This window comes from Abrus precatorius, unplaced genomic scaffold (genome assembly GCF_003935025.1).
Source record: "Abrus precatorius isolate BTA unplaced genomic scaffold, Abrus_2018 Scaffold2, whole genome shotgun sequence".
Taxonomy (NCBI): Eukaryota; Viridiplantae; Streptophyta; class Magnoliopsida; order Fabales; family Fabaceae; genus Abrus; species Abrus precatorius.
This window is the reverse complement of record NW_020874362.1, coordinates 3,747,339-3,891,517: the sequence shown is the minus strand read 5'-3', so window position 1 is coordinate 3,891,517 and position 144,179 is coordinate 3,747,339. Positions and strand designations below refer to the sequence as shown.

At 33.3% G+C, this 144,179-nt stretch overlaps 11 protein-coding genes, 1 non-coding gene and 1 pseudogene across 16 annotated transcripts; 7 read left to right on the top strand and 6 right to left on the bottom strand.

The window, feature by feature from the left end:
• Window positions 1-32,159: 32,159 nt before the first annotated feature.
• On the bottom strand, window positions 32,160-34,771 carry LOC113858089 (tropinone reductase homolog At5g06060-like). The gene is made up of 5 exons (XM_027490543.1): window positions 34,566-34,771; window positions 34,264-34,471; window positions 33,416-33,632; window positions 33,209-33,315; window positions 32,160-32,608 (listed from the first exon to the last, which is right to left on the bottom strand). Exons 1-5 carry the CDS (start codon window positions 34,757-34,759, stop codon window positions 32,420-32,422), a joined length of 915 nt encoding a protein of 304 aa, XP_027346344.1. The 5' UTR covers window positions 34,760-34,771; the 3' UTR covers window positions 32,160-32,419.
• Window positions 34,772-48,433: 13,662 nt separating this feature from the next.
• Window positions 48,434-48,943, top strand: LOC113857458 (zinc finger protein 2-like). Its single transcript, XM_027489383.1, has one exon. The coding sequence runs from the start codon at window positions 48,434-48,436 to the stop codon at window positions 48,941-48,943; it is 510 nt and encodes a 169-aa protein (XP_027345184.1).
• An 8,464-nt stretch (window positions 48,944-57,407) lies between these two features.
• On the bottom strand, window positions 57,408-60,160 carry LOC113859327 (protein PLASTID TRANSCRIPTIONALLY ACTIVE 16, chloroplastic). Its single transcript, XM_027492133.1, has 5 exons — window positions 59,768-60,160; window positions 58,762-59,214; window positions 58,560-58,628; window positions 58,231-58,289; window positions 57,408-57,948 (listed from the first exon to the last, which is right to left on the bottom strand). Exons 1-5 carry the CDS (start codon window positions 60,158-60,160, stop codon window positions 57,408-57,410), a joined length of 1,515 nt encoding a protein of 504 aa, XP_027347934.1.
• LOC113857457 (serine/arginine repetitive matrix protein 1) lies at window positions 57,639-69,419 on the bottom strand. 4 transcript variants are annotated; one of them, XM_027489379.1, is made up of 19 exons: window positions 69,121-69,412; window positions 68,843-68,932; window positions 68,542-68,664; window positions 68,092-68,259; window positions 67,905-67,991; window positions 67,639-67,766; window positions 66,919-66,966; window positions 66,770-66,826; window positions 65,739-66,545; window positions 65,283-65,465; window positions 65,041-65,184; window positions 64,720-64,914; window positions 63,787-64,630; window positions 63,467-63,540; window positions 59,768-60,442; window positions 58,762-59,214; window positions 58,560-58,628; window positions 58,231-58,289; window positions 57,639-57,948 (listed from the first exon to the last, which is right to left on the bottom strand). In XM_027489379.1, the coding sequence occupies exons 1-13, from the start codon at window positions 69,139-69,141 to the stop codon at window positions 64,009-64,011; spliced, it is 2,673 nt and encodes an 890-aa protein (XP_027345180.1). In that variant the 5' UTR covers window positions 69,142-69,412; the 3' UTR covers window positions 57,639-57,948; window positions 58,231-58,289; window positions 58,560-58,628; window positions 58,762-59,214; window positions 59,768-60,442; window positions 63,467-63,540; window positions 63,787-64,008. The 4 variants fall into 4 exon arrangements, with proteins under 4 accessions (XP_027345180.1, XP_027345182.1, XP_027345181.1 ...); XM_027489381.1 differs by lacking the exons at window positions 57,639-57,948; window positions 58,231-58,289; window positions 58,560-58,628; window positions 58,762-59,214; window positions 59,768-60,442 and adding an exon at window positions 62,999-63,249; XM_027489380.1 differs by lacking the exons at window positions 57,639-57,948; window positions 58,231-58,289; window positions 58,560-58,628; window positions 58,762-59,214; window positions 59,768-60,442 and adding an exon at window positions 63,039-63,390 and having other exon boundaries at window positions 69,121-69,419.
• Window positions 69,420-77,125: 7,706 nt separating this feature from the next.
• On the top strand, window positions 77,126-83,756 carry LOC113857877 (transcription initiation factor IIA large subunit-like). The gene is made up of 11 exons (XM_027490131.1): window positions 77,126-77,483; window positions 77,745-77,915; window positions 78,010-78,162; window positions 78,369-78,420; window positions 78,496-78,554; window positions 78,736-78,861; window positions 81,642-81,785; window positions 82,649-82,709; window positions 82,804-82,970; window positions 83,106-83,189; window positions 83,285-83,756. The coding sequence occupies exons 1-11, from the start codon at window positions 77,361-77,363 to the stop codon at window positions 83,306-83,308; spliced, it is 1,164 nt and encodes a 387-aa protein (XP_027345932.1). The 5' UTR covers window positions 77,126-77,360; the 3' UTR covers window positions 83,309-83,756.
• A 2,515-nt stretch (window positions 83,757-86,271) lies between these two features.
• On the top strand, window positions 86,272-90,256 carry LOC113857497 (D-xylose-proton symporter-like 3, chloroplastic). The gene is made up of 14 exons (XM_027489463.1): window positions 86,272-86,678; window positions 86,756-86,856; window positions 87,315-87,393; window positions 87,497-87,556; window positions 87,655-87,721; window positions 87,805-87,929; window positions 88,005-88,106; window positions 88,184-88,561; window positions 88,702-88,749; window positions 88,847-88,909; window positions 89,005-89,085; window positions 89,185-89,283; window positions 89,567-89,704; window positions 89,785-90,256. The coding sequence occupies exons 1-14, from the start codon at window positions 86,478-86,480 to the stop codon at window positions 89,917-89,919; spliced, it is 1,677 nt and encodes a 558-aa protein (XP_027345264.1). The 5' UTR covers window positions 86,272-86,477; the 3' UTR covers window positions 89,920-90,256.
• Window positions 90,257-90,551: 295 nt separating this feature from the next.
• LOC113859169 (proteoglycan 4-like) lies at window positions 90,552-92,398 on the bottom strand. Its single transcript, XM_027491985.1, has 4 exons — window positions 92,316-92,398; window positions 91,809-92,102; window positions 90,822-91,703; window positions 90,552-90,669 (listed from the first exon to the last, which is right to left on the bottom strand). Exons 1-4 carry the CDS (start codon window positions 92,332-92,334, stop codon window positions 90,626-90,628), a joined length of 1,239 nt encoding a protein of 412 aa, XP_027347786.1. The 5' UTR covers window positions 92,335-92,398; the 3' UTR covers window positions 90,552-90,625.
• Window positions 92,399-93,314: 916 nt separating this feature from the next.
• On the top strand, window positions 93,315-96,693 carry LOC113859326 (annotated as a pseudogene).
• An 841-nt stretch (window positions 96,694-97,534) lies between these two features.
• On the top strand, window positions 97,535-99,261 carry LOC113859194 (pentatricopeptide repeat-containing protein At5g59600). Its single transcript, XM_027492009.1, has one exon. The coding sequence runs from the start codon at window positions 97,609-97,611 to the stop codon at window positions 99,259-99,261; it is 1,653 nt and encodes a 550-aa protein (XP_027347810.1). The 5' UTR covers window positions 97,535-97,608.
• A 1,439-nt stretch (window positions 99,262-100,700) lies between these two features.
• Window positions 100,701-103,439, bottom strand: LOC113858844 (transcription factor PCL1-like). 2 transcript variants are annotated; one of them, XR_003503454.1, is made up of 3 exons: window positions 102,267-103,430; window positions 101,401-101,683; window positions 100,802-101,316 (listed from the first exon to the last, which is right to left on the bottom strand). XR_003503454.1 is itself a non-coding variant. In XM_027491618.1 (2 exons), the coding sequence occupies exon 1, from the start codon at window positions 103,162-103,164 to the stop codon at window positions 102,295-102,297; it is 870 nt and encodes a 289-aa protein (XP_027347419.1). In that variant the 5' UTR covers window positions 103,165-103,439; the 3' UTR covers window positions 100,701-101,683; window positions 102,267-102,294. The 2 variants fall into 2 exon arrangements, 1 of the variants encoding a protein (XP_027347419.1); XM_027491618.1 differs by having other exon boundaries at window positions 100,701-101,683; window positions 102,267-103,439.
• Window positions 103,440-108,324: 4,885 nt separating this feature from the next.
• On the bottom strand, window positions 108,325-115,482 carry LOC113857782 (pumilio homolog 2-like). The gene is made up of 9 exons (XM_027489974.1): window positions 114,127-115,482; window positions 111,348-112,867; window positions 111,129-111,270; window positions 110,944-111,051; window positions 110,615-110,827; window positions 110,423-110,533; window positions 109,558-109,752; window positions 108,973-109,147; window positions 108,325-108,746 (listed from the first exon to the last, which is right to left on the bottom strand). The coding sequence occupies exons 1-9, from the start codon at window positions 114,775-114,777 to the stop codon at window positions 108,709-108,711; spliced, it is 3,153 nt and encodes a 1,050-aa protein (XP_027345775.1). The 5' UTR covers window positions 114,778-115,482; the 3' UTR covers window positions 108,325-108,708.
• Window positions 115,483-132,204: 16,722 nt separating this feature from the next.
• On the top strand, window positions 132,205-132,330 carry LOC113860452. The gene has a single exon (XR_003503903.1). It is a non-coding gene; the product is annotated as a U11 spliceosomal RNA (small nuclear RNA).
• Window positions 132,331-140,220: 7,890 nt separating this feature from the next.
• On the top strand, window positions 140,221-141,965 carry LOC113858450 (E3 ubiquitin-protein ligase RDUF2-like). Its single transcript, XM_027491112.1, has one exon. The coding sequence runs from the start codon at window positions 140,292-140,294 to the stop codon at window positions 141,384-141,386; it is 1,095 nt and encodes a 364-aa protein (XP_027346913.1). The 5' UTR covers window positions 140,221-140,291; the 3' UTR covers window positions 141,387-141,965.
• Window positions 141,966-144,179: the final 2,214 nt, after the last annotated feature.

The following is a 144,179-nucleotide window of genomic DNA, read 5'->3' as shown; positions in this document are numbered from 1 at the left end:
GCAAATTTTATTGAAAGATCTCAAAGAAGAATAAGGCTTACAAGAAGTTTTTCTCTCAGAGCTTCTCTCTCTTAAATCTCTCTTATCTTGCTAAAATGAAAGGGTGCCTCACAATATAGTCGAGGCCTCCTTATATAGAAAATCTTAAAGTACTATTTCTACAGTTCCGGTTGGTGACTGGAACTATTAACTATAGTACCGGTTTCTAAAGATCCTGAATGTCAATACCGAAACAATCATCTTCATTTTGATTTTCTTCAATATTGTCATTTTGGTTAGAAGATTCTCCTTCTTCTTGGTTTTGCAATAACAGGAGAACATCTTGAAGATTTTTCTTCATTTTCTCTTTGGTATCGCATCCTGATAAGAATGCTGCAATTTTGGATTTCTGATTAAGGAATTGGAATGTTGCTGGGTCAGCAAGATTTAATAATTTGGGATTTTTCCCAAAATATTCAGCAACTCCTTCTGGTCCGGCATGTTCCGCATTGAATTGATTCCACCATTTTACAAAGGAATACCTGTGTAACAATGGGAGAGTGTCTTCATTTTCTGTCTTGCCATATCTGTATTGCCATGAGAATACCCATGCCAGGGCAAAATCAGAGAAGTATTTAAGATCTGCTGGAATTCTTGATTCTCGCAGATATCTGCCTTTGTAAATTTTGTATCCTTCTTTGACAGGAGTGGGAAGGATTTCTTCTATTGGTCCAAAATAATCCCACCATTGGAGGAACCAATTTGGAAAGTTATAATTCTGATTCTTTTTAAAATATATTAGCCAAGAATGTCGGTTAAGTTTATTTTGGAACCAGAAAGTTCTTGTCCACGCGTCAATGTAGTCCCAATAATTATATCCTACTGGATCAAATGGTTGGGAAAACTTTTTATAAGAATTTAAATTTTTTCCAAAAGCCTTTGGAGTTAAGACTTTCAGGATTTGTATTGTTGAATGGGTTGTAACTGACGGATCCTTGTGGTCCTTGTAATGCTTAATGGAAACAGAATCTGGTATCAGAGCCTGATGGGGAAGTAGGAATATAACTGTTAATTGTCTGTAACTATGTTCTTCTGGATCTGGACTTTAAATTCCTTTATGAAATTTCTGTAACCATGGTTTATAGGCTGGACAGCTGACAGGCCCTTCGGGTGAGATCAGTAATGATCGTCCCTGTCTGTAACAACGCCACGAACTAATGGTACTGAAATATTGCTTTTGTATAGTTCTGCATATCTGAAAATCCTTTACTGGAAGTACAGCAGTTCTTCGTTCTTTTGAATAGGGCTGTAGCAGTAAGTCCCGTATGGTTGAAAGGGCAGTAAGGCTAATTTGTCGATGCTGTATTCAAAAGAAACAAAAGAACATAAGAAGCTGGTGGCTATAGTAAAAGAATTTTCAGAATTTTGTAAACAAATTAAAAAAAAAAAAAAAAAAAAAAAAGGTCCACAAATAACCAGATCCAGTTGAATAAGTTATAAATAATTAACAGATGTATTGTTACGGAACCAAATGAGGGTGATGAGCCAGATGTTTTTATATCATGTCTAGACTCTTACGCTCTTTCTCTCGCATTTCCTTTCGTTCTGGCTCCAGTTCCTCCTCCTCCTCTCCAACTAAAACCAATCTCTTTAATGACCAGGAGAATCATTCTCCTGAAATTACACCCAAACACAACCTCTTCGACGAAGAAGTTCGTTTTGAAGAGATCAACCAAAGTATGGATGACTGGACCATCCCAGTCATTCCTCAGGATACTTTATATGTTCCTGAAGACCAACCTAAGAAAAACAGTTCTGATTATATTATCAAGACTGTTGAAAATAATATCCCTTTAGGGAAAGGTATAGGGGAAGAATTTCATCTCCTGTCTAAATCCTCCCTCAATGACCATAAAAGAAAGTACAAGTATCTTCACATAGGATGTGTTCAGGTAGCAATTAAACCTTTGATAGACATAGGCATAGATGCTGCTGTCTTAATTTGTCTCAGAGACATTCGTCATAATAAATTTGATGATTCTCTCATAGGAACAGTTGAAACCAGTCTTGGTCAAGGTCTGATTTATTTTAACTGTTTTCCCAACAAAACTGTGAGTCTTATGGATGAACACATCCTAGACTCCTTATTTCTTAATATTTGCTTTCATGGGTTAGACATGAAAGAGGGATCTATTCCCGCCGCATTAATCTATAGGATTCAGTATAAGGTCATGAATTCTTGTGCCTCTAGAGTCCTTCTCAAGCCTCAAAAGGGAGAAACTACTTTGTTTATCACTGATATGACAAAGGCTAATGTTTCTCTACCTAGAATTATTAAATGGGATGAGGTTACTCTCCCAGAAAAATGGGTGATGGATAAAGCCTCACCTAGTGTTCCTCGTCCTACTCCTCAAATACAGGACATCCCACAGGACAATTCTGGAAAGGTTGAAATAACCTTTGATAGGAGAAACTCTTTCTCCTCTAGGATCGATGCTTATAGTAATCGATCTGATTTTGTCTCTGCTAGGAGATCTTTTTCTTCTAGATCTTATGTTAGACCTGATATTCCTAGGTCTGTTAATCATGACCCCTCTCTAAATCTTCAAGGTTTAGACACTTCTTCTAGGATTCCTAGAAATGTTTATCAGACTTCTGAAAAAGAAGACGAAAATCAGAGTATCCAATCTCCAACTTACTCTTCCCTTAATGAGTCTTATGATGTTATCTCATAAATTCATTATAGATAAGGAAACCCTTAGGAAAGATTTTTACTCTGAGGAATGGAAACCTCAAAGAGAGTGGTTCTTTCAAAATTATAGGGGAAAAGACAGGTCTGCTATCCAAGAGAAATTCTATCAATTTCTCGAAAAAGTCAAACAAAATATTCCATTCTTTGATTGGTATCATGCTTATACCATTCGAAATAATATTAATTATCCCTGGCAAGAAGATGTTATTAGTACCTCCTCTGCTAATGTTATAACCTGGCAAATCAAAGATGGACAAATAGTCCAAAGTGATTTACCGCCCACATCTCAATACCAATTGCCTAATTTGAAAGACAAAGGCGGTAACCCTGTTACTGCCACTCCTTTCAAGTCTAAAAGTGCTGATGAGTCTATCACTCCTCATGACATCCAAGGCCTTATGGAACAGGCCAATTATACCAATAAATACCTTCAGGTTTTAGGAGAGAAAATCTCTGTTAATCCTGTCAAAACGAAAATTGAAGAAACTGCTTCTTCATCCTCCCAACCACAACTAGAAAAACCTCTTTTTAAACCTTTTAAGATCAGCGCCAAAGCTAAGCAGAAAATCTTAGAACTTAGGCAAAAAGAGAAAACCAAAATAAATGAGGAAAACCAAAATGAGTTGCTTAGTAAAATTACTAGTCTCCCCACTACCATTCCAGACACTCCTCAACCTTCTGAAGAATCTAGTGCTAAACCCAGAACTAGGTCTCTTGCCAAAACTATCAATGCCATCTCTAAGGCTGATTCAGAACATTGTTCTGAAACAGACTCTGTCTTAGCTATTAATCCTATCAATAATTGGAAAAATTCTTCCAAGCTTTATTATAATAGAGCTACTGCTCCTGATCTTATTTTAGAAGAAAAACAAGATTTTATTCAAAGTTTTAATTCTAATGATATTTATATTTGGAATATCGATGGATTATCTGAATATAATATCATTGCCAAACTTCAAAATATGTCGGTTGTCGCTATGGGCTATTTTACTAACCAAAATATGCCTGAAGACACCATTGTCTATATTCTTGTTGCTGGTTTTACTGGCCAACTCAAAGGTTGGTGGGATAATTATCTCACTGAAGCTGACAGAGATAACATTCTCTCTGCAGTTAAAATTAATGATAAAGGGAAAACCATTGTCAGTGACAATGAGCATCTCCCTGATGCTGTGTATACGTTATTATACACAATATCCCAACATTTCCTGGGTGATCCTTCTCTTTGGAGGGAAAGATCTGGTGAGTTACTTTCAAAACTCAAATGTGATTCCTTAGAACATTTCAAGTGGTATAAAGATACCTTTATGTCTAGGGTCCTTACTAGGGAAGATTGCAACCAAGCCTATTGGAAAGAAAAATATCTTGATGGTCTTCCTAAAGCATTCGAAGATCTTATTAGAAGTAAACTCCGAAGTCGTTCTCCTACTGGAGAAATCAATTATGATAATTATGATTATGGTCAACTTACTGCTATCATTATCCATAGCGGTATTAAAGTTTGCCAGAAAGATAAACTCCAAAACCAACTTGCTAAAGAAAAAGCTTTGAGCAAAAAAGAATTAGGGTCATTCTGCGAACAGTTTGGTCTTCCATCCTGCTCTCCCAAAAGGAAGAAACATGCCCCTAAGAAAGAGGCTGTAGAACCTTACAAAAAGCCCTATAAGCGCAGGTACAATAGAAAACCCAGTCCTAAGAAACAAGGGGATAATGTCATCCCCACCAATATTCCCAAAAAACCCAGAACAGGCGTAACCTGTTACAATTGTGGTAAACCTGGCCATATTAGTAAGTATTGCAGGCTAAAGAAAAAGATTAGTAGCCTCAATCTAGAGCCTTCTTTAGAGGACCAAATCAATAATCTCCTGGCTAATACCTCTGATGAAGAGGAAGATTCTAATAAAGAATCTGAAGAAGAGGTCAACCAAATTCAAAATGATGACCAAGCTTCTTCTTCTGACAGTGATGAAACTCCAGAAATCAATGTTTTGACAAAAGAACAAGATCTTCTTTTTGAAGCTATAAGCTCTATTTCGGATTTTCAAGAAAGAAAAGAATTTTTAAACAAATTCAAAGAGGTTTTAGAAAATAAACCTAAACCTAAAGAATATTTTACTACAAACAAATTCGATATTACAGATATTTTCAAAAGATTAGAAAAGAATTCTAATATTAAACCAACCACTATTCAAGATCTCCAGATTGAGATAAATAATCTCAAGAAAGAAATCAGAGAAATTAAAGATCAACAACAAATTCACCAAGTTATTCTTTCTCAGTTAGATGATGATTCTGACATTGAGAAAGTAGAACTTCCTGAGGATAATGATTCTGTAAAGGTTGACTCTGGTAATCCAGAAGAAACTTTTATGTGTTTGATCAACAAGGTCAAAATACAAAAATTTTACATTAATATCAGAATCGTTATTGATGATTTTGTTCTTGACACTTTGGCCCTTTTTGATACAGGTGCTGATTCAAATTGTATTTTAGAAGGTTTAATTCCTACAAAATATTTTGAAAAAACCTCTGAAAAACTCAGCACTGCTAGTGGTTCAAAACTGAAAATTAATTATAAGTTTTCTAAAGCTGTAATTGAAAATCAAGAACTTAAGATTGAAACAAACTTTCTTCTTGTTAAAAATTTAAAAAATGAAGTAATTTTGGGAACACCTTTCATAAAAGCTCTTTTCCCTTTGCAAATTTCGAAAGATGGTATATCCACTCGACATTTAGGGAAACAAATAACCTTCAAATTTTCTAATAAGCCCTTTACAAAAAATATTAATTTTATTCAAAACAAAGTTAATCAGATTAACTTTTTAAAAGAAGAAGTTTCTTTTGCTAATATTGAAAAACAATTAGGTAATTTCTCACTTCAAAAGAAAATCCAATCTCTTTTAAACAAAATCCAAACTTCTATATGTTCTGACCTACCCAGCGCTTTCTGGAATAGGAAAAAACATATTGTCAGTCTCCCTTATGAATCAGGATTCAAAGATACCCAAATTCCCACTAAAGCCAGACCAATTCAGATGAATGAAGAACTCCTCCATTATTGTCAGAAAGAGATTACAGATCTCTTAGACAAAAATCTTATTAGGAAAAGCAAGAGTCCTTGGTCTTGCTCTGCTTTTTATGTTAATAAACCTGCTGAGATTGAAAGAGGTACTCCCAGACTTGTTATCAATTACAAACCCCTCAATCAAGCCCTTCAATGGATTAGGCATCCTATCCCCAATAAAAAAGATCTTCTTAACAGACTCAATTCTGCTAAGATCTTTTCAAAATTCGATATGAAATCGGGATTTTGGCAAATCCAAATTTGCGAAAATGATAGGTACAAGACTGCCTTTACTGTTCCCTTTGGGCATTACGAATGGAATGTTATGCCCTTTGGTCTAAAAAATGCTCCTTCTGAATTTCAAAAAATCATGAATGACATTTTCAATCCTTATTCAAAATTTGTCATTGTCTACATTGACGATGTTTTAATTTTTTCTCAATCCATTGATCAACATTTTAAACATATAAATGTTTTTATCAATGTTATTAAACAAAACAGTCTTGCCGTTTCAAAATCAAAAATTAGTCTCTTTCAAACCAATATCAGATTCCTTGGACATAATATCCACCAAGGTACCATTATCCCTATCAGTAGGTCCATTGAATTTGCTGATAAATTTCCTGACAGGATCCTTGATAAAACCCAATTACAGAGATTTTTGGGATGTCTCAATTACGTTGGGGATTTCATCCCCCACCTAAATAACATCATGATAGGCTTAAGAAAAATCCTCCTCCTTGGACTGATGTCCATACTAATGTCGTTAAAGAAATCAAAAACAAAGTCAGGAAGATAAATTGCCTATATCTTCCCATCCCCCAAGCCTTCAAAATCGTTGAAACTGATGCCTCAGACATAGGTTATGGAGGTATTCTTAAACAAAAAATCAAGTCTCATGAGCATATCATTGCATACACTTCAAAACATTGGAATTCTGCACAACAGAATTATTCTACTGTTAAAAAGGAAGTTTTGGCAATTGTTTTATGCGTTTCAAAATTCCAATCTGATTTATTAAACCAAAAATTTTTAATTAGGGTAGACTGCAAGTCTGCCAAAGAAATTTTACAAAAGGATGTTAAAAATCTTGCCTCAAAACAAATTTTTGCGAGATGGCAAGCAATTTTAAGTGTTTTTGATTTCGACATAAAATATCTCAAAGGCACTTCAAACTCCCTTCCTGATTATCTTACCCGTGAATATTTACAGGATAAGTAAGATGCCTAGAAAGGCAGTTACCCCTTCTAGGGGAGGAACCACCAGAGGCGGAAAAGTCAGATTAGCTCTGACTCTAAATAAACCAAGACCACAATCTGCTTCAGCAGATTCAAAAACCTCTTCTTCTGGGTCATCGACCCCCATTGAGTCATCGACTCAAAAGGCAATCCAAGTTGTTGAGTCATCAACTCAGCAATCTGGAACTCCAAAAGAATCCTTCAAAAAGACTGATTCTGTTGTCAAAACCACCAAACAAACCAAAACAGACTATGTTCTCCCAATTAGTACGCTTTTAGCTATCCAACAAGGAAGCTTGAGTAGCCTACCAAATAAATCTTGGGCAGACATTGCCTCTGAAGAAGATATGGAATTAGATTTAGCAAGCCTAAACACTATACTCCAGACCTTCAACCAAACCCAAAAAATAATAACCAATAAAACAGAAGGGACCCTTGACCTTCAAAAGGGAAAACAAAAAACTTCAAACCCAAGCCATTATGTAGCCAAAGGAAAATTCTCCTCAGTCATACAAATGGAACCTGAATTTTGGGACAAAAACCCATACAAGGCAATTACTAAAGTCTTCCCACCAGGATTTCATTTCAGACCATATCAGGCTAATAAAACCAGACAGTTTTATGAGTTTATCTTAGTGGATTCAGATTCTGTTTCCATTAAGCATTACAAGGACCACAAGGATCCGTCAGTTACAACCCATTCAACAATACAAATCCTGAAAGTCTTAACTCCAAAGGCTTTTGGAAAAAATTTAAATTCTTATAAAAAGTTTTCCCAACCATTTGATCCAGTGGGATATAATTATTGGGACTACATTGACGCGTGGACAAGAACTTTCTGGTTCCAAAATAAACTTAACCGACATTCTTGGCTAATATATTTTAAAAAGAATCAGAATTATAACTTTCCAAATTGGTTCCTCCAATGGTGGGATTATTTTGGACCAATAGAAGAAATCCTTCCCACTCCTGTCAAAGAAGGATACAAAATTTACAAAGGCAGATATCTGCGAGAATCAAGAATTCCAGCAGATCTTAAATACTTCTCTGATTTTGCCCTGGCATGGGTATTCTCATGGCAATACAGATATGACAAGACAGAAAATGAAGACACTCTCCCATTGTTACACAGGTATTCCTTTGTAAAATGGTGGAATCAATTCAATGCGGAACATGCCGGACCAGAAGGAGTTGCTGAATATTTTGGGAAAAATCCCAAATTATTAAATCTTGCTGACCCAGCAACATTCCAATTCCTTAATCAGAAATCCAAAATTGCAGCATTCTTATCAGGATGCGATACCAAAGAGAAAATGAAGAAAAATCTTCAAGATGTTCTCCTGTTATTGCAAAACCAAGAAGAAGGAGAATCTTCTAACCAAAATGACAATATTGAAGAAAATCAAAATGAAGATGATTGTTTTGGTATTGACATTCAGGATCTTTAGAAACCGGTACTATAGTTAATAGTTCCAGTCACCAACCGGAACTGTAGAAATAGTACTTTAAGATTTTCTATATAAGGAGGCCTCGACTATATTGTGAGGTACCCTTTCATTTTAGCAAGATAAGAGAGATTTAAGAGAGAGAAGCTCTGAGAGAAAAACTTCTTGTAAGCCTTCTTCTTCTTTGAGATCTTTCAATAAAATTTGCTGTTTCTAATTATTTTCCTCTCTTCTCCCTCTTAGCCGGTCCTGTTCGGACTACCGTCGCTCCGGCTTTCTTCTCTTCTCCCTTCACTAGATCTGTGTTGGTTATACCACCGTTCTAGTTTCTTTATGAGCTAACTGTTTTACATACTGCATTTTTAATTTCTGCATATCATTTAGTAGTCCTGCTACTGCCTACTTTCCTTTCAGTCTTTTAATCTACATATTTTTGTTTCCTTGATCCACTACTAGAATCTGTGGTACTAATAACATCTTCTTGCCAGGGATAATTAATATTATTTCGAATGGTATAAGCATGATACCAATCAAAGAATGGAATATTTTGTTTGACTTTTTCGAGAAATTGATAGAATTTCTCTTGGATAGCAGACCTGTCTTTTCCCCTATAATTTTGAAAGAACCACTCTCTTTGAGGTTTCCATTCCTCAGAGTAAAAATCTTTCCTAAGGGTTTCCTTATCTATAATGAATTTATGAGATAACATCATAAGACTCATTAAGGGAAGAGTAAGTTGGAGATTGGATACTCTGATTTTCTTTTTCTTTTTCAGAAGTCTGATAAACATTTCTAGGAATCCTAGAAGAAGTGTCTAAACCTTGAAGATTTAGAGAGGGGTCATGATTAACAGACCTAGGAATATCAGGTCTAACATAAGATCTAGAAGAAAAAGATCTCTTTTTCTTTAGCCTGCAATACTTACTAATATGGCCAGGTTTACCACAATTGTAACAGGTTACGCCTGTTCTGGGTTTTTTAGGATATGACATAGATCTTACTACTTTCCTTTCAGTCTTTTAACCAACTTGCTAAAGAAAAAGCTTTGAGCAAAAAAGAATTAGGGTCATTCTGCGAACAGTTTGGTCTTCCATCCTGCTCTCCCAAAAGGAAGAAACATGCCCCTAAGAAAGAGGCTGTAGAACCTTACAAAAAGCCCTATAAGCGCAGGTACAATAGAAAACTCAGTCCTAAGAAACAAGGGGATAATGTCATCCCCACCAATATTCCTAAAAAACCCAGAACAGGCGTAACCTGTTACAATTGTGGTAAACCTGGCCATATTAGTAAGTATTGCAGGCTAAAGAAAAAGAGATCTTTTTCTTCTAGATCTTATGTTAGACCTGATATTCCTAGGTCTGTTAATCATGACCCCTCTCTAAATCTTCAAGGTTTAGACACTTCTTCTAGGATTCCTAGAAATGTTTATCAGACTTCTGAAAAAGAAAAAGAAAATCAGAGTATCCAATCTCCAACTTACTCTTCCCTTAATGAGTCTTATGATGTTATCTCATAAATTCATTATAGATAAGGAAACCCTTAGGAAAGATTTTTACTCTGAGGAATGGAAACCTCAAAGAGAGTGGTTCTTTCAAAATTATAGGGGAAAAGACAGGTCTGCTATCCAAGAGAAATTCTATCAATTTCTCGAAAAAGTCAAACAAAATATTCCATTCTTTGATTGGTATCATGCTTATACCATTCGAAATAATATTAATTATCCCTGCAAGAAGATGTTATTAGTACCACAGATTCTAGTAGTGGATCAAGGAAACAAAAATATGTAGATTAAAAGACTGAAAGGAAAGTAGGCAGTAGCAGGACTACTAAATGATATGCAGAAATTAAAAATGCAGTATGTAAAATAGTTAGCTCATAAAGAAACTAGAACGGTGGTATAACCAACACAGATCTAGTGAAGGGAGAAGAGAAGAAAGCCGGAGCGACGGTAGTCCGAACAGGACCGGCTAAGAGGGAGAAGAGAGGAAAATAATTAGAAACAACAAATTTTATTGAAAGATCTCAAAGAAGAAGAAGGCTTACAAGAAGTTTTTCTCTCAGAGCTTCTCTCTCTTAAATCTCTCTTATCTTGCTAAAATGAAAGGGTACCTCACAATATAGTCGAGGCCTCCTTATATAGAAAATCTTAAAGTACTATTTCTACAGTTCCGGTTGGTGACTGGAACTATTAACTATAGTACCGGTTTCTAAAGATCCTGAATGTCAATACCAAAACAATTATCTTCATTTTGATTTTCTTCAATATTGTCATTTTGGTTAGAAGATTCTCCTTCTTCTTGGTTTTGCAATAACAGGAGAACATCTTGAAAATTTTTCTTCATTTTCTCTTTGGTATCGCATCCTGATAAGAATGCTGCAATTTTGGATTTCTGATTAAGGAATTGGAATGTTGCTGGGTCAGCAAGATTTAATAATTTGGGATTTTTCCCAAAATATTCAGCAACTCCTTCTGGTCCGGCATGTTCCGCATTGAATTGATTCCACCATTTTACAAAGGAATACCTGTGTAACAATGGGAGAGTGTCTTCATTTTCTGTCTTGCCATATCTGTATTGCCATGAGAATACCCATGCCAGGGCAAAATCAGAGAAGTATTTAAGATCTGCTGGAATTCTTGATTCTCGCAGATATCTGCCTTTGTAAATTTTGTATCCTTCTTTGACAGGAGTGGGAAGGATTTCTTCTATTGGTCCAAAATAATCCCACCATTGGAAGAACCAATTTGGAAAGTTATAATTCTGATTCTTTTTAAAATATATTAGCCAAGAATGTCGGTTAAGTTTATTTTGGAACCAGAAAGTTCTTGTCCACGCGTCAATGTAGTCCCAATAATTATATCCCACTGGATCAAATGGTTGGGAAAACTTTTTATAAGAATTTAAATTTTTTCCAAAAGCCTTTGGAGTTAAGACTTTCAGGATTTGTATTGTTGAATGGGTTGTAACTGACGGATCCTTGTGGTCCTTGTAATGCTTAATGGAAACAGAATCTGAATCCACTAAGATAAACTCATAAAACTGTCTGGTTTTATTAGCCTGATATGGTCTGAAATGAAATCCTGGTGGGAAGACTTTAGTAATTGCCTTGTATGGGTTTTTGTCCCAAAATTCAGGTTCCATTTGTATGACTGAGGAGAATTTTCCTTTGGCTACATAATGGCTTGGGTTTGAAGTTTTTTGTTTTCCCTTTTGAAGGTCAAGGGTCCCTTCTGTTTTATTGGTTATTGTTTTTTGGGTTTGGTTGAAGGTCTGGAGTATAGTGTTTAGGCTTGCTAAATCTAATTCCATATCTTCTTCAGAGGCAATGTCTGCCCAAGATTTATTTGGTAGGCTACTCAAGCTTCCTTGTTGGATAGCTAAAAGCGTACTAATTGGGAGAACATAGTCTGTTTTGGTTTGTTTGGTGGTTTTGACAACAGAATCAGTCTTTTTGAAGGATTCTTTTGGAGTTCCAGATTGCTGAGTTGATGACTCAACAACTTGGATTGCCTTTTGAGTCGATGACTCAATGGGGGTCGATGACCCAGAAGAAGAGGTTTTTGAATCTGCTGAAGCAGATTGTGGTCTTGGTTTATTTAGAGTCAGAGCTAATCTGACTTTGCCGCCTCTGGTGGTTCCTCCCCTAGAAGGGGTAACTGCCTTTCTAGGCATCTTACTTATCCTGTAAATATTCACGGGTAAGATAATCAGGAAGGGAGTTTGAAGTGCCTTTGAGATATTCTATGTCGAAATCAAAAACACTTAAAATTGCTTGCCATCTCGCAAAAATTTGTTTTGAGGCAAGATTTTTAACATCCTTTTGTAAAATTTCTTTGGCAGACTTGCAGTCTACCCTAATTAAAAATTTTTGGTTTAATAAATCAGATTGGAATTTTGAAACGCATAAAACAATTGCCAAAACTTCCTTTTTAACAGTAGAATAATTCTGTTGTGCAGAATTCCAATGTTTTGAAGTGTATGCAATGATATGCTCATGAGACTTGATTTTTTGTTTAAGAATACCTCCATAACCTATGTCTGAGGCATCAGTTTCAACGATTTTGAAGGCTTGGGGGATGGGAAGATATAGGCAATTTATCTTCCTGACTTTGTTTTTGATTTCTTTAACGACATTAGTATGGACATCAGTCCAAGGAGGAGGATTTTTCTTAAGCCTATCATGTAAAGGCTTGATGATGTTATTTAGGTGGGGGATGAAATCCCCAACGTAATTGAGACATCCCAAAAATCTCTGTAATTGGGTTTTATCAAGGATCCTGTCAGGAAATTTATCAGCAAATTCAATGGACCTACTGATAGGGATAATGGTACCTTGGTGGATATTATGTCCAAGGAATCTGATATTGGTTTGAAAGAGACTAATTTTTGATTTTGAAACGGCAAGACCGTTTTGTTTAATAACATTGATAAAAACATTTATATGTTTAAAATGTTGATCAATGGATTGAGAAAAAATTAAAACATCGTCAATGTAGACAATGACAAATTTTGAATAAGGATTGAAAATGTCATTCATGATTTTTTGAAATTCAGAAGGAGCATTTTTTAGACCAAAGGGCATAACATTCCATTCGTAATGCCCAAAGGGAACAGTAAAGGCAGTCTTGTACCTATCATTTTCGCAAATTTGGATTTGCCAAAATCCCGATTTCATATCGAATTTTGAAAAGATCTTAGCAGAATTGAGTCTGTTAAGAAGATCTTTTTTATTGGGGATAGGATGCCTAATCCATTGAAGGGCTTGATTGAGGGGTTTGTAATTGATAACAAGTCTGGGAGTACCTCTTTCAATCTCAGCAGGTTTATTAACATAAAAAGCAGAGCAAGACCAAGGACTCTTGCTTTTCCTAATAAGATTTTTGTCTAAGAGATCTGTAATCTCTTTCTGACAATAATGGAGGAGTTCTTCATTCATCTGAATTGGTCTGGCTTTAGTGGGAATTTGGGTATCTTTGAATCCTGATTCATAAGGGAGACTGACAATATGTTTTTTCCTATTCCAGAAAGCGCTGGGTAGGTCAGAACATATAGAAGTTTGGATTTTGTTTAAAAGAGATTGGATTTTCTTTTGAAGTGAGAAATTACCTAATTGTTTTTCAATATTAGCAAAAGAAACTTCTTCTTTTAAAAAGTTAATCTGATTAACTTTGTTTTGAATAAAATTAATATTTTTTGTAAAGGGCTTATTAGAAAATTTGAAGGTTATTTGTTTCCCTAAATGTCGAGTGGATATACCATCTTTCGAAATTTGCAAAGGGAAAAGAGCTTTTATGAAAGGTGTTCCCAAAATTACTTCATTTTTTAAATTTTTAACAAGAAGAAAGTTTGTTTCAATCTTAAGTTCTTGATTTTCAATTACAGCTTTAGAAAACTTATAATTAATTTTCAGTTTTGAACCACTAGCAGTGCTGAGTTTTTCAGAGGTTTTTTCAAAATATTTTGTAGGAATTAAACCTTCTAAAATACAATTTGAATCAGCACCTGTATCAAAAAGGGCCAAAGTGTCAAGAACAAAATCATCAATAACGATTCTGATATTAATGTAAAATTTTTGTATTTTGACCTTGTTGATCAAACACATAAAAGTTTCTTCTGGATTACCAGAGTCAACCTTTACAGAATCATTATCCTCAGGAAGTTCTACTTTCTCAATGTCAGAATCATCATCTAACTGAGAAAGAATAACTTGGTGAATTTGTTGTTGATCTTTAATTTCTCTGATTTCTTTCTTGAGATTATTTATCTCAATCTGGAGATCTTGAATAGTGGTTGGTTTAATATTAGAATTCTTTTCTAATCTTTTGAAAATATCTGTAATATCGAATTTGTTTGTAGTAAAATATTCTTTAGGTTTAGGTTTATTTTCTAAAACCTCTTTGAATTTGTTTAAAAATTCTTTTCTTTCTTGAAAATCCGAAATAGAGCTTATAGCTTCAAAAAGAAGATCTTGTTCTTTTGTCAAAACATTGATTTCTGGAGTTTCATCACTGTCAGAAGAAGAAGCTTGGTCATCATTTTGAATTTGGTTGACCTCTTCTTCAGATTCTTTATTAGAATCTTCCTCTTCATCAGAGGTATTAGCCAGGAGATTATTGATTTGGTCCTCTAAAGAAGGCTCTAGATTGAGGCTACTAATCTTTTTCTTTAGCCTGCAATACTTACTAATATGGCCAGGTTTACCACAATTGTAACAGGTTACGCCTGTTCTGGGTTTTTTGGGAATATTGGTGGGGATGACATTATCCCCTTGTTTCTTAGGACTGGGTTTTCTATTGTACCTGCGCTTATAGGGCTTTTTGTAAGGTTCTACAGCCTCTTTCTTAGGGGCATGTTTCTTCCTTTTGGGAGAGCAGGATGGAAGACCAAACTGTTCGCAGAATGACCCTAATTCTTTTTTGCTCAAAGCTTTTTCTTTAGCAAGTTGGTTTTGGAGTTTATCTTTCTGGCAAACTTTAATACCGCTATGGATAATGATAGCAGTAAGTTGACCATAATCATAATTATCATAATTGATTTCTCCAGTAGGAGAACGACTTCGGAGTTTACTTCTAATAAGATCTCCGAATGCTTTAGGAAGACCATCAAGATATTTTTCTTTCCAATAGGCTTGGTTGCAATCTTCCCTAGTAAGGACCCTAGACATAAAGGTATCTTTATACCACTTGAAATGTTCTAAGGAATCACATTTGAGTTTTGAAAGTAACTCACCAGATCTTTCCCTCCAAAGAGAAGGATCACCCAGGAAATGTTGGGATATTGTGTATAATAACGTATACACAGCATCAGGGAGATGCTCATTGTCACTGACAATGGTTTTCCCTTTATCATTAATTTTAACTGCAGAGAGAATGTTATCTCTGTCAGCTTCAGTGAGATAATTATCCCACCAACCTTTGAGTTGGCCAGTAAAACCAGCAACAAGAATATAGACAATGGTGTCTTCAGGCATATTTTGGTTAGTAAAATAGCCCATAGCGACAACCGACATATTTTGAAGTTTGGCAATGATATTATATTCAGATAATCCATCGATATTCCAAATATAAATATCATTAGAATTAAAACTTTGAATAAAATCTTGTTTTTCTTCTAAAATAAGATCAGGAGCAGTAGCTCTATTATAATAAAGCTTGGAAGAATTTTTCCAATTATTGATAGGATTAATAGCTAAGACAGAGTCTGTTTCAGAACAATGTTCTGAATCAGCCTTAGAGATGGCATTGATAGTTTTGGCAAGAGACCTAGTTCTGGGTTTAGCACTAGATTCTTCAGAAGGTTGAGGAGTGTCTGGAATGGTAGTGGGGAGACTAGTAATTTTACTAAGCAACTCATTTTGGTTTTCCTCATTTATTTTGGTTTTCTCTTTTTGCCTAAGTTCTAAGATTTTCTGCTTAGCTTTGGCGCTGATCTTAAAAGGTTTAAAAAGAGGTTTTTCTAGTTGTGGTTGGGAGGATGAAGAAGCAGTTTCTTCAATTTTCGTTTTGACAGGATTAACAGAGATTTTCTCTCCTAAAACCTGAAGGTATTTATTGGTATAATTGGCCTGTTCCATAAGGCCTTGGATGTCATGAGGAGTGATAGACTCATCAGCACTTTTAGACTTGAAAGGAGTGGCAGTAACAGGGTTACCGCCTTTGTCTTTCAAATTAGGCAATTGGTATTGAGATGTGGGCGGTAAATCACTTTGGACTATTTGTCCATCTTTGATTTGCCAGGTTATAACATTAGCAGAGGAGGTACTAATAACATCTTCTTGCCAGGGATAATTAATATTATTTCGAATGGTATAAGCATGATACCAATCAAAGAATGGAATATTTTGTTTGACTTTTTCGAGAAATTGATAGAATTTCTCTTGGATAGCAGACCTGTCTTTTCCCCTATAATTTTGAAAGAACCACTCTCTTTGAGGTTTCCATTCCTCAGAGTAAAAATCTTTCCTAAGGGTTTCCTTATCTATAATGAATTTATGAGATAACATCATAAGACTCATTAAGGGAAGAGTAAGTTGGAGATTGGATACTCTGATTTTCGTCTTCTTTTTCAGAAGTCTGATAAACATTTCTAGGAATCCTAGAAGAAGTGTTTAAACCTTGAAGATTTAGAGAGGGGTCATGATTAACAGACCTAGGAATATCAGGTCTAACATAAGATCTAGAAGAAAAAGATCTCCTAGCAGAGACAAAATCAGATCGATTACTATAAGCATCGATCCTAGAGGAGAAAGAGTTTCTCCTATCAAAGGTTATTTCAACCTTTCCAGAATTGTCCTGTGAGATGTCCTGTATTTGAGGAGCAGGACGAGGAACACTAGGTGAGGCTTTATCCATCACCCATTTTTCTGGGAGAGTAACCTCATCCCATTTAATAATTCTAGGTAGAGAAACATTAGCCTTTGTCATATCAGTGATAAACAAAGTAGTTTCTCCCTTTTGAGGCTTGAGAAGGACTCTAGAGGCACAAGAATTCATGACCTTATACTGAATCCTATAGATTAATGCGGCGGGAATAGATCCCTCTTTCATGTCTAACCCATGAAAGCAAATATTAAGAAATAAGGAGTCTAGGATGTGTTCATCCATAAGACTCACAGTTTTGTTGGGAAAACAGTTAAAATAAATCAGACCTTGACCGAGACTGGTTTCAACTGTTCCTATGAGAGAATCATCAAATTTATTATGACGAATGTCTCTGAGACAAATTAAGACAGCAGCATCTATGCCTATGTCTATCAAAGGTTTAATTGCTACCTGAACACATCCTATGTGAAGATACTTGTACTTTCTTTTATGGTCATTGAGGGAGGATTTAGACAGGAGATGAAATTCTTCCCCTATACCTTTCCCTAAAGGGATATTATTTTCAACAGTCTTGATAATATAATCAGAACTGTTTTTCTTAGGTTGGTCTTCAGGAACATATAAAGTATCCTGAGGAATGACTGGGATGGTCCAGTCATCCATACTTTGGTTGATCTCTTCAAAACGAACTTCTTCGTCGAAGAGGTTGTGTTTGGGTGTAATTTCAGGAGAATGATTCTCCTGGTCATTAAAGAGATTGGTTTTAGTTGGAGAGGAGGAGGAGGAACTGGAGCCAGAACGAAAGGAAATGCGAGAGAAAGAGCGTAAGAGTCTAGACATGATATAAAAACATCTGGCTCATCACCCTCATTTGGTTCCGTAACAATACATCTGTTAATTATTTATAACTTATTCAACTGGATCTGGTTATTTGTGGACCTTTTTTTTTTTTTTTTTTTTTTTTTAATTTGTTTACAAAATTCTGAAAATTCTTTTACTATAGCCACCAGCTTCTTATGTTCTTTTGTTTCTTTTGAATACAGCATCGACAAATTAGCCTTACTGCCCTTTCAACCATACGGGACTTACTGCTACAGCCCTATTCAAAAGAACGAAGAACTGCTGTACTTCCAGTAAAGGATTTTCAGATATGCAGAACTATACAAAAGCAATATTTCAGTACCATTAGTTCGTGGCGTTGTTACAGACAGGGACGATCATTACTGATCTCACCCGAAGGGCCTGTCAGCTGTCCAGCCTATAAACCATGGTTACAGAAATTTCATAAAGGAATTTAAAGTCCAGATCCAGAAGAACATAGTTACAGACAATTAACAGTTATATTCCTACTTCCCCATCAGGCTCTGATACCAGATTCTATTAGTGGATCAAGGAAACAAAAATATGTAGATTAAAAGACTGAAAGGAAAGTAGGCAGTAGCAGGACTACTAAATGATATGCAGAAATTAAAAATGCAGTATGTAAAACAGTTAGCTCATAAAGAAACTAGAACGGTGGTATAACCAACACAGATCTAGTGAAGGGAGAAGAGAAGAAAGCCGGAGTGACGGTAGTCCGAACAGGACCGGCTAAGAGGGAGAAGAGAGGAAAATAATTAGAAACAGCAAATTTTATTGAAAGATCTCAAAGAAGAATAAGGCTTACAAGAAGTTTTTCTCTCAGAGCTTCTCTCTCTTAAATCTCTCTTATCTTGCTAAAATGAAAGGGTGCCTCACAATATAGTCGAGGCCTCCTTATATAGAAAATCTTAAAGTACTATTTCTACAGTTCCGGTTGGTGACTGGAACTATTAACTATAGTACCGGTTTCTAAAGATCCTGAATGTCAATACCGAAACAATCATCTTCATTTTGATTTTCTTCAATATTGTCATTTTGGTTAGAAGATTCTCCTTCTTCTTGGTTTTGCAATAACAGGAGAACATCTTGAAGATTTTTCTTCATTTTCTCTTTGGTATCGCATCCTGATAAGAATGCTGCAATTTTGGATTTCTGATTAAGGAATTGGAATGTTGCTGGGTCAGCAAGATTTAATAATTTGGGATTTTTCCCAAAATATTCAGCAACTCCTTCTGGTCCGGCATGTTCCGCATTGAATTGATTCCACCATTTTACAAAGGAATACCTGTGTAACAATGGGAGAGTGTCTTCATTTTCTGTCTTGCCATATCTGTATTGCCATGAGAATACCCATGCCAGGGCAAAATCAGAGAAGTATTTAAGATCTGCTGGAATTCTTGATTCTCGCAGATATCTGCCTTTGTAAATTTTGTATCCTTCTTTGACAGGAGTGGGAAGGATTTCTTCTATTGGTCCAAAATAATCCCACCATTGGAGGAACCAATTTGGAAAGTTATAATTCTGATTCTTTTTAAAATATATTAGCCAAGAATGTCGGTTAAGTTTATTTTGGAACCAGAAAGTTCTTGTCCACGCGTCAATGTAGTCCCAATAATTATATCCTACTGGATCAAATGGTTGGGAAAACTTTTTATAAGAATTTAAATTTTTTCCAAAAGCCTTTGGAGTTAAGACTTTCAGGATTTGTATTGTTGAATGGGTTGTAACTGACGGATCCTTGTGGTCCTTGTAATGCTTAATGGAAACAGAATCTGGTATCAGAGCCTGATGGGGAAGTAGGAATATAACTGTTAATTGTCTGTAACTATGTTCTTCTGGATCTGGACTTTAAATTCCTTTATGAAATTTCTGTAACCATGGTTTATAGGCTGGACAGCTGACAGGCCCTTCGGGTGAGATCAGTAATGATCGTCCCTGTCTGTAACAACGCCACGAACTAATGGTACTGAAATATTGCTTTTGTATAGTTCTGCATATCTGAAAATCCTTTACTGGAAGTACAGCAGTTCTTCGTTCTTTTGAATAGGGCTGTAGCAGTAAGTCCCGTATGGTTGAAAGGGCAGTAAGGCTAATTTGTCGATGCTGTATTCAAAAGAAACAAAAGAACATAAGAAGCTGGTGGCTATAGTAAAAGAATTTTCAGAATTTTGTAAACAAATTAAAAAAAAAAAAAAAAAAAAAAAAAGGTCCACAAATAACCAGATCCAGTTGAATAAGTTATAAATAATTAACAGATGTATTGTTACGGAACCAAATGAGGGTGATGAGCCAGATGTTTTTATATCATGTCTAGACTCTTACGCTCTTTCTCTCGCATTTCCTTTCGTTCTGGCTCCAGTTCCTCCTCCTCCTCTCCAACTAAAACCAATCTCTTTAATGACCAGGAGAATCATTCTCCTGAAATTACACCCAAACACAACCTCTTCGACGAAGAAGTTCGTTTTGAAGAGATCAACCAAAGTATGGATGACTGGACCATCCCAGTCATTCCTCAGGATACTTTATATGTTCCTGAAGACCAACCTAAGAAAAACAGTTCTGATTATATTATCAAGACTGTTGAAAATAATATCCCTTTAGGGAAAGGTATAGGGGAAGAATTTCATCTCCTGTCTAAATCCTCCCTCAATGACCATAAAAGAAAGTACAAGTATCTTCACATAGGATGTGTTCAGGTAGCAATTAAACCTTTGATAGACATAGGCATAGATGCTGCTGTCTTAATTTGTCTCAGAGACATTCGTCATAATAAATTTGATGATTCTCTCATAGGAACAGTTGAAACCAGTCTCGGTCAAGGTCTGATTTATTTTAACTGTTTTCCCAACAAAACTGTGAGTCTTATGGATGAACACATCCTAGACTCCTTATTTCTTAATATTTGCTTTCATGGGTTAGACATGAAAGAGGGATCTATTCCCGCCGCATTAATCTATAGGATTCAGTATAAGGTCATGAATTCTTGTGCCTCTAGAGTCCTTCTCAAGCCTCAAAAGGGAGAAACTACTTTGTTTATCACTGATATGACAAAGGCTAATGTTTCTCTACCTAGAATTATTAAATGGGATGAGGTTACTCTCCCAGAAAAATGGGTGATGGATAAAGCCTCACCTAGTGTTCCTCGTCCTACTCCTCAAATACAGGACATCCCACAGGACAATTCTGGAAAGGTTGAAATAACCTTTGATAGGAGAAACTCTTTCTCCTCTAGGATCGATGCTTATAGTAATCGATCTGATTTTGTCTCTGCTAGGAGATCTTTTTCTTCTAGATCTTATGTTAGACCTGATATTCCTAGGTCTGTTAATCATGACCCCTCTCTAAATCTTCAAGGTTTAGACACTTCTTCTAGGATTCCTAGAAATGTTTATCAGACTTCTGAAAAAGAAGACGAAAATCAGAGTATCCAATCTCCAACTTACTCTTCCCTTAATGAGTCTTATGATGTTATCTCATAAATTCATTATAGATAAGGAAACCCTTAGGAAAGATTTTTACTCTGAGGAATGGAAACCTCAAAGAGAGTGGTTCTTTCAAAATTATAGGGGAAAAGACAGGTCTGCTATCCAAGAGAAATTCTATCAATTTCTCGAAAAAGTCAAACAAAATATTCCATTCTTTGATTGGTATCATGCTTATACCATTCGAAATAATATTAATTATCCCTGGCAAGAAGATGTTATTAGTACCTCCTCTGCTAATGTTATAACCTGGCAAATCAAAGATGGACAAATAGTCCAAAGTGATTTACCGCCCACATCTCAATACCAATTGCCTAATTTGAAAGACAAAGGCGGTAACCCTGTTACTGCCACTCCTTTCAAGTCTAAAAGTGCTGATGAGTCTATCACTCCTCATGACATCCAAGGCCTTATGGAACAGGCCAATTATACCAATAAATACCTTCAGGTTTTAGGAGAGAAAATCTCTGTTAATCCTGTCAAAACGAAAATTGAAGAAACTGCTTCTTCATCCTCCCAACCACAACTAGAAAAACCTCTTTTTAAACCTTTTAAGATCAGCGCCAAAGCTAAGCAGAAAATCTTAGAACTTAGGCAAAAAGAGAAAACCAAAATAAATGAGGAAAACCAAAATGAGTTGCTTAGTAAAATTACTAGTCTCCCCACTACCATTCCAGACACTCCTCAACCTTCTGAAGAATCTAGTGCTAAACCCAGAACTAGGTCTCTTGCCAAAACTATCAATGCCATCTCTAAGGCTGATTCAGAACATTGTTCTGAAACAGACTCTGTCTTAGCTATTAATCCTATCAATAATTGGAAAAATTCTTCCAAGCTTTATTATAATAGAGCTACTGCTCCTGATCTTATTTTAGAAGAAAAACAAGATTTTATTCAAAGTTTTAATTCTAATGATATTTATATTTGGAATATCGATGGATTATCTGAATATAATATCATTGCCAAACTTCAAAATATGTCGGTTGTCGCTATGGGCTATTTTACTAACCAAAATATGCCTGAAGACACCATTGTCTATATTCTTGTTGCTGGTTTTACTGGCCAACTCAAAGGTTGGTGGGATAATTATCTCACTGAAGCTGACAGAGATAACATTCTCTCTGCAGTTAAAATTAATGATAAAGGGAAAACCATTGTCAGTGACAATGAGCATCTCCCTGATGCTGTGTATACGTTATTATACACAATATCCCAACATTTCCTGGGTGATCCTTCTCTTTGGAGGGAAAGATCTGGTGAGTTACTTTCAAAACTCAAATGTGATTCCTTAGAACATTTCAAGTGGTATAAAGATACCTTTATGTCTAGGGTCCTTACTAGGGAAGATTGCAACCAAGCCTATTGGAAAGAAAAATATCTTGATGGTCTTCCTAAAGCATTCGAAGATCTTATTAGAAGTAAACTCCGAAGTCGTTCTCCTACTGGAGAAATCAATTATGATAATTATGATTATGGTCAACTTACTGCTATCATTATCCATAGCGGTATTAAAGTTTGCCAGAAAGATAAACTCCAAAACCAACTTGCTAAAGAAAAAGCTTTGAGCAAAAAAGAATTAGGGTCATTCTGCGAACAGTTTGGTCTTCCATCCTGCTCTCCCAAAAGGAAGAAACATGCCCCTAAGAAAGAGGCTGTAGAACCTTACAAAAAGCCCTATAAGCGCAGGTACAATAGAAAACCCAGTCCTAAGAAACAAGGGGATAATGTCATCCCCACCAATATTCCCAAAAAACCCAGAACAGGCGTAACCTGTTACAATTGTGGTAAACCTGGCCATATTAGTAAGTATTGCAGGCTAAAGAAAAAGATTAGTAGCCTCAATCTAGAGCCTTCTTTAGAGGACCAAATCAATAATCTCCTGGCTAATACCTCTGATGAAGAGGAAGATTCTAATAAAGAATCTGAAGAAGAGGTCAACCAAATTCAAAATGATGACCAAGCTTCTTCTTCTGACAGTGATGAAACTCCAGAAATCAATGTTTTGACAAAAGAACAAGATCTTCTTTTTGAAGCTATAAGCTCTATTTCGGATTTTCAAGAAAGAAAAGAATTTTTAAACAAATTCAAAGAGGTTTTAGAAAATAAACCTAAACCTAAAGAATATTTTACTACAAACAAATTCGATATTACAGATATTTTCAAAAGATTAGAAAAGAATTCTAATATTAAACCAACCACTATTCAAGATCTCCAGATTGAGATAAATAATCTCAAGAAAGAAATCAGAGAAATTAAAGATCAACAACAAATTCACCAAGTTATTCTTTCTCAGTTAGATGATGATTCTGACATTGAGAAAGTAGAACTTCCTGAGGATAATGATTCTGTAAAGGTTGACTCTGGTAATCCAGAAGAAACTTTTATGTGTTTGATCAACAAGGTCAAAATACAAAAATTTTACATTAATATCAGAATCGTTATTGATGATTTTGTTCTTGACACTTTGGCCCTTTTTGATACAGGTGCTGATTCAAATTGTATTTTAGAAGGTTTAATTCCTACAAAATATTTTGAAAAAACCTCTGAAAAACTCAGCACTGCTAGTGGTTCAAAACTGAAAATTAATTATAAGTTTTCTAAAGCTGTAATTGAAAATCAAGAACTTAAGATTGAAACAAACTTTCTTCTTGTTAAAAATTTAAAAAATGAAGTAATTTTGGGAACACCTTTCATAAAAGCTCTTTTCCCTTTGCAAATTTCGAAAGATGGTATATCCACTCGACATTTAGGGAAACAAATAACCTTCAAATTTTCTAATAAGCCCTTTACAAAAAATATTAATTTTATTCAAAACAAAGTTAATCAGATTAACTTTTTAAAAGAAGAAGTTTCTTTTGCTAATATTGAAAAACAATTAGGTAATTTCTCACTTCAAAAGAAAATCCAATCTCTTTTAAACAAAATCCAAACTTCTATATGTTCTGACCTACCCAGCGCTTTCTGGAATAGGAAAAAACATATTGTCAGTCTCCCTTATGAATCAGGATTCAAAGATACCCAAATTCCCACTAAAGCCAGACCAATTCAGATGAATGAAGAACTCCTCCATTATTGTCAGAAAGAGATTACAGATCTCTTAGACAAAAATCTTATTAGGAAAAGCAAGAGTCCTTGGTCTTGCTCTGCTTTTTATGTTAATAAACCTGCTGAGATTGAAAGAGGTACTCCCAGACTTGTTATCAATTACAAACCCCTCAATCAAGCCCTTCAATGGATTAGGCATCCTATCCCCAATAAAAAAGATCTTCTTAACAGACTCAATTCTGCTAAGATCTTTTCAAAATTCGATATGAAATCGGGATTTTGGCAAATCCAAATTTGCGAAAATGATAGGTACAAGACTGCCTTTACTGTTCCCTTTGGGCATTACGAATGGAATGTTATGCCCTTTGGTCTAAAAAATGCTCCTTCTGAATTTCAAAAAATCATGAATGACATTTTCAATCCTTATTCAAAATTTGTCATTGTCTACATTGACGATGTTTTAATTTTTTCTCAATCCATTGATCAACATTTTAAACATATAAATGTTTTTATCAATGTTATTAAACAAAACGGTCTTGCCGTTTCAAAATCAAAAATTAGTCTCTTTCAAACCAATATCAGATTCCTTGGACATAATATCCACCAAGGTACCATTATCCCTATCAGTAGGTCCATTGAATTTGCTGATAAATTTCCTGACAGGATCCTTGATAAAACCCAATTACAGAGATTTTTGGGATGTCTCAATTACGTTGGGGATTTCATCCCCCACCTAAATAACATCATCAAGCCTTTACATGATAGGCTTAAGAAAAATCCTCCTCCTTGGACTGATGTCCATACTAATGTCGTTAAAGAAATCAAAAACAAAGTCAGGAAGATAAATTGCCTATATCTTCCCATCCCCCAAGCCTTCAAAATCGTTGAAACTGATGCCTCAGACATAGGTTATGGAGGTATTCTTAAACAAAAAATCAAGTCTCATGAGCATATCATTGCATACACTTCAAAACATTGGAATTCTGCACAACAGAATTATTCTACTGTTAAAAAGGAAGTTTTGGCAATTGTTTTATGCGTTTCAAAATTCCAATCTGATTTATTAAACCAAAAATTTTTAATTAGGGTAGACTGCAAGTCTGCCAAAGAAATTTTACAAAAGGATGTTAAAAATCTTGCCTCAAAACAAATTTTTGCGAGATGGCAAGCAATTTTAAGTGTTTTTGATTTCGACATAGAATATCTCAAAGGCACTTCAAACTCCCTTCCTGATTATCTTACCCGTGAATATTTACAGGATAAGTAAGATGCCTAGAAAGGCAGTTACCCCTTCTAGGGGAGGAACCACCAGAGGCGGCAAAGTCAGATTAGCTCTGACTCTAAATAAACCAAGACCACAATCTGCTTCAGCAGATTCAAAAACCTCTTCTTCTGGGTCATCGACCCCCATTGAGTCATCGACTCAAAAGGCAATCCAAGTTGTTGAGTCATCAACTCAGCAATCTGGAACTCCAAAAGAATCCTTCAAAAAGACTGATTCTGTTGTCAAAACCACCAGACAAACCAAAACAGACTATGCTCTCCCAATTAGTACGCTTTTAGCTATCCAACAAGGAAGCTTGAGTAGCCTACCAAATAAATCTTGGGCAGACATTGCCTCTGAAGAAGATATGGAATTAGATTTAGCAAGCCTAAACACTATACTCCAGACCTTCAACCAAACCCAAAAAACAATAACCAATAAAACAGAAGGGACCCTTGACCTTCAAAAGGGAAAACAAAAAACTTCAAACCCAAGCCATTATGTAGCCAAAGGAAAATTCTCCTCAGTCATACAAATGGAACCTGAATTTTGGGACAAAAACCCATACAAGGCAATTACTAAAGTCTTCCCACCAGGATTTCATTTCAGACCATATCAGGCTAATAAAACCAGACAGTTATATATATATATATATATATATATATATATATATATATATATATATACACGCGCGCACAACATTCTGATTTTTGATTGAAAACTGAAAAAGATAATAATAAAGTAAAGAGAGATATAGAAAGTGTTAATAAAACTTACAGAAAATCTTGTATTATATTGAAAGAACTGGTAGAAGTCTGGATATTGAAATAAAGATTACAAAGAGAGTTTTGGACTAGTATATGATAAGAGAGAATTTTTCATATGGAAGTAAACTGGTGTCGAGCCTCTTCTTTTTCTTAGGCTTTTATAGAGAAATTTTTCCTATTTTGGGATTCCTTTTTATCTTGATCATCTTGTCTCCTTGTACTTTAGTCACTTCTTCTTTTCTTTGGTCATTTCTTCTTCTTTTTTTTTTTCATTTCTCCTTTTACTTTGATCACTTCTTTTTTTTTCATTTCTTTTTTTGCTTTTAGTCATTTCTTGTCTTTTACCTATGAGAGAATGGAAGATATATCCTATAACAATCATCTTCATTGTCTGCTGCTAGATCTTCAAAATCTTTTAGTGGATTTGGACTATTATCTTTATCTTCAGAATTATGGTCTGCATTAGTTGGAGATAATAAGGCTAGTATATTGTTGAATTCTTGTTTAGTTCCAGCTGCAGATAGCTTTGTTAAGATTTGGGATTTTTGGGCGAGAAATTCCTGATTAGCTTTTTCTCCCATAACTATTTTTGTATCTCTTTTTGGATTTTGTCCATGAAAAAGTAACTCCTGGTCTATCTTTTGATTACTTAATAAGTCTGTATTAAACTTATTCCATCATTTTATCTTAATGGTCCTGATCAACATTTGTATGGTTAACTTTTTCTTCTAATTTGGCTGAATCATACTGCCACATGGTAATCCAGGTTATCCCAAAATTAGCTACAAAAGATAATAGCTGGCATTTTGGAGTGAAGCTTGTATTTTTAATAAAATATTGTAAAGCTGTTTTGGCTGATTCAGGAAAGATTTGGATTGTTGGCCCAAAATCATGAAACCATCTTAGGAATTTTAGAGAAATTCCTTTGCGAAACTAGGTAAACCAAGAATGGGTTTCAAGATACATGATGTTTCTCCAGGCATCAATATAATCGAAATAATTGTATTGTGCTAGCTGGTAATTTATTGTAAATAGCTTATAATGGAAAAGAGGACATCCCTAATCCTGTATTGTTAAAATCTTGTTTATTTTAAATTTTGAAAATATTATTTCTTGAGCTTTCTCATCTCTTTGATGTGTTAACTCAATAGATTGAGTATCAACTAAAATAAGTTCATAAAATTTAACATGACAATTTTGAGGAAAAATCTTTTTTGCTATTTCATTTCTTGGTAAAGAGAGCCAATCTGGTTCTATAGTCATTATGGGAATACATCCTTCTTTTTCAACATATTATTTCTCTAATGGTACTTGCTTTGTAGAACTAGGAGATCCTAATACTACAAATTTATTGGCTGGTTGGATGATTTCTGAAGGGATAATAGGTTTGGTTACTATGGATGAATTTTGTAAGACTTGTATGGCTGTCATTACCTTCTTTCCTTTCTCTGGTTTGGATTTTGTTAGAGTAGAAGGAAAAGGAGGTTTTGATTCCTCTTTCTTTTTTGGAGTTCCATAATGAGAACTAGTCATTTTAGAAATATTTTTCCTGTAAAAATTCTCTTGTAAGATAATTTGGTAAATAGTTCTTATTTCTTTTAATAAGGCTTGCCATCTAGCAAAAATATATTTTGAAATTAAATTTTTAACATCTTTTTGTAAAACTTGGGAGTTGCTTTACAATCAATTCTTATTAGAAATCTTTTATTAAAAAGATCATCTTGAAATTTTTGTAAACATAATACTATAGATAATATTTCTTTTATAACAACAAAATATTTTTATTGTGCTGGATGCCATATACCCGAATAGTATCTTACTACCTGTTCCTTCTTACTTTTTGATAAAACCTGTTTTAATATGCCTCCATATCCCAATTCTGATGCATCTGTTTTTATAATTAAAAATGCTTTAGGATTTAGTATTCCTATACAAGAAAGGGTTTTGATTAAAACCTTTACTTTTTTAATAGTATTGGTCATATTCTCATCCCAAGGTGGTGGATTTTTTCTTAACCTGTTGTATAAAGGGGCACATATTGTTCTAATGTCTAGAATAAAAGTTGCTATATAATTCAGACATTCTAAAAATATTTGTAATTGTGTTTTTTCTTTTATTTGGTCTAGAATTTTTTCAGCAAATTCTAATGACCTTTTTTTTGTATTGGAACAATTGTTCCTTGAAATATTTCATATCCTAAATATCTAATTTTTCTTGAAATATTTTCATCTTTTTGGCTAATACTACTAATCTATTTGATTTTATTAGTTTTATATATTTATGTACATATTATATATGTTGTTGAATTTCTTTTGAATATATTAAAACATCATCTAGATATACTATAGCGAATTCTACATAAGGATAAAAAATATTGTTCATAATTTCTTGAAATTCACTAGGAGCATTTTTTAAACTTTGTGGTATTACATTTCACTCATAATGTCCAAAAGGTACTAAAAAGCAGTTTTGTATCTGTCTTTTTCTTTTTCTAATGTTTTATTTTGGTTTAATTCATATATTTCTTTTTTTAATGTTTTAATTTCTTTATTGTATTTTGCATCTATTTCGTCTTTTATCCAAATTTTGTCTATTTTAAAAGGTTCTTCTTTTGATACTGTATTTAATATTTGTGATGTAGTAGGACTATAGTTTCCTTCACTATTGTTATCTTGTAGAACAAAATTATATATTTGTATTGAAATTCCTGGTTTAGTAATATTGCTTACTCCTTTTAAATCTAAATTTATTGTGGAGTCTATCGAGTGTCTTGAAAGTTCTTTTATTATCTGAGGATTATTAATTCTTATTGATGAAGATCTATTTATTATTAATCTTATTTTTTCATCAATCCCTTCTATTATTTCTCTAATTTCAGTATTGTAGATTTTTTTAGATTCTCTTGTTTCTTCTAAAATCTATTCTTCTAGTATACTTAATTCTTCATGTTGTAGTTTTCTAAGTACTTGTATTACGCTTTTTCCTAAATTAGCTTGTATTATTGTTGTTTCATTATTAGGAGTTTCTCTTCTAACTTTGAATCCATAATTTACTTTTGTAATCTTGTAATATACCCCATATATTAAATGAAAATGGTGAAATGTATTGTCTACTATATTATCTGGAGATTTTATGAATATTCTGATTGCTTTTGTAGTGTTGTCATCTTTCTCTTTTATTATAGGTATTGACTAGTTATGCAAAAAAATTTCTATATCATTTATTGTAATTTGTTGTGGGGTTGTTGAACCAGATGTTGAGGCTCCATCTTCATTCATTTCTTTCTTTACTAGCTAATTATTAAGTCCTAAGTTTAACTTACTCATAGTTCTTAATAGTTTGTTATTTTAAAATACAACCTTTTATACGACGGAAACACCCTAGCTGACCAACGGATTCACTGCCATCTTCTAGACTTACTACCGGGACCACTATGCGAGCTTACTACACTCAAGCTAGATTTTAAAATCTTAAACCTATCTTGAACTTTAAGTTTGTAAAACTTAAAGCTTATATAGTCCACTAATACTCTCCTCTCTCTCCCCTCCTAAAAATTAGAACCTGTTTAGGCTCTGATACCAAACTGAGAACGGATTGCACAACATTCTGATTTTTTATTGAAAACTGGGAAAGATAATAATAAAGTAAAGAGAGATATATAAAATGCTAATAAAACTTACAGAAAATCTTGTATTGTATTGAAAGAACTAGTACAAGTCTGGATATTGAAATAAAGATTATAAAGAGAGTTTTGAGCTAGTATATGATAAGAGAGATTTTTTTATATGGAAATAAGCTGGTGTCGAGCCTCTTCTTCTTCTCATACTTTTATAGAGAAGTTTTTCTTGTTTTGAGATTCCTTCTTATCTTAATCATCTTGTCTCCTTATACTGTAGTCACTTCTTCTTTTCTTTGATCATTTCTTCTTTTTCTTTGGTCATTTCTCTCTCTCTCTTTATATATATATATATATATATATATATATATGTGTGTGTGTGTGTGTGGGGGGGGGGGCTGTCTGAGCCCACATGAGCTAGCCTGGTTAAAGTCCTACCGGGTATCAAGCTTATATGGACCAAGCCAAAATAGTCCTAAGTAATTTTGGGCCTTATTTTTTAGAACCAAAGTCTGCCCATTTAATAAGTTTTTTCAGCCCAGTTCATCGAGCAAGTACATTTTGCCGGCTCTATTTAGATGGACAGAAATAAGAAATAAAAAAACTATTGCATATCTTGTGTTAATAGAAAATTATTATTAATTCATCTATAATTTTCCATAATAATATTTTTAAACAATTAAAGAAAAAATAGTTGATATTGCAAGAGGGTCCCATTTCACGGTTAAGAGAGAAAAACAAAAAGTGCATATTTCATCAGTTAAACCAAACCATTGAAATGTTAGAACACTCTATTTCAACTTCTACAGTTTCAATCTCCATTTCCCTTAAAAAAAACCTAACGTTAATAAGTCCTCGTAAAAATACTTATAATTAATAAGACGATTATTTACTCAAAATATTTATAAAAAAAAATATGGATAAGTTTGTTATTATAAAGTGACATGTGTATATTGATAATGTTAAATTTTAGATAAATTATATAATCATAAATACATAATTTTATATTTATTTATATTTTTAAAAATTATATTAAATATTAAAGTAAAATTATTCAATAATTAGTTAATCATTTTTTTTATTTGTATAAATTTTTATACACAGTAATACATTTAAGAATATTTTTTAATTTAACAGCTGAATTGACAAAATTTAATATTTGTAAAATATTATTAAACAATAATTCTTATAAAAAATTACAAATAAAAATATGGATACAACTATTACAATACACGTTCACTTACCTCCTAACAGATTTTTTTTAAAAGTAAAATTTAATTAACTTGTTTGGTTTAATATTTTTTTTATAAATATTAGATTTTATTAACTCATTAGTTTAAGAGTTTCCTATAAATACATCAAGTTTTCAAAAATTTATAAAATTTAAAATTTTTAAATACTTCATAAAATGACAAATATTTTAATATATAATATGCTTTTCAAAATATAAACAAATATTATTACAAGATTGCATAATGTTAAATTCAGATTTTTTTCATCAATATATATTTTTTACTTTATTATTATTATTATTATTATTATTATTATTATTATTATTATTATTATTATTATTATTATTATATTTATTATTAAATTTTTTGTAATATTATTTTATTTTTCACCCCGAGCCTCAATTATGATTAAGAAAATAAAGTAAGTTACTTGGGAGGCTTTTTAATATCGAGAATACTATTTTTTTTTAATAAATTACATTTACAATGTTCTTTTGTAATTAAGTTTCTTTTCTTCATTATATCACGTATATTATTTTGTATATTCTTATATTATAAAAGTATTAATATTTTTATGCACTTTATGGGTATAATTATATTAACTTTTTAAAAATAAAAAATAAAAAATGAAAAATATACTATATGATTGTTTTAAATTTTAATAAATTAAAAAATAAATATTTTATATAACAAATAGGTCCAAATTAAAGTGATAAAATATTTAACATTAAGAAAAATTTATAAAAAAAATTTAAAATTCAAAGACTGATTAAGAATACAAGAATATTAAAATTTGATTTACTTAAAAATTAAAAATATATTAAATTGATGTAGTTTATTATTTAAAATTAAAATAATGAAATGACATTTAAAAAGAGTTAAAATATAATAAGTTAATAACTCTAAAGAAAATTTTTATTATCTACTATTCTCTTTTGTAAAAAGATATACATTTAAACATAAAAAGAAATAAAAAATAACATAATATATAAATATAAAAGTTTTTATAGGGATTAAATTTCAATACAACTCACGTAAAGTTTTTTTTTTTTTAAATAAATGTCATATAAACATAAAAAGAAATAAAAATTAACAAAAAATAATTATTATTTCTCACCAAGTTAAAAGTCACGTTGCACAAATTAGAGCGGTTATAAACTTGTACTTTTTCTTTGTCAAAGATTGTGTCATGCTAAGAACAAGCACATTACTCTGTGGACTTCTGGTGGACTAAAGCTCAAAATTCTGTAAGTATGACAAAGAACCACAATTTACCATGCCAAATGCTCCACAAGAATGGCAGGTGTAGAGGAAAATTAGTAGGAAGGAGAGTGCATGATATAAGCTGAAACTCTTAGATCTGTGTTGGGTAGAAACCATTCACAGACATTCCTCCATCAATGCAAATAATCTGGCCAGTGATGTATGATGATGCTGGTAAGCAAAGAAAGGCAACAACAGAAGAGACTTCTGCTGGATCTCCTAGGCGCCTAAGAGGAGTTCTAGAATATACTTCTTCGAGATAGTCTTTGTTGCTGAGCACCTAAAGGAAGTTTGCAAAAGTTGGATAACATTTCATATCTGATTGCCACATTAGACTTCAGCATTTCATAGCACTGTGTAAGTTCCTGCCATACTAAGATTCCTAATGCAATGCAATTTACCCAGCTGCAATGTGAACACAGGGAATGGAAAACTACCGACTACTGTTATAACTTTTTGCAAAACCAATTGCAGCACCAATTTTATGTCAGGGTAATCACACAAATTAAATATTTTCCACTGATTTCTATGCTAGGAAAATGTAATTTGTTGGTGTGAGAGTACTAGTAGTATGTTCAATGACTTGGTGTGATTTTAGATTCATAATCAATTCCTGGATCGTCCAGTTATGGTATCAGAAAAGTGTCTTAACACAAATAATCTTCTAAGATATTTGGAAGGCAGTAAAAATCTGATATGGTCAGTCTCTCTGCCATATAGTGTATATTTGTTTGGTGTATGTCCTTGTAATCTCAAAGCTATTCTATTTTTGAAATAAGTTTTTCGGAAAAAGTGATGGTATTACAATACCATGATACTAATCAGTGTCATGGGAAGCTCATTCTAACTCATAGTTACAGGATAAAGAAGAAGAAATTACCTTCTCTACCATTGAAGTTCTGATGTACCAAGGTGCAACTGCATTACTTCGTATATTGTCTTTTGCCCATTCACAAGCTAGATTTTTTGTAAGTTGATTAATTGCCCCTATAAATCAGAAAACAAACAAATCTTCAAAATTTGATAAACACAAATATCACAGCATTTGTTAAGCAAGGTGAAATACAGTATTGAATAGGTTAATTACCTTTCGTTGCTCCTTGAACAGACATGGACTTGAGTGAGACAAAACCAGAAACAGAGGAGATAAACACAACACTCCCCATTCCCGATGCTTTCAAAAGTGGATATGCAAGTTGGCATATATGAAAGGTGGATCCTAAATTGGTATCAATGAGACTGGAAAACTCTGTACTTGTGAAGTCTGTCACTGGTTTCCGAATGTTTGTCCCTACATTGTTTATCTATACATCAAATCAAACATGTTAACATGCAAGTTAAAATATAAATTTAGTTCTTATAGTTAAGATTCATTTATAAATAAGTCTAGTTTCTCTCATTATAACATTATCGGTAAAGGTTACTGTAATTCATTATTAGTATTTTTCTAATATGACAAAAATTAAAACATAAACAAAACAGTTCAATAAAAATTAAGATATAAGTTTTTTAATCAGAGTATCTGATTCGTAAATGAATACTAAATATAAGGATCAAATGTATATTTTAACTTAGAGTAAATATTTATTTTAGCAATGTCATCAATTTAGTCCTTAATTTTATAAAACTCTCATTTTAGTCATTTTTTACGTTCAGTTTTTATTGTCGCTTTATATTAAAAAGATTAAAATGAATGTCATTAAAGTTAGAGATTTAAGTGAGATTCTTATAAAATTAAGGACTAAATTAATTTACGTTTATAAAGACTATAATCGGCATTTACTCTTTAACCTAATGTATATGTCTACATAAAGAGGCTTTACAAATCCAAAGTGAACATCAATGCAATCGTGAACAAAATTCTAAACGACCCCCATTTTAATTGCATACTTTAATTATGATTATGAACATCAAACACTGTAAAGAGGGGCTTACAAGGATGTTGAGTTTCCCCTGGAAGACAGAGGAAACAGCTTCCATCAGAGCCTCCCTCTGTACAGGAACCGAGACATCACAAACAGAGCCAGTAACCTCAAAACCCGAATCATTCCATTCCTTGAGGCACTTACTGAGATCTTCTTCATTCCTGGCACATGTATGCACTTTGGCCCCAAACCCCGTCAATTCCTCCACAATGGCGTGCCTTTACACACCCCACAACAACAAATTACAAGTTAAATAAATAAAAAGGGTGAAAAGGGTCAGAAGCATGAGCGTGAAAGTTGAAATCTTGGTACCCAATTCCGCGAGTCCCACCAGTGACAAGAGCTGTCATGTCCTGAAGAGTCCACCTATGCTGTGTTGGGGTAATACTCATGTGAGACTGGCTCCTAATTCGATTGAACTGTCTAAGCTTGAAATGGGTGCGGTTTGACATTGATGGAAGATTAGCTGTTGAATTTGAGACAGCACAGAGGGAAGCTTGATGCATTTTGTTCTGATGACTGTCCAATCATGCGACGAGGTTTTTTCATTTTAAGGAAGTTTGATTTTTAATATCAGAGAGCTTGATTTCAATTTTCAGGCACAGTAGTTGAGGGGTTGCAATGTCATTTCCGGTGTACGGCACACATTGGATAAAGAAAATAAAATTGTGTAAGATTATTGGATTTATTCATTTAAATGAGTTTGCTTATTTAAGACTTATGATAAAAAAAAAAACAAGTTTAGTATAAAAAAAAATCGTTTAAAAGACCTTTTCTTTTTCTTTGCATAATTCTGATAGACACAGAAAAAACATTAATGACTTATTATTTCAAAAAAAAAAATTACGAAACCGAAGGGATTTATATTTTATTTCACATGACCCTATGATACCAAAAACTCAAGTGAAAAGAGTAGATACGACATTCGTTTGTCTGGAAAAAAATTGTTCTGTAGAAATGTTAAGAAAGAGATAAATAAAAAGATAGATGTTCCTTCCTTGTGAAATAACTGTCTTCAAACCTCTGATCAGGCGTCCTGCTGCTGATTTGCTAATAGGGAGAATACATGCAAAAGACACTCCGATGATAAAGTCAGGATTCGGTTTTGAGTAATAAATGTTATTTAATGATCGGAAGTTAACTACTCACCTGTATTTCTTATCTTCTTTTTATAGATATTTTATTGGGCTAATGGGCCTGAGTCAATTTTTATATTTGAGGCCCATAGTATTTTTGATTATCTTTAATTAGATTATTTACCTTTTAATCCTGACTAGGGGTACCGGCCTAGTATGCCGAGTAGGTATTCGGTTTCTTTTTGCTGATGGTGGAACCGAGTTGATTCCTTTCCTAGTACACTAGCCCCACAAGCCCGGCGAGTTGCGAAGCAAGGGCTTAAAAAATGGAGATGGTAATATTAGAATAGATATTTGGTTGGAGTGCTTTTTATTGTACTGAGGGGGTCATCGTGGGGGTGTCCGGTCTCGATTGATGGTAACGTTTGATGTATTAATTTTTACACTGAGGAGTAGTCGGTTTAGTAACAACACGGTATAGGGCGAGATTATAAATAATAAATTTGCAAAGGAATATTCTAGAATGTTGGTTTTGAGGATTTGCCAGAGGGTATGTGAAGCGAAGGGGTGCTCCATCTCCTCCGTTGATCTGGAAGGGATCTGATGGTTTGAAACGAAAGGGCGTCTTTTCGTTTGCCCGACATCAGTCCCTTATAAATATGTGGTGGTCCCTCATCCCTTTCTTACTCTTTTGCTCTGTGCCGAACCCTGCATACCTTTGCTCCAAACCGACGAGTGTTCAGAGATCCTAGGCTTTTCTTCCCTACCGACTACTAGCAAGGTGCGTTTCATTTTTTCTTAACTTCTTTTCTATCATGGCTGATCGTATTGAGTGGGAGGATTCCTTGTCGAATGCCTCGGGGCCGAGTACCATTGAGGTTGATATTATAAATGGAACCGAGGGGAGTGGCGAAGTTTCGTCTATTTCAAACTAGAGGACTGAAGAGGCACAGGTCGGCGAAGGTAGTAGCGAAACCGAGACGTCATCGTCAAGTGATACTGACGCTCCTGAACCCCTTCCCAGCACTAGTCCTCCTCGGGAAAGGCAGGTGTTTCCTCCTTGCACGGTGCCTGGTTATGAGTGGGTGCACGGTGAAGTGGCCGCCTACTTTTCTTGTTTCAAAAGAAATAAAAGTCTTCAATTTTTTGTAGATAATTGTGATATTTCTTTATGGGAGGCTTGTGACCCGTATCCTATACACCTTGATCCCTGTCAAGGGGACGAGGGTGAGAACCCAGATTTTGTTTTCCTGGGAGGTGTCGGAATGGCCGACACCTTCTTTATGTATGAGTATATGTTTAGGGAATTAGGTATCAGGCTCCCTTTTGACGATTTCCAAATGGGGGCTTTGAGGGTATTGAATGTAGCGCCAACACAACTACATCCGAACGGGTGGGCGGCACTTCAAGCCTTTAGGATACTTTGTAAATTCCATTATATAGAGCCTAGTGTAGGTCTTTTTCTTCATTTTTTTTGTACGCGTCCATCTGACCTGGCGAGGTGGGTCTCTCTAATAAGGCAACCCGAGTTGCCCCTCTTTAAACAATATGCGTCGTCTTTTAAGGGTTTCAAGACCGGTTTCTTCAAGGTAACCGTGGACCCTGTAGGTAAAAATTATTTTTTTGATAGCGAGGGCAATCCCCCTATTCCCTTTTCACTGGACTCGGGTGCCGCGCCGATAGGACACATACCCTGAGGATATGTTATCGGCTAGGGAGCTATCGGATTTGCAATTCTTGAAGTCCCTTCCCCGGGACATTCCTGCCCGACATGTAGTCCTCGTCCTCAAGTCTCCGCGTCCTCGGTGGGATATGGAGGGTATGTGTTATTTCATTTCTGACTTGTATTTGGAATTGAGCTATATTGATTTGACTTGCTATGGTTAATGCAGGTTTAATGGCTCAACGAGGTGTGGATGTGCCGACCTTCCGGCGTACTTTGAAGCAGAGAATGCCCGAAGGGACGCCCGTTGAGGAGCATCGTCATCCTCAAATCGACCAACTTCCCGAGGTGCCAGAACCTCGCCCTCCTCCCCAAGATTTTGTTCCAGCCGAAGGCCCTTCCAAGAAACGCAAGGACAAGGGCAAAGGCAAGGAGCCCGAAAAGGAAAGAAAGAGACGGCATGCCCACTCGAGTGAGCCTGGCGGCGTTCAAGGGGGTCGGAGTCAGACCCGAGTGGTAGCTGCTGGGAAGGGAAGCAGTTCTTCTCCCATAGTTCCCTTGGACATGCTGGCCGAGGGGTTCTTGGTAAGCGGGACACATGCTGGTCGGCTCGCTGCTCCAAACCTGTTATCTGATGCAGGGAAGGAACTGGTCGACGGTTTGGACTATGAGTCTCTGTGGCGCTACTACGCAGAACTTCATGTACGGTCCACCGCAATGCTCCGACGGCTGGTTGTGGATCCTATTCTCGAAGTTAAGAAGTTAAAGGCCGCCTATTCGGTTTCTGAAGAGGCTTTGGCCGAGAGTAGAGAGATTCAAGCTAGCTTGGACGAGACCGTTCAATCCCTGCAGGGTCAGGTTAATCAATACAAATAGCACTTTCAAATAATGGAGGACCGAGTACATGCAGCCGAGGAGGTGGCGAGGGTTCGGGGGGAGGAGATGGAGGCGTTAAAGGCAAAGTCCTGTCAAATGGAGGAGGCTTTACGGGCCAAATCTGTCGAGATGGAAGAAGCCTTGGCGCTGGAGAGGCAAAAGGCTGAAACCGAGATGAGAAACTTTGCCGAGAAGTGTTCTCAGCAAGTATCTTACGAGCATGAAGCCGGTTTTAACCATGCTATTCGCCAGTGTCATGGGTTCTGTCAAGTACCGGTAGACTTTCATTTTGACATTACAAAGGACTTTTTTGGCGGGAGGTTCATTCCTTACACCGAAGTTGAGGATGATGTAGAACCCGACGTCGAAGTGCCGAGACGCCTCCCTGAGGTTACTGCTAACCCTGAGGTAGCCGCTCCCGAGGCAGTGGAAAGAATAGAAAGTTAAATTATTCGCCCTTTGTATTCATGGGTCATTAGTGCCCACATTTTGCAACCAGTTATTTTGAAATAGAATTTTATCCTTTTTTCTCATGCTTTGTATTTTGTCACATAACTTGCCCTAACAATGTATACGATATGCTTAATATAATCATCCTTGGCCAAATAACTTCCATACGATATACACTTAATATACTTATATTTAGCCGAGTAGGGGACGAGGAGATGATCTCGTTTTAAAAATTCAGCTTTAACCAAATGGTAACTAAGAACTCCTCGTAATTCGTTAATTTTGACCGAGCGAGAGTATTCAGGATTGAGGTATTTCAACCTTTTAGTCAAGAGATGCTTGAAGGAAAAATAATTCACGCTTGACCGAGTGGGGGTACTCAGAAGTGAGATACAATTGTTTTATCTTTGACCGAGTGGGGTACTCGGCAGGGAAACAATTCAACCTTGGCCAAGTGAAACTTAGGAGGGAATATATTATTTCATCCTTGACCGAGTGAGGGTACTCGGCAGGGAAATATAATTGCTGCATCCTTGACCGAGTGGGGTACTCGGGAGGGAAACAATTCAACCTTGGCCAATTGAAACTTAGGAGGGAATATATTATTTCATCCTTGACCGAGTGAGGGTACTCGGCAGGGAAATATAATTGCTGCATCCTTGACCGAGTGGAGTACTCGGGAGGGAAACAATTCAACCTTGGCCAAGTGAAACTTGGGAGGGAATATATTATTTCATCCTTGACCGAGTGAGGGTACTCGGCAGGGAAATATAATTGCTGCATTCTTGACCGAGTGGGGTACTCGGGAGGGAAACAATTCAACCTTGGCCAAGTGAAACTTGGGAGGGAATGGTGCTTGAAAGGTGTGTAATGCGTAAAAAACCGTATAGGTGAAGAAAGAGAAATTTTATTGATTAGGTGTCTCGTTAAAAACCTTCTCAGGAAAACCCCTTTTCACTTTCTTTTAAGAGGATAAAACCTGAGATAGGAAAAGAGTACACCTGTGCACGTATTACAAGGTTTTAGCTATAATAATGTTTTAAATGAGTGACATTCCAGGTTCTTGGTATTAATTTTCCTGCCAGGGTTTCCAATTTGTATGCTCCATTATTTAATCTTGCCGCTACCCGAAAGGGGCCTTCCCAGTTGGCTGCCAACTTCCCTTCTTGTCGATCCTTGCGCGCGTCCCCGGTTACCCGCCATACTAGGTCGTTTTTGTAGAATTGTCGTGGACTTATTTTGGAGTTGAATTTTCTAGCCATCATTCTTTTACTAGCCTCAGTCATGATGTCAGCGTGGTCACGGATCTCATCTATCAAGTCCAGGTTGACGGCCAGAGCCTCTTCATTGGCCGATTCCTTGAAATTCTCTCTCCTGAATGACGGCTCTCCAATTTCTACCGGCACCATGGCGTCGGTACCACAGGTAAGCCGAAAGGGGGTTTCTTTTGTTGTAGTCTGCGGCGTGCACCGATAGGCCCATAAAATCTTAGGCAGCTTCTCTGCCCACTCTCCCTTTGCCGAACCCAACCTCCTTTTTAATTCATGCAAGATCACTTTGTTTGCAGCCTCGGCTTGGCCATTCATCTGTGGATGTTCAACAGATGTAACTCTATGTTTGATATGCAGGCCTGCCAAGAACTCGTTGAATCGCCGATTTGCAAACTGAAGCCCATTATCTGTAATTAGTGCATGAGGGAGACCGAACCGTGTTATGATGTTTTTCCAAGTGAATTTTTGTACGTTATGGGCCGTGATTGATGCTAGGGGTTCGGCCTCAATCCATTTGGTAAAGTAGTCCACGGCGACGAGGAGAAATTTACATTGCCCTTTTGCTAAGGGAAAAGGATCGAGGAGGTCCATTCCCCAAATAGCGAAGGGCCAAGGAGCGCTAATGTGCCGAAGGGTATCGGCGTGTTGGCGCAGGTGAGGGCTGTGTTGTTGACAGGGAATGCATCTTTTTACAAACAACTGACAGTCTTGAGTTATCGTTGGCCAGTAGTATCCGGCCCTGAGCACTTTGGCTGCCATAGTTCGTCCGCCCGAATGGGTTCCACAAATACCTTCATGGATTTCTCTCATCACGTACTTAGCTTGATCGTCTTCTAGGCATTTAAGCATGGGGGTGGAAATTCCTCTTCGATACAATTCTTTGCCGAGAAGAAGGTATTTGGCTGCATGTGCTTTAATTTTCCTAGCTGCTGCTGCGTCCTGCGGGAGACTGCCATCAGTGAGGTATCGGACCAGAGGGGTCATCCAATTATGAGATGAATTTTCTATGTTCATGCATTCTTGCTTGGTGATACTAGGTTGGGGGATTTGTTGGTGAACCATGCTCTGCAGCTGCCCTGGTTTTCGTTGGCTAGCCAGCTTAGCTAGCCTGTCGGCTCGTGCGTTCATGTTTCGGGGTGTGTACCGAATGCATACCTCCTCAAACTTGGTTTTTATTTTCTTAACCTCTTGGTAATATTTAAGCATGACCGAGTCCTTGATCTGATAGGTATCGTTCACTTGTTCGGTTACAACTTTTGAATCACTTCAAGCAGTAATGCGTTTAACCCCCATTTCCCTTGCTAGCCTGAGACCGGCGAGTAAAGCTTCATATTCGGCTTGATTGTTGGATGCCTTAAATCCGAACCGGATAGATTGTTCAATGGCGAATGCATTCGGTCCTTCAAGAATGACCCCCGCTCCACTGCCTGATTGATTTGATGATCCATCAACGTGCAGGTTCCACATGTCTGAAATGGTATTATGTTGTGTCGTAAACTCGTTGATGAAGTCGGCTAGTAGCTGGGCTTTAAGGGGGCGTCGGTTCTCGAAATGGATGTCATATTGGGATAATTCAATTGTCCATGTCACCAACCGACCAGCCAATTCTGGTTTTCTCAAAATTTTGGCCATCGGACAATCTGTACGGACTATCATTCGATGGCTCTGGAAGTAGTGTCTTAGCCGACGAGCTGTGTGGACTAAGGCAAGTACCACTTTCTCTACTAACTGGTACCGAGATTCAGGACCCTGAAGTGTCCTGCTAACGAAATATACGGGGTTCGGTTCGGGTGTTTCTTGAAGTAAAACCGAACTGACGGCGTGATCGGACACGGACAAATAAACAATCATTTCCAGATTCGATATTGGTTTAATCAACGCAGGTGGTGCGGCTAGCATATGCTTGTACTGTACAAAGGCGTCCTCACACTCATTGGTCCATGCAAATTTTTGCGATTTCTTCAACAATTCAATGAAAGGCCGAGACCTTTCTGCCATTATTGGCAAGAATCTAGCCAGGGCTGCAATCCGCCCGGTCAGTCGTTGCACGTCCTTGACATTGTGAGGGCTTGCCATGTCGATGATGGCTTTACATTTGTCGGGATTTGCCTCAATCCCCCTTTCGGACAACATGAAGCCCAGGAATTTATCGCCAGCTACACCAAATGTACATTTTTCAGGATTGAACCTCATACCATGTTTTCTGACTTCTCCGAATACCTCCTCTAAGTGGTCAAGATGTTGCTTTAATGCAAGGGATTTAATTACCATGTCATCTACATACACTTCCATGCATTTACCCACTTGTTTTTCAAAAATTTTGTTCATGAGTCGCTGGTATGTTGCTCCTGCATTCTTCAACCCGAACGGCATCACCCGATAACAGTAATTTGCAGAATTTATGATGAATGATGTTTTTTCCTCATCCGGGGGGTACATTCGTATTTGATTGTACCCAGAATAAGCATCCAAAAAGCTCATTATTTTGTGACCGGCAGCACCATCAACCAAGGTGTCGATGTTTGGTAAGGGGTATGCATCCTTTGGGCATGCTTTATTGAGGTCCGTGAAGTCCGTGCACATTCGCCACTTCCTATTGGCTTTTTTGACCATGACAATGTTGGCTAACCATGTTGAATACCTGACCTCTCTGATGAAGCCAGCCTGTATTAGTTTGCTGGTTTCTTCTCTTACTGCCTTTGCTCTATCACCACCAATTTTTCTCCTCTTTTGAGCTACCGGCTTGGCTCCTTTATAGACCGATAAGTGGTGGCATAGGAATGCTGGATCAATGCCAGGCATATCCGAGGCTGTCCAAGCAAACAAGTCGGCATTATCTACTAGCATCTTTTGGAGAACGGCTTTCTCTTGTTCGTTCAAACCGATCCCTAAATACGCAACTTGTTCTGGCCTTGTTCCTAGTTGGAAAGATTGTTTGTTTTCATTGGGCTCGACTCGATATTCCTCATCCACTCTAGGATCGAGTTCAACATCCAACTCTTCTTCCAACCGAGGGGATACAATATTGACATCCCGGGTATTCCCCTGAAAGGGTTTAAGACGTAAACTTGCGAAGTAACATTCCCTGGCTGTTTTTTGATCGGCATGGACGGTAACAATTCGGCCTCTTTCAGATGGAAATTTCATGGCCAAGTGCGGAGTGGAAACTATGGCCTTCAATTTGTTCAGGGACGGTCTACCGAGTAGTATATTATAAGATGTGTTCGCATGTACTACAAGATAAGTGACTCTTATGCGTTTGCCCTCGTGCTCTGATCCAAAGGACGTATACAAGTCGATACACCCCTTGGTCTCTACTCGTTCCCCGGAAAAACCGACCAACGGCTCATGATATTCCTTGAGTTCTTGTTCTGAGATGCCTAATTGCTTGAATGTATTCCAGTATAGGATATCAGCCGAGCTCCCTTGGTCTATTAGCGTTTTTCGGACAGTGCAGTTAAGAATGTCTACACTAATTACCATGGGATCATCCTGTACCGGATCGACTCCCTGAAAGTCGTCGTCAGTAAACGTAATAGGCGGGATCCGGATCTTGTTGCCCAATGAAACATTATTCACAGAACGGACATTCCGAAGATGCCTCTCTCTAGCCGAATGGGTAGATCCTCCACCAGCGAACCCTCCGGCTATGGTGTTAATGACCCTCTTTGGATATTTATCTTGTTCATATCTTCTCGGTGGGGGCTCCCTGGACCTTCTCCTGTGCCGTTCAAATTTTTTGGTGTCGGATCTCTTTGGTGAATCGGGGTGGCTGTTTCTTCCTTTGTTGTATTGCCTTGTGGGATCTGTCTGTACAAAAATTTTCAGGTGTCCATCTTTAATCAATTCTTCAATTTTGTCTCTTAGCGCCGTACACTCCTCGGTAGTGTGACCCCTGTTCTGATGGTACCGGCAAGACTTGCTTTTATCTGCCCGAGGAGGAGTGTTAGCACGTCTAGGCATTCTCAATATTTCTGTGGCCAACGCTTGATCAAGTATTCTGGACTGATTAGAGTTGAGCGTCGTGTAGGAGGGATACTTCGGTCCTCGAGGTGGTCGTTCGAGTTCCTTTCCTCTGTCGTTCCCCTGCCTTGTTTTAAAGGTCTCCCTTCTTTCTTCATTTTTTGAGTTAGGTCCTTGTTCCATCCGTACCTGGCTCCGGTATCCGGATAGTTCTTCCATTTGCATATATTTCGCAGCCCGGCTACTTAACTCATCTAGGTCGATTGGGGGTTTTTTGCAGAGGCTATTAACGAAGGGTCCCGGTTTCAACGCTGTTGTTAGATGGTGCATAGCCACTGCTGGTTCCAAATTATGAATTGAAAGAGTCACTTTGCCAAAGCATTCCATGAACGCTCTAAGTGATTCACCTTTCTCTTGGCGAATATTGACTAGAGCCAAGGATGTTAGTGGATGGGGCCGGCTTGTGGCGAACTGCAAGTTGAAACGTCTTGTGAGAGTTGCGAACGAGTCGACGGAGAGGGGGGGGAGTCGGGTGAACCAACTAAGTGCAGGTCCTCGGAGTGAAGTAGGAAAGATTCTGCACCATAAGGCGTCGCTTTCTGTGTACAGACCGACCTGCGTTGTAAAGATGTCCACATGTTCTCCGGGGTCGGATGTGCCATCGTATTTGTCTATTACCAACCCTCTCCAATTATCGGGCAACTTGGCTTCTAGAATGCGGTGAATGAACGGGCTCCAGTTCATAAGTTCGTCTCGGTCATTTTCGGTTACCGATTGATATTCCTGTCTTGATTTTTCTTGCAGCGCTGATGATTCTCCTTGATCTTGGACGACGGGGGTAGTAAGGGAGGGGACGTGTGTCCTTATTTCCTCCCTTAGGCCGGCATTTTCCCTTCGTAGGGCTGAGAGTTCCAGTGCATCTCTTTCGCGATCCTTCTTCATCTCCTCCATTTCTGCCCTTAGCTGCCTCAGTACAGCTAGGATGCTTTCTTCCGTTCCTCCCTGTATCACTACTTCTGGTACTAGTTCCTCTGGCGTGACGCCCTCCATTTGTTGCCTAGAAGTCCCTTCCTGCTGGCTTCTCGTCATTACCATGCTTAATCCTGAGTGATGAAGTTGATCGGGCCCCACGGTGGGCGCCAAAATGTTCCTTCCTTGTGAAATAACTGTCTTCAAACCTCTGATCAGGCGTCCTGCTGCTGATTTGCTGATAGGGAGAATACCTGCAAAAGGCACTCCGATGATAAAGTCAGGATTCAGTTCTGAGCAATAAATGTTATTTAATGATCGGAAGTCAACTACTCACCTGTATTTCTTATCTTCTTTTTATAGATATTTTATTGGGCTAATGGGCCTGAGTCAATTTTTATATTTGAGGCCCATAGTATTTTTGATTATCTTTAATTAGATTATTTACCTTTTAATCCTGACTAGGGGTACCGGCCTAGTATGCCGAGTAGGTATTCAGTTTCTTTTTGCTGATGGTGGAACCGAGTTGATTCCTTTCCTAATACAATAGATAAATGATAAAAACAACAGATGATACAACGTGATAAGAAGAGATAGATAAAGTGCAAATATAAAGGATATTAAAGTATTTATAGATTAAAATTATGTATTTGTGACACGGCACTACAGCAGGATGCTCAGTTAAAACGGTGATGTAGTATAGTATATATTTTAAATTACAAAATTCTCTCTTTATTTTATTACAATGTGACGATGCTTTCACTTTGAGAGAGAAAAATATTGTAAGTATTAAATGCATTGATGTGAATTGTATTGTCCAAATGAAGTAGACTTCCATATTAAAAATATATATTGATTAGGAAAAAAAAACTGAAATATCAATCAACTAATCTAAATAAAATTGACTTAACTAATTAATTACCACAGCTCCAACTAACTACTGCGTGGTACTCCTCTTGTTAATTTACATTTCATTTAGCATGTAAGCTCAAGTGGCCAAGTAAAATTTCACATCGATAATTAGTATCGAACATGTCAATTTTTATTCTGAGGTCATTAAGAAAAAGCTTCAACTTCGACTGAAATTAACACTAAAAACATCTAAGATAACTTTGTTCTGCAACACGAAACTGTAGGTTCAGCAAAGCGTGTTTTGTGATGAAGATTTGGTTTCAACGAAGAGGTATAGCAGGCAGTTAAGGATATGACACAATAGCTATTTTTGGTTAAATGGAAAACATTAGATCCTTCTAAGACTCAAAAGCAAGATCTTAAGCTGAAATATGAGTGACACCAACGGAGGGGGAAAATGTTTTCAATAATTTAGGAATATGTACTCCTATAAAAATTGTGACACCTAACATGTTCATTGTGATGTTACTTACTCTCCTTATTAGACGATAGTTCATGAAATTATTGAACTGATGAAATTTTGAATCTTGCTAAGTCATGAAGCATGTTTATAAGAGACTAATGCTTTATTTGGAAGTTTGAAAAAAGAAAAATAAAAGAATTTAAAAAGTAAAGAAAGAAGAGATAAATACAAAATACTTCAAAAAGAAAGAACTTAAAAATATAATATTATAAGAATCTTTGAAGGTTTATAAAATTTATGATAAAGTAATAGATGTTAGTTTACCGTTAGTTAATTATTTCATTACAAGTAAAATTTTTGAGGATGAGTTTACTCTAATTTCTTTTATACACAAGTGAAAAGGGTCATACACTGCGATCCAATTTGAGTAAACATGAAAGTATCTTATAAAAAACAAATAGAATTATTTTTAATTATAAAAATAATTTATACTTTTTTATTTTTTAAAAAATCTTTTAAAATTTGAAAAAATATATCACTTCTAATTTATGAAAAAGATATTATTATTTTTTATGCTATTTTTTTTTATTTCTCTGTAAGTTTATCCATTAATGGTACGCATACATATCTTTTTTCAGCCTCAACCTCTGCATACACACTTTTCCATGCTGATTAAGCTGTGTATGACTTGCTTCTCAATAGTCCAACTGGCTTAATTCTTTAGTGATTTCCACGTGGAAGAAATTAATGGCTACATCTATTGTATCGGATGGCAGAACCAAGATAATTCCCTTTACCAGCTTCGAAACCTTTGATTATTCTTTTGGTTTCTTTTTTGCATATGCATTGCCCTAAACACCCTCTACCAAGTCATCAGCTTCAAATTCAATGTTAAGGACGGCTAAACACGAAAACATAGAAGACTATGTTTGACTAAAGCTTATATATGGCAGTGGTCAAGTATCAAACACCTATATGAAATTATAAATTGATTATTACTATAATGATTCCCCCATAGTTTCAACATAAATCAAGCCAATTTTATGAGGTTTTGGGACAGTGGAGGGCATTATTGAGTTCCCTTTTCAATGAATTAACAGAAATGGTAAAACAAAGCATAAAAGAAGTGTCTTGCCAAACACTTCAGTAAAATCACAATCGAGTTGTATTAAAAATCAATGTTATATATAATTTTTCATTTTTTAGATTTAAAATCGTTAACCAGTGCTACAAAGACCCTGCTATCATCTACTTGCAGAGAAAGAAAAACCATATTATTTACTTGATGAATTGTTTATCTTTTAGTTTCTAAAAATTAATTCCTCCGCGTTATAATTTTTTTTTATAGAAGAAATGTCTCCTAACATATTAAAGTATTTTATAAATCAAATGGTCAGATTGTAGACGATTACGTGATTCCTTAGATGACCTTTTCATCTTGAGAGAAATCACTCTAACCAAATACAAATATTATAATAGCTTTTCCCCCACAGCTTAGGATAATTTGCTCTCTCAAAACATTATCATTCTGTTTTAACTTTCTTCATATTTTTCTGATCCATCCATAAAAGCATATCAATAAATAGCTACAAACAAATATGGCAAGGCAATCTCATGTGGGGAACAAACGTTGGTATGTATAGTAATAACTTTTATGCGAAACTACATTTATAGTTAAATACATAGAAATATCTATAGGTGGTCCAAAATAAGGTCTTAACTTTACACACACATATATAATTTACATTATTTGTGTATTTTGGGTTTTTAACGTAAATTATTCATGCCAAAATTTAATAGTTAATATTTATTTTTTCCATTCTCACAAAATTTCTTTCTTATAATCATCAAATTTAATTATAACTAAAAAAACTTTTCATTTTGATATGAATGCATAATTAAAATTTAATTTTTTAACTTTTATATTAACAAAGTTATCACAGTAAATATTCTCCTCTCTCTCTCTCTCTCTCTCCATATATAAACACTTATCTGATAGCAACATTGTGTGTTTTTGTGACAGTATTTGGAGCTAACGTAGGCCGAAAGCTACAAGCCAAGACACAAACAGACAAGCTGTCTACAATATCACTACGACCCGGTAGTTTTTTAAGCCTTAAACTGTTTTGTCCTTTGCTACAACTCAAGCTGTAAAACATCTTACATTCTCGTTAATTAAGTAATACATTAAATTAATTTTTAAAATTATCAATAGTAACTAATTTACTCTTCAAAATTATAAAAATTTAGTTTAATTTCTAAAACTAATATAAATATAAATTATTATAATTTTAGAAATATTATGTTTTTACAGTTTTAAAGACTAAAATATTGTTGTTTTAATAATTTTAAAAACTAAAATAATATTTTATAATTTTAAAAACTAAATTCACTAATACTTACTATTTTAGGAATTAATTTAATGTATAACTCCATGTCATTCATATATAGAATAATGTGAAGAAGAAAGCAGGCCTTTATATGTGCCAACTATTAAACATATAAAACCACCTCTTTATATATCTGCCTTGTTGACTACCTCTATTCCTATCAATATTACTTATTTATTGCAAGGCTTGAAAGTTGAAACTAATCAAATGGAGTCTGAACATGATCATCAACCGGCATCAGAAAATCCCACTGATCATGGGGAGGAGCAAGCAGGTGCAAGTCAAGTAACATCCAAGTCTTATGAGTGCAACTTTTGCAAGAGGGGTTTCTCTAATGCACAAGCTCTTGGGGGACACATGAACATCCATAGGAAAGATAAAGCCAAACTCAAGCAACAACAATTTCCAAACCAAACTCAAACATCTTTGGACAAGGTCCCTTCATTGGATCAAGCTAATTCTGTTGAAGATCGTAGCAAACCAAACTGGAATTTGAATGTGTCTCAACAAGAACATGGCTCCTCCAGAGCCACTCACACGAGGCAGCTTCCACTCTTTGCCGAATCACCAACTAATAGTGAAACACAAGAATCACAAGATGAAGAACGAACTTTGTTACCTAGCCAAGATTTCTCATCAGGGGTAGACCTTGAACTAAGACTGGGACCTGAACCACAAGAATCATCAAATGAAACGGGTACAAGAAAATTCTTTTGAGTTCTATTCCAATACATAATAATTTGTAGATGTTCAAGAACCCCCCTCCCCCTCCCCCTCTTTCCTTTCTTGGTGAAAAGAATTCATATTCTGTTTGATTTTGTTCTCACAATTTTAATTTTGAGCATTGCTTTGTGTTGTATATGTTAGTTGTAAAATTTACAAGATATGAATACTACTTTTGATTCCTTTTGTTTTTGGTACAATTTTGAGTCTTTATTTTAATTTATTGCACCGCTTTCCAAGCATGGCCTCAAACTCTATTATCTTAAGCAAAATTTCTTATTCGACTCAAGTACACCAAAATTAAAGCTTGCCCTTGCCTAATGTATAGATATAGATTATGCTTCTTAATGGATATGATGTTGCCGAGGAGTGAAAACATGCATATATCATATGATGTTAACCTTAGAATAAATATATATATTTTCATTCCATTATAGACACGAGATTTTATTCTCGATTAGAACCAAGTTAACTTGCCTTGCCATCTTCAACCACTTAGTAATCGATAAGAACAAGGTAATTCACTTGCCTATATCTTAAATTACACACTAGGTGTGCAAACAGTATACATCAACAATTTTAAATTATCTCCATTGATTCAATAATATTATCATGTCACATTTGTATATAATTTTTCTTCATTCTTAATTTCTGAATGAGTGAATTTCCATTTTTCCTCTAACTCTCATTTTTAAGCATGTCAACATATTTGTAACGTAAGCAATTTGTTATATTTTGGTTATTCAGCTTAGCGAGTTTCTTCACTAATCGTTGTGGCTATAGAAATGCTGATTATAAACGTTTCATTTTGTATTGAAACAGTAATGTACTATATAACTATCCTCATGATTAGTTAAAGGTATATACAAACACAAGTATTTGGCTAATGGCCAATTATGAAGCTCAACAACAGGATTTGGTACTTGCATCCTAGTAGCCTGATCTAAGATAATGCTCACCGTATTTAATTTTCAACTAATCAACTTCCATTCTTCCAGGATATATAATATCTACATAGGAAAGAATCATTACCATTGCTAAGTGTCTGGGTTGCTCCAATGCCAATTACAATTTTAGAAAATTCGTATTTGTCAGAAGTTACGCCCTCTAAAAAGGTAAAAATGTGTATCTTTCTTTTCCTTTATCTGAGGAATGTATATAAGTACCATGTGTATTTTTAAATATTGAGACAAAAAAATAATATAAATTAAAAGAAATATATAAAATTATAAAATGATATACGTAATTAAATCAAGTAAATAAACAAACAAATATAAGTGGTTGAGAATTAAGGTGAAAGAACATATTTTAAGTTAAAAGTATACAAACAGCCATAAGATGAAAATTTTACAGCGTAAAAATTGATTTTTTTAAAAATAATTATATTAAAATGATTAAAAAAAAGAAATTTCAAAGTGAAACAATTGAAAGCATTTAATAATTATAAAATAATTTTTATGAAAAATGTTGAATAATGATAAAGCCTGTGTTTTAACTAAAAAGAAAATATTCTATAAACATATCATTTACTTTCAAACTACTACAAAGTTAAATAGATTTTAAAAGAAAATATGTGATAGGATGACAATAGATAAAGTACTTAATAGATATCTATAAAATTTACTCACAAAAAGCAGAGTATTTACCTGCTAAATAGATATAGGTGTGAGTATAAAGACATTCACAAATTTTAACGAAGATGAGTACGGATATAGATATTTAAGTATTAATCTTACCTCATACCTGCATATATATATATATATATATATATATATATATATATATACTATTTTGTAAATTTTATCTATATTTAAACTTTATTCTACAATTATATATTAAATTTTTGTATTATTATATCATTTCTGTGAAGTTGTATAAGTTTTTTTATAAGTGATTGTGTATAAGATTGATTCATTTTTTGTGCGATATATAGCATTCATAATTCATTAATTTTTTTTTATTATTTATACACCTTCATTATGTATTTTTTTATCATTTAGTCAGAACAAATGTTAATCATTAAGTCATTTTCAATAAAGTTAAGTTTTATTTTCTTTCTTTTATTATATTTTCTTGTAGAACGTGTATTTAGAATGAGAAAATTAAATATTTATACAACATTAATAAAATACTTTATTAATACTATAAATTTTCATATTTTTTTATATTTTCAGTATAATTTTTTAAAAAAAGACCTTACATATGTAAATATCAAATAAAGTCAACAAGTGAATACTAATATTTGATTTTAAAATATGATACTAATATATGTTATGAAAAAAGAGAATCTTCTTACAAACTACATTGCAGTAATTAGAAATATTATTCCACTTTCTACTCTTAAATATTAATTTTTATTTTAATTTATACATGTTATTTTGCAACAAATAGTTAACCCTTTCTTTGTTTTATAGGATAGAAAATCATAGAATTGAGTAACTAGGGATTCAGAAAAACAAGAATTCAACTCACTTTTAATTTTTTAGAAATTTTTTTATGCTTTTGTAAAAATTAGATCAAGATAAAGATTTCATTATTTATTTTATTTAATTTTATGTCTTATGTTTTCTACTCAATTCTTTTATATGTCATAATTATTTTATTTTTTTAAATAAATAAATTTTCTATTTTGAACAATATTGTTTTTTAATTTATAATTTTTTATTTTCAAAATTTTTTCAATGTAAAATAAGAGGTTAAAAATTTTAATATAAATATTTATGTTACTCAAAATAAAAGAATACATATATAAAGATATAAAATCTATTTAATAGAAAATAAATATTTACATCAGTATAAATAATTGTTTTATAAAATTAACATAAAAATATATTCACTAATAAAGTAAATCATAAAATTAATTTATTTTTCATATTTTTAATAGAAAAAATTATTTACTATTTTATATCGTTTAACTGAATTAATACAATTTAATTGTTACATAGTTGATATAAGATTGAATTGTTTAAAAAAATTATTTATATATGATACACATATAAAATATTTTTCACACAAATATTTTTTTAAAATAAAATTATATTAATATTTAAATTAGAAAGTGAATGATAAATATTAAATATATTAGAAATATTTTATAATTTTATAATCACCTACGGTTAAGTAAGATTATTATTTATTGATAGTATTTAAATTTTTTGTTTTATATTTTAATTTAAAATAATTTTTTTATGCAACAAATGTGTAACAAGCACACTATAATATATTGAATATAAATAATATTATTCTTATCATTTATTTACATTTAAAGAAGTTTTTTAAAAAATATAAATATAAAAAATATTGTTAATTCTTATTTTTGTTTATTTTACTGAATTTATTATATATATTTTATTACAATTTACTTGTTAAATAATATTTTTTTCAAATAGAGGAGTATAATTTTTTTATTACAAGATTTTATTATAATTATTTATCTTTTATTCAAATTACTTCTATTAAATTTATATACATTATAAATATTTAATTCATTAAAATTATTTTTCAAATAAATATTTATTTTTAAAAAACTACTTTGGTGTAGTACATAGGTTAAAAATATTAGTGTCAATATGTGTGTGTATATATATATATATATATATATATATATATATATATACACACATATAGATTATTAATTATATTATATTATTTTAATTAAATCCATTATTTTTCTTTCAATTTTAGATTCAAAAATTAAAAAAAAAAATTGTGTTGTGTGTACTTCTCGTTGTCGTTTAGTACTTGAGTTTCTCTATCCTAACCTTACTTGTATTCGCAACGTATGCGTCATTTAAACCTATTGCAGCAACCGTATGATATTTGAATATTTGTTTTCTATTTATACCAATGTTATCAATGGCAAATGACAGCTCATGGCGGAAATTCAAAAAACTGCCATAAAGTTACAGCGGGTTTATGGCGAATATAATAAAATATTAAAAAAATACTATAGGCCACAGAAAATGATAAAAAATAATTAACTCAAAATATATGCAGTATGACCCACAATCCAAAGCATAATTCAATTACAAAATATGTAACATTTTTTGAATTGTTGATTGTATTTCACATAAACCAAGTCATGTAATTTTTTGTGATCATGCCTATTTCTCTTCTTTGAATGAATTTGTAACATAAGTTTAATTATAAGAATATTAATTAGTTTCTTTTTAATTTTTAGAAGAAAGTAGTAGGCTCGAGAGATAAGAAACTACTTGTTCAAAAATACTCCAGTTGTGTTCACATCCGGATGCACTACATGTCAAGCTTAAAATTTTGATAGTTAGTTGCTGGAAATGTGGAGCTGAATGTCCATACATTCTCCACCATTGAGCTATAAAATAAAAGATAAATTATAACTCTAAAGATGAATTATAATCTTAAAATTAAAATATTGAAGATTTTGATGAATTACTAAGAGTAATGTTTTTTCTTTGTGATTTTGCAAAGTCGGACCCAAAGAGACCACCACCACTCTTATAAATTGCTTCAAGTAGTATGCTTTGTTGCATATCCTAACTTGGCACCAACCTCTTGATACAATCATACAGCTCAATTGTAACTTCCAAATCAAATTCAATTTGAGGTTGTCATAGTATAATTTTGGGTTTAAAATGTGACCAGCTGCATGTAATGGAAGGTGAAGCTGACAAGTTCATCTATTATCAATGATTGCAAACACATCTTTGTATTTATTTTCATTATTTTTAAATGACTTCATAATAGCTTCTTCACTTTTCTCCATTGCTTCATAAATATACCCCATGGCTAGTCTTCTTTCTCCATCAACCAAACATAACACCCGGACAAGAGGAGTCATGATTTTCAAAGTATATACCAAATTATTCCAAAATACAGGATTTAATAGAATTTTTGTTGCTTGCTTCCCTTTAGCTTCCTTTGATAACTTGTTTTTACACCACTTCTCAAAAGTAAACATCTTTCTAAGATTTGCTTTTTCTTGATGAAGCATTCCTAAAGATAGAAAAGAAGTTGCAAATCGAATAATCGCATGTCTCACCAATTCTCTCGTATTTGTAAAATTTCTCAACAAACTCAAGGTACTTGAATGACTGTAGATAAAGCCAACAACATATATTCTCCTTTGAATTGTCTTCTTTATCAAGGGAAACTTTTCAATATTTTCTAGCGTAAGATCTATGCAATGAGCTACACAAGGAGTCCAATAAAGATGTTATCTTTTCGCTTCCAACATCTTACCAGCCAAGACATAATTGCTTCCATTATCCGTTATCACTTGCACAACTTTATCTTCTCCAATCTCTTCTACAAGAGTATCAAGCATCTCAAATAATTTTTCACTGGTCTTCACAAAATTAGATCCATCAATGGACCTCACAAACATAGTCCCAGTAGGAGAGTTGACCAAGAAATTAATCAAGCATATTTGCTTTCGATCGATCCATGCATCTGACATGATGGAACATCCATGTTTGCTCCATTGCTCCTTATTATCTTTCATGAGAGAATCGATATATTCTAGCTTTTTCTTAAGAAGTGAAACTCAAATATCATGATAACTTGGAACTGGTAAATTTGGACCAAAAGCACCAACAGCTGTAAGCATTTCTTGAAACTCTTCATTTTAATGAGGTTAAAGGACAGGCCAACTTGATACCAAACTTGAGCTGTGTATTGATGGACCCTTACTTTGGCTTCTTTGTCACAAACTTCTCTTATATTTGCTTGTCTCACGTTTACTTTTTCCTTTTCTCAATTGCACTTTCTAGCTTTCTACAAAACAAATCCATTGACCCTTTCTGATTACCCATATAATACTATGAGTTTGGGTATCCTCCACATCCTCACTTTTATTATAGCTTATACTTTCAAAGCTTCTCACATTTGGCATCTTAGAGTTGTTTTGACTCTTTTTATCCTTTTGATATTCCTTAATCTCTTTTCTAACTTCTTTAGGACACTTGGGGCAAGCTTTCATGTTACTTTTCTTTCCAATCAAATGTTGTTCACTCTAGTGATTCTAGCACTCATAACTTTTCCACAAAAGTTATATATAATGTTATTTGTATCACCCTCTTTCAACAAATGAGCGTATTTCCATATCGGGTCAGATCGATTAGAAGCACTTGATGATGAAGATTTTTGTTTAGTTATGTTAAGAGAAGCTGAAATAAAGATAATTTTTCTTTTTAGGATAAACAGAGAAAAAATAGACATGTGGACGAAGGAAAAATTGAAATATGGAAAGGGTAAAACAGAAATGAAGAAAAAAAAACTGCAAAAGAGAGGGAAAAACAAAAAAGGATGGTTACCGAAAAAAATGGAGTCACTGAAGATGGAGGTTGAGGTCGCCGAAAATGGAGGTTTAGGTCGCTGAAGATGGAGGAGATGAACAGAACAGAACAGAGCAGGTCAGAGAAGAGAAAGATCTGAGATAAGTGCAAATCTACATCGAAGAAGACAAAGATTGGAGAAGAGAAATAGAAAAAGATGGGAGATGAGCAGAGATGAGAGGGAAGGTTTTGAGTGACGGAGAAGAGAGACTTACCTAAGTTTATGCACAGGTCAACCTTGGACCTGGTCAGGTTTGGGCCCAAATCATGAAAATCGGCCATTTTTCACAATTTTCTGCCATGGCTGTCGTTACCGCCATGGCGCCACCATGCAAAATAGCCATTTAACAAAGGCAGTGTAACAGCGGGGTTAAAAACTACCACCATTTCTGCCATTTGACAACATTGATTTATGCTTGAACTTTATTTGATAATTGTATATTAAATTTTTGTATTATTATATTACTTTGATGTGAAGTTACATAAGCATATTTTTCTTTATAAGTGTTTTTTTAGATAAGTGAGGGTAATAGATGTAAGTATAGGTATACAGATATCCAAAGAGTACAGGTATAAGAATTAAATTACTACTCACGCAAGTACGAAGTTGGGTATAAGTATTTTTTTTTAAATGTGAGTATTGAGATAAGTATTATAATACTCTGCTTATTGTCATTTTCACTGTGTGACTCAATTTTCTTCTTACTTTTTCTTTCATATTATATATAAAAATTAATAAAAAAATTAAAATTTAAATAAGTTGTTAATCTCTAAAAATATTATATTTTCATATTTTAGTTCCTATAAAAAATTATTTAATTTTAGTATTTATTTTTAATAAAAAGCACATAATTTTAGTCTTTTATCAAGGAGTAAAATCACTTTTTTTTTTACTTTTAAAAACTAAAGTCGAATAAAATTTTTACAATAACCAAAATCACAAGATATGATATTTTTAAAGACTAATAATTTATTTAAAATATTAATTTAGTTACTTATTTAGTAATATTTTATCTCTTTGCAATTATTATAAAATAATATAACTCTATTGCTAACTTTAAGAATAAAAAATATTTATTATAAACAATTAATTGATTATTCTAGATTTTATTTGGTTGAATTTTTTATAAAAATTAATATAAAAATTTAATATTTTTTATAAATTAAAAATAATTTATACTTATCTATTTTTAAAAAAAATTAATAATCTTTTTTATTTATCTTATTTAAGACGTAAAAAGATAAATTATTTTTAATTTATAAAAAAATTATTGATTATTTATATTAATTTTTTCTTTTAAAAAAACTTATCTAAACGTTCATCCAAATGCAAACAAGAACAGAAAGTACTTATTTTGAGCGTTACGTGATGTCTATTACAGATTTGTAAAGTTTTGAGTGACCCCATGTCACTGTAGATTAGATATAACTTTCATGTCTTTGTTATTTATGTTGCGCCGAGACACATTTCCATGTCTTTTTTAAACATGAAATATATTTAATTTTCATTTAATACTTTTTATAATGCACAGTAAAATTTTGTAAAAATATATAAGCTTATTCTTTTTTTCAATAAAAAACAAGCATGAAATTTTAATTTATATATATTGTATAAAAAATTAACATTATACTAATTTCAAGAACTGGATTACTTCTTGAATAGCAAAATATAGACAGCCTCTAATTATGCATTCAAAATGTACCTGTTGAAAAATCCATTGTTAGCATTGCATTAATCAAGGCCATAAATATTTCCGACCTAATTTAAAGTAACTATTTCAATTAATTGATTGAGATGATTCATATCAAACTTTTTAAAAAACATCTCAAATTAATTTTATGTGTGAAGAGAATTTCTATTAGAAAATTTGAGTCATGGTGCTGCTAATATTTTTCACCCAAAATTCTTATTCCAAACCAAAATCTAAACATAGAAGCAAGAATGCATAATATAGGGAAAGGGAAAACCTTGTTTTTATTGTTTTCCCCCCGAAAATAGGGCATACAATTACATAAATAAATATTATGTTTCAAAACATACAACTTTACAAAACCATACACCATCCAACCAAATTATCTACGTTACCATTACCACAGACGCAAACAACATAGTTTTAAGCTGTGCAATGTATGTTCAACTTCCACTAATCATCGTCAACATAGATAGTCTCTTGCTTGAACAGGCCACCGAACACGTTCCTCACCTCCTTTTCTGTCCCTTCTTGCTTTGGTTTTTCCACCTTTGGTTTACTACCACCACTTCTTGGAGTTGTTTGTTTAACCACTGCCTTGTTAGGTGCAAGACTCCGAGCCTTGACTTGTCCCCTTATAGTGGCTAATTGAACCTTTGGTTTCTCATCCTCATCACCCTTTTGGGTTGAAGTAGCAATCTGTGAGCTCAACTTTTGCCATGAAAAGCCTGCACCAAAATCTTTTGCCTTGTTCAAGAGGGTTTCCACTGATGCCCCTGCCGCCTCTGCCTTCTCTTGAGCCTCTTGAGCCTCTTGAGCTAGACTAGTTGCCCGTGCTTCTTGCTTCGAAAGCTTCTTCACCTCTTCTTCCAATTTCTTTGATGTTTCAGCAGCTTCACGAGCCTTTTCAGCAGCCACTCTTGCTTCTTCCTCTGCTTTAGCTTTCTCCAGCATTTCAGCATACACTTGTCTCCTTCCATCCTCAGGAATAGTGCTGTAATGAAACTTAAAAATCAAACACAAATGGATTCCCATCCTCCTCTAAGGAAAGCAACGCCAAAGAAAAATGTTAACCTTGACCCTTAAGTTTAAATAACCAATAATAGTACGACTTATTTTAAAAAAAATACATATTTATTATACTATTATAACTTCAATGCCATCAATAGGGTTTTTTTCAATAAAAGCTTGCTACTTTTAGATGCTTCAACTCAGTTTTAAGAACTAAAATTAGATTTAAAAAAAAAAAGAAACAACCTATATTTAACCAATTTACCTGAAGTGTTCTTCTACTTGCTTCAAGGGGGCACTCGGGTTCGAGTACACTTGGACAACCTATTAGAGAGAGAGAGAGAGATTAAACAAAAAACGAAAAAAAAGGTATCTTGGTCAACAGAAAGCTTCAATCTTCTATTTTTTAAAATAGAATAATTCTAAACCCCCTATGATAATATCTTCTTACTAATCCTCTTATATAAATATATATAAAAAAAAATTAAGATGATTTTTTTATAATGACTCTTTTAGGATGATTCATGTAACACTGTCCTTTCAAATGTATATGGCCATGTGAGGATGCATTATCCAGAGAATGTAAAATGATACCTTGTTTTCTGCTACCTCTGTGTTGGAGAAGACACCGGCCACTAAGGATGCAATCTTGGACTTTGATACCTATAATAATCATCATTTTCTTAAAAAACTAAACACATAAAAGTATGGAATGGAAATAAGAATGTAACAAAGAGAGGGAAAAAGGAAGATAAAATACAACATCATTAAGATATTATCGCATACATTACATTACTTTATAGTCGTTCGAACCGGGGCTTCCTTCGCCTAAGACGACCACATTGTATGAACCTTCGGGTGTGAAATCATCGGTCAAACTTGTCTTGATGAAGGTGTATTTGACGTCTGTTTCGATCACTTTCTGTAAGAACTCTTGTATGGTCAATGGTTGAGACCGAGAGAAGAGATTGTTGAAGAAGGAGGAGATGCCATCCAGTACATTGTAGGTTGAGCCGCCCGCGATGCTCTCGTCGTAGATGACGGCCACGTGGCCTACTCCTGCCAGCTGTGCTGCCTGAACCACTTGCAATGCGTCTGAAGTTGAGACCGGTGTCGTTGGCCCATTCTCTGTGGGCCCAATTGTCACAACCACTTTGCTCGCATTGCCTATTGCTTTGGCTATTGAATCTGCATCATCGAAGCTTGATTGCACTGCGTTTAGACGCTTCGCCTCTTCCTTTGATATGATCTGTGTCGCGTTGCCCATGCATCAGTAACCGGAACGTACTCCAAATGGAAATGGAAATTTCATATAAATTCATAGTGTTTAAAAATATATTGAAATACTTATAACCATGAAATTATAACTATTTAAGACTTATTTAGATTCACGTTTAAACGATTATAAATTTTACGTTTTTTTAGTTATGACTTCTAGCTTGTATTCACGTTTATTACACCCTTTTAAACATGTCATTAGCAGTCGTGAATCCAAACTCAATTTCAATACATTGCTACGATTTGCTTGCTCTATACATATCAATTTCACATTACGATGTCGTAAATTTTACCCACATATACTTGCTACAAAGCTTGATTTCATTTTGATTTTTTTTGTTATTTGTGTAATGGCCGAGTTGATCCTATACTTTCTTTAGAAGTACAATTAAGAAAGAAAAGGCTTAATTATAGGAGTTGTGTAGTTTGCTTACTGTTGAACTGACCCTTTATAAGATATTAACAATTTGGAGAATTGATCAATAGAAATGCAAGCTATAGAAGTGTTTGATTAAGAAGCTTACCTTGTATTGAGTAGCAAGACGAGCGAGTTCTTGTGCAAAAGCAAGTTCGGGGACTCCAGCACGTACACTAAAACCTTCTCTCAGCAGCGTTTGTGCAATGCGAATACCAGCTTGGCCTGTTGCGCCAGCCACAAAGACTGCTGAAGGATCCTTGCGCCTAAAGGAAAAACCGGGAGAAGAAGTGTTGCTTGTAAGTGGGATCAAAGATGTGACATCAGGTACCTTTCCAAAGTTGAGACGAAAGGGGTTGGAATTGGAAGAGGTAGCTCCATCTTCACCTTGCTGACTAAGTGACTTCTTAGCAAAGACTCTTAGCCTTGGGTTGCGGAGGGTCAACCTTGAATGAGGGGTGGTGGGTAAAAGAGATGAATTGGATGTGAGTGTGGGAGCCATGGATAGAGTGAAGATTTCCAAGGTGACCCTTCGCCTTCAGTTAGAGTTTGGTTTGTGCATCTCTTAGCTACTGAGTGAACCATTAGTTTTGTTTGATGTTGGGGAAATTATCTGAATGGAAGAAGCCAGCGAATTGGCTATAGCCACGTAGTCAGAGTTTATCCATTGCAAAAATATCCAACGCCAACCGTTCAAACAACGCACAAATTCACCATCCCTTTTCACTTGGGAATCCAAATTTGTATCCTCTCCATTCTTGTTATCTTTCCATCCATTGATGCACTTTGGAAAAAAAATTTATGCTAAAATTAAATTTTAGGGTAAGCAAATGGTGCCCCGATACAAGGCATGAAAAAGCCTTCGAATTTAAAAGATATTTTATGTTTGCCTGTATTCAAGCAAATTAAATTAGTTTTTCAATTTGCTTGTTCTTATATGAACCATTTACATAACACAGTCCCATAAATTTAGATAATTACAAACAAAAAAAGTTTATTCTGTATATTTTGTAAGTTTTGAATTTCTCCAATATTAATAATATTTAATTTTTCAATTCAATCTTAACTTAAAAATTTTATAATTTTTTTTATTTTAGAATATGTATCTCCTAAATTTAATCTAATTTAATATGATAAAATATTTCATTAATATTTAAAATTCTTACTCCTTTTTAAATTTATAACATTTATTAAATTAAAAGTAATCATATTTTAAAAACTAAATATTTTAATTTAATAATATCCACATAATACACATGTATAAATAAAAGTCTATGAAAAGTGAAACATTAAGAAAAACTACTCTCCTTTATAATTCATCATATGTATATATTAAAATTAAAATTAATCAAAAATAATATATTAATCACATTTTTTTTACATTCTCTTTTACTATAATAGTTTTACGTTCTACTTTCCTCTTTGTTAATAATATTATAAATTTTGAGATTAAAATTATTAATTAAATTTTTAATTATCTTATACAATTTTTTTTAATTTTTCATAAATACTTATTTTTATATTTATAAAAAATTTCTTAATATTTTATATAAATTTTTAAATTTTTTGTAAATATTTATGTTTACAATTGTAAACTTTCTCCTATTACTTTAAATAAATTCAATTTTTTATGAATATTTATTATGATATTTAATATAATATTTACAGTACTCTCAATAAAAAGTATTAACGAAAATTGCAAACTTTATTAATTTTATCTATTTTTCTCAAAATTTGTTATATTATCATTCTTTCTTTAGTTAATTATAACAAAATTATTTTAAACATTAAAATGTATTTCACACTTTTCTATCTATATTATATATAAAATATATGTATTTTTTACATTTAACATAAATTAAATATATAAATTATTTTTTTATCAAAATATACATCATAATTGATATATATTTCTTTATTATATTGAATTACTTTTATAATCAGGTAAAATTTTTAATTTGTCTTTTAATTTTTATAATATATTATGACGATTCATATTTATAAAATTACGTTTTATAATTATTAAATTATGTATGTATAATATTTATATATTACACACACTACTAAGCTAATTATATTAAAAGTTAACAATATTCAAATTATAGCTCAATAGTTAATTTCTGCATTGCAGACACTACAGATTATAGCTTATCTGAGTAAAACTAATTGTCGCGGGTAAAATGTTCTGATAAAGTGATATAACGAATTTCCTATAAACACGGTAAATTTCACTCGGTTATTTACAAATTGATTTGTTAGTATGCATCTTGACATGAAGAAACATGTGCTACGAGATAGTTACCAAACTCACCCGATTTGGATGAGATTAATTAAACACGTTAATTTAATAGTGCTTTACTTTTAAGTTTTGAATACTTCAGGAATAAATCAAATATTAATTGGGAACAACGTTCAGAGCGGGATGGAAGCAGTATGTTTTTACGGGCAACTTGTTTACTCGCTCCCTCCGTTTTTTAAATAATAAAAATACTCCAACAAACTTTTAGGGTATAAAAATTAGTAACAATTACTGATTATATTTCGACAAAATAAATAGATCTTATCAAATCAATTTCAACTATTAATGTATTTCTTCAAACTTTAAAAAACAGTCAACCTGAAAATCACTAGTTTCAGATTATTGAGAAGGCACAAATAATTTCTAAATAAACCGTAACTATAATTAGCTTTCAAATAAAATTATTTTTCATAAACACACCAAAAAAACCTTCATTTTACATAAAATCATTAATTTATCACCTACATACAATCTTTACTCATTTTAAAGAACTATAACAGACCTTGGCTGTCAAAAAAACACACTGCTAATAAAAAAAAAAGATATCTCACTCGCAATGCACTATACTTGGTAAGAACACGACCTGTTCATTGATGTAAAAAAAATAATTGTACTACATTTTTAAAACTTTTCAAAAGCCACTTGAAGAAGAAAAAGAATCAGTTCCTTTCCAAATTTCTTTCCTTATTTTGACATAATTATTCTAAACAGTTTGAAAAAGGCCACAAATAGGACCTTAAACCATGCCAACTTAGTTTTTGAAAACTAAAGTAACTTCAGACCAAAATGGATAAAAAAAATAAAAAATAAAAACTAGAGTCAAACAACCCTTAAAAATGCTACGGTCCCAAAATAAACCTTAAAATTTTATTTGAGAATGAAAATACAGTGTTCTATTTCAGAAGCCAATTTTTTATTTTCATTTTTCGTTTTTCTATTACTATTTTCTGCATAAAACCTTTTAAAATAAGAAACAAAATAAAAATGAAATGTATTTTGAAATTAAAAGTGAAAAACAAAAAAAAAAAAAAACATTTTCCGAAACTAAACGACCCAAAATCTTTGCACTGCAAGAAAGGAAAATTGAAAACATTCTTTGAACTTAACAGCCACAAAAAACGAGTTCATAACGTTAAAATAAACAACAACGCATTAACATTGCAACAAAACAGGGAAATCCAAAATAAACTAATTGCCCTACACGAAGCAACCATGAGGAAACCCACCACACCAGAATGCTTCAAAGACAGCGATTTGATGTTCTTGCACACAATACATTCAGAAAAACACGTCTGTACAAAGCACACAGATGCATCAAGCTCAATATGGAGCCAAGAAATACATCATGGAGATAACCAGGAATCACAGCCCAGGAACAACTCCCAAGATACAAGGTTAAGAGTTTTGAAAAAAGTATAGCGAGAAAGGACCACCTACGTACATACAACAGATTTACTAAGGAAGCTCTTCTAGAACCAAAAAGATGCTAAAAGAATGAAAAAACTTCACCTGAATTGAAGTTCAAAATATAGGCCTGCACATGGTCTTCTCACCAGGTCATCTAGAGTTGACATAAATTTCATCTACCAATTGACCAGAAAGCTAATTTAGTATCAACCTCATTAATAATATTCACAATACCTTCAGGATTAATCTGGTCTAAAAAAGAAACTAGTCAACATCACCCACCACATCAAAGCCAGAGGGAAAAGAAGAAAAAGAACACAAACCAGAAACAACCAAGATGGCAGAAGAAACAATAGAAGACAAAACCAAGATGCAACACCCCCAAAGCATGAAATTCCCAACCAAGGGGAGACAAATATTACCAGTAAACATAGGGCAATGTCTGCATAGAGTTGTACTCAACAGATTTGCTCAGAAAGCGTCATTTATCCATTTCCGCTGCCAGCATTAAAGATAGACGACATCAAACATCTACCAAAAAAATAAAAAAACATAACATTTGTAAAGCCAGGTTTCTTAAATAAGCTAAGATATTTCTCAATAAGTTTTTAAATCATAAAACTTAAAACTCAATAGTGTTGTATTCAGTTATTCATGCTCCTCTTTGCTTTGAGGGATTCTAGAGCCTTGTTCCGTAATTCAATCTCAAGCTTCTTTTGCTCAGATGGCATCTCTTCACTGTCACTTCGATGACAATCCATTGGTTCAGCTTCGTCATCTGAAATATCGTCTGCTTTACTCTTCATTTTCAGCTTCTCAGTACGCCGTTCTTCCCTTCTCCGCCGTCTTTCTTCACGTCTTCGACGCTTCTCCTCTTTCCGCAGTTTCTTCTCCTCCTTTCTCTTTCTCTTAGCCTCTTTCCTGTCCTCCAACTCAGAATCATAACTATAATCCTCATCAGAAGATGCATATTTTTTCTCAGACCTTTTATGCTTTCTCCTATCCTTTCCCTCCCGTCTACGCTTACCACTTTCCTCAGAAACAGAATCATATGAAGCACTCTGATTGACAAGGTCAACTTTTTCGACTAAATCTTCAGTGGCTTCAGATTTGTGGCGCCGATCACAACTTTTGGCATAATTTGAATGGGACCGATCCTTATCTACAGCATAAGATTCATGAAGCTTCTCCCTGGAAAAAGTTTCCTTGTTCATTGGTGACTTCTGTTGAGCAGAAAACTCGGTGCCTTTTCCAGAAGATTTATCACTGCCAAAGGAGTTTTCCATTATCAGAAATGTATGCAGTGTTGTACAGGCATTAAAATTAGAACAACTGCAGTATGCCAACCATATTACCGTTTTATCTCCCGGTCTTTCTTATTCCAATCATTGTTATCATAATGACGATATTTAGAAGCTGGATGAGCCGCTGCTCTTTCAGGAGAGAACCCATCCTCACGACGAAATTTTGCAGGTGAATCTTTTTGCTTACTAACTGGGGAATCTTTTGACATGTTTAGTAATGAATTCTTCTTAGGATCTCTGCCCCCTCTACGAATGAGACAAAAAAATTGAGAAAGAAGAGACAACAAAACAATAAACAAATCTATCTTAGAAACTTATTTTCTTAAAAAATAATCACCAAGTAACTGAAAGTTATCCAATTTAAATGCAAACCTAGAATAATATGGTTCTTCAGCTTCTTCCCTTGTCTCTGGGCTGTAATGGCTAGGTTTCTGGGTTCTTTGTTTCTTCAGAGGACTCAAGCTTCTATCATTGGTCAGCTTCTTTCTTCTTTGCTTCAAAGGGCTTTGATGAGGCCTAAACATTTCAAAAAGCAAATAAACGTGCATAAACACTCCAAGTCTGAGGACTGATTAGAAGACAAGAGCATAGGATAAAAAGTCAAGGAAAACTGCCTTCTGTCTTCACTGCTGGTCCCACTACTTGCTTGTGGAGATACAGATCGAATTGGAGACTTCTCAGGTGTGGACATTGAATCTTGTGATTTACAGTGTGAAGCTTTGCCACTTTTATCTCTTTGTACAGACCGCAAAGGACTAGAGGGTTCACGAGTCTCAGATGATAATCTTTCTTGGGTTCTGCAATCCCCAAAGATTTGCTAAATTTTGTTGCTAGAACAAACCTTGTCAAAACTATCACTCCATAATTTTGTAGTTCCATACAGGACTTGGAGTAGAGCCATTATAATATTTCTGATTATAAACTCTCAACCCGCTTCGAAAATGAATAAACAATTTTACATTCAAAATATTTCTTTTAAAAACTTTACTATTATCACATTAAAAAAATTCATGCACACCTGAGACAACACAAATAATAATATTCAAGCATTTCATTAAGTTTCACTATACCTGACTCTTCCCATAGAAGACTGCAGAGGACTTCTCTGGTGCCTTGGAGGAGATGGAGATACACGCCGAACTGGAGACTGAGAACTCCATTCATCTCGAGAGGGAGACCTCCGTGAGGAAGTATTTGGAGATCTTTTCTTAGCAGAAATAGGTGATCTACGCCGCAATGGAGACAGAGAACGCCGAATTCTACTATCATACCTTCGTCTTATGGGGGAGGGAGATTGCATGGGGGAGTCTGATCTAAGTCGTACACTGGTTGGTGGTATTCGGCGCACAGGTGAAGGTGAAGGTGATCTATGCCGAGTTATAGGTGATCTTGGCCGTATAGGAGAGGGCGACCGCCCCCTTCCAATAGGTGATCGTGATCTATGTCGGCGCAAAGGTGATCTCCGTTGACGCAGTGGAGAAGGTGATCTACGTCGACGCAGTGGAGAAGGTGATCTTCGTCGACGCACTGGAGATGGTGATCTTCGACGCACTGGAGATGGTGATCGTCGTCGACGCACTGGAGAAGGTGATCTTCGTCGACGCACTGGAGAGGGTGTTCTACGTCGACGAAAAGAAGGTGAACTGCGATGGAATGGAGAATGCACTCTACGTCGTAGAGGAGAAGGAGATCTGTAGTTTGAGCGGGATCTGGATCTTCTCCTTGAATAAGATAGTCGTCTATTAGGAGATTGTCGAGGGGAATGTCTTCGAGGAGAAATAGATCGCCGTCGCAGAGAATGACGAATCTTTTCAAAAGAAAGGGAGCGTCCTTGAGCCTCTGGAGACCTGGATACACTCCTTGACCTGCGTCTACCACTAAACAGCACATTCCAATTAATACAAAATGACAAATCCCAATTAAAATTCATCATACAATATCATACTAATCAGAAGACTAAAACGGGTGGAGAACAAAATGAAGGTCCAACAGCTGGCCAAGTAACACGTTTAATTATGCATCATATTAAGATAATGAATGGCAATACCTACAAGAATGAATCAAGACAAGAGAAACTAAAGTAGCATATACAGAATCATACCCCGAATAGCTCCGAGAATTTGAAAATGATTTGCTCATTGACCTTGAAGGTGAGCCTCTGCCAAAGACAGCGAGCACCACATATTTACAATCTTTCAATTCAATATAAAAGATGGAAAATATATGAAAGTTGGTTTTAAATATTGTTACCTATGAGGCGAAGTGGAAACTGCAGCTGAATGGGGGGACCTAGAAAACCTATGATACAGTGTAGCCAATTAGTATTTAGTACTAGAGACTCAATTGAAAAGTTTCAAGGTGTAGCCAAGTTCATCAAGATTCTCTTCACCCAAACACCAACCAAATACTCAAATAACAAAACTGAAACTTAAATAGAAAGTTCAAAATAAATGTTTATGGAATGATTGGCGTCAAATTTCAAAGATGAAGTCCTACAACATCTAATATAATGTTCCAATATCAAATACTAATAAAGAACAATAAATTCAAATGACTTCATAATGCAGGAAGTTTTAATAATTTCTCAAAATCTTCATACTGATTTTAATTAATTATTATATTAGGCAATTTTATGGTTGCCAATTGCCAATTTTAAGGTTAGGACTGAAGTTTGTTAGCTTCTTAGTCAAGTTTATACTACAAACAGGCCTCTTATGTGTAAAGTGTGTTACACCTTATATTCACACTTGAGCATATTCTTCCAAGGATTCTAATAATCAACTAGGACGTTCCCTAGCCTCTTCCACAATGTGTCACTACTATATAATAAGTAACAACTTAACATAAAATCCACCCACTGTGAGAAATTTAACCATTGTTTTTTTTTTTTTTTACGGTTTAACCCACTGTGAAACCACTAAAGAAAGAAACAAATATTATTATGAAAAAGAAGGAATTGATCTATTTAACCTGCTCCTTGCTCTAACACCGTTCCTCTTGTCAGTTTCGTTCCCATCCCGATCGTAGTACCCTGAATCCCTGGGCTTCAAGGTTGAGTCAGATGCAGTATCATTATCCTTCGCATCAAATCCACCGTCCTACAGTAGTTTGAGGTAAAGGACATGAACCCAAATAATTGCAGAAGCTAGCTGAATGCCATGAAAACACAAATGGAAGTTAAAACCAAAATCTCAGCTCTATAAAATGTAACTCCAGCATGGACACGGTGGTATTACCAGTTTCTTCAGCCTCCCTTCCATGATATCTCTACCTTCCTTATCTTTTTTCCTCTGAATTTCACTTGTGATACGATCATTTTCAGCCTAAAACATCCACAAGACACAACTTTTGTCAGAGACCTCCAAAGTAAAGAGAAAAGGTATTTTGAGAGCCAATGAATGGCATATCAAGAGTCAGCAGCACCTTCTTCTTCTGGAGTTCTTCTTCCTTGGCATCCAAGAACTGCTGAGGAACACCACTGGCATTTTTCTGTGCACTGAGAAGAAGCACCCAGAGTTCTTTCATGAACTTTCCAGTGTTTTTTTCCATAAATCCAGTAATTTGTATTTGGACTTCCTTCCCATTCACTTCCTGCATCATAGTGAATAGAATGTGAATGGTGAAAAGTTATAGCACGGAAATATCAAGAAGTTCATGACTGTGAGTACATTGACAATAGTTCATTTTGAGGAATAAAACTGCACATTCAGATATTAAAAGCAAATAGGTGTTAGGTAAATAACATAATGCAAATTTCAACATATAGACATTACAAGAGGGAAAATGGCAATATTATTGAGATTATGAGTCATGGCAAATACAAAGGTGAAAAGTAAAATAACTTTCAATCTCCAAGAGAAAATGGTAAATTACCTTTGCATCCAGAAGGCTGTGTATGAAGTTAATAAGCACTTCATCTTCGAACCCTAGAAGCTCGGTCACCCTTCTAGTGATCCAAGGCTTAATTACCTCCATATTAACCTTCGTCATGTCCACCTACAAACCAGTTTTCAAGCATAGCTGAATTTGAAACAAAAGGAGGACACATAGAGAAAGGCAGCGACTGATACAAATTAAATTTATCAAGTTCATATACACGATAATAATCCTCGTTGTTCCAAATAGCAAAAACCCTTAAAAAACCTAAAGATCAAAATCAATCAAGTAAACGAACCAGGTGTTCCAACTCTGGGGCAAACTTTTGCGATTTTAGCAGCTTTGCTTGCTTGTTCGAAAACCGAGTGTCTTGATCCGCAGAAGTTCCCTAATACAAATTTCAGCAATTACAATTCATAAGTAACATACTGCAATTAAAATTACAAGGGATTGAGAACGTGACAAAAAGCAAATAATAAAAAAGATAAGATCTAAGAAATTTTCAGATAACTTAGGTCCGATTCAACACAATAAGCAAAAGAGCATTTGCTAGTTCGAAGGTGACGCGATACTAACTCGAAAGAAACCGCCAGACATCTTCTGATGCTAATCGTTTCGGAACGGATAGAAAAGTGTGTGGCGGAGATTGTGAGTGAGAATCTAGGAGCGGAGAAAGATGGATTCCGTAGTAGCAGTTTGGTTCAATCTATGGCATGCGACGTTGAACTAAGATAAGTAAAGGATGGAAGATATAGGGTTGTGATTCTGAACAGTGTGGTGAAGAAGAAATGAGAAGCGAGCTCTAGAGGCGAGCGCAGACTAGCTATACGCCACGGAGCTTTGTTTGGGTTCACAACCTAACCTACTCCAAGCATGCCCTAATTCTAATTCAACTGACATGATTACAAAATTATCCCTCCTGTGTTAAATTACAACGCTGCCCATCACAAAATATTTTCTACTTTGTTTCCTCTTGCCGTTCTTTTGCCCTTTCTTCGGATAGAAATAGATCACTAAATGGAAGGCAGAAAATGACTAATTAAGTAATTGATCATTTTTATTTAATATGATAAAAGATTAAAAAAAAGGAAAAATAATTAAACTTGTAAATTTTAAATATATTCTTCACCCTAAAAATATAATGTTATTAGTAAGTATATTTGACAATTTTTTAATAAAGAAAAGTATCATTCTATTTGATTCTTTGTTAACCAGATATAAAAATAATTAAAATAGATTTTGAAGAAAAAATTAAATGAATGAAAATTTCATCATTTTTATTTTTCAAAGAAAAACAAAATCACATATTGATTTATATTCTTTTATTATTAATAATATTTTTCATAATAAGAGTTAAATGTTAAATATTTTAAGTTGATTTTATTTTCTTTTATAGGTCGTGGTGACAATAATATAGACATAATTAATATAAATTTTAATATGAAAATAATGAAGAGTAAAATAAAATAGAGAAGGAAAAAGAAAGGTAAAAAAGATTGAACGGATAATGTTATAATATAGTTATAACTTATAAACAATAGCATCTTACACTATTTGCTAAAGTTGCAAGGCAAAAAAGAATTATTTAAATGTTAATAATTTTTTTTACTATGTTTCTTAACTTGTATCAGGTTGAAGGTGATAAAAAAATATTTAGACATTGATAAGGATTAATTATCTTAACAGTATGAAAAAAAAAGCTCTTATAATTATGTTATATGTATTTATTATTATTATTATTATCCTCGATTCTTATTTATTAATATTATTTATGTTTTAACGTATATTATTTTTAAAATAGTGTGATATAAATTTATTATTTATTTATATTTATATTTTTTTTATGAAATTATTATTAATGTTATTAAACTTTGAAAGTTTAATAACTCATTCAAGATAATAGGCATTAGATTAGAGGTTGAAGTAGTGTGTTACTATCTAATTTGAACTAGTTAAAATATGAGCTAGTTCATTTCTAATTTACGTAAAAATAAGATTGTTTAATCGTTTTTATTTAAATAAATTATATAAAAATACAAAATTTACTTAAACAAATCTATCATAGAATAACATATAATATATTTGAAATCTTATTGGAATAGTTCACTCACCATTCACATCCTTTGTATTGGAGTTTCTCACTACAACAACCTTATCTTCAATCATAAATACAATAGAATAAGGCTTTTCAAGCTTTTCACTAACATCAATGATCATTCATATGAAAAGTATGAGCATTAAAGTTGCAATAAGACAAAGAACCACCTATATGTTAGAAGTGGTATTGAAAATTGACCCGTTTTCTTCAAGCTTCACTCTTAAGGTGCAAATATTCACAAAATTACTGATATGAGCAACTCCAGAAGAGGCAAACCGATACTCAACAACAAAAAATTGAACATTTATTAGCATGGATTGTCCTATAATGAAGTATCAAGCATGCTCATTAGCTAAACTTTTGAGTAAATGAATAAATTTTCAAGTAGCTGATCAAATTTTGAGTCATTAAACATCTTACATTCAAGACCAACACCTATGATGGATTAGAGAACATTATCGTAGACAATAATGATGTCGACACATTATTAGCCACAATGTTTGAACACATATTGTATGTCGTTATATATGCTCACAACATTGTGCTCTTATTAGCGTTGTGTCAAAAATAGGTTGCAAAGAGTATATAAGGAAGCAAATAATACTTGTAGCCAACACTTCAAACACATTAATGACAATATATATGTATATATATATATATATATATATATATGAATCGATAATTTTATATTAAATATTAATTAAACATATTAATCAAATCAATTATAAAGTCAAATTTCTAACTCAATCAATTCACATTAATTATTATAACATGTCACTAATTGTTAATAAAAAAAATCTTTTATAGTCTTAATTTAAATATTAAAGTCTAACTCAAGTAGTAATGATGTGAACACTAATTGTGCTTGTGGTATTTATATTAAAATATTTTATTTTATCTTTTGGTCTTAGAACAAGCAAGGAAGTGATTTTGCAAAACATTGTAGGAGATGTACAATAATAAGCGTCAATAAGTTCAAGATGTTTTACATGAAAGTGAAAAAAAATGGTATGAAAAGATTTGGATGGATAGTAAACATGTATTCTCATTATTTGTAACGTCTTAAACTTTTTATTCTCAAATTACAACATTCATTTATATATAATCGGGATAAATAATATAAATTTCATATATATAACGGTAGTATGAAAAGAATGTAAAAGGAAATTAAAACTTTTCTACAATTAAGGTCATTTCTAAAATTTTATTATCAACATGATACGATGAATAAAATAAATTGTAATTTGATAATCATAATATGCCAAAATAATTAAGGAAATATATATATGCTAAACTTTCATTTACATATAATGAGTGTAATAATTTATAAATTATTACTCAAAATGTGTAAGACTAAAAATAATAATTATATAACTAAAATGAATTAAATCTCAGAGTAATCATAATCCATATTTAAAATAATAAGGATCTGGTACTAATCATTATCATGTCATTCCCTAATCTCTCCTAGATCCTCAAAATCTAAATCTTCATCATCTCTAAGATAAAAGATCATCAAAATCAGTCGCAATTTCAACCGTGATCTATTCAAAAATCACTCAGGTCGATCTTTCGAGATGATCATGATCAGAATAAATACACAAGTAACTCATAGCAATAGAAGTCCTAAAAGTTCCTATGTATATATATATATACAAAGATTATGATGGATCATATTATTTGAAGGAAAGTGTAAAGGAATGCTATGGTATAAGTCAATCTCCAAAGTGTATATGTGACTAGGTACATTATCACAATCTATAGCAAACTTAAAATAACAAATTTTCTAATACTCATTAAATATACAATTTAATCTATATTGTATAAAACTATCTATTAATCTAATTCGCTCTCGAGGTGTTGTCATCCTTGTTACCTGAAAATTTTAGTAAGGATGAATATTTTTTTTGTCATTAAACATACATTCATATCAAACATTAATATCATAACATGATTATAAATATAAAATAGAATAACACATAATAAATTATTGTATGAAACTATCTATTAATCTAATTCGCTCTTGAGGTGTCGTCATCCTTGTTACCTGAAAATTTTAGTAAGGATGAATATTTTTTTTTGTTATTAAACATACATTCATATCAAACATTAATATCATAACATGATTATAAATATAAAATAGAAGAACACATAATAAATTCAACCACAAAACAACATGACAACAATTCTCACACAGTCACAATACATAATTATATCATGAATCCTTAAGTCTCCCTCTTAAATACGCACTCCTAGTGAAACTCTGCTCCAATCATAAAAGACACAGATTAAATTGTCTTAGCCCGTAGGAAAATTAATAAAAGAAATGAAATCTCACTTCCTATAGATCCATCATACTATATTGGATAACTAGAAAGGAAAGAATACAAAATTCCAAATAGAACTCATTATGGAGTTCTCTTTCTGGTCTCTCAATGTTCAGTTTTGACAATGGTCAAACCTTAACACAATTTTGTTACACAACTTCATTCTTATTACAAGACAAGAAGTAACGAAGGCAAGAAATATGATGTCTCCAGCACTTCTTAAGGTCTTCCTCAACTAGGTAAATAATTGTTGGTTAGCGTATACACACAGATACAACTTATACAATAACAGATTCTTTAGAAAAGTTATAGTCAAGAGTCTAGTCAATAAACGAGTGTGAGGTTATGTGACACATTTGCTCTAAAAAAAAGTGTGCACACATACGCAAATGTTGTTCATCACCCTACATTTCTCCTATATTTTCTATCGTCTCTAGATTTTATACCTCTAGTATATCTCTGTAACTATTCACACTAGATTCATTTAACATTTTATACTCATATCATATTCTTTTTCATACCACTTCCCTTATTTAGCTAAAAGATTGTGCTTAGTATAACACTTTTGGACTAAGTTCACATCACTTATAATATCATGATATATTTCCAGTCATTAAGTTTAAACTAGTATCATCAACCTTTTATCACAATCACATAATTCTCAACTATTATATAACATTTACTCATCATACTTTTCAGCTAAATTCTCATATACACATCTTGATATATAGGCCAAACATCTCAAATTAACAAGCGCAATATCATACTTTATCATAACATCTCTACACTTGGTTCTTACAGCATATTGCATATAACACAACATGATAACTCAAATCAATCAATCAAACACATATATCATTAATTTTCATCACAAGTACTATTATTAAAACATATATTTTCATATAATAATTATGTAATAATACTCCCACAAGCACAAAATATACACTTTAATAAAATGACAAAATAGAATTCTCCTTACCTCGAGATGAATATTCAGAGAGAGATTAATGAAAATTCTTACTCAGTAATAAATGTTTTCTTAAATATCATGAGATACCCTTAAGAAATGAAAAACAAGATAAACGAACGCAAAGAAACTTACTTGGAGTCGTTTAGATTTAACGACTAAGTTCATATTAAAAGAACAATCAGAGTTTGGATGAGGTTTTTTTTAAGAAAAGAAAGTGAGAGTTCACAGAGAGTTGAGAAAGAATGTAGGGTATGAAAATGAAATGAATTTTCTATGCTAGAAATCTTTTAAATACCCATCAGCTCTATGCACTCTTACTTGAGCACAGAACTCTCACGTAAGCAAGATTACTCTCGCTTATGCAAGCCCTGTCTCGTTTGGACCAAAAAATCAGACAATAGTTTTTTCAAGCATTTTTTGATATTCTTACTTCGTTGAGGGGTTACTTTAATGCATTTCCTATTCACTGTGCATGTCATTGTGGTCATGATTTTGGGTGTTAGTGTGTTTGGAGTGTTAGTGGGTAACTAGAGCATGAGACAAAGGGAGGCAAGGAGGCCATTGCTTGTTGAACTCAAATCCATGAGCCATGGGATGCGTGCTCTTCCTTAGTTAGAGATGGAGTGAAATGTGAATAGTTTTTAGCATACAAGTTGTCGTCTAGGAGTAGGCGATGACATATGCATGTTGGCCCCTTTTGTTAGGGTATAATCAATTTTTAAATCATGTTATTTTTAAGTTATTATCCATACTTGTTCTATGAAAATGACAATGCAGAGTTGTAAGACTTTGCAAATACTTTAGAAGATGAAGGAAGGATATGACATATATGACCCTTTAAGGATACAATGCTACTTAAGCAAGTGAATAATTAAATGTATAAAACTATACAATCAATAGGTCTTCTAAAAAATATATAATCTAAACAACACAATTCTCTATACGTTTCCAACAACGAAATTTCAATAATATGACCAAAACTATATCCAAACTTAAATATTCTTCCATGCATTTTTCTGCCCATAACCAAGTCACCAACATTAGAAGTAGTTCTCAAAATATAAGGGTATGCAAAAGGAGAAGAAGTGTGGTGGGTGCGAGCCAAGCTCTTCAACTCACAAACTATGCAACACACCTTCACCTCGACTTTACCCTCACCCCTTCATCTATAATTCCCTTTTGATTGCCTTGATGTAACGTTGATTCTAAAATTGTTGTTTATAGTCACTTGTTGGTTGCCTTTAGAAAAACTCACATGAAAGTTGAATTCAAATAATTGTTTATTAGGAAGAAGAAAAACCTTTGACACATGAGATTATAATATCTTTGTGTTTAGTTGTTGGGTAATTTGACTATTTCCTTAACCCTTTACAAAGAGATGAAAGATAAAGATTTGTTTGCCTCCAATTTATTCATCTATAACACCCTCATCACTATGCTTTGCAAGCATGACAAGGTGGAAAAATTATCACCCAAACACTCATTATATTTTTCAAAATTAGGATTTCAAGAAAGAAAAAATACGAAAGAGAAAGGGGATAGATTTCAAAACATTTTATATAAATATTTAAAATATATTCATAGACTAATTTGTAAATATTAATTTTAAATAATAAAATATTAAAAATTAAATAATTAATATAAATAAATTATTTATCTGTCAACCAACTCAACACTTAACAAAAAGGAGAATAACAAAAGAAATTAAATTTTAACATCTTAATATTTTAAATATTAAATACTAAAAAAATTTATAAATATTTATCACAAATGACTTAATTTATAAAGATTAATAACATGTCTTTAAATCAAAATATATTTATAAATATTTATAATATAATTAATTTTAAATATCAAATATAAGTTGAGGAATACACAACTTTATATCACACTTACATGTTAAAAACAATTGCAAAATTATTCCCTGCGTGTTAAAATTTCAATGTTACCCGCTTTTGTTATTTTTCTCTTAACGTTCTTATACATTTTTTTTTTCAATTAAATGAAGAAGGAAAAAATAAATAATAAATTTTTTTCTTGTACGTGAACAATGAAGAATGACAAGAAGAAAGCAAATAACTAAATTTAAATATTTTAAATACAGTTTACATGATAAAATTACATTTTTATTAGTGAGCATATTTGATAATTTGTTTTTTAATTTTCCTTTTTTCTCAATGAAAAATATTATCCTATTTTTTTTTTCAATTGAATATAAAAATTAAAATAGACTTTAAAACTGGTATGTGAATACATATTTCATCATTTTTATTGTAAAAGAAAGACAACACCATTTTATTTAGAAGAAATAGCTAAATAGGATCAATTATACCATCTATTTTAGTTAGGGGTATAATGATTTAGTTTGGTGTAGTTTTTATTAAAAAATAATCTAAAATGAATGTGAAAATAATAATAGTTTTGATTAAATCGAGTTTCACAGTAATATAAAAAAAAAATTCAAACAAGCACAATTTTTAAAATATATTTTTTGTAATTGTATTTATATTTAAACATTTTTATTTTAAATTTTATTAGTTTCTTAAACTAGAAATTAATTCAAAGATAAAAGCGAGATTTTTGAACAAAATAAAAAAAAGAGACATTACTTAAAAGAATAAATTTTTGAAAAAATAATGAACTTCTAAATAGAAAAACAAATCATCTGAGAGAAGTAAAAACCAGTAATAAATAACAATAATAGCCTATATATTTACGTAATGTTACGGTAAAATATATGAAAAAATAATATTATTATAGAAATTCAATAAAAAATAATATAAATATATTATAAATACAGTTGAATTTAGTTCGATTCAATTTTAAAAGTAAGAATTGAAAATTGAATAAAATATAAACATACTTTTAAAATTTAAAATATTTTAATCGGTTGAAAGATTTGAACACCCCTACTTTTGGCATAAGGGAATAAAAGTAATAAATATGAATAATATAATTTATTTATCTTTTTCTGAAGTTTTATTTTCGTGAACGGGTTCTCTTTCTTTTACATCTTTCTTGGGTGTCGTTCTCTAACCCAGTGGGGGTATCATGACTGAGGTACTTTATACGATATTGGTGGCCGTATAGCAACGGGGAGCGTAGCGAAGATAAGAATGAAGGAGATGTGAACACGTGGAGTATTCTGCTTATAATCGGATGCAAACCTATTTATATTCCACCCTTTATTCTCTGTTTCTGGTCCGCCCCTTCCCCATCTCATCTCATCGCATCTCATCTTCGCTATTCGCTTTCTCCGTGTCCGCCTCAGCTTTCACTCCAAAGCCTCCCAAACCCTAACCAACCAACTAACCCCCTTTCAATCTCAATCTTTCTCTCTCTCTCTCTCTCTCTCACTCTCACTCTCACTCAACCGTTTCTTCTCAATCGGATTATCCACTTTGGAAGAAATTCTTCCGCGATGGCGGCTTCCACCACCAGCCAGGTCTATATTCAGGTAATCGACGATGTCATCAACAAGGTTCGCGAGGAGTTCGTCAACAACGCTGGTCCTGGCGAGGATGTTCTCAAGGAGCTTCAAGCTGTATTATCTCTTCATTCCGATTTGTTTTAATTTTTTTTTTTAATTTCGCGGTGTTGTTTTGACATGGAGGTGTTTTTCTTTCCCAAATGTACGTTAATTAATGGTTTTGTAGTTAATTTCACGTTGTGCGGTGATTTGGTTTGGAAGAAATGTTAATTGTTTTGATTTAGGGCTTCGATCTGAGCATTTACGCGCTTTCTGTTTGGTTTATGGATTTACTCAATTTATTCTTACTTGTTTTCTTGTTAATCATTTATTTAGATATGGGAATCGAAGATGATTCAAGCTGGTGCCATTCTTGGTCCCATTGAAAGGTCCAGCACAGCTAAGCCAACACCCGGTGGTCCAATTACTCCCGTTCATGATCTTAACGTGCCTTATGAGGGGACTGAGGAGTATGAAACTCCCACAGCAGAAATGCTTTTTCCTCCTGTGAGTTTAAGCCCAATATCATGAGTTTGTAAGTTATGTTTCCCTTTAGATGTGCTTTTATGAAATTGTTAACATGGGCTTTTGACTGTAACAGACGCCATTGCAAACTCCTCTTCAAACTCCTTTGCCAGGAACTGCGGATAACTCCATGTATAATATTCCTACTGGTCCTAGTGACTATTCTTCTTCTGGAAATGATTCTGGAGGAAATAATGAGATCAAAGGTGGAAGACCTGGTCCATACATGGTAAAGATCATTTTGTGACTCCCAAAATAACTGTTTACTGGTTTATATTTGATCTCTCTTTCATTTTTTTTTCATAATAGATTAAATAGCTGTCTGGCACAGTGTATAAACTCTTTACCTAAAACCATGTGCATGGTTCTACTTCTTTTATTTGTTTCCTTTAACATTGCATGTGTCATTTACCTTGTCCATACAATCTTCTACAGCAACCTTCTTCTCCCTGGACAAACCCAAGGGCTCCGCTTGATGTTAATGTTGGTGAGTCCCGTTTGACTTTAGAACATAGTTTTAAATAATATTGCTTCACGGTAATGACTCTGCGTTTCCCTTTAGCTTATGTGGAAGGGCGGGATGAGGCGGACAGAGGAACTTCTAATCAACCTTTGACACAGGTAAGCAGCTTGGTGAGGTCTTTTAGAAAACATGGTTGAGTTTCTTTTGTGAAGTCAGAGAATGTTATTCCTTTCTTGGAACAGTTTATCAGTTTTTTTTTTTATCTTGAATTGACCTGAAAGAGAGAACACAGAATCCATATAACATTGAGGTATTATTGATGCTTGGAAAAACATGCAGGACTTCTTCACAATGTCCTCTGGGAAAAGAAAACGTGATGAATTTGCTTCACAATATAATGCTGGTGGATATATACCTCAGCAAGATGGAGCTGGAGATACTGCTTCTCAAATTTTTGAGATTGAAGTATGGTCTTTCTTCATTTTGTCATCAAATTAATATTTGTTCGATTTATGTCAGCCTGGTGCTTGCATAGTGTTTGGATTAGTTTTATAATGATGTCAATAATAAAATATATTCATCTGTGTCCTAATTTGTTTTTGTCGTAAATGAGCTTGTGGTGTATTACTGAAGGAATGATATAGTGAGATCCTGGCTTTATAACATTTATTTCATCTCTGTTCTGTTGGATGCCCTTTTGTCTTACCTTCGAGTAGTACCATGTCTGCATCTCTGGCGGCCAAAATGCTTAACTTCTTGCAGGGTAGTCTGAGGTCATTGCTGACATTTGCATGGAACTTGAACAGCATGGGAATATTTCTAAATAGGATCATATGATGTTTGCAGACAAGTTTGAATAACACAGGTTCTCTGTCAACAAAAAATAGGCTTGAACTTAAAGGTTCTTACAATGTCTAAATGTTGTCAAAACTCATACATCAAAGAGTATTTGGGTTATTATATGCAAAGAACAGGCTGTCATAAGGTTTGAAGTGGTGGGGTTGGGAGAGGATGGGGACATGGGAGATGGCAGACAGTGAAAAGAAAGTCATGCCATCTCTGAAGTTAGGCTGTCGTAAGATTTTTTTATTTTTTTTTTCATAAAAAAGGGCAAGTTAATGCAGAAATCTCTGAAGTTCATTTTAACACAATGGTGTGGCAGTTTACTGTGTGTACAAATGGATAATGATTTGTATAACTACATCAATACTACAAGACTTCACTAAGATGGAAGAAAATCGTCACTCAATTTTTCGGCTCATCTCCATCAATTTGTTCTCACCAAATGCCTGTTGTTCTTGAGTTAATTTGTTGGATGCTAAATGCAGTTCAATTGTGTGTTCTTTTATTCTCATCTTCACATGTCTGAGCATATTAGAGATTGACCAGTAGATTGAGGTTTTTGTTATTCTGTTGTCTCTGAGTGCTGAATAGATTGTGTTGTTTTTAATCATTAAATTTGCCCCATTCAAGATTGAGATTTGAAGATTGTAGACAGAAGTTGACCTATTAGTTCACCAGATGCCACTGTGTCATATGTTCTCTTGTCAATGAAATCATGTATTGGCAATAAGGGAAGATGAGACTGCTAGAATTGAATGATTACAATTTACACAGTCAAGGGATTGTGATGAAGCTAAAGCACCTAATCAAAGATTGTGTTGTTTTTAATCATTAAGTTTGCCCCAATCAAGATTGAGATTTGAAGATTGTAGGCAGAAGTTGACCTATTAATTCACCAGATGCCACTTTGTCATATGTTCTCTTGTCAATGAAATCATGTACTGGGAATAAGGGAAGATGATTGATTAGGTGCTTTAACTTCATCACAATCCCTTGACTGTGTAAATTGTAATCATTCAATTCTAGCAGTCTCATCTTATCTCAATATATATTAAATCTGTACAACTTTGGGCACATGTCAATCATAGTAGTCAATAGCAGCCGCTATCACAGCATAGTGGAGTGGCTCCCTACCATTATTCCAAGTGCATAGCGTTGCAGTTCAGTATAGCAGCTAATGTGACATGAATCTCAGCTGTTGTGGCTGGTATTTGATGCATGACAGAAATGTTAAAATTTATCCTTGTTTTCTTAACATTAGAAGGCTTTTAGGAGGGGAGCAATTTTGACATTTTGCTCCCCCTTTACATTGTCAATTTCTACATGTCATTGTATCGGTCAAACTCAGTATTAAATCCTAAGTGCTCTCATTCACCATCTTTGACAACCTCTGCTTCGTCCAATAAGCTTCAGCATAGCCGACATTATTTTTTGGCCAAGTTCCGATTATCTTTGTCATTTCCGGTGAGACTTGCCCATTTATGATGTGACTCATTTGTGTTAGAGGCTACTTTCCAACTAAAATCTGAGTCTGTTGACTATATCCAGCCAAGTTATAGTCATCTTCATTTCCAATAAGGTCCGTACACTTTCCGGCGAGCGTATCTGCATCAGGGTTTTTTTTTTACAGCGAGACTACTCTGTTTTTTCTATTTTTCTTCTCTGTTCTATTCTGACTTTTTATAGCTTCCAAATGATTGAAATTTGACATCTTTAGCATATATTTGTGTAGCATAATCTATATTTAGTGCATTTTAAATTTTTAGAATAGCGGTTATCCCGCTATCCACTATTTTGCTATAATGTTTTTGGAGTCAATCACTTTGTGCTGCTATCCGAGATTGAATGCTATGATGTCAATTGCTTAGGTGACTTTTTCCCACCATCTGCTGTTTTTTACTTCCCCTGGAATGGATTATGTTTGGCCCTCTGTTTTGATTTCATTTTCCCATGTTGCAAGCATGGGGGATACTGATCTGGTTAAAAGATAATTATTTTCCTCAGTTGGGCCTTTAAACTTTTAATGAATTTAAGATACTTTGTTCCAGGAAACTTTGTCACTTTTAATGATTTTACTGATCTGTCAGAATTTTTTAGCGCCATTGCTTTTTTAATCATCTGTTGGATGAATAGCTTTCATTTGACGATATATCTGATAGCTCTTGTCTACTGTTGTAAACACACTTCCCATTAGTCACTGATCTGCAGCACGAATATTTGATCAGGTGGCTATTGAAAAGTATAGATCACTTGCTTCTTTTACTACCCATTATTGTACATTGTTCTTTTTGGGGTCCTGCTGTACACGTGTGCATGCATTTATTTGTCTGTGAATTTGTTGGGTGCTTGGTTGATCGAAAGGTTTATTCAATCTATGAACTGTATTAATATAAATCTTTCAGGTGTATGGAGCTGGCATCTCCATTAATGCAGATTACTCTACTTCTAAAGGAAAAATGGCAGCACATTTGGAAAAGCCAGCTTCTCGGATTCCTCAACTTGATGGACCAATCCCTTATGATGATGATGTGCTTTCTACTCCAAATGTGAGTAGTGGATTTTTTTCTTTCTTCCTGTACTTAAGATTGTATCGAGATATTTTTCATTTTGTACCTTACCATGATATATCATATGCTTTTGTTTCCCTCATTCTTTCTGTTTCTGGTTTCTTTTCCTCCATTTTTTTCAGGTAAATGTGTATTCAACCTTTCAATGTTGGATTTCTAGTACATAGACACCTCAGCTTTCAATTTTGACAATTACTAATCCCCTGGAATTTTGATAAACGTTTTGATAGCCGTCCTTTTCTTCTCTTATATGTCAATATTTATATAAATTCAAGACAACCCACTCTGACCCTAAACACTTTCAGCTACAACTGCTTTCCATTGCTTGCTTATTTCAAAATATTCATCTTACAATCCAAATTTTTTTAACCCCTTAACTATTTTAAATTTTAGTCAAAGGAGCTTAATTGCCAAATTTAAAAGTTAAGGGGTATATTTTCTGAAGCAAAAAAGTTGAACGATTATGTGCATTGTTCTTAATTTTTTAGTAGATTTTTTGTGTGTTTAAGTTATATTTGCACTAGATAATTTTACAAATGGTTGAAGTGATGGCTTGATATTCTACTTTTACATGAGATCCTACAACCACACTCTTATTGTTCTTTCTGGGAAATCAAATTTTCCCACAACTCGAGCATGACCTTTGTCTTTATTCAAGTGACTTCTAATTTATTTAAACACCTCCTCCCCCCCCCCCCCCCCCCCCCAACACTGCAACACAAAAACAATTGGATATTCAATTTAATCTTTTAGGGTTTTAATTGCAATAGTGCTTCATTTGATAGTTTTCTCACACCATGTCTTGCATTCCAATCATACCATTTTATTTTTCTTGTTTGCAGATATACAATTATGGAGTGTTCAACGAAGACTACAACATTGCAAATACACCAGCTCCTTCTGGTAAATTGAGAGTGCAAATATACAATTATGTTTATGGTTCTCGTACATATCTACATCAAATGTTTCTGATGCATATTTTCACTTTATTTATTAGAAGTACCAGCAAGTACCCCTGCTCCCGTTGCTCAAAACGAGGTTGATGAAGAAGATGATGATGATGAGCCTCCCCTAAATGAAAATGATGATGATGATTTGGATGATTTGGATGATCAGGGAGAGGATCAAAATACCCAACATCTTGTTTTGGCCCAGTTTGACAAGGTACCAACCTCGCTCTTCTACTGTCCGTAGCTTAGATGTCAAGTGCTATAACAATGTGATATAGCCATATATTTATGGTTCAAGTTCGGGGAATCAACCATTTTGAGACTAATGGTTGTCTTGCAACAAATTTAGGTGACGCGTACCAAAAGTAGATGGAAGTGCACACTGAAGGATGGTATTATGCACATAAATAATAAGGACATTCTCTTCAATAAGGTTTGTTAGTCGTGAAGGAGAACAATGCTATGTACTTATTCATTCAGTTCAGCTTATCAAATTGTAATGATGGCTGAAACTTTGCTCTTCTGCAGGCAACTGGAGAATTTGACTTCTGATTTTGTCATGGATTGGTCTGCCATATAGTAGCAGTGCTTTGGTGAAGTATATGTCACAGGTGCCATTGAGTATTTCGTAATCTTTCTTTGATTATAATTATTAATTAAAGCTGGAGGAAGAGAAGTTCTTAATACTTTCGCCACTGTTATATTAATGTTGGCCTGTTGTACATAAAGGATGAGCAAATTTTGGCCTTTTGATGGATAGGTACTCTTGAGGCATTTCCTACAGTTTGTCATTTGTCAAGTGGGATATGTAGTCTATTAGCTCTGTATGCTTGGACGTTTTGTTTTCCATCTGAGATCGTATGATACTTAAACTGCCGTAGTTCTCGTGGTTAATTTTTTAGCCCTCGTATAGAATGGCATTTAGTGTGCTTTTCTTGGTTCCAACATGATTTCTGAAACCTTAACCAAAAAGAAAGAGAATATGAAAATTGAGAATTATTATATTTTCACACCTACTTTTTTTCTTACATCTATATGATATTTCTTTTCATTTTTATTTTTTCATATTATTTATTAATTTACTTTTACCTTTTCCTGCCTTTTTTTTCCCTTATATTTTTCATTTCTTCACTTATTTTGAATCCATTTAACGGCTGGCTAATGATTATTTTCCTTGAGAATTTATTTTCTCTCACGGTAACGGTGGTAATTTCTTGCACGTGTTTTAACTGGAATAATGGATTGCTTTTATTTAATTAATTAATTTTTTGTTGGACGGTGCAAAATCTAAAATTCAATGGAGGGATACTTGTTAAATGGCGGGGAATATGAACTCTCGTTACATCTTAATATTCCCAAAAGATGTACTGATCAAGAAATGTTTAGTAATATTTTTAATGTTTGTATAGATATTTTTAAATTTTTGTAAATTTAAGAGAGTAAATATTATAAAACTTAATAGTTATTATTTTATTATATTAAATAAAAATAAACATAAAGTATAAAAATTAAAAGGTTAAATTAATATTAATTAAAAAATGCATAATATAGAAAATAATAATTGGTATGATGAAAAAACACTCCATTTTTGTTTTAATAAAATTCCTAAAAATTGTTCTCATTTTAAAAATTATTACTCATAATTTATTTATAGAGATTTAATCGTTTATTTTAAATTAAAATCTAAAAACTGAATTGATTTGTCTCTGGCCATTTAAATGCATGTTTCTATAGCTTTTTTTTTTTTTTTACCATATAAACATAACGAAATGTAGCCTTTGACATAATCTATATTCTATGTATAGACTAAAATAAAGTTTTTCATCGTGTCATAATTGTAAAATTGATTCTTAAATCTGACTATTAATTTATTTATTTTCTCACACTTGTTTCTTTTTCCAAGTATAACATATAGAATTCAACTAACATTTATAAATATATAATTTTAAAATATTACTATATCACTATGATATTATAAAATTAATGATAAACGAACACGATAAAATATGTAATTATAATTTAATAATTAATTTTTATACAATAAAATAAATCATTTTGTTATATTAATAGAAAATATCTATGTATAATTGTATTATTATAATATTATAATAGCAATATAATATAAAAAATTATAAAGTATTTAATTTTTATAATATGATTATTAATACCTTTGTGGTAACATAATAAAATAATTTATTAAATTAATAGTCAAAAAATATTTTGTTATAATTTTTAATTAAAGACTAGAAAACATTATAAAATGTATTTTTATAGTTTTATCAACAACTGATCAATTATTATTTTATTTTAGTATAAATTTATAACACGTATCATTACTTAATTATATATATATATATATATATATATATATTATCATAATAAAAAATATATAATATTTCAAATATGTACTTATAATAAAATAATTAACATTTTTGCTATAATACAACAAAGAAATATTAAATTAATGATCTAAATAATATTTTATTTTTAATACATAATAGTTTTCTTATTATTATTTTTAATTATACAGTTTTTCATAAAAAATGAGAAACTTTTTTAACTAAAAGGTTTTCTTAAGCTGATTTTGTGATTACAGTATACCTTTTTTTTTTTTTCAGAATTTTATTTATATTTGAAAACATTTAATTTAATTTTGTATAGTTTTTGTTATATATAATAATTATTAGAATTTTATTGATGGTTGTTATTATCTTAAAATATAACATATTTTATATCTATAATATCTAATCATGCTGAGATATTTTTCTTCCTTATTTCTAGAAAAATATAATGGGTTTTACAAAATAAAAAATATATCTTAAAATAATTTTAATTTATGATAATAAATATTGATTGTAATAAAAGTGAATTAAATTAATATTTATGGAAAAGTATATTTATTTGTCAATATTGCAAATTTTTTCTTTAAATTTTTTTTACTAAAATAGTAATATTTTATATTATAATTAAGTGCAGAATTTACGACAGTACTATAACTATTTAAAATAAAAGATTTATTATATTATAATAAAAATATAATATAATATAATCTTTTAGATACTTTATTTTTTTTAACTTCGTATAATATGTTTAGTATATTTTGTACAATAAAATCAATCTCACTATACAATGAGTAAATAATTTTTAAGTGAAAATATCTTAATTATAATTACTAATAAAACATAAATTTTATTTTTATATAAATTTGCCCTATTTATTATTATTAATAAAATTAATTTATCACCATAATTGTGAGAAAGAAAACTAGCAGAAACAGCTAGACTATCGTAGAGAATTACAACGTAATTCATGTTTGGCTTCTCGATTTTCTTCGCTTTTAGGATACAACCGTTCCAATTCAATAACGACTTTTCAACGTCCTATCAATGGGAACAGTATTTTTTTAATTAAAAATCACATAGTATTATTAAATTCAATGAATATACTAATAAAAATTTATCATTTGTTAATTTCTTACCATAACTTTAAAAAACCGGATTCCATAATTATTAGACAATATCTTGCGTAATCTGATCGTGCTCCATACATCACACACGAGGGAGAATTTACTTCTCAGGATTTTGCAAACAGATAACAAAAAACATTAAACTTTGCAAAGATGATTCCACATTCCTGATTCCGGGCACACTTCATATATGGTTCATTAATAGACACAACCACACATACAGTGTTTCAGTGTTTATTGTTCTTGCTGCCTTGAATGGCATCAACTATTCTGTTCAATTTCAGGCTCTCTCAGTTTAACACACTGCACCATCAACGGGTAAAGAGACCAAAAGCTCTTGTATCCTCCTCTCGTATCATTCCACGTCATGTTTCTTCCATTAACGATCATTTGGGGCTAAAACATGTCACATACCCGCTTCTTCAATCTCACTCTACCCCTAAGCGCAGATTCCACGTGAGGACCCCCAAAACGAAGAATTCAGCTAAGTTTGATGCTTTTAGTCTAATTTGGCCTTTTCATCTTCTGGGCAGGTTGGAGCGCAGAAGGAGAATTATGCAGGGGAAGGCTCTGAATCTCTTGTTTCTGACGCAACGTACCAAGAGAAATTTTCTTGGTCTTCTGTAATTCTTCCGTACGTTTCTGTCACTATTCATTGGTTCTAAGGCAGGGTTGGGTAGAAGAAGTAAATAGAAGAAGAGTGATGTGTTGGAGGGAAATGTTAAAATTTGTAACTGTATCAATGTTGGGACTGTATTTGCTCTTGCGGCGTAGGCACTGAAAAGTAAAAAGTACTTTTTGCATGAGATCAAAACTCCGATTAGTTAAGTGAAAAAGGTAAAGGGTTCTGTTTGACAGACAAAAACATTGTTATTTGGAACTTTAAAATTTGCTTCTAGAGTGAGACAGGACCGGCTAATATGTAGGGCATTATACCTTTTTAATTGTGCAAAAGTTACCTTCTTTCATTGTCTCAAGAACATCAAATATCAATCTTTTTTCAGTTTAATAATCAAGCTTTGCTAATTTTTAAATATATAATCTGCTGATTTACTTGTTCCGGTTAATCTGTAATATTATTTCAAAATCTAGGTTTCTGTTCCCTGCGTTGGGTGGCTTGTTATTTGGTTATGATATTGGTGCCACCTCCGGTGCTACAATTTCACTGCAGGTAAAATTATTATTAAATGTCTTTCGATTACATATTGTTCTATTATTATTGTTAGCAGTAACATAAATAATTGATTTTTCATATTGTTTATTTGAATTTACAGTCTCCTGAGCTTAGTGGTATAACATGGTTCAATCTTTCTGCCATTCAGCTGGGACTTGTGGTATGATTTCAGTGTCATAGTTGGGAAACTTCTTTCAATTTTATGGAAAAGTTATTGTCATCAGTAAATTAGAATCTAACTGATAGCATCAAACATAGGTTAGTGGTTCCCTATATGGGGCTCTTCTTGGCTCACTTCTCGCATATGCCATAGCTGATTTCCTGGGTAAGTGCACTTAGTTTATCCAGCAACTGAAGCTCTCTTAAGATCGTTTCTTATTAAATCTATTAAGTTGGCCAAAACACTAGGGAGGAAGCGACAACTCATTGCTGCAGCCTTGTTGTATGTATTCGGCGGTGCAATTACTGCCTATGCACCAGAACTTGGTGTTCTCTTAGCAGGAAGGCTGCTTTATGGACTTGGTATAGGTTTGGTAGGCCTCTTTCAACTGTAACATTTTTTCGCAATTTATATTATTCTTGCATCTAACATGCAAATTGAATTGCAGGCCATGCACGGGGCTCCTTTATATATCGCAGAAACTTGTCCATCACAAATCCGTGGGACTCTAGTATCATTGAAAGAACTCTTCATTGTCCTTGGGATTCTGGTATTAAATTGTCTTTTATGTATCTTTTATCAACTAAAGAATTTACTGAGGATTGATTGACCTTTTATGTTATGCAGCTGGGTTATTTTGTGGGAAGCTTTCAGATTAATACAGTAGGGGGGTGGCGGTTTATGTATGGAATTAGTGCTCCACTTGCTATATTAATGGTGCTTGGAATGTGGATTCTCCCCCCTTCTCCACGGTGGTTGCTTCTCAGAGCAGTGCAAGGAAAAGGTTCTTTTCGAGATTTAAAGGAAAAAGCAATTGTTTCCCTGAGCAAATTAAGGGGCCGACCACCAGGTGGCAAAGAATCTGAGAGGCAAATAGAAGAGACCCTTCTCTCATTGAAGTCTGCCTATTCAGATCAGGAATCAGAGGGGAGTTTCTTAGAGGTGTTTCAGGGTCCCAATCTGAAAGCTTTCATAACCGGTGGGGGCCTAGTCTTATTTCAACAGGTAGGTCCACTTCAGTGCAATGAGTCTATTCATAATTTTCATAATTGTGTTTTTATATCTTGACTTTAATCATGTTATTTTGAAGGAAATATGGAGAATATTTTCTGTTTTTTGTCTGATTAGTCACTTTGTCACAATAGATAACAGGTCAACCAAGTGTTCTGTATTATGCTGGCTCAATTCTTCAGGTACTTAATCCTTATATTCATTTCTACTTTATTGTGACTGAAATTCAATCTTTTCCATCTTTCTCACTTCAGATTATATTCTGTTATTTATATCTAGAGTGCTGGATTCTCTGCTGCATCCGATGCTACTAAAGTGTCAGTTGTTATAGGCTTATTCAAGGTATAACTATTTAGACTTGTCCTTGCAACTTCCAAGGAAGAGCAACCACCACGTGACACTGATGATAATTTTTTTTGTGATTGATGAACCTGCAGTTACTAATGACATGGATTGCTGTCCTAAAAGTTGATGATTTAGGGAGAAGACCTCTGCTGATTGGAGGTGTCAGCGGCATTGTAAGAGTTCTATCACATTTTGAACTAACAGATTCTTACAGTACTTTGCTTCAACTTTTCATATGCACATGGTTATTTGGTTTTCTTTGATTTGTGTAGGCCCTTTCTTTAGTTCTCCTTTCTGCTTATTATAAATTTCTTGGAGGGTTCCCTCTTGTTGCTGTTGCGGCTTTACTTCTTTATGTTGGTTGCTATCAGGTAATTGTCTTCTGGTTTGTCATGGTCCTGCTGCTTTCTGTATCTTATTAAACCTGGGAATGAACATCTTTAGTATTTAATTAATTTTATCTTATACAATTTGGATACTAGAATGTAGATTGACATGATGTCATTCCGTGACCTGTATCTATGCTTTCAAAAAATGGAGAACCTTGCAACAAATAGAAATAATTCGTATTTAATGTTACCATTGTGTTGTCGTTGAGGCCAGTGCAATAATTGATTAGTGTTGGAATTTATATCAAATTGGGTTTGTGTGCAGATATCATTTGGGCCAATAAGTTGGCTAATGGTATCAGAGGTCTTCCCGCTTCGCACTAGAGGACGGGGGATTAGTCTGGCTGTTCTTACCAACTTTGCTTCAAATGCTGTTGTCACCTTTGCATTCTCTCCATTAAAGGTTTTGGGTTCTTTACTATCTTTTGTGTTTATATTTTCTTTTAGATAAATTTATCATTCTTTGTCTGACTTCCACTGCAGGAGCTTCTTGGAGCAGAAAACCTCTTTCTCCTTTTTGGGGCTATTTCTATTGTGTCACTTCTGTTCATTATATTTTCTGTCCCGGAGACAAAAGGCTTGAGTTTAGAAGATATAGAATCCCAAATCTTGAAGTGACAGCTTAAACTAGCACTTTTGATGTGAATGCTATATTTTGCTGAGTCTGTCACCTTGCATATATTTCCCTTGTTAGATTTGATGGTCATGGTAATGTTTGCACTTAAGACCATTGTATTTTTCGTCTCTAACCAATATACTCAAATCATACAAGGGTGCTGACTCGTGATTTTAACATTCATGATTCAATTCCCAAGAGGGTTGTCGTGCTAATGGAGAACCTATAACTGGGCACCAATTTTATTTGGACTTATTATGCTAATGTGCTACATCTATAGTTTCTAATGGTTCCGTTAGTACGGCGCACCACTTACCAATCCATAAATCTCCTTGTTACCTATGATTTTGCAGTTTTTAAACGTAGCCCCTACACTTGCCTGATACCTAATTCACCTAGCATGTATGAAGTCCTCACTAAATGCATGTCTGGTTCCACGTTTCTGTGGAATTAAATGTGTGCTTATCTTTTAACGTTCAATGTGCAAATCACAAATTATAATGCATAACCAAACACACTAAAAAATAACTAATCAAGTTTGGCAACAGAATTGCTGAGAGCATCGTCAAATATACAACACACAGTTTATTACATACAAATTAAATTTTACAAATATACGGAAATAATCTTTCCAGTCTACTTGTTGGATACATATACTCCAACAAAAAATCTTCACAAAAAATATATAAAGCACGTTTTATGGGGACGTCAATTTGCCTGAAGAATTCTGTCATGGTTTTCTTCCTGAACCACTGCATATAATTTGAAAGATGTGAAGAGATATAAGTTTGTCATAAAAAAGAATGATATCATACGATGAGATAGTAAATCATATCACATATCACCAATTGCATGAACAGTGAATAATAAATTAATAATCAATATGATGAACTAGTGCTTTTACCTTCTCGAGCGTTGGTAGATATTGGGATTTGAGTTGAAGTACTAGTAGCATTGGGAGATGCTGGGAGGATTTGAGATGACGTGGTAATAGAAGGAGTTGCATCTTCATATTTTGTTGGTTCCTCATTTCGAAGCAAGGAAGTAACAGCTTCTCTCACCTTCTCCATAACACCTGCATCACCAGGAGTTCTCTTAGGACTCATTGCTTCAGATATCACCTGAGATAGAGCTTTCTCATCTTCTCCTGGCTCCAACTTGTTCATCAAGTACTCTTTCACTGAAACACCCTTATCCCATATTTGCGCAGTGGGGCTTGGAGTCTTCCCACTCGGTGCAGCAGGAGATAAAGAAGATGCTGGAATCGCTGGAGCTGATGTAGTTCTCATTGTTCTTGGAGAAGTTTGGGCTGGTCCCTTTGCAGGAGGAGTACTTGGAGCAGGAAGGGACAAAGAAGCCTTGTTAATTGTTGTACTTGTAGGTGAAAGTTTTGATGGTGCAGTGTGATTATAATGATGATAATGATGATGGAGACGCTCTTTGGGTTTGGATACAGTGATGCCTTGTATTTTGGAGGTTACAGAGTTGGCTGCTTCTGACCCTTCAGCATAAACTGGTGTGAGTTTCTCGGCTATGTTTTTGGCCTTATTTGCACCAGAAACACTAGTAATAGTAGTTGGAATAGTTGTTGTTGTTGATACTGCTGCTGCATGTTGTGGTGTTTTCTTTGACAGTGAACGACTAAGTGTTTTTTCTTGATTTTGTTCCACTACGTGTTTGTCATTGCTTGATATAAAATGCTTCTCAGGGGTTGCTGGATTTCCTCTTGGATGATTCTGCTTTGGATTTTCTTTGTATCCTAAAGGTGCTTTCTCTGATTCGTACACTGAAATATTTATAATTTGACACCACAATTTTAGATGTTAAAAGAAGTGGAAGACAAGACTAATGTTTAAGGAAACTAGTGATTAAAATCTTTTGTCTGTATTACTCGGAGCTCCGAGGTAACCGGCAACATCTTCTTCTACTCCATCACCTTCTAAGCCTGCACCCGATGTGGGACTAGGAGAGTTCCCGTCCTCGTGTTTCTTCTTGCTGAGGCTGTGGCGTAATTTCTTGGCCTTCTCCTTCACTTTGGTGAGAACTGATTTCTTCTGATTCTGGCCGTGGTCTTCTTCTTGGTCATGGTGCTTCAACCTCTGAAAGAAGGGAGAGGATGAGGAAGGAGAGGAGGAGGAAGGGGAGCTGTGGGTTGGTGAATGCTTGGACTTGGAGGCTTCTCCTGCTGTATGTCAAAAATTCAAACATTTTTATAAATTCTACTCTTCCAACTACTAAAAATTAATAATTTATTTTTTACTTATATTTCTTTTTTTTATACATGTGTTTTTAAAATACACGCTAATATTGTGCATGGTTAAAGCATTGAGTGTGCCATTTTCTGAATAACTACTATCATAATCAAGCTTTGCCTAAAGGCATGATAGCAAAGGATTACCTCGGAGGAGTTGTTCCATGGTGTGGATGGTGGGAGCTTTTGTTGTTGTATCAACTTGTCTCTGAGGGCGTTCGAGTTGAGCCATTTTCTGAATCACAATTTGTCTCAAACTTTGAAATGAATGACTCTGCTTTTATATTTGTTCTTTCAGTGGACAATAAGAGGCAGAAATTCAACAAAAAAAATGAAGCGTGCTCATGCAATTGCTTCCGGTGTTCTTGCATTTGCAATGATCAAATCAAGAGCCCCATCCTACACCGTTGACTTCTACCTATGGACTCCTTTTCTACACGTGTAGACTAACAATTATGTTTGCTACTAAACCCCCCAAATATGAAATAGCTACACTCCTGAATTAGTAGTTTGACCAGGCCAGGGTGAAAATCTTTGTTCAACCTCATCAACTCAACAGTTTACATACCAGTTGAATATTTCAAATTCTGTCAAGAAAAATCAAACTCAAATGTCATATAAAAATAACAAATATAGGCGTAAAATAAATAAAGATTGATGTGGATTTATATGTACCTCAACATAATATGAAGTTACCCCAATATCATAATTGAAAAAACCTCATTGATGAAAGAACAATTTTATTACATATAAGAGGTTTAATCCGTGTGTATATATATATTGTATAACATTTTATAGAATAAAACATTTATGTATAATCAATTTTTATAAAAATATTATAACAATTAATGTAATTTAATGTATTCATATTATTTTAATAAAATTTATATAATTTCTTACCTTATACGATATTATATAAGTTAAAAATATTAGTAGCATAATTATTTTGTTATAATTTATTTAAATTTATAAAAATATAAATTAAAAGTAAAATTTATGCAATTTTTATAAATTTTAATTAATAATAAAGATTGTATTTTAAAAAGTGTTATTCATGTATTTCTATTTAAAGACATAAAAATTGAAAACCCCCTCTTGTCGTTATCTTTTCTTACTCATTCAGTGTAATTGCAACTTCCAGTTGCCATGTCAATGTCCTCTTCCATCCCTTCTTCGAATCGCTTCTCCACTACGCTATTAACCCCTCGTACTCGTTCCCCCAACCACCCCACGCGCCCTTCTTTTTACAAATACAACCTCTCTAACTGTAATTCTAACTCTTCTTCTCATCTCTCTCACTTCAAAACCCTCTCCACCACCCTCGCTGCCTCCATTATCTTCCATACTAACACCAATGCTCTCCACTTCCTCTTCCCCGATGGATCAACCGGAGGCGGCACCGGAGGAGGACCAGGAAACAGCTCCGGCGGCTTGCCGGCGAACATTGTGGTTCAGCAGAACAAACTGAGCGGCTTCAAGAAGTACAAGCTCTCGGAGATTCAATTCTACGATCGGAGCAGAAGAGCGAGATTCGGAACAGAGGATCCGTTGTTCGAGATGGTGTCTCTCCGTCCCGGAGGCATATACACGAAAGCGCAACTCCAGAAGGAACTAGAAACCCTGGCTTCGTGTGGAATGTTCGAGAAGGTTGATATGGAAGGGAAGACCAACGCTGACGGGTCAATGGCATTGACCATATCGTTCACGGAGAGCACGTTGCAGTCGGCGAAGTTCCGGTGCATCAACGTGGGATTGATGCAACAGACGAAGGCGATTGAGATGGACCCTGACATGACCGATAAGGAGAAGCTTGAGTACTATCGAATGCAAGAGAGGGATTACAAGAGGAGGATTGAGAGGGCTAGGCCTTGTCTTTTGCCTATGTCTGTGCATTCTGAGATTGGTGACATGCTTCGGAGACAGGGTGCTGTGAGTGCTAGGTTGTTGCAGAGGATAAGGGATCGGGTTCAGAAGTGGTATCATGATGAAGGATATGCTTGTGCACAAGTCGTTAATTTCGGGAATCTTAATACTCAGGAGGTTGTTTGTGAGGTTGTGGAAGGGGATATTACACAGTTGTCTATTCAGTTCTTGGATAAGCTCGGGAATGTTGTTGAAGGTAACACTCAAATCCCTGTTGTGCAGAGAGAACTTCCCAGACAGGTATGTGTATGAGGAGTGATTGCAATACGATTTGTGTGGAATGGTTGTGCTTTGTGTTTGATTTCTTTGGGACTTTTATGGTTTGGTGAATGGATGTTTGTTTGTGTTGGATTGGATTCACAGCTTCGGCCGGGTTATACTTTTAATATTGAAGCGGGGAAGCAGGCTTTGAGAAACATAAATTCCCTTGCGTTGTTTTCTAACATTGAGGTGAATCCTCGGCCTGATGAAAAGAATGAGGGGGGCATAATTGTTGAGATTAAGCTGAAAGAGTTGGATTAGAAAACGGCTGAAGTCAGTACCGAGTGGACGAGGAGGGCGTCCCACTTTGGTAGTTTTCTATTGAGTTGGATACCTGTATTGGTTGTCTGCCATGGAAATTTGTTTCCTAATTGATGAATTGCTTTCTGTTCAATGTTTGTGTAGGCTTCACTACAGCCGGGAGGGACTGTTAGTTTTGAACATCGGAATTTGCAAGGATTGAACAGATCTATCAATGGTTCGGTGACAATTAGTAATTTCCTCAATCCTCAGGTACTCCCACGCTAGTTGATTGAGTTCTTATCACTTTTTATTATAGGAATAGTTTAGTACGTCATCAATGTGGGTATGTATTTGATAAAATGCTCTTTGTGGGTTTCTGTAGGATGATCTTGCATTTAAGCTTGAGTATGCGCATCCGTATTTGGATGGTGTATATAATCCACGGAATCGTACTCTCCGTGTGAGCTGCTTCAATAGCCGAAAGCTCAGCCCAGTATTCACTGGGGGACCAGGGGTGGATGAAGTGCCCCCAATATGGGTTGATCGTGCTGGTGCAAAAGCCAATATCACAGAGGTCGTTTTACCACCAGTTTTTTTACACGATAAGTCTTGACTTGGCTGTCTGGGACGTCGGTAGGCTTTTTAGTTTTAATTTGTTTATCTTGCTTGCCAAGCAGAATTTCACACGTCAGAGTAAATTCACTTATGGATTAGTAATGGAAGAGATAACAACGCGTGACGAGAGTAATCATATATGTGCCAATGGTCAAAGAGTATTACCTAGTGGAGGAATTAGTGCAGATGGACCTCCAACCACCCTCAGTGGTACTGGTATCGATAGGATGGCATTTTTTCAGGCAAATATTACACGGGATAACACAGAGTTTGTGAATGGAGCTGTAATTGGAGACAGGAATGTGTTCCGGGTGACTATCTCATCTTACAATCATTTCCATTGATGTTGTCCCCATATTTGGAATATGCTCTTACCATCTTTAATTTGGTAAGTATTAAAGCTGGGAAAGAAAACAAAAGGGTGTGACAAGCAGGGGTGGAACCTTATTATATTATGGAGATACCTTAACCTGCTCAATATTTTCAAAAATCCTGTAGGTCCCATGTAATTTTCTATTTTAAATATGAATCTGCTTGTACAATTATTTTTACTTGGCCCTTCCAAGCTTCTGCTCTCAATTTTCTTAATCTACATCCTGACATAAAATTGAATTTTGCTAATGCTTTGTTCTTTTAATTGTAGCTACAGATTTAGATTTTAAATCAGCATTCCAACTTTTGTGGGCCGTTGAAATAATTGGCTGGAATTGCACCCAATTGTGAATATTTATGGGAAATGTTTAATCTTGTTTATCTAATTTAGGAACCGGTCAACATTGCTGTAACTTCGAGTACAAGAAATTGGCACTCTAAATATCTGATCTTGAAGTATGCTTTTTTTTATGTCTATGCTGACAGTTATCTCTATACAAACTGCAGGTAGATCAAGGCCTCGGCATTGGCAGCAAGTTCCCATTCTTTAATCGTCACCAGTTAACCGTGACACGATTTGTCCAGTTGAGGTCTGTGGAGGAAGGCGCTGGTAAACCACCACCACCAGTGCTTGTTCTCCATGGCCACTATGGTGGCTGTGTAGGTGACCTTCCAAGTTATGATTGTTTTACACTGGGTGGTCCCTATTCTGTAAGGGGTTACAACATGGGGGAGATTGGAGCCGCCAGGAACATCCTGGAGGTAAGAGATGGCTTTATGCATTTTATGCTTCTCTATGGAGATATAATTGCATTTTATACCTTTTCCAGAAACTGGAGAACAACTATCTGAACTCTTTTTCTTTTTGCAGCTGGCAGCCGAGTTACGTGTGCCCATTAAAGGCACACATGTATACGCGTTTGCAGAGCATGGAAATGATCTTGGAAGTTCAAAGAATGTCAAAGGGAATCCTACAGAAGTTTATAGGCGGATGGGTCATGGATCATCTTATGGTGTTGGTCTCAAGCTTGGTTTAGTGAGAGCAGAATATGCTGTTGATCATAACTCAGGAACAGGTGCAATATTTTTCCGTTTCGGAGAGAGATTTTGAGGTGCATTTTAGTCCGTAGTATATTGCTGAGTATGTGTTCTTCTCATTTGCTGAAGAAATCCTTCAGCCAGTTGTTGATGATACTGCAAGTGGTTTCATAGTGCCTTTGTTTATAAGTCGGATTGTGGAAATAGATTTTTAATCTCAAAATTGGTATAGGGTTCCATAAAATTTTAAGATGACAAAATTATCTTGCTGTCTTCTATTGATGTGTTTCTAATGTCTATGCGGCTTATGCTCAATGTCCACTCCCTGAGAACGAATGAGACCTAATAATTTTTTGTATACTTAGATAATTTTTTTTCTTATCAATATGATTGATGAATTATTAGAGATTAGAATTTTGATCAGTCTTTCAAATCCCGTAATTAAAAATTGCGCCAAATATTGAGCAATTCCTATCGCTAGGTAAGGAAAGGACTTGCTTTGCTTAAGCAATTCTTAACGTGTTGAAAGGACAACGAAACAATAAAAGAATGAGTGCCCACCGACAATTAATCTACCGAGATTTCTGTTTAATCTTAACGTGTCAGAAGACGAGAAAAGACTCAAAAGAATAAGCATTTCACTTTTTGGTAAAAAGAGTGAACCCGTAACGTTCCAATTGCAGATGAAGTCTTGCTACAAACAAATCGAAGTGTTTTAGCTGTTAGAGGTCGCCTCCAAACCCATGCATTGTTAAAAACACTGCAAGAAATTCCTATCACATGTCACTTTTTTATCATTTAATATAATGAGCTTACAATTTATATTGAAAATTTTCATTCTACTTACAGTTATAAAAAATCAGAAATTCATGATGAAGTGACATTGTTATAAACATTGCAAGAACAGAACATGGTTATCATAACACCGTGTGCTTTTATTATTCAACACTAACTGGTGATAGAGGTTTCTAGTATCTCCATTACTGCTATGCATGCTTTCCTCAGAAGCACAACATTGCTTAGAATTCCCACGAGAAATGGCATCATCATCAACCTTCGATTGTTCCGATCGGAATCCGAAAGCTATGCTGAACTCATCGATATATACGCTCGAGATCGAGCGTTTCACCTGGGTAAGAAGCTTCACGCGCGCCTAATCACCAGCGGATTTATTCGCTTCAACGTCATTACTTCCAACCTCGTATCCTTGTACGCGTGTTGTGGCCAACTCTACCACGCGCGGAAACTGTTCGACAGAATTCCAACGTCAAATGTTCGTCGCTGGATCGCCCTCATCGGCGCTAGCGCTCGCTGTGGCTTCTACGATCACGCTCTCGCCGTGTTCTCTGAGATGCAAACCATTCAAGGGCTTAAGCACAACTACGTTTTCGTCATCCCAAGCGTTCTCAAAGCTTGCGGCCATCTTGGTGATAGAATCACCGGAGATAAAATACATGGCTTGATTTTGAAATGTTCGTTCGAGCTTGATGCTTTTGTGTCCAGTGCTTTGATTGTTATGTACTCCAAGTGTAGGAGTGTTGAGGATGCACGCAAGGTGTTTGATGGGATGACTGTGAAAGATTTGGTTGCTCTGAATGCTGTTGTTGCTGGGTATGCTCAACAGGGTCTTGCAAATGAGGCACTGGGTTTGGTGCAAAGTATGGAATTGATGGGTGTGAAGCCAAATGTGGTAACTTGGAATTCTTTGATATCTGGGTTTTCACAGAAAGGTGACCAAGCAATGGTGTCTGAGATGTTTAGATTGATGATTGAAGATGGTGTTGAGCCTGATGTGGTATCATGGACTTCTGTTATATCTGGTTTTGTGCAGAACTTTCGAAATAAGGAAGCATTTGACACGTTTAAGCATATGTTGCGTCATGGGTTCTGCCCAACTTCAGCTACTATCAGCACCCTTTTGCCTGCTTGTGCTACTGCAGCAAGAGTGAGGGTTGGGAAGGAGATTCATGGGTATGCTTTGGTGAGTGGAGTGGAGGAAGATATTTTTGTAAGGAGTGCGCTGGTTGACATGTATGCAAAATGTGGCTTCATTTCTGAAGCGAGGACACTGTTTGGTAGGATGCCAGAGAAGAACACGGTTACGTGGAACTCGATCATTTTTGGTTTTGCAAATCATGGGTATTGTGAAGAAGCTGTTGAGCTCTTCAATCAGATGGAGATGCAAAGGGAAGCCAAGCTGGATCATTTGACTTTCACGGCAGCTCTCACTGCATGCAGTCATGTTGGAGATATTGAACTTGGGCAAAGGCTATTCAAGATCATGCAAGAAAAGTACAATATTGAGCCGAGACTGGAGCATTATGCGTGCATGGTGGATCTCTTTGGTCGAGCAGGGAAACTGGACGAAGCATATTGCATGATCAAGACAATGCCTATCGAACCTGATATGTTTGTATGGGGTGCATTTCTGGCTGCTTGTAGAAATCATGGGCATGTGGAGCTTGCGGAAGTGGCTGCTATGCATCTGTCTGAATTAGAGCCCGAGAGTGCTGCGAACCGTCTTCTGTTGTCCAGCCTATATGCCGATGCTGGTAAATGGGGCAAGGTTGAGAGGATCAAGAAAAGGATTAAGGGGGGAAAACTCAAAAAACTTCAAGGGTTGAGTTGGATTGATAATTGATAATATAATAGATTGGCAGAGATCATGTGTTTTGCTCAGCACAATTATACACTCGCAAAATATCTTCACCACTCTTCCACCTTTTTTTTTCTTCTTAATCTCTTTCTTTCTATTACATCGTATCACCTTTTGCATCTTTCACTTCACCACCCAACACCGTTTCGCATAGGTACACAATTAAACGGCTCAATCAGTGTAAGTTTGTTTTTAAACAATCCTCACATATGTCCGTCTAGACCAATTGTTAGATGGTCAGTCTGCAAACCCATTCGCATGTCTTTTTTAAATGTTTTTTTACTTTTCTTTTAATTTTTTTAATTTTCTTTTTTTCACTATTTTTAAATAATTAAAACATTAAAATTATTTTTAATGTTTAATTAAAATTATTATCTTTAAATGTTAACGAGTTAACCGGCAAACTTACGTGTTTAACCCATTGAAATAAAAAAATATACAGGGCACTTATTTTAGACTCAAGCTTATAAATTTGTGAGCTCTTGCGGGGTCAATCGCAAACCAAAACCTGGATATTCCACTCTAGTTTTGTTTCTTTAAAAAGAAGAGGATAACAAACTATTTTGGGGTATCGACAGAAAAAAAAAACTATTTTGGGCGTAAGTGCTCCTCATACGGCAACAATTCAAATGTTCTTTTAGGGTGCAGCTTTGGAAAAGAATATCTTGTCCATATAACCTACATCCTCTTTTGGATATTATAATGACCAGTAGAACAGACCGTTTAAAATGTGATGAAATGGAACGGAAATTGATAGAGTGCACTTCATTCAATTTAATCCAATATCTTTTTCTTTATTCCGTTCAATCATTCAGAACTAAATATTAATTATGTTTTCTCGTTTTAGACAATACAAATGTTAATAACATATTGTTGAAAAGGAATTTTTTAACATACTCTATATTATCTGATACAAAATTTATGGGTCATACTAAATTATACGGCTTTCACTTTTTATTTAATGATATTTACTACTTATTTAAAAATTCACATATATTTCACATGATAATAAAAAGTGACTAGAAATTTTGTTGCTTATATTCTTTTTCAAATAAACTCCGCCAAGATTGCTCAGGCAGCATATGGTGCAAGTTTTTCAATTGAATATCACACACTTGCCCCGAAGTGAATCAGCTCGGAGAAACTTTTGTTCTGACAACATACAACGAACAATTTGCTTCATTCCTCGCAAACTTTTATTTTCTAGCGAAAAGGACTTGTGGTCCATTTTTCATATTTAAAGAATTTATTGGGGAACCTAAACTTTACTCTCTAATTTCTCCAAGAAACCTAATCCACTAGAGGCATTTACGCCCCAGCGATCGATTCCACGACCCCCATTATTCTTTTTTATTATTATTTAAAGGAGAATGTTGGCATTGGGTGCCTTTTCTTTTAATCCATTCAGGTTTCCTTTAATTGACCTCCAACCAGCTCTCCTTGTGCTTTGAATCTTTTAGCTACTTTTTATCCTTTCATTTTAAAAATTCAATACGCAAAGCAGTACAAGGAAGGCACAAGCTTAAACAAGCCTTATCCACTAGATGAATGTGTTCAATAAGAGTACAAATAAGTACTACCGAAAGAAGTAAACTTACAAACTTTATAGATCGACCTTCCCCAAACTCCTATTTATTTTGATCAAAATATATTGTGCCTTCCCTTCGTTAGTGCATACTCTCTAAATCAAGTAAACCATAGAATGGTTGACGTCTGCCCGTTAACACAAAAAGACCACAAGTGCAGTTACTTTTCTTAAAGGTAAAGAGACAAGTGCATTGCGTCAGGAGTCAAACAAGAACTCTTAACGGTAGAGATGTGAGTGTGTTTGGGTGTCTGCGTGCGTTGTGCCTCTGTGTATGCAAAATAAAAATCCCGTTCTTCTCCCTCTGTAACGTTTCTTAGCATGAAAACCGATAGCATTCAGTTTAAGAAAATGGAAGCAAGAGCTTAAAGATATAGAAATACATTTGCCAGATCATGGGATAAATGTTTGCTGAATGCTGTTCAGTCTCTCTTTTATTCAATTTTGCAATGATTCTGAAAAAGAAGGTCAACACATCCAGTATTACACAATAGAATAGAATTATAATTTATGAATCAGAGAACTAGTTAAGAATTTACTTTAGGATCAGCTGTCTAAGCAGAGACCAAAAGAACTTTGACAGAGTTCTCGTCGTACAATTAGGTGACAGACTGACATGAATTAGAGATGCCTGCCAATAACTTTATACATCTGCCCAAAGGGTACATACTACTGATTCAGATTGTAATTTGGCTCCACAAAGTCTTCATATACTTGCTTTAAGAATCGGTTTGTATGATTTCCAGGGTGATACTCATGATCAATGCAGCTACTTCCCTTCTCGTCTTTTTAAAGTCATGACAAACAAATAAATCTTTGAATCTACAAAAGTGGCATCACACAGAAAATAAATTATAATTTTTACTGCCCAAACAATATGAATCTTTACGGCATTAAAAAAAAAATCAATTAGCGACAAGAACTTAAAATGTCGAAGAATCTGGGCAATCTTAGTATAAATTCAAATGAAGATATACATACCTAGCCTCTGAAAAGAAAACGAAAGTATCACAAGATGGTCCAATGAAAAATACTTTCTACATTAGACAGCATAAGAATACCGTCAAAAAACATTTTAAACAAAGACCAAAACTCATCTGAGCATCAAAGAAACACGCTCATTTCTCATCCTTCTTTTAACAAAATCAGCAAGCAATAGAGAAAACAGATTATTCTATTCGCTCCAAATCTAATTCAAATTCAAAAATAAAATAGAGTCCCCCATTGCCAGCTATTATTAAGTGTGGAAGCGAGGGAGGACTCTACTAAGAGCTCAAACCCTATGCAGTGTGCTGTGCTCAAAGAAAATATGACTTCAGTTCAAGACACATAACCATTAATTAACCTTTATAGCTGCAATTAAATCCAAATCAGAAGAAAAAGATGGTGATAGCTAATAGCTAACCTTGAGTGAGAAAAAAGCGGAAGATGAATTATTTATCATTAGGAGCAAGATGAGGCCAATCCCTTTGGTGCAACATGTTATAAGGATGGTAACCGGAAGTGGCGGAAGAAGTAGGCATGGGGATGGCCATGGGGCCATGGGCATGAGGCATGCCAAGAACAGGCATGGACATCATAGGAGGTGGATAAGGCATGGGAATGGGAACAGGAAGATGGCCATTGCCATGGGAATGAGCACTGGGAGTACCAGAGTCATGCAAACTCTGAGGCACAGGAGTCGAAGCGAATAACTGATCGGAGGAAGAAGGACCCTCGTTCGAGAGTCCCTGCATCCTCTTCAAGTATAGCCGATACTTCTGTAGGTGGCTAGCCACATTCTCTCGAGTCAACCCCTCCACGTTCATCAACTGCATAATCGTTTTAGGAACCGCGTTCTTGATCCCTAGGTGCGCCACCACGTCAACGAACCGCTTGTGCAGCTGCGGGGTCCACACCAACCTCGGCCGCTTCAGCGTCGTCCTGTCCGCCGAGTTCTCCGTGCGAACCGCCGAATCCGCCTCCTCCACGCAATCGATCTTCCGCTGTTTCCTGGAATCGGAGCCAGAACCGTCCCGATCCGTGTCGTCGTCGTCGTCTTCGTCGTAGACGTTGTTGTTGTTGGAGGAGAACGCCTGGTGCACGCTTCCACCGCCGCGGAGCGTGGAGAGGGTATTGCGTGAGGCACGGTTGACGTCGAAAAGTGTGCGGTGGGGCTCCGGCGAGATGCTGAAGGCGGTGGCTAGCTCCGGCGGAATCAGCGGCTGAGATAGAGGTGTGAGATCGTTGGCGGTGGGGAGACCCAACTCCCACTCCATCACGCGCTCTTCATCGTACTCGCTCGTCTTCACCTCTTCCCCCATTCAGTTACTTGTAAGGGCCAAAACAAATTAACCGTTTCTCTCTCCTCGCCCTCTGAGACTAACTGTTTGAGATACCTGAAACGGTTTCGTTATTGGATTCGGATCCGAACGGTGAAACGAAAAAAATGATGGATTGAACGAATGATGGATTGAATTGGATAGATAGAAGATTTTCGAGACGGAGAGTTCGAAATCGAAATCGCAATTCGTTGTTGTGTTGTGAAGATATTTCGTGCGATTCGGCGGTGTGTGTGCGCTTTGGCAACAGGGAAAGTGAGGGAAGAAGGAAGGAAGATAATAAATAAATAATAATAAAGATGAATGAAATAATGCTCCTAATTTATTTTCTGAATTATAATTTGGGGGAAATTGTGAAAAGGAGAGAAAAAGTGCAATATCTTATTCCAGATGGGCGTTGTTGTGGTGCCAACGTGGACGACTTAGCCAGATATTTTTGATCCTCTAAATATCTATCTTTCCCTTTTCAATATTGTTGTACACCGTCATCCATTTTTCACTATCTCGCTCGCTTCATATCAACCACACGTGCCTCCCCCTCGTGATGCCATTGCCACCATTTTTCATGTATAAATAAATATTCGTCATACTAATACTTAACCACTCATTAACAATACACTTATATTTAACTCTAATTTTAATTTAAGCTCGAAATTTAATTCAATTTTATTCTGAATATATTATTAAATCATTGCAATTATAATAATATAAATAAAATAATATTGTATTATTTTGCAATTTTTATCAATTTTTTAAAATAAAAATTATAAAATATTATTATATAACTTCTCGTTTAACATGTAATCTTAAATTTAAATTTAAGTAAATATAATCATATTAATAATCAAAGAAAGTTATTGTTTATAATAATTTATCTGTCTCAAACATAATTATTAAATCGTTCATATATTTTATCCTCAAGACTCATATAATATTAATTTTTAAATGCTTTAAGATTTAATACATATTTAGGTATTTAATTTAAAAATCACATTTTATATTTGAATAAACTTAAAAAACACAAAACTTATTTTAAATGTGCTTAAATATAATAAGAAATAAGTAGAAAAAAACGTAAATAATATTAATTATAAGTTATATATTTATAAATTATATATATATATATATATACACACACGTCAGAAATTAAAATTTTGTGTTTTTTCCTCCTCAAACCTTTTCTTCGTTGTAAATATAATTAAAGAAAGGGAAATGACGTAAGCTTACACGCATGCCACTATAGGATTATTAGAAATTCAACTAAAAATAAATTTGATAATGATATGATATCATGCTAAATAAATTAATTTCAACCGCTTAAAATGCTACTGGACACCCATTAGTGCATTTTCTGGTTTATTCTCAAACGCAACCGTGCGAAAAGTTACACCTCATTATCCTTAAGTAGCGTATTCGCGGGAATATTATTGTTCTAATATCATTTTTTTTATGTGTATTTATCAAATATTTTTTGTAGTTAATAAATTTATAAACTAAAAGAGCTTGTGAGAGATATATGAAGATAACTTGTATTTTTTTATAAGATTTTTTAATTTATATTGGTAAATTTATTAATATAATTTATCAAATAAAATGTTTAAAATAATCTTTAGATGTATCGAAAAGAGTAATTTTATTCTTTTTGTCGATAAGGTTGGACCTATCAAACAAGGCGTCCGTATATAGTGCACCTCAAATTAAAATTATTTTTTTTATTATTTGTTTGCTTCAACCATCCTTATAGAAAAAATACAAAGTTTTGAGTTTGGTAGCAAATTTGAAGATGTTAAGTCCTTTTAACTAATTAATGATTAAAATAATAAAATGAAATTATATTTAATATACTGAATATATTTTTTCTGAAGTTCAGAATGATATTTAAAGACTATAACAAAACTTATATTCCAAGTATTTTGAAGTACTTAAGGTAAGGTACATTTTAAAATTTACTTAATTTTATTTGTTAATTAATAATATTAAATATCCACGTTGTCAACCTATACTAATATTAAAACTTATATGAAAAAATGTTTATAACATTTAGTCTCTATATTTCAATAAATATTGTAGTTTTTAGTGCATAAAAGAAAAATAGAATCTAGATCTCTACCGTGTTGGTAGTAATTACTCTTTGATAATATACTTTTGCTTAAGCAAATTTAGTAAAAAAATAATCTTAGTTTAAGTCAAAAAATTTACTTAAGCTAAAATTGCAAAAAATTTTAAAATTTCATCTTTTCTTTTTTAAACTGTAGAAAAAATTAAGAAACATTTGTGTAAGATTATATAATCATACTTTATAATCATACAACAAAAATTTAAGCGTTTCAAAACATGTAATATCACAACTATCTCTCAACTAATTTCTCAAAGTTATCATTCCTATAATTCTTATTATTATTTTCAACAATTTAACTTAATTTTAAATAGTTCTACCTTGTTAATATTTAGAACAAGTAGCACACTAGATAATACATTTAAAAATATTTTGTAAAATAAAATATGTAATAGTCTTTGATAATTAAGTAGTTATTAATGAAAAATAAAATTTTTCCTAATTTTTTACAATTTAAAAATAAAAATAAAAATATAAATTTTTTTACAATTTTAGCTTAAGCAAATTTTTTTGTTTAAGTAAAAAATATTTTTTACTAAATTTACTTAAATAATTTTTTTTGACTAAAATAAAAATTACTTTTTATTAAATTTATTTAAATAAAACAAATTTTACTTAAAAAAAATATATGCTGCAAATTACAGTTCTTACTTGCAAAGAATATAAATCAAGAAAAATAATTATCGGAAGACGGTGTTTTAGTCCGCGGGAATGAGGCGGGGTTGTATGTGAACAATGTGACGTCAAAAAAGTAAAAAAGGTTTTTGGGCAAATGAGAATGCGAAAAGGCTCCAAAAGCCGAAAGGAAGAAAGTCGTTGAATAATGAATACAGCTCACAGCTGAAAGAGTGATCAAACGAACGGTGGTGATTGGTTTTGGTATTCAGAATCAGAACGCACTATTTTCTATGATAACTCATCACGCGGGGCTGAATCATAGGACGCCCATCCAATCACCGATCAGAGACTGGGACAAACTGCGCCGCTTTTTAAGTGCACACATTGTTAATATGTGCTCTTAGGAATTAAGATCAAGAAATAAAAATATTAAATATTTAAATATATAAATTTTATAATGATGATTAAATTATGTAAAACAGGGTGTTTATCCTTATTCTACTTAATTTGGAAAACTAAAATGAAATTATTATTTTAATATTATTTAATTTAATTTCATTTTAATAGACTTAATGATTCACTTGGACGTGGACCAAAAATAAAAATTAATAAATAAAAATTATTTAAATAAAAAAATAAAGAAAAGCAACAGAAAAACACAATTATTTTGAATGACAATTTTTTTCTTGTCTAGAATATGATTCAATTAAGTAAAAAAAATGATATATTTTACATTCATTACTTTAGGAACACGGTGACCCGCTGAGGAAATTTACAAAGCTTGCTATTTTCATCGCGTATATTGATTTCACATTAATTAACGCACTGTCCCAAAATATTAATTGAAACATGAAAAATTATTCAATTAATAATATGATTTATTAAATATAAAAAGAATTAATCATAATTTTAGTCATACAGAAAAACCATAAGTGCAAAATAATACATTGTAACTTCATAAAAATAATACTTTTTTTCAGGTTAAAAAAAATTACTCCTTTCAAATAAATAAACGCCTGTATGTTCAGGTTTAAGAAAACGATTTTAAGATAGTGTGAAAACAGCGATCTTTTAGAACTTTTTCAGAAGTTGTTCGTTGTAATTCTCAAAATAATTTAATTTATTCTATTCTATTCTATTTTTACAAAATTACATTTGAAATGTAATTTTTGGTAGAAAAATTATAAACAAACGCAATATAAATTAAACAGTCTCACTCTTAGTACACAAATTTATAGCAATCATCTTTCAAGACATTAATATATTCAATATTTTAATGTGCTGTAATTTTCCAGGAAAACAATGGCTCGTAGATATCATCAAGACTGGTATTATTTTAAATGCAACTTGGCTTCTGCCATCTGGTATGCCGATTATAAAACTTATCAAATCAATTAAATAAATATAAAAGGATCGTAGATAACGTTGTTTATTAGATGTTTACAACTACCACAAATAAAGAGTTGATATGCATAATTTCAAATCTTTTACTGGATGGGAATAGGATACAAAGTTAGGAACTACTAACAAATTTATAATATACTCAATACGCGAATATATCCAAGAAGAATCGAAGACTAGACATTGTTTTCCACGAAGGATGATACAGCCCATAGGAATTTCTCTTATAGCGTCTTGTGCATGTGAGAGCATGCGAGAATATTTGCAATAGCTCGTTGTGCAAGCTCCTTTTGTTCAAAATACACTGAGGATCAGTCATAAAATGTGTAATGTTAAAATTTATAATTATAAATAATTTAAATACACATGTATTATGTATAATATTTTAAAATTTCATTCAAATTCTATCTAATTTTTAAATAAACGGACCATCGATTATTTGTTCCTTAAATAAGTCAAGCACTGGTTTCAACCGAGCAATTTCATCATTAAGTAGTCTCTTGACATTGTGCTTCTGAGAATAACAATCCCATACGAGTGTTTAATAAAAACGTCAAATTCAAATTCACAGAAAGATAAATATGAGCTTGAATAGCGCCATTCATCAAAAGCATAAAATAATTTTTTCTAATCCATGACACTATGTTACAAAATCTATGACTAAATTTTAAGAACATTTTAACTATTTTAATAAATTATTATTGATTTTATCAAAATAAATTCTGAGATAAAAAAAGAGCATTAAAATGCAGTGCTTTGTAAAAACACTTCCCTTTCCATCATTTAAGACGTGATTGAACAAAAATGTAATAATAATAATAAAATAAATATCATTTTAGTCCGATAAAAAAATAATATAAATAAATAAATCATTTCTAAAATATTAAGAACAAAATTTAAATTGTTATGAAGTTAAATAAATTAATCAACATTTATAATTTTAAAGACAGTGGATGATAGTAAGTTATAATCACAGGGGCAGGAGAAAAAGGAAAAGCAAACTTTGGAAGAAAAAAATATACTGATGAAAGGGAAGAAGTGAATAAGCATACATGATTAAAAGAGAAAAAAACTGTCCTCGTCTAAACAAGAACAGCTCTCCACATGGCATCATTTTGTACAGTCGCGCGTGAAATCTTTACACCATAAAAAGGCTTGTATAGTCATTTTATCTCCTCTGCAGGGGCATCATCATCTCATTTAAATTCTTTGTATAAACTTAAAAGCTACAAAATGTACAGTTCTGCAGTACAAGCGACAACTTTATTTCCAATTGGCTACTACCACCCATCTCCACAGATAGGTAAACATAACCTCTTCATGAAGGAGGGAAAGAAGAAGAAGCGCACACTAGCCTCAGTTAGCTGTACAAGATTATTTTCCTAAGCCACCTAAGCAGGTTGAGGAGACTGAGCAGCAATTCTCCTTTCTGCAAGAAATTAAACCATGTATAATAACACTCCACATATCACAACTTAACAACAACTTGGCACCAAATGTCTTGGTCTTCGTGTGTGTGTATCCCGCGCATGCATTTATCATTTACGTGTATGCTTTCAGATGAAAGTGATTCTAAAGCATACACAGTGGATGCCCTAGTATAAAAGAGAACAAGCGAGAATGCAAATGAAAAATAAAACGGGAGGAGTAAGTACCTCCAGCAGCAACAAGTTTTTCTACACGTGCAACAATGTGCTTTCCGTAGGTGTACTTTTTCAATGCATTCAAATGAACCTTTATTCTTGAAAGAATCAGCTCGCGCTGTTGGTCATCACAAGTTTCCAGCACCTTTTGAACAACATAATTTGCAAATTGGTCCTTCATCATCGCCTGTATATAACACAAGTCTGATTTATCATTTTGCAAAACTTGAGAAAGATAGGTTGAGAGTGAACTAGCTAAAGCATTTATAACACTGCCAATCACAATCCTATTGAAAGAAATCTTGGGCAGGTACAAGTGATTGGAGTTCAAGACTGCGTGAAAGTTGATTGTTCTGTTCAAACGTGAAGGAGTTGTTCAATAAAAAAAGTCAGAACAGGTGTTATATGTCAAGCATATGCAATGAGATTGGAATCATGAGATCATTTGTTATCATTTATGATGGTATTGAACCTAAAAGAAGGCTTCCAATATCACCATTATCTGAGACTGGGTTTAAAAATGTACATTAGCGTTGCCTTCTAATCTGCCTCAAATAGAGAGCGGTAGCGGCATATATTAGAAAAAGTTCAACAAACCTGAAGAGGCTCATTTTCATCTGTGGAGCCAAGCATCTCATTCACTAATAATTGGCGTTCAGAAGGACCTCCAAAGGTCAAACATTTCTCCACAACATTGGAAGCAAACTTCTGTTGACTCATTTGAACTATCTTGCCAGCTAATTCCTTTATTATAGAAGAACGCTCATGAGGCTTCCCATGTTCCAGTACATGCTGTTATTAAGAAGAGAAGAAACCAAAAGCAAGAGATCAATTCATTTGTATAAATGACACACCACATGGATATTAAATCAAGTTGTAGCAAACAGTATCATGCTTATGAGGTAATGTAATATTAGGGGTAGTAGGGAACAGAAGCCCATATCATGTGTGAAAGAGAACAAACCTTGGATGGCATGTTAGAAGCTTAAAGTAAATAGGGCAGGAAGCTATAACATATAAGAACAGATTTTTAAAAACACATATTTATATGTAACAATTGTCACTGAAGCATTACACGCGATCCCAAGACATTCACAATAAATTAAGTTAAAAATCATAAACAAGAAATGTAAGTCTCTAGTTGAAAGCTTTCATGATACTAGTTACTGATAAGGATATAACGCAGTATGTAGAAGATCTGAAACCTGCAGATATGCTGTAAAGAAAATCAATATAAAGGAGAATAATCTCATTATACATTGTGACGATATATAGATACAATTAATATTTCTATTTATCAAAAATATCTTGATAGCAAGCTTGCAGTCGAGAATGGACATGCAGAAAACCATGCTCAAGGAAACAGAGAAAAACATGAGATATAAAACATAAGAACACACTTCCACTGATCATGGCAATTAGCAACACACTCAAATTATTTAGTAAGAAAAAAATTATAAACCTGAACAACGTAGTTTCCATACTGATCCTGAGCTAACATGCTAACTGCTCCTAAAATCTCATCCATAACTTTCTGCTGTGTCGTAGGGTCTTTGCAGTGCTCCAGTACTCTCTGTCATGTACAAGGTATGCTTGTAAGACAAATGATTTTAGGTACACAATAAGAGTAGTACAAGTGGCAAAGAAATCTTACCTGTATCACCCGGCAACCATATGGATGGGTTGAGAGTGACACAACTTGATCAAAAAATGTTGAGACAATAAAGTGGATTGCATCTTCAGGGACACATTCAATACACTTCTGAATGACATGATTACCATTCTGATCTCGTACACAACGCATGACATTACCATCAAGCTCTTGAACCATCTCTATCTTCTGATCCAGATCAACGACTTCAATGGCCTAGAGAGAGATACACAATTGAAAGAGCAAAAGTAAAATGATAAGATATTCAGAAAATTACAGATTCAGAGCCAAACATATAAATATCAACTACTGCCACCTTATAATCTCAATACCTTCTGGATGACTCGGCAACCATACATTTGAAGGCTAAGTGTCAAAACATGGCCAAGAAGTTTGTTGGCTAATTCTCTTCTCTGGGATGCAAGTCCATGCTCAAAAAACTACAACATATCATTATCAACTATAGCTTAAACAAGATTCTTGAAAGAGAATAATTCATTGAAAGAGTAATGATTACCTTTTGAACCACATAATTACCAAAGACATCAGTCATCAAAGCAAGGGCATGTGGCATGATTTCCTGATAAACCATGTTTTTTTCTTCTGTAGTAGCTGTTTCAAGCTTTTGTTGAATAAATCGGCTCCCATATTGATCGGCACTGCCAATGATATTAAATTAATTGAATTTATTTCTACATGGAGGCGGCATAAAAGGACCAAGCGGAAAAAAGTATACCTGAATTCAACAACATGAGTGGCAATTTCAGAGAGCTCAAAACACTTTGTTTTATTGCTTTTAAACTCTTCCAACAGAGTAGAACTTTCATCAATGTTTCCAGTATCTACATGCCAAGGTCCTATGACCCCAGCTAAATTCCTCATTCCAGATGCAAAACGCATATTCAGATCATTGTGCCTTATAGGACTTCCAGATCCAACTGGAGAAGTGGATACAACAGAGTTTGCCATTGGACTTCCTGGGTAAGATAACCCAACACCATATGCAGGATTTGCATAATAACCATGATGATTGGAGCTGCCTGATTTACCAGCCAATGGTACATTGTATTGAGATTTCTGAGGTGATAGGATCGATCCAAGATAAGCTTTCTGAAGCTCAAGTAAATTCATGTACGAATTCCCCAAGTAATTCCTGTCTATAGAGGGATCATTAAGAGCAGCAAGTTGCGCTGCGGCATAATCAGATGTCCTTAGGTACTGAAGATACATGGGATCAACAAAAGGAGCCTGAAGAGCATTGCCTGCAATTTGATTTCCCATCCTACCAAGATTATGCACATCAGACGGAGCACCAGCTCCAGAAGTCAAACCACCCCCAAGAATTCTTGAGTCCATTCCAGGGGCTGCCATTGCTGATGCTGCAGCAACATTTTCAAACAGGGGTGGCAAATTACCAGTGCTGAGTTGGTTAGTCATCAAGGATGCCAATGCTGGATTTCCAGCATACCCACTCAGACCATAGTTATTAAATGATGAATTTGTACTATCTAAAGGCTGGTACTGAGGTGGCAAACTACCTCCTCCACTAAAATGGGAGGTAGGTGATCCTTTGAAATATGAGTTACTAGAAGGAACAGTAGATTTTTGTAGCTCAACCTGCCTATCCAAGGATGGATTGTTGAGGTCTGACCCACCCCTGCTCTTACCGGAATTTTGCAAGTGTGCTGATTCAGACTTTTTTAAATATGCATGTTGCTTACCATGATCTTGACCACCTTGCCTACCAAAAAGATATCTCTGGTGATTATCAACATCTGCTTCAACCTGTGATGGCAAATGGTTTTCACCATCTAATACATCATCTGCTGACAAGTTCATCCCCGACAATGCAGCCACAATGTCTGCTGACTCATTGATGGCAGATGAAACACCATTAAATGCATCTGGACTGGCAATACCTCTCTTTTCAGTAGCAATGGCTCGCCCACCACCAATAGGTGTGACGCATGGACTAGGAGCCCTAGCAACAAGTTGCGGATCAGGAGTAGTGCTTCTTGACAAGGAAGATCCCAGTGCAGCAGCATATGAATATGAAGCTGGTGGGCCAATATTTTGGGCTGCAGATGATCCTTGAACATGCGATCCTGATCTCAAGGCATCAGTGGCTGTGGGCTCACGGCGCACATGAGCCAACTCAGCTTCAGCAGAATTCATAAGGTCATTTTCATCAAATGCATTACGACTGGATGGACGAGAAGGGAGGCCCGTGACAGAAGTATGACGCCCCAAATCATCCTGTGCAATTACTGGTCATAAATGACAAGTAGAAGAAAAAGGATACAAAAATAAAGAAATACAAGAAATAAAAATTTAAGCAAATAGATGCTAAATTCACTACAGAAATGTCAACAATTGATAGTAGGAAGTAAACTAAATATTGCTACAGAAAGCTTAAAAAATACAAAGGAAACAAATAATAATCTGAATATACCATATATAGAAAGATATAGCAAAAACACAGACTGTAAGACCAAAATCAACATGTTGTGTGCTATCACATGGTGAGATATAAAATGTGCCATATAAAATTCTTCAAAATGTGTTAGGTGCAAACAACAATCCAAAACCCAAGTAAATCAGTACACGTTCATCAAGCTTGGTTTGAGTGAGAAATTGAAACTGGTGCAGAAGCATGAACTGAATAAAGGAATGCAGCATTTACTGAATCGTGGGATAAAATTCTTAACAGAGACCAAGAGAAAGTAAGGGAAAGGCATGGAAGTTTAAGAGAAAATTTAGAGAGGAACAATCTATGCAAATTTTGATTTCTAAGATACAAAATGAACGACACACTGTATTGTGAGTACATCTCTGAATGTATGGTGAACTGTGTAGAGTAGAGTGTTGCAACTGAATCTGTTGGCTACACAGACTGACACACATGATACAACAACAGTATAGGTTATGGGATACACTAGATATGCACCACAGTATACAATATAGTATATGAATGTAGTAAATGTATTGTATGTATACTCTATTATTAAAAAACAAAATATGAATGTGGCTTAAAAGATTAAATGAGCCTAAAAGATTTTATGGTGAATGTGACAAATCAAGAAGATATAGCTTAACAATCAGTATCAATATTTCCAGCCAGTGTGAAAATAAAAGGCTATCTACTACAGGGAAATCACAAAGGATTATCAAGATAAACATGGGAAAAAAAGATCTGATGCATTCATACAATGTTTTGCTGCCATTTTCTGTCTCAACAAGCATTAGAAATAACCTTGTAGAAGCCAAAGCCACGGATTCACGTTGTCATTTAGCATTCCATTGAACAAAACTTAAAATCCCTCAAGAATTACAATGATAACTCAAAACATTAGAACAAGATCACACATCAGATCATAAAAATCAATTGACCCTATGCTTCATCTCAAAACCAATCAATTATGAAGTGCCACATATGAAATCAAAAACATAAAATGCCAAATCATGCAATATAGGAGAAAAAAAGAAACCAATCAATAGATGAAGAAGCAAGTCACCTGGAAAATTTCTGCAAAGCTCTTTTGTTTGCTCCTAAGCCCAAGTCCAGGCAAACCAATCAGTCCATCGCCACCCCAGTCAGCCGAACCTCTTGCTTTTTCATTATCCACCTCACTCTCTTGTTTCCTCATGTTAAAACCAGGCGGGGTCGAAAACAATGATCTACCACCATTATCATCAGTCCTGTTTACTTTCCTCCTATCTCCAATTCCACCCAGAACAGAAGCTCCACCTTTAAGTCTTTGTTGAAACCTCCAATCCTCCTTTGATAGCAAAGGAGGAGGAAGCCTGGGATTCAAATTCACATTGGAGTAATAGTACGAAAGATAAGCAGGATCAGACCTAAGCTCTTCTTCAGAAGCAATCCCATTCACATCTTTAGCTCCGGTAAACTCCGGAAAAGCGGCGGCAGCAGCACCGGTAGTACCACCACCACCACCACCACCAAACAGCCCTCCAACTGCACTCAAAGAACCCTCGACAGTTGGAGGCGCTGATCCACTCCTAAATATATTGAGCTCACGCTCACGATCATCAGCCTCCTGTCTACGTTGCTCACGAAGCAACATCCCTATCTCCTTCTCCAATTCATCACCAAAAGAACCCTCGTTACTCCCAAGCATCGGTCTTCTTCCCAATTCAGACAACATTTTCCAAAATCTCAATTTGATCACCACCCTCTAATCACCAACCTCATATAGTTACAACTGATCACTACCCACCACAACAAACCAAACCCTAATCCGAAAAACAACCCAAAAATTCAAACTTTTCACATCACAGAGCCTAAACGGCCATACCCCATATTAGCAACTTCAGAAAATTCTAACTTGCAGTTACTGGAAAAAGAAAAAAAATTAAGCTTTCCTCGTAAAAACTGCACCGAAGTCACTTCAAGAGCTGAAACAAAAACCACCCCAACAATCAAACAAAAAAAAGATTGCGAAATTCACTTTTAAGTTTCCCAGAGTTGGTTCCCATAATTATTGACAAGAAATTCCTAGGACATGCTTTCCCATACGATGATATTTATATACAAGAACAAAATTAACGTTGGAAAGTACAAGAAGGGAAGAGAAAACAGTGAGCTGAGAAATGGTTCACTGAGATCAAAAAAGGAAACAGTGAGAGAGTGATCAATCCGGCGGCGATTGGTTCTTACAAGAACCCTTAGGGTTTTGTTCCATCTCGAGGTGGATTAAATACAGACGATGATAGCAAGCAAACCCAAAACCAAAAATTTGGGTTTGGGTTTATTTTTTGTTTTTAAGTTTCCATTTATTTCTTGAATCTCGGAAATATCCAGAATATTTTATGTATTTCCTAAACATTAGGGGTAATTGACCAAGTGATAACCGACTCATGCCATTGCCAAAGAGAGAGAGATGGTGTTTATTTTCTTTTGCCCTCGTGTTCCAAAACAAGAAGCTGTCACCGACTGACACGTCCGTTTATTAGATTCGCTTGATGAGTAAAACAGGCCAAAAGGACAGTAAATTTCGCACCAGTTACCACTCTCCCTTCGGTTCAGTTCTGTTCTGTTGTGTTATGAATCTCATGATTTTTACTTTTCACATTATATGTTCTTAGTTTTTGTTACCTCCCTTTTTTACTATTACTACTCATTATTACTAATACTGGGCATGCCAGATTTGTGCCTCTCATATATTTCCCAAAATTCACATGCTTCTTTTCTTCCATTTTTATTTTTACATGTTCAATATATTTAATACTTTATTTTTAATAAAATCTTGCTATTATAAATTATTTAAACTCAATTTAAAAATTGATGAAAATTTTTAATAAAAAAATGTATTTGAAACTTTTAGTGAGTGTTCGCATAATACTTAATAAGGTTACCTTCTTTTCCTTGTTTCGACATTGATTTGTAATAGATCAATTCATATATTTAAAATTCATAAATTCAATGCTAGCGAAAGCAATCAATTTATTGACTCGCAAGGATCTAACCTCTAATTAATTGGGTAACTGCAACCGGCTGACCTTTTATTAACGTAGTTAGAGTCATAAATGGGGTCACCTGCAAAGAAGGGGAAAAAATGCCATAAATTCGTAATGTAAAGAATAAAAGTCCGCATATAGAACAAACGGTGAATCAGTGCGGTACGTTAGTAAATGAGGACTTATCTTCTTTTGTTCTGGTTTTAACAGTACGGAAGCAGTGTGGAATCACCCCTGCCAATCATGTAACAGGTTAGCTACATCAAGTCACCAACTCCTAATGAAAATTAATGAGAAAAATCATCAATTACAATGTCCCTTGATTTATTTTCATGCTGCATGGTTAAGAATAGATAGAAGCATTAGCGTTGATTGAAAATTTGTATGTGATGTGTATGCCATAAATATGTTTAAAGATCAGGATGTATAATCCTCAATAATGTATGAGGTGAATAAGCTAGGTCAGACAATAGCAACCCATTTTATTCCTTAAAATTTATACTAGTCTCAATTTAAAATTAATGGATTTTACTTATATTGAACTTTTTAATCATTTTTAATTAATAATTAAAATTGTATTATAAGAAACACATTAAAAATGGGTTTATAGTATTTTCTTAAGGTGGAGATATTTTTTTATAGAATAAAGAGATATGCATTAATAATTAAAAATTATTATAAATAATCAAAATTAAGATGTAAAAATTATATTATTTTAAATAATTACGTGATATTTTATCCAATAATAACTCTTTTTCCATCAAAACTACTTATAAGTTAATTTTCCAAATTATTATTTTTTTTATCCCCTGGTGTGTTTATACCTGTTTGAAAATGTAAAGATTCTCTCAAAGTGGCTTTTTTCCTTTGAAAAATATCTCATGATCTCATGGTCAATTGCTTACTAATGCAAAAAGAGATAGGAAAGGATGACTACTTTAGCTACTTGGGTTGGATGTGGGAATAGAGAGGAATCTATAATATATGTTTCGTGTGACTATTTTTATGCTGATTTTTCCCTGCTAGTTTGTCTTACTGGATTTACAAAAATCTATTTAACCCTTATTTGAGTAAATTTTCTAATTGGTAGCAACTCTTTAGTTTTATTACTTGGCATTTATGGAAAGCTAGGAATGCTTTTATCTTTCAAAATTGTTTTGTTCTTATCTTTACTTTGATTTGATAGATAGTTTATGATACCGATTACTGAGTATACTAAATTTTATTGCAGGAACATACACTTCTCCCTTTCCAGAATAACCATGGACCAAGCTAGGATCTGATGGGTCCTTCCTCCAAGGGGTTAGCTTAAATTAAACACAAATGAGGCTATGTGTCTTAATCTTCATGTTGCTGCCTATGGTGGTCTTCTCAGAGATTGAAAGGGAAACTTTGTGGTTAGTTTCCATATATCCCTACTTCCTTACACTTGATGTGACATATTTTAAGTTTATATTTATAATTTTATTTTGATTAGTAAACAATTTTCATATGTTTTATTTTTATATTTTTTTACTATTTTCTACTTATTTGAATACATTGGGCCTATTACAAATAAATGTTTTTATTTCATATTTTTTGTTATTCTGACCTCTAACTACTATTTTGGCCATAAATTTTTCTACACATATCATTTTTGGCTTATTTTAGTTGCATTGGATTCTACACATTCAGAGCTTCAAAATGCATATATGAATCACTTGATTTAGAGTTGTTTTCGATTTTTTTATGATTTTTTGAAGTTAAGGCAAATTTGTTGAATATTTTTGCAAGATTACATTTGGACCCTTGTTATTTAATAATTGTATTTGAGCTTTTACATATTACTAAGGCCCAAATTTTGGCCACTTAATTTACCCTAATTAAAATTTATAAATAGACTACTAAGATTTTGAATTAGGGTATGATGATGCAATTAGACATTTTAAAATTTTGAGACTTGGCCGAAATAAAAATAATTGTTTTTACTTTCTCTCAACCTCTCGTTCAATCTGCAGAATCTAAACGTCGTAATTCCAACTTGAGTTTTGCGCTAAATTGCTCTGAGTTTGTTCTCTTTTCTCTCTAATCTCTGAATTGTGTATTGCGATCGTAATTGACTTTTTTGTTGTTAGAATTCAAGTTAGAACTCAATTGATACTTTGACTTGATAATTAATGCGAATTAGGTTAAATGATTATTTGATTTAATTCGTAACTCTATTCAATCAAGTTATTCGATTGAATTAATAATTAAATTGGGAGCTTGTTCAAACGCGAATTTAAATCTTTAGATATTGTGATAGCCGGAGTTACACGCAGTTAATATTTTGTGGATTGGTTTTTTTAAATTTAATTTTACTCACTTTAATTCTATCCGTAATTTAATTTGATTAATTTGTAATTTTTAAAATTTCAAAAACTTTATTTGCAATTTTTAAAAGAAAACCTAAAATTGAATTTGACTGAGAATGTGTCTTTGTGAATCGACTTAGGTTTGGCTCTATATTATAAAATCTTTAGAAAACTTAGTTGTTTTGCTAGCGACTCGGCATCACCTATCAATACTCCCCTTGAAGTTGAGTTCTGGGGAATTTATTATGGCATCCAATTATTCCTACAACAAGCTGACCAGAACTCCTGTTGGTAGGCATGGAAACATGTCAAGCCAGACCTCACTCTAAATATGCCAAGCCCATAGCATAATTATTGGACCTAAACTTAGCTTGTTACTTGTTAAAGACTTTATTTTCAACCTATCTTGGCCTGTTTGGGTGGCCTGACTTGGCCTGAAACTTGTTAATAAAGCTAGCTGCAAAAAATATCTTAATAGGTCATCAAGCTTAGGTCAGCAAACACATAATAAGCAAGCCATAAATTGGTCTTTGAATACTAATTTTTGAATGATAATAATAATAATAATAATAATAATAATAATATTATATATATATATATATATATATGTGTGTGTGTGTGTGTGTATGTGTGTGTGTGTGTGTAAAAAAGTCAGTCTATCAAGTTTAACAAACTTTGTAAACAGCTCAGACCTAACCTATTTACTTAAACAGACCTTAAAAAAAATCTAAGCCTTGTTTATTTATTAAAGAGGTCAAGTCAAGCTAGGCCACAGACTCTTATCAGGCCAGGCTGTAGGCTCCTATCAGACCGCTTGATTTGTTTTCATCCATACTTATTAGATTGAAATTGACTGTCATGAATCCCTGCACAACATCCAACGAGTTCAAAGCACTCATCATCCTTTATTTTATGTTATATGTTAGATTAAGGACAATATTTTTAAGGAAGTCAACCATTATGCTGACAAGTTGGCAAAAGTTGGTCTTGATTTCCTTTCCCCTTTAGCTAGCTTTGTTGAAGCTTTTTGTGATTTGCTCCCTTTCTTATGCTTCGATTGGTGTGGTATCTGGACCCTTAGATCCACTCCTTAGTTTGATTTATTGTTTGGACTCTTAGTCCCTATTATTAGCAAACAACAACAACAATAATAATAATAACGTGATATCAAATATTTTTAAATTTTAAATTACTTATATATAATATATAATTTTTTATATCTAAATTTGTGATCTTAAGTTTAAGTTATAGTAAATAAAATTATTTTAAATACCTTAAAAGATAACTTTGTCACTCATAATAATTATGCTCATACTTAACTCAAACATTACTACCTTCAAATGATATATGTGGTCTAAACAAAAAAATACAATTAATTTTTGTCTCACTATCATATAAAACATGTTACTTTTACTTAAACTATTTCAACTACTAGTATTTATGATAAATTTATGATCAACACTTAAAATTTTATAAATATTATTATTTAGTGTTTTACATAATTTTAAAATTTAAATTATAATTAGTTGATCATTATTATTTCTAAATTGTATTTAAGAAAAATTTATTAGAATTAATCATGTATACAAATTTTTAGTTAATGACTATACAATGTTAAAAACAAAAAAAAAAACAAAAATAGTTATTTGATTGCAAATAACTTTTAATAAAAAATTATTAAAATTATCTTTATAAATTTTTTAATTTATTTAATATATTATTAAAATATATCTAAAATAAAAAAAATAATAAAGACATATTAATTTTTGTATTTTTTTATTAAAATCTTATTATTTTAAGAAATTATAGTTATATTTTATTTTATATATTAATATATATTAACTAAATTTTTATTATTTTATTTTAAATTTTTTATACATTATAAAAATAATTTCAATATAAAAAAACAAAGATAAATTATTGCAATTAAAAATAGTTATTTCATATTGCAATTTTATATTTTATGGTATTTTTTAAGAATAAAAAATAATAGCCACGCTGAAAAGTTTCATATAGGCCACAAGTCTATTGTAGGTAGAACATAATATAATACCAAAAACTTATTTTTTATCATAATTTATTACTTAATAAGAAATAAATATATAGATCACTATATATGAAGTCAAACTCTCAGAAAGGGTATTCTATTGTAAATGGTTCTTAACGAATGTCAACTAAAGCAGGCTTTGAAAACGCCTTCAAGATTATAGTGATGGAACACTCTCAACCTCCCCCTAGGCTACCGGATGGAGGTGATTCTTCTTCTGCTCGTATCTTCTTCTGTGATAAAGTTTTGGATAGTCATGCTCCTTTACCTAGGCTTGAAAAGAAGGATCTTATTAAGGCCAAATTGTTTCATATAGAATTAGAGGATGGTAATCGCCTTAAATCGAGGTGTTTTCTAGATGAGGATGTGGTGAAAGCTTTACGTGTTGCTTGGCAGGATGCTCTTTTGGTCAAGCTAGTGGGAAAATTTCTGGGCTTTTTTACCATGCGTGAGAAGCTACGGGCAATCTGGAAATCAATCGAAGATTTTGACTTGCTTGACATTGGTCATGGGTTCTTTATGGTGAAATTTGACTCTATTGCTAATAGAGAAAAAGTTATTTCAAATAGTCCTTAGTTAATCTTTGATCATTACCTTATATTTTGTGAATGGTCTCCTGATTTTATTGCTTCTGAGGACCACATTGATAGGACTTTGGTGTGGGTGAGATTCCCCTCATTGGGTATAGAATATTATAACGAGAGTCTTCATTTTGCTCTTGTTGCTATAGTTTGTAGGTCTGTCAAGGTGGACTTAACAACGTTATTGGCTTCACGGGATCGTTTCGCGAGAGTGTGTGTTGAAATTTCTTTGAATGAACCGGTGGTGGGAAAAGTTTGGTTCCAGAATCATTAGTTTCATGTAGAATATGAGGGTTTGCATTGGCTGTGTTCTGGTTGCGGTAGGTATAGGCATTTGTTGCGTTTTTGTCCCAATGTTCTCCCTGCTCCAGATCATGGGAATGGTTTATCAGAAGAACCGTTGTTGGTAGATGACCAGGGTGGCAAGTTAGGGATGGTTGTCTGGCAAGATGAGGTGGTAGAGGGTGAATCTGTTCAAGGTGCGCCTTTTTTGCAATCTGTAACAGTAACCAAGAATGGCGGAACGGATATTTTACATGGTGATTGGTTGATAGTCCAAAAAATGAAATGTGGTTTGAAATCACGCAACTCTAGCTACCAATTTAAAAGTGATAATAATGTTGCTAATTCAAATTTGAATCAAAATCCTTTTGATATTTTGGATAATTCAAAAAATGCAGATATTGTGGGAGAGCCTCTTGTGGCTGATGTGGCAGTGAATGTAAATCATGTTCTGAGTCAAAACGTTGATGTGGATAATAATAAGGTATTAAATCCCATTACTAAGGTTGGCATGGTTTCTACGAAGGTGAGGTCCAGCAATAAACCCTTGGATCGTTTCAAGAAGCATTCTCGACCTAGCTCTCCTAATGGCCCATGTGACGTGGGTGTGCCCCCTGACAAGGTTCACGGCCTCCTCCAAGTTCTGTGGGACCTGTATTGCTGGAAAAAGATTCTTTACTCATAGGTCCTAGGTTTTCTTATGCATGTTGCATGGAACATGCACAAGAAATTCCACGTCGAAGTCTCTCTCCAGCCATGCACACGGACCTTAATTTGAACCTGTTAGAGGTCATCAGATGGTCTTGTCCTTTGTACATTGGTGATCCAAAACCTCTTGATCAGGGTATTTTAGAAGGTTCGAATCTGCCTTACCCTATGAGGGATGTTGGGGACACTGTTATGACTTTTTTAGAGTGTAAAGATGATGATATTCTGGTGGACGAGACACCTCTCAATTTCTCTTCTGATGTAAAGTATTAATGTGGGTTCCCAACTCTCTTTTTTTATCTAGTTTATGATGAATCACCTGGATTGTTGTGTTCTTGCGTGGAATAGTAGAGGTGATGTGGGAAAGCATAACGTCTCTGATAGACGATGCTGAGTCGCTATCAAAACAACTAAATTTTCTAAAGATTTTCTAATATAGAGTCAAACCTAGGTCGATTTATGGAGACACATTCTCAGTCAAATTCAATTTTAGGTTTTTTTTAAATGTAAATAAAGTTTTTGGAGTTTTGAAAATTGCAAGTTAATTAAATTAAATTACGAATAGAATTAAAGTGAGTAAAAATGAATTAAGAAACATCAATCCACAGAATACCTTTGGCTATCACAGTATCTAAAGATTTAAATCTGCTTTTGAACAATTATCCAATTCAATTATTAATTCAATCAAATAACCTAATTGAATAATGTTACTAATTATCAAATCAAAGCATCAATCGAGTCTTAACTTAAATTCTAACAACAGAAAAGTCAATTACGATTGCAATACACAATTCTGAGATTAGAGAGAAAAAAGAACAAACTCAGAGTAATTTAGTGCAGAACTCAAGTCAAAATTACAGAGTTTGGATTCTGCAAGTTGAATGAGAGGTTTAGCCTTTCATCGAAGCACTTAACCCACGCAAAAATGAGAAAAGAATGAGAGAGTTTGAGAGAAAGTAAAAATAAGGATTTTTATTTTGGTCAAGTCTACAAATCTCAAAGTATCTAATTGCATCATACCCTAATCCATAACCTTATTAGTCTATTTATAGATTCTGATTAGGGTAAATTAAGTGGCCAAAATTTGGGTCTCAATAATATCTAAAAGTCCAAATATAATTATTAAATAACAAGGATCCAAATGCAATCTTGCAAAAATATTCAACAAATCTGTCTTAAATTCAAAAAATCATAAAAAATAAAAAATAAATCCAAATCCAGCGATCCATATATGCATTTTGATGCCCTGAATGTGTAAAATCCAATGCAAGTAGAATTAGCCAAAAACAATATCTATAAAAAAAAAAGTTATAGTTAAAATATTAGTCAGAGGTCAGAATAACCGAAAATACAAAATTAAAACATTTATTTGTAATAGGCCTAATTTATTTAAATAATTAGAAAATGGTAAAAACTATAAAAATAAAGCAGATGAAAAGTGTTTATTAATTAAAATAAAATTATAAATGTAAACCTAAAATATGTTACATCAATCTCATATCTTCAAAATTTATTAAGACGTTCTATGCTTGATTTATTGTTTTTATTTCAGGTACATACTCAATTTGCTCGAACGAGTAAGTTTTGGGAGCAGATGAACTTTGAGGTGGTTGCTATCCAAGAGGCACGGGGCCATTTAAGGGGCATTTAGACGTTAAAACAATGCCATTCGACATTTACTTATCATGTATTAAATTCTATGTATCAATTTATTACCATTACTATTTCCAAAGGTAATAGCACGTGGATATATTCAGGTGTGTATGCAAATCCTTCCCCTATTGAACAGTGTAAACTTTAGGATCACTTTCATGCTCCTCGTCCTATCATAGGTGCTTCTGAGTGACTTTAATGAAATAATTTTACCTTCTGATCAATGAGGAGACATCTTTTCTTATCAACGTGCCAGTTTGTTTGGAGATTTTATTGATGATTGTGATTTATTAACGTTAGATCAGGTTGGTGGTCATTTCACGTGGTACAAGATGGCTGCTAAGGATGGACCGCTTCATAAATAACTTGACCATGCTTTGGGTGATGTTGCTTGGAGAATGAAGTTTCCGGAAGCAATAGTGGAAGTTCTTCCCTGTGGTGGTTTCCCTAGACAAAAAAGGGTTCAACCCTTTCATTTTGAGACAGCCTGGTGTACTCATGGAGGTTATGAGGAAGTTGTTATCCAAGCTTGGGATCGAGGTGGTGACAATTTTGTGACTGCTTTGGAGTGTGTGCGCAAAGATTCTATAGTGTTCAATAAGGAAGTATTTGGTATTCAGAAACGTGGACGGCTTAGAGGGATAGAGCGATCAATGGAGAGGGTTGATTCTCTTTGTTTGCTTCATCTTTATCATCAATTTTTTCATCAGTACGAGCTCACGCTATTTCAAGAAGAAACTCTATGGTTTCAAAAATCTAAAGAGCAGTGGATCAAATTTGGTAATAAGAATACTAAATTCTTTCACACCTAGTCAGTTATCAGGAGAAAAAGTAACAAAATTCATGGCCTTTATTTAGCATTTGGGGTTTGGTTTAAAGATGATAAACAGCTTCAGGAAGGGGTTATTTTTTTAAATGTGTTTTTGGGACTTTTGATTGTGTGGCTTTTGATGTTTTATCCCTTAGTATGCCTCGTTTATTGGATGATGATATTTGGCGTCTTGGTATACTTCCTTCTAAAGAGGAGGTGTATACAACACTTTCAAGTATAAAGTCTTATAGAGCCCTTGGCCCAAATGGCTTTCAAGTTATATTCTATAAAATGTATTGGGATACAGTGGGTGATTCTTTATGGAAGGTAGTATGTGATGCATTTGAATTTGGAACTTTGGATCCACGTTTAGCTGATTTACTTATCACTCTCATTCCAAAGAATGATGATCTAAAGCGGTTTCGTGATTTTCGTCCAATTAGCCTGTGCAATGTTATTCATAAGTTGATCTCTAAAGTCCATATTAACAGGCTTCAACCCCTGTTACCATCCATTATTAGTCATTTTCAGAGTAGTTTCATCCTTGGTAGAAGCACAGTGGACAATGCTATCATTCTTCAAAAAATCATTCACTCCATGAAGAAATCAAAGAGTAAGAAAAGGGATTTGGTGTTGAAATTGGACATTGAGAAGGCTTATGACTTGGTTGAGTGGTGTTTTATGGAAAGGATTTTAATGGAGTATGGCTTTCCAAATAACGTTATTCATCTAATCATGCATAAGCCTTTCCTCCCTGAGTATTTCTATTCTTTGGAATGGTCATAAAACTTAATCGTTTTTACCTAGGAGAGGCCTTTGTCAAGGTGACCCTCTCTCTCCTTACCTTTTTGTACTTTGTCTTGAGAAGCTTGATTATATGATTAGTGAAGTCATAAGTGATGGTGCATGGTCCCCTTTTAAGCTTCCTCATGGTGGTCCGCATATATCACACTTGTTCTTTACTGATGATGTGCTCCTGTTTATCAAAGCATTACCATCTCAGGTTCACGCTATGATCTCTTTACTTGCAAAATTTAGTGAGGCTTCTGGATTATTTTTCAACCCTGATAAATCCAAGGCTCATGCTTCCTAAGGTGTGCTTGCTCGACATAAATAGAAAGTTTCAACAATTACCAATATTAGGTTCACTAATAATATTGGTAAATATCTTGGTTTTTATATGGTTCATGAAAAGACATTGCGTAGGGATTTTGAGCATCTTTTTGACAGGGTGAATTAACACTTGGCCTCTTGGAAAGGAAGACTTTTAAGCAGAGCAAGAAGGGTTTTGTTGGCCAATTCGGTTATGATAGCCATACCAGCATATACTATGCAATTGAATTGGCTTCCTCAAGCCGTGTATAATTCTCGAAATCGTTTGTCTTGTGAGTTTATTTGGAATGGCGGAGGAGCTAGGAAGTTACATCTTATAAAGCTGGACACTTTTATTTAACCCCATAAGAACAATGGCCTTGGCCTTAGAGCTGCACGTCTCCAGAATATTTTGCTCTATGGTAAACGAATATGGGATCTTTTTCATAACCAAGAGAAACTTTGGGTTCAAATGGTTTATTGAAAATATTAGCAACCTACTGTTGCTTTAATGCTTCATGTGCAGGGATCCTTGTTCTGGCAATCCTTGAGGAAGGCGTTCTTGGAATTAAAGGAAGGTTTTTGTCTAAAATTAGGCAATGATCAAGCTAGCTTTTGGTATGATGTTGGGCTTTAGGATGCGTCTCTATGCCTGCAGGTTCCATATGTACACATTCATGACGCAGACATTCATATTTGCGACCTCGTTTAAGGGGATCGTCTTCAGCTTCAACAATTATATACTCCTATTTCTGAGGAATTACATGCAACCTTGGAGCGTCTACTAGTTGTACTCCATCCTACTGTATACGATATGATGATTTGGGACAATAATCTTTCTAGGCACTATACTACTAAGGATGCTTATTTGTGGTTGTTGCATAAAAGATTTAGGACCCCAGATAACTCATGGGGCTGGTTGTGGAGATTACAAGTTTCAGAGAATCTTTATTTTTTCACTTGGCAAATTGTGCATGAAGCTCTTCCTACACGCTATTTCTTGGTTTCACATCACTGTCGAACTTCTTTGTTGTGCCTGTGTTGCTTTAATGTTGTTGAAGACCTATAGCACCTGTTCTTTGAATGTTCTATTTCACTGCAAGTGTGGCAGAGGTTTGGGGTTGATGTGCAATTATGCTCTCGGGATACCTTGGTGTGGAAATATTAGATCTGCTCTCAGGTTCATCATAGTAGTCCACTCGTGATCATTATTCTGTGGGAGTTGTGGTTGTTTCGAAACTTTGTTGTCTTCGCTAGTCTCCCGATCCCCTTATTTACGCTTGTTTTGAAGATTCAGCATCTAGTTTCTTATTTTAGGCGTGTTTATCAATGGGAGGAGGCTCCTACTTCTCATGTTGCTAAGTGGGTCTATTGTATTCATGTGCCTGATTTTCAAGTGGCTCTTCATGTGGATGGTAACGCATATGGGTGTCCTGAAGCGGTTGGGTTTAGGGGTTTAATCCGTGATAGTCGTGGGTGGTGGATTGTTGGCTTTTATGGAGATATTGGTGTGGCAAATAATCTTTATGCGGAGCTTCAAGATATTTTGCATGGTTTACATGTGGCTTGGAGCGAAGGTTTTAGAGCTTATTAAGAGTAGTAATATTTTAAATTACTATATATGTATATATATATATATATATATATATATATATATATATATATGAAAATTTTCATGTGTTTGTATGATTGATTATTGATGATGATGTGTATTGGGTGGTGATGTAAATGCGTGAGATGAATATAGATGCGTATAAGTGTGTTTGAATATGTTTTGGACTATATTGAAAAATTGGCTAAGTGTCTAGTACAGGGTGTTCTCGCTGCAACGAGAGATGTCTAGCTGTAGCGAAAGAGTCATACGAGGAAAGCGTGAAACTATCACCTTCTCGTTGTAGCGACAGTTTAGGGTGCATTATTCTGCAGAAACCAGGGTGCAATTTTTCCTGAGTTTTTCGCTGTAGCGAAAGGGCGTCGCTGCAGCGAGAGTGTGTCGTTGTAGCGAGCGTGTCACGATCTAAGGGGTGTTTGAAGAGTTTAGGGTTCGAAAAATCCATTTCTTATCCCTCCCTTTGAAATCCTCTCAGTTCTCTCCACTCCCAAGCCACTCTTACCAATTAAATTGACTCTAAAGCCGTTTGGAAGCTAAATTGAAGGTTGAAATCAAGTTTGAGACGCTTGGAGGTAAGTTTGTGAGTTAGGGTTTTTGATTTCTCGTTTCTCTTTCTTGTATTCTCAGTTTCTCATAGGGATTTCCATGTTTTAGGGACGAAAATCTGTGTGGGCAGCTATTCTATCGTTGATTTCGTGGTAGGTCGCCATTCTAAGGTAAAGGGGAGTAAATCCCAAACCCTAACCTTTCTTGGGTAGTTAAAATGGGAAACCGGTAATTATTTTGATAATCCTTCAAACAAAATTGGTAATAAAGGTTGTAAATAAAACTATTTTTTACGGAACACTACGTTTCCTGTGAGAAAACATGGTTTGAGGGTAGTTTGAATGATGCTAAACCCTGGGGTGATGGATTGTACGAATGGGCTAAGTCGTGAGAAATGTGGGTGATGGATTGTACGAATGGGCTAAGTCCAGAGGTGTCTGACCTCTGGCACTTTGTATTGATTGTGTGATGTATGATGATTTTCTGTGTTAGATGAATATCCCATGATGATTGAGGTATGTTGGCTTTGGTCGAACTAGGTTGTAATGGAAAGTGCTAGAGCATTGTGAACGAACAAGTAGGCTGATGGTTCCGTGAATTACCGAATGATGTGATGTTTGAAGCATGATATATCTATGTTGTTTGATAATTGGGTATGTTAAACAAGTGAAACTATATTATTGATATGATTGTTTGACTATTTTTTTCAAATAAAGAAATGGTTTTCTGTGTGATGTGATCACAGTGCCACAGTGACTATGGCTAGATGCGGTAAGAGCACGTGTGTAAATTGTTATGGTGTCGTGAGTGCATCGGTTATGAACTGAAATGAAGTGCTGGATAAAAGTGATTATAATATGGGGGCCAGAATAGATGAATGAATGTGATTGCAATACAAGTATTGTGGTACGACCCAAGAGGGTGTACTCATAATAAATGTATTATAATACACCAACTTATTTGGTCAAGAGTCGCGTATCATGACACATTACTCTATAAAAGAGTGTGGAAAAGAATGAGAAATGTGGCAGAGTTTAGATAGCTACAGTGATACAACTGAGGCTATAGAGTCTAGAGAAGATTTGGGAAATCTTGGGGAGATGAGGGTGGTGGATGTTAGTGTAGATAATGCACAATGACTTACTAAAAATAAAAGCATTCACAGGCGACACACTCATTTCCTGACAAGACTTCTGACTATACCTTTGCTAGAAGGGGCTGAGTCAGCACACGTGTATCTGTGTTACTGCGGCTATCTAAACTATGAAGTCCTCAAGGAATCCCAGGGGTATTGAATGTAAAAATGAAATAAATGTGAAAGTATGATGTGCATGGATTGGTATAGGAATCGTGCAGTCATAATATATGGATTGTAACATGTCGATTAGTGTTGTTATGATATATTGTTGTAATATATCGACGAGTGATATTAGGACACATGTGTTGTGACCTATTGATTTGACGTGCAAATCAGTAGAAAGATATATAATCTGGAATGGTCTGTAGGATTGATTGTTTGTTCTGTGCATGCTTCATGGTCATGACAACTTGGATGTTTTGCGTGTTATTGTTGATTTAATTCGTGTTAGGTAGTATTCTTAGTACTGTATGTGCATGTGCGTATTTATTTATGTTAAACCAGAGATTTAGTGGAGCGGAAGATACTCACTTTTACTAATATTTTTCAGGTAATAGGTGTGAAGAGATAAAGATATTTGGCCCGTTCTAAGATCATAATCCAAAGGTGTTAGAAGGAAGACTGCTTTGTAGGGATTAAATTAGTTTGAGAAATTGTATTATTTTATTGAACTACAATTTGGGTTGACCAAAGCTTGTAAATGACTTTAATGTTATATTTCACAATATAAATCCTCAAGCAGATTTTGATTGTAAAGGATATTTTGGAAATGTTCTTAGCGAAACTTCAAAATTTATATGTATTTCAAATGAATTGAATGGTTTGTTAAAAGTAAAGTTGAGTTTTATTTTATTATTTTAAAGTTTCAAAGTTTTACCCTTGGAAGCTTGACTTCTTTTGGAGTCTTATGAAATTTTCAAAAGAGGAAAATATAAAATTTTGTCTTTATTCTATTATTAATTTCAAGAATAGAAATGAATTTATTTTTACCAGTCGTGAAAATTTGTTTACTGTTAAAAGAAAATTTAAGGTGTTACAGCTTGGACCTTTGTCATAAGTATCTAGTAGTGATTGCTTCTATTTAGGAATGTCTTTGTCAATCTTAGCAAGTATATTTTTTTTGTAAGTTAGAACCTTATTGTAGTAGTGCCTTATAAATAGTGTGCTAAGTTGATTTTACTTCTTCCAACAGATGAAGTAATAACTTTGTTCATCGAGATATAATTTTATTATTTTTCTTACTTTTTGTTCTTATTCCTGTCTAACATTACCAAAAAAAATTTTCTCAAAAAGAGTTAAAATAATTCAAATAACAAAATAATAACAAACTATTAGATAAAGTATAAGGATTTATTATTGAAAAATTAGACATATGCTCTTAATAATTTATTTGAGTAAATCGTCTCTTTGTTTTAGTAGATATTGACTTACAATTTTTAGCCATATAAATTTTTTTAACTAATTATTGATATGTTTTCATCTTTTATTTATATGAACTATTTATTAAATAATTTTTTTTATTTTGACAATATTATATAGGATAAAAAATTACATATCTCAATTTTAACTAAAATTATAAAATTTAATGTATTAACAAAGTTAAAAGTTATAATTTTTATAAAATTTTATCATATATAACTTCCTATCCTTAATAAAATTACACATATTAAAAAAGTTTATATTAAATTAATGTGTCAAAGAATTTATCTAACTTAAAAATAATGTATTAATAAATTTTACACTTTTAAATAAGATATAAATTTTGTAATGATCCCATATATATGATTTATTAATTTTTGTTTAAACTCTATATTGTCTTTGTCATTTTAATATTATAGATAATATTTATTTAAAATATTTTAAAAAAAATATTTTTTCTCTAAACTATTAAAATATTTTTAAGAGATCTATAAAAAATATTAAAAGATAATTTATTAATAAATTTTGTTAACCTCAGTCCTATAAAAAAATTTATTAGAAAGAAAAATATTTATTATATTTTTATAACTTTAATATAATAATTGTATATTTTTTTATATTTTTTTTTATTTGTAAATGTTTAAACTCAACCCTAAAAATTAAAGTTAATAAAATCATATTAATAATTGGTATTTCATCTTATTTATTTATTTAGATTATTAACTAAAAAGTTAAGCATTTTGCTTAATAAAAATAATAATGATGCAATATCTATAAAAATTAAAAGTATTAATAAATGAGATATAAATAATTTTTTAAAACAATAATAAATATATTTTCAATATAAATAAATGCAAGTAAAAATATTATTTAAAAAATATCATACGTATAAAATAATAATAAAAAATATATTACTAAATTTAAATTTAATTATTACTTAATAAATAAAAATATTTAAAAATGATAATTAAAAAACATGTGAAATTTAAAAGTATAAAATTTAGTATATTTTATTTTTAATTAAATAAATTTATATTAAAAAAAATATTATTAAAAAGTTAAAGATCAATTAAATAATAAATTATTATTGTCAGTGCGTCATTATATTTTTATGTCCTCTAAATTAATTAAATAATATTAATAAAATAAATTATGTTATTATGTTAAAATTTGTAGAATTTAATATTTTATATTGATGTGTGTAAAAATTATATAAAAATATTAAAAATTGGTATAAAAAAAGTATTAATAAATATTGTATTTACCACATAAATAATAAACAATTTTATTTACAATTTTTTATTGATTTGTAAATAAATTATTTACAAAAATTATCATGTATATATATATATATATATATATATTGATAATAATATAATATATACTTTTAATTTGGTTACTTTAGTTATTATTAATAGATAAAAATAAATAAATAAATTTAAAAAATTAAATTAAATTTGAAATTAGTTTTTATAAATCTTCATAATTATGATCTTTGTTATAATTTGTAACTATTAATATTTATAAAAATCATCTGAAAAATTTAAAATAATGATAGTTTATTAAACTGAATTCATAAAAATTGTCAAAATTTATTTTAAAAACTTAAAAATAATTAGAATTGTAATAATAAAAAATTTAATTTGTATTATGTATAAATTAATAAATAAAATAATTTTCATTACAAGAGAGCAACATCCTTAATTTTTATGTTAGGCCTCATGTTTTTTAAAGTGAAGGCAAAACTTTAAGTAGCTAAATGCCTAAATGCTTTTCTTGCATTTGGTTATGACAACTGTTGCATAGTAGTAGATCCCACATCGAAGAGGTAAAGTAGAAGGAATGGCAATGGGCACTTATATATACAAGAAGAGAGCAATTGTGAAGGTTTTAAGAAAGGGTCAGTTGGCTAAATATGCCACGTTCACGCTTGTTGGGGAATGCTGTATGGCTATCAAGGCAAATGGCTGACACATTTTCTGGAAATTAATAGGGTTGGCTCGCTCAGCCGACCTTCATGTGCACGTAAAGAGCCTAGTTAGTGTTATATTATCTTTAAAAGTTATTATTTTTATTTAAAAATGATGTCTAATTAAAGAATAATAATTTTTTAAGGGTATTTATTATGATTAATTAATTTAATTCAGTATTTAGAGTTGATGTAAATATTTTTTATTTATAGTATTCTTAACGGAGTCAAGAGTCTATTATCAGTAATAAATTTTCATTAACTCTAATTATTAGATTGTGTGAATTTTTTAAAATATTATTTAAAATTTTCATTTTATATTTTAGGTATTAAAATTTTTTTATTGGTCTTTAAAATTTTGATGTCTAGTCTATTTAATAAATAAGTTTAGTTGAATCTAGATAGGGGATAGGTGCGCATTGGCGAAAATGAATTATATAGGTTTTTTTTTTAACCTTTTTTTGGTGTACGAGTTTAAAGGGAAGAAAAATTAATGAAAGAGAAGATTGTTTTTTAAATAAAATATTAATTTAAATAGATTAAATAATGACATATTAATTTAAACTGAAAAATTAGCATTCCCAACCCGTCTATATATTTCGTTCTCTTTTTTCATCAAAACTATCTGAGACAATTTATTTGAATTTGATAATACACGTATAGTCTGCGAAAAAGTGCATTAGTTTGGTTAATATTTTGATATTGGTGTGTAGAGATATTTATAAATCAATCTAAGAACAGACATTATAATCATTATAATTGAATATATAAATAAAGAGAAAAATAGGCAACAACATTACAGGCATGAGTCATGCTAGCTTTGGAAGTTTGGGATTATACAGCATCATATTTCATAAAGATATTGTTTTTTTTATCTTGCAACATTTTCGGCTTTAAGTTAGAATAAAATATGAATTAATTTTATTTTTTCCTAAGGTTCTATTAGTTTATTTTATTTTGGATTGAATTAACATTAAAGAATTTTATCTTTTCTCGTATATTTTTTCAATCATAATAGTTCTCATTAATTTCTTTATTTTTTAAAATAAAGTTTGAGGCTTTTAATTTAATTAACTTAATTATAATTTTTTTTATTTTCAGATTATTTTTATAAATATTAGTAGTTACAAATTTAATATAAAAATTATTTAATTCTATCCTATTAATTATAATCTTTTTATAAATTTAAATAACTTTGTGTATATTTCTTAACTTGAATCATAAAAAATAGTTATCATTTAAGTATATTTTCTTTTGAAAATATAAATACATATTTTTAATTCAATTTATAATTATTAAATTGAATAAATTACATTTTTAAAATATAAAATTTGTTGCTTAACTCAAATCATCATTGCTAAATTGGCTTGAGTCCACCTGGTTAGATGATTAGTTTAGGTTAGACTGAATAATTTTTTTCATCAAATTTGACCTAACTTAACCTACCTATGATCGCTTTTAATTTTATTTATATAATTTCCAACACACAGAGTTGTGCGGTCATTTGAAAAAAAATCAAATATTTATTATTATTACATGAAATTTTATATAATTTAATATTAATATGATGTTAATATAAAACTTTTTATATCATAAACCAATTAGAATTTACAGTTGACATAAATTTTAAATTAATTATTACTGATGATTTTTTTATTCAGTATTATATAACAATATAATATTTTTATACTATTATTATATTTTAATTAAATTTAAATTTATATAATAATTTTTTAAAAATTAAAAACTTTATTTTAATAAATTTTATAAAAATACAAAAATTATAAAATATTCTAAATTATTCATGCATCTCTTGCTAAACACATTTTTTGACGAATTATCTGGTCATTGTACCCAAAAATAAAAAATAAAAAAATAGCGTGATTTTTTTTCTTGCTATTTCTGCATTGCATGGGTGTTCAATTTTATTAATTGCACGAGTAAAAGTGACTCCATTTGACTTCAGATGTCCCACTCAAAATGATGCATATGCAATTTAATTTGTTTAAAAAATGTTTATTCAATCTAAATGGAAATTACGAACAATTTTTTGTTTCACAAAGTACATAACTGCAAAAATAGCTTGTTTAGCATTGTTATATGTCATAATAAAATTCACTGTTCTTAAGGTTATTTACACGTAAAAGTTAACTACTTTTTCCACATGCATGATTTTCTTTTTGTTCTGTTTAAGTTCACTTCAGCTAGAGTTTTCCCTCAATATACCGCACACGACATATTTTTGTTTTGCATGATAAAAAAAAATCACATTTTAATTATTTAGAAATAATTGATAATTCAGGTTGCATACCTCTCAGGCTCTCTCACTTGAGTACAACCAAAATTAGCAAATAAAAATAATAATATAAAACTATTTTGTTAATCAAATACTTGCAAAATTGTGAATCAATTTTATTACTTGCTTATTTACATTAAACATACATATTTTTCTTATAATAATAACTTTTTATGAATACTTTTCAAATTTTATTTGAAAAAAATTGCATAGTACAATGAATATTTGCTAATAATATTTTGCGAGTTTTTTTCAGAATAGTTTGACTTTCTCTTACCATTATTATTACTTAAGTATTTTTACAAAACCTTTATAGTGTGTACACTACATTGATATAATAATCTAAATACAACAAAGGATAACATTTTGAGAATTGAGTTGCATTCCAGTGGAGAGTTAATTAATTACTTAGAATTTTATCTTAATTGTTAAGGTTATAAGACTTCAGTTTGATGTGGGCTTTCAAGGTAATCATACGATCAAATTTTTTGAGTATGGTCAATTTGTTTTCTTTCAACTCGATTTCTTAAATAGGCCAATGAATATTATACATGTCAAAGTCATAATAATAACTTAAATTAGTTGATAGTCCTTGTCATTTTAGACTCATGAAAAATGAAACCTCTAATATTACACATGGAAGTCTCTCACTCTCTTAGGCCATAGAGGATGAAATTTATTTCTTCTTACTTATTGGAACCTTGAGAGTGATGACGCTTATACTATTGTTCAACTTAGTTATGTGAATGTTGGCATCGTGGCAATAGTGTTTAAGCAATTAATTCTATCTTTTTTATTTGAGGTAGTTGCTTATATTATAGAAAGCTTCGCTACCCACAACTTCTACTTGCTAAAACTTGAGTTACTACACATATTATCACAAGTCACAACCTCCCTTCCTTTGTCATTTTTTTTTATGTTGTCTTTTAACTTAGTACATATGTTTGTATTGTGCCCTTAGCTAGTCGGAACTTTTAATATTTAAACATGTTTGTTTGTTGTTTTTTTTTTTTTCCTTTTCCCTTCAAATAGTGGTTGCTTCAAGGTATAGGTTTTTTGTATTGGGGGACCACTAAATTTGTGTAATCATAATATTTTTCTTAGGGTGTTATTGATTGTGATCTTGAGATTTTCATATCTCCTTTAGTGCCCCTTTAAGCTTAGATTAGTCCTTTAAATACGGAGTGAATTACATTCATTTTCTCTAACTTTTAAGTACATTCTCTTTGAGCATTTGTTTAATTGCTTCTAACCTTAACTTGCCTATTCTAACTTACACAACTCTTTAGGGTCCAAATCCCTCGTATAGGATTAGGGAAAATTAGCTTGGTACATAATAAGGTTTACCTCTCCCGAGAACAACACACTTGGTGTGAATCTATCTAGGTGTTCTTAGGGGATTTGTGGTGTTATCACAGTCTTCAAGGTTTGTGAGAAATTATGAAGTTTTTACTATTGATTGTTCTCTCATTATCCCTCTTGTAGACGAATAAATAAACATAATATTAGTAAAACAAAATAAATTACTTTCTACAATATATTTTTATATTGGTTAATAACTACCTGATTTAATAAAAATTGCGATGACATTTTTAAAATTAACAATAATGTTTTTAACATTAGTTGTGAAATTAATCAATATAAAAAATACTTTATACATAAGTTATTTTCTGAATTAATGTAGAAAGTAAAAATAAAATTATAAAAATAAAAAACAAGTTAAAGTTTTGAAAAAACAAGTTTGGATAAATATATGAAATAGACATATAATATATATAAATCAGAGTTTAATATTAAAAGTTATACTTATTTAAAATTTATAACTAAAATTAAATTTTTTTTACATTATTATCTTTTGAACTAACATAAAATCAGTTGAAAATGAAAATATTTTATAGATGTGTACTAATATTTTTTACATTAATTCTAAAAATAATAGATATAAAAAGCACTTTTTACATTATTTTTAAACTTTTTATATTGTTTGTTCGTAAAACTGATGTAAAATGAATTCAAAATAAAATATTTTAAAAGTATGCGTTAGTAAAATAATATAAATTAGAGTTGATGAACACGAATTCTCACTTACATTCTTAAATTTCTATTAAAATTTTCACTTCATTTTATGTTTTTTTACACAATTAACAAACACAAATACAAACTCTTATCAGATATATTAATAATTTTATTTTACTTCATTTTGTGTTTATTTTTTATTAATAAATATTTTTTATTTATAAACTTAACAATGATTAACAAAATTGATGAAAGATTGATAATGAACACTACATATTGAATAAGATTGACAAACATTAACTATAAACACTATATATTTTTCATTTATAGATTTAACAAAGATAACATGTAAAAGACAAACGTTAATGCTATTAATATTAATAAATATCAACACCACTAAAAAATTATTTACTAAATTTAAGAGGAACACTGACACTATTAATAAATAAAAAAATGTTATTTTATATCAATTAATTAATTAATATAAAATCTACTCACTTACATATATTTACATGAATTTAGTGACACACGTTAAAAGTTATTTTTAAATGGATCTGAATTCTCTACAATTTTTGAGGAAATTGTAACTTGCAATTTAAATTCGCTTAAGCAAATTTAGCAAAAAGTAATTTTGGTACTAGTCAAAAAAATTCGCTTAACCCAAAATTATAAAAAATTTAAAAACTTCATCTTCTTTCTCTTTAAGCTACATAAGAGTTGAGTTGAGAAATATTTGTGTAAGATCATATGGTCACATTTTATGGTCATACAACAAAAACTTAAGTATTTTAAAACATGTAATAATACAACTATTTCTCAACAAATTTCTCAAAGTTATCATTCATATAATTCTTATTATCATTTTCAATAATTTAACTTGATTTCAAATGGTTCTACCTCACTAATATTTAACATAAGTAGCACACTAGACAATACATTTAAAATATTTGGTGAGATGAAATATGTAAGAGTCTTTAGTAATTAGGTAGTCATTGATAAGAAACAAAAATTTCTCGAATTTTCTGCAGTTTAGAGAGGAAGATGATGAAGTTTTAAATTAAGTAAAAATTATTTCGTTTAAGTAAATTTAAATGGCATGATGCAATTTTCTCTAAAACTAGAAAGGATCCAAATTCTTTTTTAAAATATGTAAAAGAATTTTTTTTTCCTGTCTTTAGTGTAAGTTAGTACTTTTGTATTTGACTACTTCAAGCTTACATCAAAAAGTCTGTCACATTATTGAATCGTTATTAGTGATCACATTGTTTTCATTCAGTAATCTACTATCTTTTTGTCCATCGTTCGGATAGAAAAAGCTTTACTTAGCAATAAACAACACGAATGAACTTGATTAGGTTTCATAGCATTCAATCAATTAAATCATTTTTGTTACTACTTCAATGCTTTTAATACCTTCAATTAATATATACTTTTAATATATAAAATCTCATCGAAATATATCAATTAAATTTAGATTTCATTTACCTTCAATTGAATTGTTATATGTCAATTCTCATATATGCTTTTAAAACGTTTAATCTTATCACTATATTAAAAATTATATATAAATCTTATATGTAAGTTTTTTCGTGTATAAATAACCATGTTAAAAAAATCAATTGAATAACATACGAATAAATTACTCCCTGTCGTTAGTTTAGTTTTCGTGTCAATTATCACTATTATTGATCCATAAGAGATTGGGGAGCTGAAGCCTGAAAGTCACCATTATCTATCAAAATGAAAGTGGTGAATGTGAATCCATGGTTTTATTCAACCGACCAGTCGTGACTAAGTTTGACTTTTCTTATTCGTAAAAATATTTCTTTTTACGTCAATATGCAACACCATTAAATCGTCACGCTATGGACCCAAAAATGATCTACAGTGAAATTAACCTTATGTTGACATAGTCAACAGACTTCATTCAACAGGTGTTTTGTAAATTTCGAAAGTTAAATCAACTGCGTTAAATTATTTTTGAAAATAAAATACATCTTTATAATTTAATACTTACAATTTAAAAATGTTCTTAATTGAGTTTTGTTGAAGGAGATGGATGAGTAGTTTGTTAATTTTATTCGTTTAATTTAAAAAATTGGAGGAAAGGAAAAAAATGAAAGGGTAAAATAATTTATAATTTAAAATTATATAAAATTTGTCTTGAGTTCTTATTTATTCTCCCATTCTTTTTATTAATATTAATAAAAACACAATAATATATTAATCATATTTCCCTTTTTTTTATTAAACGATAAATTCAATTGAAAACTATAAAATATGAAAGGTTATTGTGTAAATATTAAAGACGTATGAGTGTTAGTTGGAAAGAAAAATGAAATCGGTAGTCACAGAAAAAGAAAAAGAGGGCGTGAAAGTGGGGAACATGGAAAATGGAATTGTAGTGGGGCCTTTATATGGTCAATGGCACACACAGCTGTGACCTGTGTGATATGGAATCGAAAATTTTGCATTATCATATCTTTTTAATAAAATTAGTATTTTAAATTTCTTAACTAGGTTTAGTAGAATGTCTTTTAGTATTAATGTTGCATTATTATAAAATTTACTAGCAAAATTAAATTACAAATCTCTTTATAATTTAATTGCATCTTTATTCATTAAATATATTTATTTTAAATATTGACATTAATGAGTAAGATTAATAAATAAAATGAAGTTAATTAATTAAAGTATACAATTAAAAGTTAGAAGATATTATACATATATATATATATATATATATATATATTAGTAAAAAATTATTTAATAATTTTTATACTATGCAATTTTAGATAAATATTAGAACAAATAAAAAAAGGTAAAAGAAAAAAGAGCTGAAGACTTGTTTATTATTGTCTTTAAAATATTTACGAAAGAGCTGATAAATAATATTATTGATTAGTATGTTCAGAGTATATTAAAAATCATCAGGTAAATATATTGTTATTTTTTATATAATTTTTAAAAAATAATATATAATATTAGATACGTAATTTTATTTTTATTATTGAAATAACGAAATTAATATGAAAAACTATAGACACCAGAAAAATAATATTAGATAGTCGAAAATCACTAAAAATATTTATATGATTGGTTAATTATCATGTAACATATAAACAAATAATTTAATTGATAAAAAAAAGATGATTAAAATTGAAAAATGTGTGAGTGATGCAGTAATGAATGTTTAAGGAATCTTATGGGCGATGACAGGAACAGTAATCGCATTTGAAAAAATCACGTTCAAATCAAAATCGGCGTCGCAGTCAACGGTCAACACTCTATTTCTTATTTCTTCTTCCTCTCTCAATCGTCCTTCGCAAGTCACCAACCACGTCACCTTTTCTTTTTCTTAACTAAATTACACTCTCCTCTTCTCATAAATATTATATTTTATTATTTAATGTACACAATTATCAAGTATTTGTTTCTGAAAATAAAATAAAAGTTTGAAATGAAACATAATTAATTAAAATAATTATATAAAAAGGAGTGAGAAGTTGCCAAGTATGTTCTGTTCTAGTAACAGCAATAGGTTTTAACGTGTAGCTGAAACGCGTGGCCGAACACGCAAACGTTCCTCTTTTGTTTCACTGTTCAGACACGCTCCTCTCTTAAATTCACGCACCCCTCTTCTCATCGCTCTAGCATCTTCCTTCTCTCTCTCTCTCTCTCTGGTCAATAGCCAAGAGTATGAATACGGACACGCAACCCGGAACGCCGTCGTATTGGTGCTACAGCTGCACCCGTTTCGTTCATCTCACCGGCCACGACAACATCCTGTGTCCCAACTGCGAAAGTGGCTTCGTCGAAGAGATCCGCGCCGACCCGTCACCGCGCCACCGTCTCAGCCCCTTTCCCGACGACGACCCTCTATCCCTCCGGAGGCAAGGCTTTCGCCGGAGACGCCGCGACGCCGGCAACCGCTCCCCTTTTAACCCTGTCATCGTTCTTCGTGGCCCCGGAGATGCCGCCGTCGATCGCGACGGAGCCAGCACGTTTGAGCTCTACTACGACGACGGCGACGGCTCCGGCCTCCGCCCCCTGCCGCCGACCATGTCCGAGTTCCTCCTCGGCTCCGGCTTCGACCGCTTGCTGGAGCAGTTCGCGCAGATCGAGATGAACGGCTTTGGCCGGCCGGAGAATCCCCCGGCGTCGAAGGCGGCGATTGAGTCGATGCCGACGGTCGAGATCGGAGAGGCGCAGGTGGGAACCGATGCGCACTGCGCCGTTTGCAAAGAGGCGTTTGAGCTACACGCGGAGGCGCGTGAGTTGCCGTGCAAGCATATCTATCACTCCGATTGCATTCTTCCATGGCTTTCGATGCGAAACTCGTGTCCTGTGTGTCGCCACGAGCTTCCCTCGGATCTGGAAAGCAGAGTTTCGGGGCAGATCGACGAGGAAGCGATCGGGTTAACTATTTGGAGGTTGCCCGGTGGGGGATTCGCTGTGGGTAGATTTTCCGGCGGCCGAAGAGCCGGCGAGAGCCATTTTCCGGTGGTGTACACGGAAATGGATGGTGGGCTGAACGCAAACGGAGCTCCGAGAAGAATTTCTCGGTCGGTGAGAAGCAATAGGGTTAGGGAAAGTCGTGGATTTGGCAGATTTTTTCGAAGTTTCTTTTCATTCTTTGGGAGACTTGGTTCAAGGTCCTCTTCTTCTTCTTCGTCTTTGTCATCTTATTCTAGCTCTGAGCACGTTTCAATGAGCAGAAGCCATAGCCAAGTGAGTTCAGTGTTCAATAGAAACTCACGGAGACGTAACAGGACTTGGGTCTTGGAAGATTGATCGATGACAAGCATGGAAATTTTGCAAAGAATACTTTTTTTATTTTATTTTTCTCTTTGGGTTATGGGATTCATACTGTAAATAGCACTATAGAAGCAAGTGTAGTTTTCCCTCTCTGTGGGATTCATGAGGCAATAGAAGCTAGCTGCGTTATATGGTTGTTCTTGAGATGTGGTCGCTGAAGGGTGCAAATTTTGGGCTTTGAGAATTGATAAAGATTGTTGTTGTTGTGGGAGTGGAACAAGAACAAGCATGTGCATCTGTGCGCTTTCCAGTTGGCACCACTAACTGTAGCACTGGACCTGGCAGACATTGGGAAACAAGAATGATGCTTTGTTCCCCCGTGAACTTAATTATTTTTTTTTTTTTTAATATATTTGTTAGAATTCTTTCAAGATTATGTTCTTCGAGATGCCTCTCTCAACTTGCACCATAATGTTTTGACAACATGCCGATGATTAGATATTATGTAATGCACATGTCACTTTCCTTTGTAATTTCTTTTACATGGGAAATGCAATTTGAATGGACAGCAGCAAAACTATCGTTCTACTTGGGTAATCTTATCTTATCAAAAAATTTCCAAGTTTCTAATTGTTTCATAACTTTCCTTCTAATTTTGAGCTAGCTGTTCGTTTGTATGATGATTTGTAACTTGGATAATGGTGCTGGTTCCTGCTATTTTTTCACCTTTTCTCTTCTCCTAGCAACTTAATCAAAAGATAAAGGCTATTTTTCACCCTTACCATTAGTCTTTATTCTTTTTGTTCTGATGGTCTTGTTCAATTAGGGTATAACAGTTCTACTTGGCGGTGCAGCAGATTCCATAAAGGGTTCCCCTTTTTTGATTTATCTGCTTTGTTTTTTAATTGTCGCCGTAAACACGTCTCCAACTACTGTTTATATGCCTAGAAGATCCCATTTGATCCAGTATTTTGTTTATTACTTTCTCGCGTTTGGAACAAGGTATGCAAATGCGATTCTGAATTTTTCAACTTCCATTTGAAGTTTGAAAATTGATATTAGTTTGCCATGCTTTTGGGCTAACGCAGTTTGCAATTGTTGACCTTGAAAGCACTTGTCTTCTTCTCATTTATGAAGGTCTGGTTATTCTCGAATCGGTTCCTGAATTAGAGGAACCAGAGATGCAATTTGATCCAAGTGATAATTTTTTGAAATTAAGCCAAACTAATATCAATTTAAAGTTAATGAGCCTTAGAGCCCGAAGCCCCGAATGAATCTTGAACTATCGGGTCATTTCATATTAGAAATTTGAAATTCAAAAATTTAAATTTTGATATATTAAGAAATTAATATCTATTCATACTATTATATTATCAATTTATAAACTTTGTTTTTTAAAATTACATTCTTACATAACAAAAGAATATAATAATTGTCAAGAATGTATTCTATTATATTTTATTCTTCCTCTTCCTTAATAATTCTTTAATATCTTTAAACGTTATCTGAATTCAAAAATACTTATACATTGTATAAAAAATATTAATGTATAATTTAATTCATTTAAGTTTCGAATTTCCCTTCACCTATTCTTGAATCCATCAAGAGCCCAGCACTTGAGCAACCAACACAATTAACATTGATTAAAAACCAACAGCAAGTATAATTGGTAAATTAAAACTAGAATTAAGCATGATTGGAGGGCTAAACCCTCTTCCACCATAAACGCGCAATTATCAAAGAAAAACGAGAGATTCACTCTTTAGCTGGGCTAAGGCCTAAGAGTGGCTTTGCGTGAAGTGAATACCAACTTGTCCGAAGAAGTCTTGCGTGCTATATTAAGTGACCCATTGCGTACTCCCCTAAACTGCGCACCTTTCTCTCAAGGGATGATACTATGTTCTATTAGCCAGTTCCGTTACATTGTTTTGTGAGAAGGAACAAAATATTAATTATGTCAAAACAACAATTTTAATGGAAATACAGAGAGGCCACGTGGTATTATTCGTAAAAAGTTACTTCAAGTCACAATAAACTTGTTAAAAATTAATTATTAGTTTTTTTTAATTTTTTATTTTTATAATTAATTTGATTTAATAATTATAATTCAACCAGCTAGTTATAAATTATTATTATATTCTTTTACCATGAAAATTGTGAAAAAAAATTCATTATCTGACAAACATCTTGAACGAAACCTTTTTACCCTCTCATGATTTTGTTCTCGAACTTTTATCACTGACAACGATTTATGTACTGTCGAACTGGACAACTTACGATGATTAATTGTCTAAGGGCAACTGAATAATATATATATATATATATATATATATATATATGTGTGTATAAATATAAAAACAATTTTAAAAATCAAGAATAAAAACAAATAATTGACAAAAAAAAAGAAAAATAATGGAAGAGCACAGCTGATACACCAAGATCAAATAATTGTAAAACAACGAAGCTAAAAGAGTGACAATATAATAATGAAAATACATATGCATAGAGAAATAATGAATAAAAGAAGACTGATTTGCATCTACAAAAGAGATGCACGAATTTTTAAAATAATATAAAAAGTTTTAAAATGTAAAAACAATCTCTAAACAATTTAGTCATTTAAATAAAAAATTAATATTTTTTTCTAAATTTCTCCTATTTTTAAAACAATGCAAAAAAAAAAAAAAGAATTTTAACTCTCTCTTTACTTTTCTTTTTCTTTTTTCCAAAATTTTGAGCTAAATGACGTAAATTTTTAAAAAAAAAAAAACTCTCCTCCATTATATTCCCTTCCAATCAAAGCCACAGTGCGGTTTTATTAATATCAAT

Coding starts and splice junctions, on each gene's coding strand:
- LOC113858089 (XM_027490543.1), bottom strand. CDS start 34,759: ATGCATCAAGCTTCCCTCTGTGCTGTCTCAAATTCAACAGCTAATCTT. Junction 33,633..34,263: donor AGGGGAAACTCAACATCCTT/GTAAGCCCCTCT, acceptor TTTGATGTATAG/ATAAACAATGTAGGGACAAA. Junction 32,609..33,208: donor GAACTTCAATGGTAGAGAAG/GTAATTTCTTCT, acceptor AACTTCCTTTAG/GTGCTCAGCAACAAAGACTA.
- LOC113858450 (XM_027491112.1), top strand. CDS start 140,292: ATGAATACGGACACGCAACCCGGAACGCCGTCGTATTGGTGCTACAGC.
- LOC113857457 (XM_027489380.1), bottom strand. CDS start 69,141: ATGTCTGGCGGTTTCTTTCGA. Junction 66,546..66,769: donor AATTCTCGGAGCTATTCGGG/GTATGATTCTGT, acceptor TGTGCTGTTTAG/TGGTAGACGCAGGTCAAGGA. Junction 65,466..65,738: donor TCTTCTATGGGAAGAGTCAG/GTATAGTGAAAC, acceptor TGGGGATTGCAG/AACCCAAGAAAGATTATCAT.
- LOC113859169 (XM_027491985.1), bottom strand. Junction 91,704..91,808: donor CGGTTACCTCGGAGCTCCGA/GTAATACAGACA, acceptor TAAATATTTCAG/TGTACGAATCAGAGAAAGCA. Junction 90,670..90,821: donor ATCTACCAACGCTCGAGAAG/GTAAAAGCACTA, acceptor AATTATATGCAG/TGGTTCAGGAAGAAAACCAT.
- LOC113857458 (XM_027489383.1), top strand. CDS start 48,434: ATGGAGTCTGAACATGATCATCAACCGGCATCAGAAAATCCCACTGAT.
- LOC113857877 (XM_027490131.1), top strand. CDS start 77,361: ATGGCGGCTTCCACCACCAGCCAGGTCTATATTCAGGTAATCGACGAT. Junction 78,163..78,368: donor GAAGACCTGGTCCATACATG/GTAAAGATCATT, acceptor AATCTTCTACAG/CAACCTTCTTCTCCCTGGAC. Junction 78,862..81,641: donor CTCAAATTTTTGAGATTGAA/GTATGGTCTTTC, acceptor TAAATCTTTCAG/GTGTATGGAGCTGGCATCTC.
- LOC113857497 (XM_027489463.1), top strand. CDS start 86,478: ATGGCATCAACTATTCTGTTCAATTTCAGGCTCTCTCAGTTTAACACA. Junction 87,930..88,004: donor ATGGACTTGGTATAGGTTTG/GTAGGCCTCTTT, acceptor ATTGAATTGCAG/GCCATGCACGGGGCTCCTTT. Junction 89,284..89,566: donor TTTATGTTGGTTGCTATCAG/GTAATTGTCTTC, acceptor GTTTGTGTGCAG/ATATCATTTGGGCCAATAAG.
- LOC113859327 (XM_027492133.1), bottom strand. CDS start 60,160: ATGGCTCCCACACTCACATCCAATTCATCTCTTTTACCCACCACCCCT. Junction 59,215..59,767: donor GTCTTGCTACTCAATACAAG/GTAAGCTTCTTA, acceptor AACGCGACACAG/ATCATATCAAAGGAAGAGGC. Junction 58,290..58,559: donor CAGAGGTAGCAGAAAACAAG/GTATCATTTTAC, acceptor TCTCTCTAATAG/GTTGTCCAAGTGTACTCGAA.
- LOC113857782 (XM_027489974.1), bottom strand. CDS start 114,777: ATGTTGTCTGAATTGGGAAGAAGACCGATGCTTGGGAGTAACGAGGGT. Junction 110,828..110,943: donor GTTGCCGAGTCATCCAGAAG/GTATTGAGATTA, acceptor ATCTCTCTCTAG/GCCATTGAAGTCGTTGATCT. Junction 109,148..109,557: donor ATGAAAATGAGCCTCTTCAG/GTTTGTTGAACT, acceptor TGTTATATACAG/GCGATGATGAAGGACCAATT.
- LOC113858844 (XM_027491618.1), bottom strand. CDS start 103,164: ATGGGGGAAGAGGTGAAGACGAGCGAGTACGATGAAGAGCGCGTGATG.
- LOC113859194 (XM_027492009.1), top strand. CDS start 97,609: ATGCATGCTTTCCTCAGAAGCACAACATTGCTTAGAATTCCCACGAGA.